The sequence below is a fragment of the Lutjanus erythropterus genome, chromosome 11 (assembly GCF_056507025.1).
Source record: "Lutjanus erythropterus isolate fLutEry1 chromosome 11, fLutEry1.hap2, whole genome shotgun sequence".
NCBI lineage: Eukaryota > Metazoa > Chordata > Actinopteri > Lutjaniformes > Lutjanidae > Lutjanus > Lutjanus erythropterus.
In genome coordinates, this window is record NC_139327.1 from 17595757 (window position 1) to 17705878 (window position 110122).

The 110122-nt window shown below is 39.3% G+C and overlaps 2 protein-coding genes across 11 annotated transcripts; both read left to right on the forward strand.

Moving 5' to 3' along the window:
• Nucleotides 1-4032: 4032 nt before the first annotated feature.
• On the forward strand, nt 4033-56630 carry sipa1 (signal-induced proliferation-associated 1). 10 transcript variants are annotated; one of them, XM_084731062.1, is made up of 17 exons: nt 4033-4219; nt 30702-32307; nt 33369-33493; nt 33584-33772; nt 35620-35794; nt 36131-36234; nt 37463-37620; nt 37958-38564; nt 40344-40618; nt 43282-43683; nt 46454-46580; nt 46684-46807; nt 46919-46981; nt 49002-49100; nt 50415-50484; nt 53049-53127; nt 55269-56630. In XM_084731062.1, the coding sequence occupies exons 2-17, from the start codon at nt 31200-31202 to the stop codon at nt 55410-55412; spliced, it is 3849 nt and encodes a 1282-aa protein (XP_084587188.1). In that variant the 5' UTR covers nt 4033-4219; nt 30702-31199; the 3' UTR covers nt 55413-56630. The 10 variants fall into 10 exon arrangements, with proteins under 10 accessions (XP_084587188.1, XP_084587192.1, XP_084587195.1 ...); XM_084731066.1 differs by having other exon boundaries at nt 46922-46981; XM_084731069.1 differs by lacking the exon at nt 55269-56630 and adding an exon at nt 55167-55228.
• Nucleotides 56631-71434: 14804 nt separating this feature from the next.
• LOC146318881 (sodium/potassium/calcium exchanger 3) lies at nt 71435-105656 on the forward strand. Its single transcript, XM_084731077.1, has 17 exons — nt 71435-72044; nt 84401-84511; nt 97271-97347; nt 97522-97596; nt 98803-98887; nt 99259-99362; nt 99442-99516; nt 99604-99629; nt 100780-100833; nt 100940-101082; nt 101177-101343; nt 101426-101663; nt 102780-102946; nt 103214-103328; nt 103425-103537; nt 103694-103759; nt 103930-105656. The coding sequence occupies exons 1-17, from the start codon at nt 71939-71941 to the stop codon at nt 104038-104040; spliced, it is 1833 nt and encodes a 610-aa protein (XP_084587203.1). The 5' UTR covers nt 71435-71938; the 3' UTR covers nt 104041-105656.
• The last annotated feature ends 4466 nt before the right edge of the window (nt 105657-110122 follow it).

Below are 110122 nucleotides of genomic sequence, written 5' to 3' on the forward strand. Positions count from 1 at the left end.
AGGGAAAAGGTTCAAATTTTCAGATCTTTTTTTTTTTTTTTTTGGGAGTGACACATGCACTTTTAAATTCTCAACCCAACACACAGATGGTTTCTTCATTTAGCTTGTTATTCTGTTGGAGTGCCTGAATTTTAATGTCTCTTAAGTAACATGGAGAACAGAAATGTGCTGGTAGTTCCCTGTTATATATATTTAAATAAACACTTGGGATGCAGAAAAAAAAAAAAAACTAGACATCTAAGACCAACAGTTCTAATGTTGCTTCAGACCCGACATGGTTGATTCAGGTTTGTTATCTTTTCCAGTAGTACCTGTGCTTTTCATTTCCCTATATTTTACATAGTTGGAAGTATTTATGCTCTTTGTGATCATTCAGGTGAACATTTCTTCCCTTTTTTTCCAGATAATCTCATCATCGTCTGTACAGTGTGCAGTGAGACAAATCAGTTCCCCGAGTTAAGCTTATGTTCCCTGTAACTGTACATACTGAACCTGATTGTAAAAATAACAAAAAAGCTTAGAAGACAGAAGCCATGTTGAACTGTTAGAGGAATGTAAATTTTGTGTACAGTTGTCTTTGTTTTGTTTTTTTTTTACTTATTGTAAACTAACTGACTGCACAATATCAACAGGAAAAGACATAAAAGTGATATCTTACTTTCAGTTTGTGTTTTGTTTACATGTCACAGAGGATGTTGGATTTACCCTGTCTAAATGATTTAGTATATCTTTAAGTGAAACACAGTTGAGAGTATGATTTGAACGTTTGATATCAAAAGCTTGTTGAATTGATAAAAAAAAACATCTTAAAAACCTCTAAAAGTGTCTGGATTGTGTGTCTTTAAAAGACAGTCTTTCAGTATACAGTACTTTTTTATTCAAAGGCTCAAGAATGAGGGTCAACTGTATGTACAGGTATGAGAACCAAACAGTGAATATATGGATTCATAGGAATGCCATAAATATAGAAATAAAGAGGAATAAATAAGTGAATTTAAACCTACCACAGGGAGTTTTAACTAAACCTGATGCATCTATATGACCTACATAAGCAAACAAGTCTTCCATGAGAAGATTGGTGATTTCTACATTTTTTTTTTCATCTGCGGTTCAAAAGTACAAACGAGAAGTCAACTGTAATATTTCCAACATGCAATGTAGGAAACATTTATTGCAACATGCTGTTTGGGTGAACACCGAGTTTATGCAACAGCCACCAGGTGGCAGTATTGTAACCCCCCCCCCCCCCCCCCCCCCCCTCCTGTGTGTGTCCAAAATTGCATTAGCAAAGTTCAAACCACAGGCTAAAATTTGGAAAGAGTGATGCTCGCATGAGCGGGAATTTAATACAACCTCCGACCTGAACACTGTAACTGTATTACAGCCGTCGAGCACCTGAGTAAAGTAGAACAAATGGACATCTGCAGTGGACCCAGTTTACAGGTAGATGCATAATAACTATTTAAATATGATCCTTAACTCTGTAAGTAGCCTAAAGTCTCTGCTGCACGGAGTTAATTGATTTTCCTGGACTAGTTGCTGAGCCACACCTTCACATCTGGACACAACAAGGTAGGCAAACACGTGACAGCCTGAACTGTGAACCACATGAACTAAGTGTTTTAATCTGGAAAGTTTAGCTACATGTTGCTTTTTCTGCAGGGTTATACAAACCTGTTGAGTCACAATCTGCTTAAAACGAGTCTGCAGGTGATCAGAGCTCAGGACTGATGCTGTTTAACTTAAAAAAGTCAGGTTTGAATTATCTTCATCTCGATGCTCTGCAGCTCTGGTGATAAATTCCCTCACATCATCACACCCATCTTCTTTCCACACCTGTCAGAGCCACAGCAGCAGTCTCCTAGAGGACAGAGAGGAATTTCACACTCATCTAATATCCTCCTCACAGAACTCATTTGGGAAGTCTTTCTGACATTTAGTACATTTCCTCATCCTGAATCCAGATTGCTGCGTCCTCAGTCTGTTATCTGCACCTCTGAGATACAAGTTTATTTTTTATGTCTGCCTTCAGCTGTTTTTATTTTGACAAATTTATCGTTATTCTTTTATTACTTTAGTCATCTTGAGAGCAAAAAAAATCCAAAGATTCTCTGTTTTCAGCTTCTTAATGTGATAATTTGCTGCTTTTCTTTGTCTTTTAAGGTTCTATGCTGAACGTATTTTGTTTTTGAGCTGTTGGTCAAAAAAACAACAACAAAAAATCAGATTGTCAATTAATCAATCAAACTTTATTTGTGTAGCATAATAATAAGACGTGTCAGGATCACTTTGGGTTCTGGGCAATAGTGATTACCAGTTTTCACCATTTTTTGCCACTTGATAGACAAAACAGTAAAAAGGAAAATAAAATAATATAAAACAAGTAACAAATAAATAAAAAGTAATTTTATTGAAAATAATCTGTAGTTGTATCCATAATGTACTCTGTTCACTGTTGTTGGGCTTTAGATGTTGTTCAGATTATTGTCTTAGGTTGTTATAAGCTATCAATTAACAGCTATTACACCAGAGGAAAAAGACGATCTATGCTGATTTGAATCACTAATGGAAATTATGGAAACAATAATTAAAAAGCAATCTAGCATTCAGATTGTGATTTACTTGGTTTGAAATGTAATAATGAACCTTGGTTTTTATTGTGCTCAGGATGACTCATTGTCTGCCGTTGTTTCAAACCACTTGTCTCCACCACGTCATGTCTCATAAAATGTAATATGTCACAAGAGGGACTAAACTTAAGAGAGTCATGTCTCTCTGCAGAGTCTCAGTGGTCTTTGTGGAACATGTCCACACGGTGTCACTGCAGCACTGAGTGTCGTGGTGCCGTTTCATTTACAAAATGACCTCTGCTGTGAAGCTCACACACCATCACAGATCAGACTCCAGCTCTGGAAACTATACTGAACAGAAAGACCAGTTTATGCAGGTTGTATTAATGGCATGTAATTCCACATCATCACCTATATAGATGGATAGATAGATCGATAGATAGATAGATAGACAGAATTTTTTTGCAGTGATCCCTCAAATGTGGTTATCAAACACTTGACAAACACAGACTTTGATAATGGTATATAATAAAGGCATGATTTTTTACAGTTTTATATAAACTTTATTGTCCAAAATGAAACAGTAAACTTTGACTGAAATTTGAATAACTATAAATAAATAAAAAACAATAAAAGCAAAATATAGGCTATAGATTAATCTTGAATTAAGAAAAAGGATAAAATATACACAGAATGCTGTCTATAAACCTCTCAAATAAAAGCAATCTACATTATGTTCTGTTTCATTTCAGCTGATAGACAGACAGATAGATCTTGCTGTGATGGGCCAATATGGGGTTGGTAATGTTGGCAGAATGATATATCCTTGGGGCTCTAATGGAAGCAACTATTTTTAATATTTAATATTTGTCATATTTTACAATATAGCCCTACCTAGAAAAGGCTAAAAATGCATCTTGTTAGCTTTATCTTATTTGGCTTTATTAGCCTTCAATTTCATGTGTTGTCTTTGTGTAATTTGTTTTTGTATTTTTGCCTGTACTTTTGCACATTTAAATAGTAAACATTTGCTATATTTTTTATTACCCTGTAAAGCACATTGAATTGCCCTGATGTATGAAATGTGCTGCACAAATAGTTACCCTGCCTTGCATATCAATTGAAAGATATTAAGATATATAGCTATAGAGTATCTACAGGAAAGATTTCCTGTGTTGGTCCTTGTCTTTGGTAAATATTACTTGTAGCCACTTATATTTGATTTGTGTTGGCCTGTTTTTCAGAATACAACAATCCTGACCACTGTAGGAAGCATCGAACTCCAAAAAGACCTGGTGACCACGCAGTGTGGACACACATACTGTCTGAGGTGCGCTTGTTTTGAAGAAAACTGTTCAACAACAATCAACTGGTGCCTCTGTTTTTATTTTTCTTATCTCCTCAAGACACACACACCACCAGCAACGCAGGCTGCCTCTCCTCTCGTCTCCTCCCCGCCCCCAACCCCAGACCAGAGCCACTGACCTGGTAACACACGCAGCCATATGGTACGGCCGGGACGACACTCCATACAGTAATTAGGGGGATGGTGCCGGACACTTCGTGGCTCTGCTGCGGCGGTGATGTAGGTTAAGCAGCAGGATTCCTCTCCTCTCCTTTCCTGAACATCATGAAATCAAAACTCACAGGTAGGAATGTGTGTGTTTTTTAAAGATGGTGTAGGTGAGTTATGTTGTCGCACTCCTGCACTCTCATTGTCTAGAAGCAGGTTGATTGTTTGTTATGGTCTCGACCCTCCGGTGACTACGTTTGGGGAGTACACAGAGGTCTCTACAAATAAACACACTGTCACACACACAAACACACACACACACTGCCATTTTCACCTTTGCCCCCGAGTCTGTTTTGGAGCCTCTATCTCTCTTGTGCAGAAATGTCCGTTTTGGCACAGAAGAATGAGACTTTAAATGAACACAAGTGTCTCTTTTCATCAGTATATTAGTAAAAGAAAGTTTGATAGGTTGATCTTGATGTGACATCACATCTGCCACATTTCTGGTTGTGCATTTCACGTTATTATAGTACAGTCACACTCCAGGAAGTTACGATCACAATAATTAATGCAAATCATCCAATCCCTGAGAATTGTCCAATCACCAAATCTTTTCCACAAATTTGACAAATCATCTTAGCCTCCCAGGAGCATTTATTTTTTCCAGTAAACAACTCAAGGTTTGTCATTGTTACCGACATTTATCGATGCTCTTTGCACCTTTATATTTTATAATTTTGTGCTTGCTGTTTTGAGTTTGAGCTCTAAAAAGATTTTGCTTCTTTGTGGGATTCCTCCCCAGTTGCATGTCTTCACTGACAAATAAAACATATTTTGTTAGACGGTTGAGCAAGCTTAGTACCCCTGTTGGAGCCTCAGCTTGTTTATGTTAAGAGGAAAACCTAATTTTGAAGATGGTTAAGAGATGATGTTGGTGGACATGTAAAAGCCTCATACAGGCCAGTCACATATTAACTTAGCTAATGTTAGCAAAACGAAGCTCACTCATGATTTATGTAGATTAGCTAGTTAGCTAGAATTTTGCTGAGTCCTTGATTCAGCACATTTTAAAATTTAAATTGAAAATCAAACACATAAATCTCTCATCTTGGCTGTTGTCTAAGTAACCAAATCAAAATGTGCTTTATTTGTAACTGACGGTGTGCGCCTCGAGTCGGTTCACTGAGACGTACATGTATGCCGTTTGTGTGGATGACTGCTATGATTGGTGGAAGACAGGTTGACTGGTCAAATTTGCAGAAAAGTTGCTGTGATTAGACAAAATTGCAAGGCTGTGCAGAATTCGCAGGGATTGGTTGAATTTATGTTGTGATCACAACACTGCAACTTCCTAGAAGAACCGACTAGAGCAAGTTGCTTTTGATTTTTTATTAATTGTACAAGAAAATAGCAATTTTTTGTGTAATTTTCACTTGCTGCTGCAATTTCATTGCAAAAACTGCCTAAAAACGTTGCAACATGCATCATATTTTTTTTAGAAAAGCTGTTTTGAAATCAGGCATTTGAGGCTGCAACTATCTTGGAAGGACTGTTTGATCTTGAGTCTTTGATTCACCACATTTTAAAATTTGAATTTCATTTTAAGACACAGTGAGCTCTCCTCCTCTTGGCTGCTGCTCTCCGTCGCTGCCTTCAACCTCTCTCTGACAAGGAGATGAGGACAGGGGGGAGGAGTGTGTGTGTGTGTGTGTGTGTGCAAAGAGAGAGAGAGGGAGAGAGAGAGAGAGAGAGAGAGGAGGAGAAAGAGGGGGTTGGCTTTAGTGGTGATGTGAATGGAATAGAATCAGCGCGAGAAGAGAGGCAGAAAGAGGGGAGGAGGACGGCACAAATCAACCTGCCTCTTGACTTTAACAACAGAATAGAGCGGAGCCGGCAGACGCAGCAGCAGCAGAGATCGGGGGAAGTGTGTGTGTGTGTGCCTGTACTGCTGCTTTATTTTTATTTTTGGAGAGAGGAAGAGAACGGCAGACAGACAGGAGGAACTGAAGGAGGAGGAGAAGCGTGGAGATAGATAGCAGAAAAATGCTGTCATGGGGAGAGAAGGGGAGGGAGTCGGCAGAGAGGAACAGGATGAAACAAGGCAGGGTCGAGCAGAGCTGAAATGTGGAGGTAAGCCTTTTTTTTTTCTCGTTTCTGTGTCGAGATAACGGAGAATTCACGTTTAGCCTCCCTGTGTGTCCTCTTTTCTGATGATAATGAATTCAGATGTGTGTGTGTGTGAGTGTGTGTGTGTGTGCCACATACCTCTGTACAGGCATGTTCTCACACACTCACAGAGACAATGTATGAGACCAATATGAAATAACGGCTTGGCATTACCATCTCTGCCTCTCTGCTCATTCTCCTGTTGTCAGCTCTCTCTTTAAAAATGCATTTCACTCAGTGAGCTAAGGCGCCCTTATTACACGCGACATTGTGGGTTTGAATCCAGCAACCTTTGTCGCATTTCATCCCCCCCCCCCCCCCCCCCCCCCCACCACCACCTCAGCTTCCCCTCCTCCCCCTCCTCTCCCGACACTAACCCCCCATCATCTTTCCTGTCTCCGTCTCTCCATTGTGCGCTCTCCATCGTCTTAAAAATCAGTGTTGTGACATTGTGAAGACTGCGAAACCTTTGCTGTAGAGCACCGTGCGGCTTCAGGACTCAGAGATGAGGGCAAGGTGGAGGGGAGGGAGGAGGAGAGGAGGGGAGGTAAGGATGGAGGGACACTGAGAGAATGAGAGGAAGAAGATGCAGGAACAAAAAAGAGGAGGATTTTTTTTTTTGTTCTAGATGCATCATCTCAGTGTGCGGCGTGTGTGCAGGAGGGTTTGTGTAACACTGCTGCATGTGATGTGCACACAACAATGATGGAATGGAGAAGCAGAATTGGGGTGTTGTTTTCAAGGTGGCAGAGAAAATGAGGGATGCAGGAGTCAGGCCCCTCCTCACCCTCCTCCCCTGTACTCTCTAATTTAGGATGGGGCTGTGTGTTTACGAGACGTTAGGGTTTCAGGGGGATGGATGAGGCTGTTGAAGGGAAAGAAAGGCAGGGATGGATGGAGAGCTGGAGGGTGGTGGTGGTGGTGGTGGTGGTGGTGGTGGAGGGGGGAGAGGGAGACAAGCAGCAGCAGCTTACATAAGCCAGTGCACTCAAAGGACGGGCCATTTAATTTACATTGAGCCGCATGGACTGTGGTTCACATTAGCATTTTCAACAATAAAATGCAGCTCGACCTGATGTGATGGGAGGAAGGACGTGCTGTGACTTGGTGGTATTGTGTTGGTGTTTCTGGTGGCGAGACTGGCAGCAGGAGGGTGTGTGGTGTTTTTCATCAGGGTCAACTTTGAATGCAGGGCTGTTAGGTGTGTTTTACTGTACCTGCAGTTATTCTCTACGGTAAATGATCAGTGTGTCCGCATGAAACACACTAACAGTGTGCAGGATTTTCATCTAACTCAGCTGCTGCTTGACTTTTGTTCTGCTGCCTTCATCCACCGCACTGCATTTACAGTATAGAGCAAAATAGTAAATTCTATCAAACAGTAGCTGTGCCTTCATCCACAGTACCTGTGTATTATTTGATTGAGCAGGTGCACAGAACCAAATTTAATTTAAAAGCAGACTAATACCAGAATGACTGAAGCCACTGTGCCCCCTGTACGCTCTTAGAAATAAGGGTTCCATAATGATTTTTCCTGAAGGGCTGACGTTTTACCAAGAACCAGTTTGCTTCTGAAGAACCCTTTTTTGAAGAAAGGGTTTGTAAACCATTCTTTCTTAGACTAAGGGTTCCATTACAAACCCTTTTAATCCAAAGAGGAAAGAGTTCTGAAAGAGGGAGTTCTTCAAAGATTGTTGAATTCTGTCACCATGGATTTGCCAAAGATTCTTTGTACCATAATACAAAAAGGTTCTCATAAGAACCCCCTGGGTGGGTTCTAGATAAAACCCTTTGAATACAAAAGGGTGCCTGGGGGGATTCTAGATAAAATCCTAGGAATATAAAAAGGTTCTCGGTAGAAGTAGGTTGTTGGCATCCCAAGAGCCCATTCCACCAAAATAAACTGTGGTTCTTGAACCTGTTCCGCTCAAAATCCTTGGAACCATTGTAATCAAAGGTGTCATCAACAGAGGATGTTGAACAATAAACTGTAGACTATGACATGCTCACTTTAGTTCCCAAGAAAATCCTGTCATTCCCAGCAAGGAACCAACTTCTCATGTTCTAATCTAGTTCATTGTTTGTGTAAATATTTGGAATTCTTCAAAATTGGGTGCTTGAACCAGATTGGTGCTGTTTCTATGTTGGTGTAAAAGTGCCTTTAGAAGGTGGAAAGGTTCTGGATAGAACAACCAAACAGGGTTCTGAGTGGAACCATTACACCACAGAGGGGTTCTCTGTAAAATCTCAGGGGGTTCTGGGTGAAACCTTTCACAAACTTTATTGATGCCTTGCTGGTAAAATTCACACGTTACAGCAGATCAAGAGTCAAACAGAGGTAAAACAAAAGTAAGTGATAACTAAAAATAAAAATAAAATAGACAAGAAACTTAAATAAATTAAATTAAAGAGCATTATATGCACCATCACTTGTACAGATCTATGGATAAATTTATGGGATAATCACACACATTGTAATACACATGTGGTGTGTGGCATAATACTAATGAAAAACGTGTAAAGAAGTGCACAGATATTAAAGATATTGTATGTGTGCCAATATAAGTGTATATATAATAACTGATAAATATATAGAAAGATAAAGTATACAGTAAAATATAGAAATAAAAATGATTCAATGACTTGTCCTCTCTCCTGAAGATACGTCTTCTCAGTCCAACTGATGTAAATTCACTCTGTTGGGAGAGTAGCTCAGCAATTAGCACCAGTTGTTTTCATTGTTTTTCATAATCAGATCACCTAAAACAATTACACTTATGACAATTACGTGTCTGCCTGCTGTTACAGCTTTGTGTGTGAGTGTTGATGAGAGATAAGGGTTGTTCCGATGACAATACCAGTATCTCAAAATGCCTCTGATACTGCCTAAATACTGGAACGAGTATCGGCGAGCGAGTAAGTCCATGCACTGATTCAATACCAAAATAATTTATTAAACTCTGAAATGGGACCCTGCTACTTCATAGCTGTGTCCCATATTTCCCTCCCAGAATGTCGACATTATGTTCCATAGTAGTGGTTACTATACTTATTCTGGCATGGCCCTCTTCAGAAGCCTGAGAAAGGTTCATGGTCCCCACCAAACAATTATTATCAATCATTAGTAATGACTGGGGAAGCAACTGATTTAAAAAAAACCACACACACACACACACATTCGATTTGAATTTTAGTGAAGTAAAGGTCAGCATAATATCATCAGCCAGCCCCAGTTTGGGAATTAATGTTGTATGGCTTTCATTCTCCGTATGTATTTGTTCAGGTTTACAAAGAGTTTAACCTGAGTCAGCAATCATATCACATCCATGCCAACATTCAGAGTTCAGGTATCAGAATCAGTACTGGGAAGAATAAATAGTATCATCTCTAATTAATTAATTTGAAAAGTTGGAACCAAAGAAGAAATCAATTATCAAAATTGTTGAAATTGATTAACTGACTAATTGTTTCTGCTCCAGTTTGGATTCTGTGACATCTGGGATATGAGCACATTTTGGAGTCCGGACACATTTGACACTCTTGACACTTGACGATCAGTCCTCATGAAGTTTCCGCATGAAAGTATCAGGACTCAGTCTGTTGTTCTTCAGCGCAGCAGCAGTCGAACCGGAGGCGACACAATTATTTGACACGTTTAATATGTGAAACTCTGAACAAATCCAAAAAGACTCCTATAAACTGAAACTTTTTTTTGTCAGAGCTCAAAGATATAAATGGAAGCGTCCATAACAAAAAAAAAAATAGCACACATGCACAAGGGTTCAGGGTTTTTTTTAGTGTGATCATTTACAACCGAGGGGTGTCTTCTTCCCCTGTGAGAGGCTCCTTCTGTGGGACTCGTACTATTCCAGGCTGAGTAGGAGGGGAGCAGAGTCAGAGGAGACTCTTGAATCGATCGGCCTACTTTTATTTCCTGCACCAAACAAGAGCCAGGAGAGCTTGACTGTATACATGTGTGTGTCGTGTTGTGCATTCAGATTCGGTTCTTATTGTCTAACAGAGAGGTAATGCCATTAAAATAATCCCTAAATCCTTCTTCTGCCTCTGTTTATGCCAACCATAACCTCTGACTTCAGAAAGCATCATCGCCGCTGTGAAAGCAAACCATAAAAAGGATTGTAGAGGAGAGCCGTGTTTTCATTGTTTGCCCTTTCAAACGCAGGTGGAGAAGTGAATAACCTTACTCTGAATAATGATGATGACTGTTTGTTAGCAGCATCGCACAACTGTGCAGAAGGATTGAGTCACTGTCAGTGCTGTTGCATCAGGCCGACATCTCCAGGTGCTGTTTGTCTGCCAGGATTTCAACTTTAGCTCACGCTGTTTGTCCTGCACAATACATTGACTCCTTAAAATGACTCCCTCTGCAAAAAGCCGACAACAGTCAACAATCAGTTGTCTTCACATGACAGTGTGAGCAAAATACAGGCTAAAAATTACCTTTAAAGGTACTTTCAGTGTGTCTGTATATGTATATTTGATCAAAACATTTGTCCAAAATCTAGCACTGATATGAGCAAAGTGACTTTTGTGCTCAGTCATTCAAATTTAGATGAACATGTTGCGAGGTTACCAGGCAGATTTTGCTCTGCTCTGAGTCAGCAACGTATCATTCCTCTCATTTGGAGCCATTTTGCATGGCTACACCCCGGCAGGCTCCCTGTGGGGGCTCAGCGAGGAAGGCAGTTGGACAGGCGGAGCCTTCTCCTTGTCGGATGGCAGGATGCTGGCAGCGTGTAAGCCACTGGGTGGATCCTCTTAGCTCGCACTCGCTGTTGTCACCTGCCCCCCCTTTGGTCACTGGTCTTAATGGAAGATCAGGCCTCACCGGTTTTGTCTGAGGCAGTTGCCCTTTTTTAGCCGTCCAGTGGCACAGTTATGAAAGAGCATACTTAAAGAAAAAAAAAGTGACGTAAGACTAGACAGTAGAGATTAGGGCTGAACAATTAATAGAAATTTTATAAAAATCACAATAAAGTCTACTGTAATTTTCAAATCACAGGAGGCACAATATTTGTTAAAGGTGAAATTTGTGTCAAAATACAATTTTAAATCAAACATGTTCATGCTGCAGAGATGTCCTGTCCCACCCATCATGTGTACAGACTTAATAAAACACATTTGTTTGGTACAGATCCCCACAAAAATCTGTTATTCCATTCATTCTCAATTACTATATCATTCACAATAATCAGAATTAGATATTTTTTCAACACTGTCCCGCTTTAGTAGAGATACATTAGTTTAACAAATATTTGTTGCGATTTTTATCATTTAGGGAATCAATTCTCAGTAAGTACAAAATTGCTGTTATCTTTTTCAGGGTCACTGTAGGTCCCTAAATAGTCCTGAAATGTCTTAAATTCACATTTAGTGATATAAGGCCTTAAAACGTATTAAATAGATTTAGATTCTGTTTGGGAAGATCTGAAATATTTAAGTATTGAATGGTGTAATGGAGGTCTGAAAAGGTTGAATTCAAATGCCTCTGTTATCCTGTTACAGCTCTATAGGTTTTTGCTGTTAAATGTTTTTGGACAAACATTCTTCTTCTAATTCAACCAGTTATTGTCATTTTGCCTCACTTAAAATTTGACTTGGCAATATGCATTTACTTTGATGTTTAGTATTATTGCAAAAGTGGCGTTAAATTTAATTAATCAGTGCATTAAAAAGTGTCATTTTAACTTGCTGATTAGAGACTGATCGATATGGGATTTTTGAGACTGATACTGATTTTAAAGGAGGAAAATTCACAGATTACCAGTATGGTGGCTGGCATAGTGAGTTTTTGAGCTTGAATGAATTGTGCACCAAAAAAGTTTTGCATCTATATGACTATGCAAAGGTAGTCATAAGGCTCCTTTTTGGTTTTTGTTAAATATTCTCAAACATAAATAATTGTCAATTGTCAATCACATCTAGAAGTTTACACAAAGATAATAAAGAATAAATGAAAAAATAAAGAGCTAAATAATCATCAACACTGTTTAGTATCAGTTTTAATATTGCCAGTCCATTAGGGGCAGGTTGTAAAACAAGAAGCATAGCGTCTCAGGATTTACACTCGCCAGGGAGCTTCTCTAATGAGTGTTCTCTGTTTAGCTAATTCTGCATTATATGTTCTGTAAGAAAAAGTTTTCATGTTGTTCCATATCAGAAAACATGCATGTCAATACCTGTCCATATCAGGCCTGTATCAGCCAGCCGATCTTTTGGTCGGGCTGTATCGCTGACACATGTAGACGCCCTGTTTCTGAAATGTCCCTGAGTGGTTTCGCAACACCGACTGTCTGCACAAAACAATTATGTTGAATTTTTAAACGCACACAAAGGAATAATAGTCTTTAATATCTCACAAAATCCATCAGCTGTGTGAGTGTGAACTCAGGGATGAACAAAGAAATAGGTGTTTCAAGTATAAAGAACATAATCATAATTGATGAATGATGTTTTAGACCTAGTTAAATAATTGATCTGGTAATAGTTTGGATGATTATTTCACTTTCTACAGGGAGAAAAAGAGAGAGAATAAGAAATTGAGCCAGGGATTTCTAACAACAAAACCCTGATGTAATCGTCCCAAAATATGTGGAAGCTGCTGCCTTCATGAGGCATTATTTATGTAAGCATCTGCTGTGAATACTATTGCTTATAACTGTTATATTTAGACAGCCCACGTTTGTAAAAAATCCCCGCAATATATATACGCCGCGTTTGCATGTTGTAAAATAAAATCCATTGGAGCTTATTGTCCTTAATCACAATGTCCCTCTCAGTTATGTCATACATACATTAAACCATTAAGCGGTGCAGCAGCGGCTCCTTCTCATTGTTCTCATTGCTATTACAGGAGAAGTGCACTCGAGGGTATTCAGAGCCACTGAAAGCAGACCAGGACCGACCATTCACGCTCGCACCATGTCACTTCATCTCTTATACTTGGCAGATAGAGATCAAAAAGACAGAAAACATCCCGCACTGTGAGAGAAGAAAAAAAATACCCTTGTGAGGACATAGTCTATTCTCAGACAATAATGTTTAAAATATATTAGATTATCAGAGTATTTGTTTTTGACTGAAGGGTGTCTTCGTTCTGTCACAGCTGTGAGGAGGAAGTTACAACCTCAACTGTTTCATTTACATGCTGAAGGAAACGCTAATGAAGAAGTGAGAGGGGAGAGCAGATACCTTTCAGTCCTGTGCTGTCTGTCTGCACTCTTAGAAATAAAGGTGCTAACTACAACTATATAGCCCTTTTTGGTTCCTGGTAGAACCTTTTATAAAGGTATCACTTGGAACCCCATCAGACAGTTACACCTAGAACACAACATAAAGGGTTATACCTAGAACCATCTGCGAAAGGTTACAACCAGAACCCCCCCTATGAGAAGTTCTACGAGGACCCTTCTATGGTGTAATGGTTCCACCCAGATCCCTCTCTGGGGTTTCTATCCAGAATCTGTCCACCTTCTAAGGAAGCCAACAAGAACCCACCCAGGGGGTTCTATCAAGAACCTTTTTATATCTCGAGGGTTGTATCTAGCACCCATTTGTCCAGGGGATTCTACAAAGAATCCTTTAATAGTCCAAGTGTTTTATCTAGAACCCATCCAGGAGATTCTGCTGAGAACCTTTTTATATTCCACGTGTTTTATCATCCCAACAACCCTTCTATATTTTAAGGGCTTTATCTTGTACCCACAAACCCAGGGGTCTTCTACCAAGAAACCTTTTTCTATTTTTAAGGTTTTATCTAGAGTACATCTGGGGGTTTCTACCGAGAATTCTTTTATGTTGTGGTACAAAGAACCCTTGACAAAACGCGTTATTTGGGTGAAAAGGGTTCTAAATGGAACCTTTAGTCTTGCAAAGAACACTTGACAAAGCCATTCTTCGAATAAGGCTCGAACCTCAGCCCTTCAGGTAGAACCCTTATTTCCAAGAGTGTTCCCTTACAAGCAGACACCACACAGCAGAAACCGACTGAGAGATGTGACCTCAGTGGCTTCAGAGGGACGAGAGGCTGGAGGGGAAGACGAGGGGAGAGGTGTCTCACATTTGCTTTGAAATTAAGTCCTGCCACACTTCTCTTATTCTTGGCTATTTTTAATTAATGTGACACAAATATGTGCCTCGCAGTCACAGCACTTATGTGTCAATTTTATACCTTTATAGTGAAGAAAAAATAGCAGCAGAAATAATAACATTGGCTCAAGGCAGAGACTGATAAACTTAACAAGTGAGCAGGTTCCGTCTGTAATGGCTCAGTGAATCATCCCATGCAAGCTTTAGTGCACACTAGTAATTCACACGATGCATAGCAGCATCCTGCTGACGCATGTGATGTGCTCTCATAAAGCCACAGACCTACACAACCTGTTCCTTCTTGTGACCATAGCCCACCCCTCATAGCATCACGGATGTGATCCAGCCGCTGTCTGCATCATCATATTTAGCATATTGGTGCACGAGTTGGTTGTTTTTACTGTATGTAGGTCAGAAGGTGTAAATGACACAAGGCCACCAGGCAAGAGAGAGGCTGCAAACTGCAGCAAGTACTTGACTGTGATGTAAAGATGTAGGGTGAGCTCCATTAAATAGTGTATTAAAGGGATATTTTTTCCTATTAGACAATTAGGATTTTTTTGACCTTTTATTATTTGTAACTAGCAACACTTGGCAAAGGTGCAGGTTTTCATGCAGCTGCTTAGTTTTATTGGTACTAGCAGTGGATTTAACATTATATCACTACTGCCTGTCTCATTTTATAATTTATTGCAAATAAATGCATATAGTCATTTACATTTGCCTATATATGGGGATATTTATACTCACAGGCCACTTCAGTAGGTACACTTGTAGATGTAGATGTAGATTCTACTTTTATGGAGCTTCAAATTTTTAATTTTTCAACACTGTCAGAAAGGTAATAGTGTCTGAAATCACACCACCCATTCACTATGACCTTCTCCCTATCTAGATATTTCAATTAAGAGGACTATTAGCCAGTAAAACTACATTGGAAGGTTTAGACACAAAAAGTGCTCGTGTAGGTTCAAGAAAAGATCATGGCTGAGGTTCTCATAAGACCGTAAGGTACAGATACGACCCATCAAATCGTTAGCTAGCTAGTTAGATCTGATAACTAATGTTAAGAAAATGCTAACGTTAGCTAGCTACCTAATGTTTTGCTAACATAAGCTAACTTAAGATATAACTCTGTATGTCACTTTTACAGCACCATCTTTTAACTATCTGTAAAGTTTTGTTTTCTTTTCAATATACAGATGTCTAGCAAAAAGGGGCGGGACTTAGGAAGGGTGATGGTGTTATACTGGAGTGCATTACATTGAAATGTTTTCCTAGCACTCTCATATATATACGTGGTGTGGACAACATATGTAGAACCTGTCATTATAATGCAGTCAAATTCAACACGCTTGCAAACTACATCCTCAATAATAAACATGTAAAGTGTCAATCAAAACTGAACATTATTATCTCATAATAATTTATGGCAGAGTTGTTTTATAGAATCTCATTAGATTGTACAAGTGTGCATAATGAAGGGGCTGCTGAGTGTATATTTGTAGCATTTTTGCAATATATTTATTTTATATTATATTGTGCAACAAACGAAAAGAATAAATAGACATGGTATGAAAGAAAAAAATAATAATAACCCATAGCCTAAATGGGGAAAAATACCAAAAAACAACAGTCACCACATACAGACTCACTGATGGGAGACTTTACCAATGCCTGCGCTTGTGAAAGTCAACAAGAGTAAATATTTTATTTCTTTGAATAATGATAGCAATTTGTGTCCTCCAAGATCATAATGGACATAGGCTGAACCAGCATGTAAGTGTGATGGCAACCATTTATAAGTGGCCTCTCCCCACTGCAGCACCCTCAAATCATAAGAAACACTTATTTAGAGTAACTGCAGACAGCTTTCGAAGATTTGCTCCCATAAACAAAAGATTTCCAGCTGAGAAATGGGGATAAGTGTGGGTACTGTCGGGGCTGTAGCCATTTCATGGGCACTCAGCTGCATTTCAGCAGACAATAGGGACAGCGAGGAAGCGGAGGAGGTCAGCGTCTCTTCCTCTGAGAGTAGACAAGGTAGGGTAACAATTCAGAGTGCTATTAAAGCAATACTGGCAAATCTCTTTCCTCTGCCTCAGAGCTGGCTACACTGATGACGGAGGAGTAACAGTGAACTGAATCTCAACATAATAGATACAGTCATGAAGCTGAGGGTCAGTTCCTTTCCCTCACACGCCCACACACACACACACACACACACACACACACACACACACATACACACACACACGGCGGTCACAGAAGGACAGCTGCTCTTCCTGTCACTCTGTGCCACATGTATAAAGCTTTCATAGAGTCAGCAGAGGCACACAAAGACACACACACATGCACTCAAGCCATCTTACATTCAGGCCTTAAATCTCTCCCCGCCTGTCCCTCTGTCACACACACATGGCCTGCCACAAGGTGTATTTTCAGATACACAGGAAGTGGCAGCGCTCTGCCAGCACACAGTGTCGATGTCATGGCAAATAACATGTCAAACAATAGCGAGAGTTAGGTGCTTTCTTTCACTGTGGCAGAGCAGCACGTAGGTTATGTTCCAAACAATGGTGCTAAAATTTGTATTTTGAGAGTGCATCAGTTTTAGGTCGTGCTATTTATTACAAGAGGAAGTGAGGTTTTAATATGGACAATGCTATAGAAGGACCTCTTTTGAGCATACTTCCTCTTTGCATTTACTAAAGAGGGAGGTTCACTGATCATGCATCCGCCATGAGTAAAAAAATCATACAAAACAATATATAGATGCACTGTTTCAGCACTGTAAAAGAAACATACAGAAATGCTGTGTAAACAACTAATCTTATTAACTTAATGTAAATATACAAGTTTAATCAAATCAATTAGTTAATCAATCAATTAATTAAACTTGTTCATAATTTATTGCGAATAAATGCATCATATTGATTTACACATTCTTATATATGATGATATTTACACTCACTGGCCTCCTCATGTGTTGTGCAATCTACTGTGATCCAATACAACAACTGCTCTCATGTTTCCTGTACTTAGATATGCTATGTTGGTTGGGAGACCTATAAAAGCAACATATATACTCCTCTTAAGGCAGCTAATGTTTGCAAAATGTTAGCTAACTGGCTAGATAATTTCCATCAATAGTTAGCTAGCTAGTTACATCTGATAGCTAATGTTAACAAAATGCTAACTAACTAGATAGCTGATCTACGTCAGTTGTTAGCTAGCTAGCTACCTAATGTTTTGTTAACATTAACTAAGTTCAGATGTGACTGTATATGTTTTGCTTTTACAGGCGCCCGAGCAGTAACTTAAAAAGTCTAATGTTTGTTTTGGATCACTTCAGTGTCACTTGAAATGATGAGTTGAATGAATGTACTGTATAGAGTTTAATCAACTCATTAATTATTTTTAAATAACGTATCAGCATATTAACTGACTTTCCAGCATGAATTGTTTGAGAGTTAACATTGTTTGAGATTTAAAAAGCCTGGGACGCTTCTTTTTTACTTGAAAAGTTTATTTGTTTTGAATAATTACACAATCACATCAACTTGACTTTCCAGATTCAGTCAACTTAAAAATTTAAGGCAACCCAAACATTTTTTTTAAAGTTAAAACAAATAGTTTATTTTTACACTGAGATTTCTTGCTCCGACTCTCTGTCGCCCAGTGACAGTCTGACTTCTACATTTTAGCGGCTTATGTTTTTAGTGTGACCACATCTGCTTACAAAAACTGCCAAAAAAGAAATGAAACTAGACGAGATGCCTCTGAGATCACACGTTAGATGACCTCAACCATGTTGCTTTACTGTAAGTCATGACGCATGTGCATGAACAGATGCAGACTTAAATCATAACAAAACAGCCCTGGTTTGTGTGTGTCTGTCTGTGCACCCCCAATGGTTACCAGAGTGGACAAGGGAGCGACCAACCAATGAATAATTAACATGTTGGTAACCCTCGCCCCCTTTTGCCCAGCCTCATTAATAATTTATTAGGCAGAAGACTTATTTTCAATTTTTGAAGGACAGATTTATAGGAGGCCAGCTCTCCTTGAAATTAAAGGTATTTGATTGTGTAGAGATGAAGCCGTATCCTTCTGTGCAGCCTAGAGGGAGGTTTGACCTCCACATATTGTACATCCATAACAACAGCGCTACACAGCAGAGCAGATGCAGACAAAGACAGCATTTTACTGACTCTTTAGAGGCATTTAACATTTCCATTAGCTGAAATATTTTCCTCTTCAGACTTTATGGAGCTAATCATGTCTCTTCTTTGAAATAAGAAATGTAGATATCAATGAGACAGAAGGAGACATGCTGTTATGCTAAAGTTGAAAGGCCCAATTAGCATCAATATGCTGTAACACAACTGACAAGGATAAAATACGAGTGGACAGGTGCTAGGATCACTTCATATTTTCTATATTGTGTTGCTCCAGCTATCATATGTGAAGGAAATAACTTATTTAAATAATGTAACTGCATTTCTATTACTATATGTGTCAGCATCACTGTGACATGTTGTGAAAACATAATTACAGCAAGAATTCAGTCAAATTCACTCTAGTAGTGACAACGCATGTGTAATATTTAACACATGGATGTGTGGAGAATTGCTTGTGCAGCAGAGAAATCAATGGTTATCTATGACAGGATCAAACTGTGGACTATAGTCATATTTATTGGCAAGAGTGCCAATCTGTGTCACAGCAAAATATTACTTACAATAATGGCTGAGATCTTCTGATATTCTTCAAAAACCTGCTCTTTTTCCTGCCACCTTGACAGCTCCTCTCTTTTTGAAATCAGACCGTTGAGCACCAGGTGCTGGTGATGCAGCAGGCTTTATGTGTCTCTGGGGACCAATAGCTCAGACTGACGTTTGCAAACAGTTTGAATGAAAAAGAGAGATAAAACACATTACAAAAAAGAGAGTGCTGCAGTACCCTCCACTTAGCAGCCTCTGGACTTGGCCCAGTTCACTGTCCGCAGTGTGGAGAAGGGGAGGGGGGGGGATTGAGGATGCCTACAGCAAGTGTTAGGCATTAGAATGAACTCATTTTCTGAATCAGATCCAGCCACATTAATACACATTTACCTTATTAAAAGGATTGCAGTTCACTGTCACATATTCTGCAGCAAAGCAGGGATGCAACCTGATCTCAGACGTAACAGGGTTGTATGGGATCAATAATGAGAGTGAGACTGTGCCAGGCTTTAAATTTCCCAAAATCAATCACTATTAGGAGTTGATTTAGACCTTGTGGTTAAAGAATCGGCAAGGCAGCTTTTAACTATAAGGATCGACAGCGACACTACAGCAGCTGACCTGGAGACTGCGAAGCCGTTTACTCGCCTGGTTAAAGGCATAGTTCAGATTATCTGATGTAGGGTTGAATGAAGTTCTTATTGAGAGTCAGTGTATTACCTACAGTAGATACGGTTGTCCCCCCAAAGGAAAAACAGAGAGGGCCACCTGCATGGAAGCTAAGCAGTGTACAGTTGTGGACAGGGTCAGCAGCAAAACATGTTTTAGCCAATTAAAAAAGGTCCCCCTAAAAAAATATAGCGTATGCTCAATTTAGAATATTTTCACCTGTTTACCTTGCCATTAGACAGCCCTTTCCACTGGGAACCACTGTTAGATAAGCTAAATATTTCTCTCTTCAAACCAACCAAACTCCATAGGAAAGATCTGTAATTTTAGCTTACAGGATGCAGGAGTTGCTGGTCTATGCATGACTTTGGTTTATCTATCTGTAATAATACTTTTAAAAGACAACACTAGTCAAACAAATTAACAGATTGAAACAGTGGTAGATCAATAACTCCCGTGTTCTGCTTTTTGCAGATTTTGCTCATGGAGTTTGCTTGATTTGGAGAAAATGCTATTTATCGCATAAAACAGCGAAGTGACGGCTAAGTAAAGTAAAAATATTCTAAAAAAAAGAGTGCCTTTAAACTAATCGAATTTTTTTTAGATGGACAAGCTTGGTGCGTGCCGACCGCCACCTACTGTTGGTAATACACTAACTATTGATAAGTACCTCATACAAACCCACTTCAAAATAATCTGTCCCTTTAAACATTTGCTGAACTGCAGTAACAAGTAACATTCATGTTGTCGGATGGTGGTATCAGTGTTGGTTTCTCCATCTTTATGTATCATTTTAACATCACATGTCAAAACAGTCTGCTTGCCTAATATGTGGAGGCATGTGGTGTATTTCACAACTTCAGTCTTCAATTTTGACAGAAAGACAACAAGCACGACATCAAGCTGAAAGTCTAAACAGTCGCTGCAAGTGATGTGATAGAGTTGATAAGGCTGCAGTGAGAGCACAACTTTTGCCACTGATCACATCTAATTACTGCTGAGCTGTTAAGCCGATTTCCACAGCTTCACCTGAGGAGAAAACAGATCAAATGTCAATCGTCTGTATCGGGTCACAATCTTTCTTTTACCGTTAAATACTTTAGCGTGGCCACAACATCAGCCTTAATTATCATAAAAGCACACGAGTTTTAGCTGACCTCAATTACTGGCAGACAGCTACTCATTCATGTCGCAGTGTGATCATAGGTGTGGAAGTGTTGAGTAGAAACGATGACGACACCCATCCTCTCAGGGTTCAAAAGTCAGCCATCTCTTCCTGTTTCACAGGACGCAGACTTGGTCGAGCCGGTGCAAAATAAGTCAAGCAAGCATGACTTCCCTAAAACGGTGTATGTTTAATACCATTCTCCTCCGACTGCAGTTTGTGTCCTCGCAGTGTTCACCAGAGGCCCATTAACCTTGTCCTGTACCTCATTTACTGTCATCAGTTAATCCAAACATATCACCTTGGGCAGTACTGGTCCTTCAAAGTGAATCTGTGACTTCATAACCTGCAGATCCTATATTTAAATATTTGGTTAAAATTATAGTACCTGGTTTAAGAAAAATAAGCTGTCACAGATGAGCATTTCTTAATTCAAAATAAGTATTTCTTAAGCATCATAATTTCCTAAAATCTTAAATAAACTCTCAGAACTTAAGGGTAATTGGTAAGCTGTCCTTGCTTTCACTTTTTAACCTGTAGTAGTAGCTAATTTGCTAATTAGATAATGATAGCTAATGGTAGGCTTAGTTAACAGTAGTTAGTGGCAGTGTTGGCTTATTTGTTCAAGTCTTACAGCCGTTCTTTTATTGCTTTGACAAAATGGATGCTGGATACGATGGGGATCGTCTTTGCCATTTTAGCCCACTTGTTTTCTTTTCTTTCCCAAGATAGCATTATTATAAATTTATCAAAAAGAACATCTCTGGATGTTACCAAAGCCTCTGTCTCATATGTCTTAAAGTTAATTGCCTGTTGTTGTTTTTGCTCCACCTTTATGTATGTTTTCATGTATGTTTCACTGTGTTTCAACTACAAAAACAACAACAACAACAGTGGTTGCAAAGTTGTTTAGCTGATTAGTTTAAGATACTGTTCGGGGTATCCTGATCTGAGATAACATAGGATGAAGCAAGATAAGATGTTATTCCTAAAGTAAGGATTTTCTTCTGTAATACCAAATTGGGAAAAATGCCTTCTTGACTTAAATCTGTAATATGTAACATGTCTGCATTGAAATGTCTGAAAAATGGAAGATATATATTGTACATTGTGTTCTTAAATGATCCCAAATGTTTCCAAAAATGCTCAAACACCTAAGAAATCCATGATTTATTCAAGATAACATGTTTCCTTTTAGCTGTTGCTAGCGAGTTGCTAGTTGCTATAACTTCCGTAAAAACACAGGATGTCTGGAAAAAAGACGGTGTACATGTAATGTGAATAAAACTTTAATATTACCTCGTCCATGAACAGGATTTCTTACTGAGCCATGTCAGATAGATTTTCATCAGCTGTTGTGGTTGTTATGTAATAATGAAGATAACAACTCCCATAATCCCACACTGATTCACATTGTCATCAAGCTGCATCTTTTGTTATTGTTTTGATGTGAGAGAGACCCATTTGGCATAATTTACATATAGTTCATTTAAGATAAGAAGTTTCTACATTGTACACAAACAGATATAATCCTTAACAGCAGATAAAATGATGCTGCTCCCCAGTGTAATTTCACATTTCCCTTTTCTGCTCTGAGGGTTTGGGGCTGACCTGACTCTGTCATCACTTCTGATGGACACAGGAGCTCAGCACACAAAGAAATTGATTTTTCAGCACTAAAATAAAGCCTAGTTTATCTAGAGCATGTGCACACTATACTGTGTTCATTACTGTCCACTGGCTGCTAACAGAGTTTTAAGCTCTGAGACGCAGGATTAAACACTGCTGTCTACATGCATTATTGAGTTTGTCGGGGAGAGAGGCCGGCTCTGGTACCATGAGGAGATCTGCGGAGGGCAGCATCCTCCCTGTGTTGTTAGTGAATGTACGAAAGAAAAAAAAAATCCTGGAGAGTGTCTCTGCTGCATGTCTGGGTCGTCCCTCCTGAACTGATCCTGTGGCAGAAGAGAGAAACAAAGACACTGTTTCATTCTGTTCATTATTTAAATGATGTAGTGCCTGAATAGCACTGCATTGTAATAATCTGACCATATAAATACACGTCAAAGTTATGATCCATGAATGGATTCATTTGGTGAATCGGCTTCAGTTAGTGATGACAGGGAGTAGAATGACTACGTAGGGTCAGAGCTGACATGGAAATACCAGTGAAGTGTATATAGGTACAAAGTCCACAGTAGATGTACTTATTATACAACAGGTTTGTATAGTGAGATTAAGTTGTAGTTCCCTTTTTGCTATTCACAGAAAACAATGTCGACATTATATACATTAATGGATAAATAAGGAAAAAACGAACTATTTTGCATGGTGAAGTGATGAATGAATTAAGCAGCCTGATGAAAGAAGCTGCTCTGTTGTCTGGTAGTACAGTACAGTACCTGGATTGTGAAAAGTAGCCTACAATTGTATTTTCTTGCTGTACAGCTAATTTTATATTTGCCTACGACCTTCTTTCAGCAGCGTACCCATCTAGATCTATGGATAGCTCATAATAGTTATACTGAAATTTGATGAAGTGCCAAAAAGAGCGTTGAATGAATAGATAAATAAATAAAAACAAATTATTTTGCTTGGTGGAGTGCTGAGGACGTATTAAGCAGTCTCACAACCTGAGGAAGGAAGCTGCTCTGTAGTCTGGTGGTACAGCAGCACATAATTCTGTATCTATTGATGGATGTAAGGTGAACAGGCTGTAGCTGGGTGGGTATTTCTTTTAGTATCCTTTGGGCTCTGCACAGGCACCTCACCTCACCGATATCACAAATGCGCAAACGTTTTGCACATCATGGTGATTTATTTCATAGCAAAAAGTCAGAAAATCAAATTCTGTGTAGTTCCTCCTCAAAGCCATTTAATACAAAGTGTTTAAGTGGTTCCTGCTAACCAACGCGGTGAGGGGTCAAGTTTCTGTTGACGTGGCGGCACAGTTGAGGTTCAGGGAGCATCAGGGGTCATGCACCGTTTCCATCAAGTGCTGCACTGACTGACATTGAGAAATATCTGAGGACGTGGGCAAGTGCATGCAACTGTAACCATACGGAGCATTTGTGTCTTTGTACAGGAGAAAGGACAAGCTGATGTGAGTTGCTATCTGTTATCTGATCACAATTAAATAGCCGTGGCCTGCTGTGTTATGCATTTGCCTTAAGAAAATGTCACAAAATTATGCAACTACACCTTAAAGACGTCTAAAATAAATTAAATCGTATTTAGTTTCAGGGTTTTTCAGCTGTATTCAAAGAAGAAATACTGGAAACAGCATCATCAGGCCAAAAGCCATGCACATTTAGAATCATAGTACAATCAGCTGTTATTGAAAGCTTTTGAAAAAAGAGCTTCCTGTTGCTGTTTATTGTCTCAAGCCTGCATAATATCTTTAAGTTCTTTTTTATAGCCACTCAGTGAGTTCTGCTATTACAGAATGATCCATTTATGATTATATTAGGTTTTGGTTTAAGCCAGACTGATATAGACTGTTCAGGGAGAAATATCCTGGGAAAACATTAAGCTGGTTATTAATCATTTATGTGTTTTTCTAGGGTAGCAGTTTTTTGGATCAAGAGGCAGTTGTTTAAATGACAAAGCTTCCCTGCTTTTGTGTTGGGAGGATGTACAGTGACATTTAAATTGTCAGGCCAATACATGCAGCTGAAAATATACTGAAAATACAAACAATTGGTTCCTAAATACAGTAAATTGAGCAGAAACCTGAGGGGGGAGGGCCAATAGACTTCAGTTCCTCTTCTCTTTGTACTTCTACGCAAGGTATATCACACACTTCTCTATAGTGGAAACACGGAGGACGAGTCATTGTCACTGTGTGTGTATTTTAATTTTTCACTAATGTGGACTAGTGGAGATTTGATGGAAGACAACAGATATCAGTAATGGTAAGAAAATGTCTGTCTTTGCTTTTAAAACAGTTGAATTGGCATCTTCTTTTCCTGTACTTGATTCTGATTCAAAGGGAGTGTGATTACCCTTACACAACGTTAAACATCGGTGAAAAATAACTAGTAGTAGATAGATGCTAAAATCAGATAGATAATGTGGATTTGAATCATGCAAATAAGTTGATGTTTCAAGTTCTGGATGGTTCCTTTACAAAGCTGGCTACAGTTCAGTCCTAGAGCAGAAAAAGATGCATCAACTGCGAATATTTGGACCTCAGTTTTCTTTTGGTATCAGTGGTTAAATGTACAGTGTCTGTCTTAATCAGTTCCAGGTACTCTGGAGCTACATGAACTAAAGTAGTTATTTTGAACATGACAGCCAAATTACTTTTTTCACAGCAGCCATTTTACCATGGAGTAGTTGTGTTACCAGTGATACTAATTAAGATTCTGTTACATTCAGGTCAAACAGAGTCAGGGTGCTGCTTTTGTGCACATTGCTTTTTTTGACGGGGGTGGGGGCATTTTTTTTATGCCTTTAATGACAGGACAGCTGAAGATGTGACAGGAAATGGGGAGAGAGAGAGTGGGGGAATGACACACAGCAAAGGGCCATGGGCAGGAGTCGAACCCGCGGCCCACAGCCTCCGTACATGGGGTGTACACTCTACCAACTGAGCTATCCAAGCACCCCGCTTTTATACACATTGCTACACTGACTACACTAAATGCATACTTGCTGCTAGTATGGCTTAAAAACACACGCAAATGTGTTTCCCAGTGGAGTGCCACCTTTACCTTTTCTCATTTTATTGATTGTGTACATATTTTATGTTTCAGGCTAAGCATCCAGCTTGATTGTGGGAAGTAAGATTGTATTTTCTTTCTGTACGGTTAATTTTCTATTTGCCCACCTTCTTCCTGTAGCAAACTCACACAGATTTATGGATTGAGTATCAGTACAGTATCTACTACTGAAATCTGTATAAACTTAAGATTGTTCAGTTAGTTCAGTTAATCATAATCATAATACTAATAATCATCTTTGTGTTTTAAAAGCAAGCAGTTAAATCATGACAGGATCATTTCCCCGCCTCATTAGTCCTGCTGCCTTGTTTTTGTAATTTGTTGAGAAATATGACCAGAGTTGCTGACACAAACATCATCAGTCATGGGCTCATTTGACTAAAGTGAAGCCATTTCACCTCCTGGGTAAACAGGGTTAGTATGAAGCATCAGTGGACTGGATGCTACATTGAAAACGGGTGGCACTAGGCTGGTTGCTATGGAAACAATGACTGATTCATGGGTTGGGGGTCTGAAGAAGCTCAGGAATACGTGGTTCGTACAAAGGTGGTGAGTGATAAGTGTCCAAGTTCAGCCCGCGCTCTGTGTTGGTGGAGAGCAGGAGTGTTTCTGGCAGATCCTGGAAGTTTAGTGTGTTGTTGGAACAACATGAAGGCAATCTGTGATTCTTTTGAAATAAAAAAGAAGAAGAAGAAGAAGAAGAAGAATAAGGAGAACCTGCTGCCAATAATCTACACTCCCACTTTGAGACAGCGGAGAAAATGGATTGCTCGCACTTTGTCAAGGCATTGTGAAGCATGCAGACGATGCTGCTCCTAATGATTGCAGATAGACAAACATCATTTGTGCCCACATGGGTAATGATGTCGGAGAAGATTTGAAGGTTCCCAGAAAGAAACATGAGCAGGGTTTTAATGCCAGCAGCCCTGGCACCTCGCAGATGATGCACAGAGGCTGCTCTATGTGAACCGGTGCTTGTGTGTCAGATGGAGAACCACGCATGGCCGGAAATGTCCTAAATGGTCATGGAGAGAGAAGCTTTGACCAATCAGAGGTGATGAAAAATGTAGGGGTTTTTTATTGCATGAAAGTTATCCGCTCCACTTCTGCAGCCTCAATCAGACAGACATGGGAGTCAGTGTATAGTCCCAATGGTATATTGTTCCATCATATATGACCACAGCCTATTTGTAACACAAGCCATTTATATAAACATTTGGCACTCATTCTATCTTCTCGCCCAGTGTCAGTTGTGATAGGCTCCAGACCCCCACGACCCTTCAAGGATAAGTGGTTATAGATAATGGAATAATGGATGGATGGACTCATTCTGTCTGCATACGCACCCACACTGAGGTCATGTCCTTTGTATTGTTTCTGGAAATATGTGGAATGAAATGATCTTAGGAGAAATTAACTTTCTAAAGTAATAAATACAAACAAACTGCCCATGGTGTTTATTTTAAGACTTATTCCAAGTCAGTAAGTAAATAAGTTAGACAGTAAATTTAATTCTAGTAGTATAAACTAAAATAATAGGTTATTGTGTTTCTCCACCAGTTACATTTCTGCTTTTTCAGGGAATGCTTTAAGGTGTCAAAATGACATAAAATATAATGTAAATTAGCATGTAAAGTGTGATAAAAATTATGACTTTTTGATACCTAGAGTTGCAAAAATAAAATACTAACTGTGCCCCTGCATACATAAATATGCATCCTGTCTCTTTCCAGTTATTTGAGTCCACCATTCCAGCAGTCCCTTCTTGTATTAGCATTTAGATGTATGTGGATTGTGAATGCTTCTTTCAATATCATTTTCATAAAATGCTGGGTCTCTCAAGCTCTGCTGGGAAGACGGTGAGTTAGTGCCTGGACTGTCTGCGTCAGCTTGTTTCAGAGCGCTGAATGAGCAGAGCCACACTGCCATTCTAAAATGCACAGTAATGTTAATCTACACTTTTAAATCCTCAAGTTAGTTGTCTTCTGGTAGTTGGTGGTGTCCTTTAATCATTTTTCCCATTTTGAAATGTTAATGAGTCATGTAGCACGTTATTGTAAAGAAAACAAGTGAAATATAACATATTTATAAATATATAAATAAGTTTAATATATATAAGTCTACATTTAACAAAATTAGTTCATTTTTAGTGCTCAAAAGCAAAACTTGAATGTCTACCATGTCTGCCTCTAGCTGCATATTCAGTCAAGACCAATACATTTATTTTGACATATTTTTATGCCACAAAGATGTATTTCGGTCAACAGCTAGCTAAAGCAAGAGAGCCAAACCCCAGAGCTAGCTTGCTAGCTAGAAATAGTCACAGCTAGCCTTCGCTAAAGCTGTGTAACTATTAAAATTTCAGTCTAATTTTGGTGAACTAACATCTTGATAATTAAGTTTCTTGGCTCACATAAGTAAAGCAGGAGTTGAATCCAGTCATGGAGACTGAAAAAAGCTAAATTAATGCTAAAAAGGCAACTAGCCAAACATTAGCATTAGCAAAGCTGAAAGAACCAATTTTGTTTGTTGATATTGTGTTTTCCATTTCATCATCATCATCATCATTTCCATCATCATCATTCCCTTAAGGTATACATCAGTGACTTATTTATTTATTTATTTTGTGGTAAAACAATACATTCAAAAGCTTTTTTTTCCCCTCAGTTTCAGCTTTTCAGTTACTGCTCTTATCTTTTTAGGGCAGACGTGTCTGATGCAGATTGCTGCATCAAACAATATTAAGCAGTAATATGTTACAAAGCCTATTTTCCCTCTTTTTGAGGAGCTAAATATTCCACTTTTGTATCACAAAAACTCAAACATTTTTGTACTTCAAAAGTGGAATATTTTTGCTGATTAAATGCTACACTTCCTGCACAGTGGGCATGTCCAGTGTCACTGAACGTCTTCTAGATGATAGAAATGCATTTAAACACCTGAGCACACATGAGTGTATCTTGAGGCACCATTGAAACTACTGATAACCTCTGATTGTGACAGCTCAACATCAGTATCTTGTTTGCATCCTTCTAAAGCCTTTTCACTGCTAAAATGAAACTGATATATTCTCTTACTGCGAGGAAATGGAGAGAGTGTGACTGAAAGCAGGCAGGGAAGGGAAACAAAGATTTTTTTGTGACTTCCTCACTTTACAGCATTTTACGTGTGTGTGTGTGTGTCCGTGCGTTGGTGTGCTGGTGTATGTGTGAGTAGCTTTTCTGGTAGCAGCTCTGCACCACTGCACCTGCTCTTTAGGCTGCAAGCGCGAGAGAGGAGATGCATGTGAAACAGCTAGACAGGAAGAAGCCTCATACCTTATTGAGTGCGACACAAGGTTTCGGCTTGAGTTGATTGACGTCAGTTTGGTCAAAGACAGGGCACCAGTGAGAAATGATGACAGAGACTGGCTGATCTGTACCTGAAACACAATCAACTCTGTTGGTAAGTTGAAGTTGAAACCTTAAAACGATGAATTGTGTCAAGGCTTAAAAAAGGGAAGCAGCTACTTCATATGTTTTAGCACAAAGCTGTTGCCTTTAAATGACTCTTAACCTCTACAGTGACTTAACAGCTGTTTTAAATATTGCATGCTAGTTATTAATAATGTTTCTGTTGTTATTCTATTAATAGTGGTGCAGGAGTAAACTAACACAACACACACTGTTTCTGTTTGTGTGTGAACGTATGTGCGGGTGAGAGTGAGTTTACACTTATTTCTCTTGTATGTTGGCACACTGTCAGTAAGCCAGGAAGGCCCCCTCCCCTTTGTTAATACTATTCTATTGTGAGCGTGTGCAGCGTGGATGTGGTGAGCATTTAGTCTGCTATGGAACTATTTAGGGAAACTTTGGAACGGAAAGTGTGTAAAGGAAAGAATAATAGTGAAAGAAAACAGAAAACAGAGGTACAAGGCATTACTCAACAATAAAACACACGTCAGAGCTGCTTGCTGCTTTAGTGCTGGAATTCAATACTTGTTTATCAAAGCCATTCTTCTCTGCAAAGTGTTTCTGTGTACTCACTGACAAGCTGCTACAGTTGAATATAAAGCTGTCAATTAGGATAATAGCACTGTGGGAAAGATGAGAATGAAAAAGACGTTTCTTTCTCTTTTTTTTTCGTTTTTTTCCCAGTAATATTTTATTGGAAGGTGTACAGAAATATACAAATACAATAAGAGTGGAAAGAATTGTCCCTTCACGTGTTGGTATTTCTCACTCTGGCCTCCACCAATATAAAAAAGGTGAAAAATAAATAATAATAAATCAGACAAACATGCTAAGTGGCAGAAAATGCTGCTTTCAGCCTCTCAAGTATGGATATTTCTTTAGTTTTTGGACTGACAAAATGAGACATTTTTGGACTTTGACAAACTAGGATGGACATTTCTCATTATTGGCTGACATTTTATAAACTGTGCAGCCTTGTATTAAATATGACAATTACATTTAGTCCTTGTTCTTATTTGATTACCTCTAGTAAATAAAACAGTTGGACTTGCAGGGGCAAGTAAAAACTGACTTCAACCGAGTGCATTCCTGACCCTCTTGCCCAACTGGGCAGATGCTGTCATCTCAGTACCAGGCTCAGGGACAATGATTACAGAGCACCATGTACAAATTAACTATTAATAGTCAAGTCAGATAATAAGTTTTAGCAATTGTCATAAGTATATTAGTCTGGGCTGATCAATGAATGACAGATTTGGTTTTTTCCATCATGGACGTCATCAGGTCCTCTAACAGGGATGATGACAACAGGGGTGCAAGCAACTCCCAAAGAAGTACTATCCTTCTGTGTGTGAGAGAACAACTAAAAGCAATAATATTTAGCTGCTTTGATGTGAGAATTTCACCTCCAAAAACATATCCTTACAACAGGCAGGACCACTCCAAGAGAGACCAGAAACTTTTAGGACATGACCAGAACATGTGTGTTAGTTCAGCTTGGGATTTTGCATTTCTACATCAGGGTAAAATTTTGAAAGTTTAAATTTGGAGAGATTGATTCAATGTAAAACCTTAAACTGGATACTTTCTCTTTTTATTTCTACAGGTGGCCAGTGGACCAGACCAAAAGGGAAGCAGCAGGCACTGAAGAGTGCAGACGAATGGACGCCATGTTAGAAGGGTGGATAGAGACAAAGCCTCTCCTACACGGAGGACAGAGAGTTGGGCTCCAGTGATGTTCCTCTCATCTTTACACCACAGGAAGGAGCACCCCACAACTGGATCACCTCCAAAACACGTACCTGCACACCTGGATGCACCCCCACACAGACACAGCTGCATATTGTCCTCAATCTTCTTCATTTACACTCAAGAACTCAAAGTGTTGCACCTCAGAGAGGCATCTATGAACACCCAAAGGTTGAGAAAGTTCGGCCATCTTAAGTGGTGTGAATGAGGACTGTATTTGCTGCTTTCACTTCATCTTTGTGCGCACTTCTCCCGTTTCACACCAGCACCATAGAGACCAGGACAGAAATTTAACTGGGAGAGCAGAAAGCTCTGGAGAAAAGATCGTTGGACTGGAGTCGGTTTCTCAGGCACCATGCAGTCAGATGACCTCTTCATCCGCAAGTTCCGCCGTCAGAACATGCGGCCTCCTATCACCACCGTCAGCTTTGACCCCAAACGTGAAGCAAGCGTGGTGGAGTGGCCGCCCCGGAGGGAGGGCGATGGAGCTGATGGGGACAGCCTCACCCCGAGCCGCGTGGGGCTGCGGTCAGTGGGCCGGGGCCACATCATGCAGAGAAGCAACAGTGATGTAACCTTGGGAGATTTGGACTCCTCCGGGAAGTCAGGGGGCAAAGCGGCTCGGGCAGTTGGCGAGAAGGTGGGTGCGGGGTCTCAGGGGGATTCAGGCGTGCTGCTTCACAGGGAATACGGCAGCCTGTCCTCACTAGAGAGACAGACTCAAGCCCAGGAGGCAAGCACAGACGACCAGGGGCCCCTGAGTCCAAATGCCCTCCGTTTCAAAGACCCTTTCCTGCTTTTAGGACTGCAGGGCAACCCACCTGAGCCTGACGGGTTCTTTCGGGGACTGTCTCTTTCCACAGGAGACTCTCCGAAACCTGCCAAGCCGCCGAAGCCTGAAGGTCTAGGTAAGAAGACCAAACCCGTCCCACCTCTGATCCCTCAACCAGGTCCATATGACAACGTCGGGGGTGGAGCCTGGGTGAGGAACTTTGCCCACTACGACGTCCAGAGCATCCTGTTTGACCTCACCGAGGCAGCCACAAACAGAGACAGCATTGGACGCAAAAAGAATATCACCTCAGGAGCTTCAGCGGCCTCCCAGCTGCGCCCCCCCTCCCAAGTCACCCCATCCTCACCTGCGCAGGGCGGGGGAGGCAACGGGGGGAACGCAGATGATCCTGAGCAGTCGCTGCTGCTGGACGAAGGTGATGGCAACGATAATGAGCTCTTGCTCAGCTGCCCCCACTTCCGCAACGAGACGGGGGGAGAGGAGCAGGTGGGTCTGGGTCGATCCCAGGGCAGGCGGGGACTCTGGTCAAGCCTGCGAACCCCAAATGACGCAGTGTCGGTCCTGGAGGAGCCCAGAGAGAGTAACGTCCAGCAGCAGGGCAAGAGCAACTACTTCATCGAGCACGCAGACCTGGGAGCCCATTACTATCGCAAATATTTCTACATGAAAGGTACTTGCAGAGCGAGTCAGCTTTTATTTTGGCTAATGTGTATTTATGCCCAGTTGATTGAGACTATAATATCACAGTGATGAAAATCAATTTCAGCTTAAATGGAAGTACACCGTGGAGTTGTTCAGTCAAGGATCAACAATCGCTTTTCAGTTCTGAGCAGGTTTTAATCATTCTCATCTTATCATTGAAGGACTGTGCCAGAAATTGTTAGGGGGGGTGACGGGCAGAACATGGCAGAAATGGAATAAAGTATTCATATGTTTTCACCAGTCCACCATATTGCACTGCCATGTTTCTACAGTAGCCCAGACTGGACAAACTAAATACTGGCTCCAAAGTCCATTTACATATGAAGATAGATATGTCTATTCCAAACAATGGAACTGCCTCTGCCTGCATACTTCCACACATCCTTTACATTTGCATGGATGTTAGAGTGTTTTCACATCAGGTATGATTGCTTCGTGCTCAGTTTTAAATGTAAAGATACTGATATCACGTGAAACTAGAGGACCTAAGGCATCCAGTGGTACCGGCCAAGTCATATGGCCATTTTAAAACAGTTCCCTTGACCTCAGACCTCAAGATATCTGAATGAAAATAGGTTCTCGGGGTACGTAAGAGCCTCCCCTTCACAGACATGCTATTCAACATGCAGTTTTTGGCATACAGCTTATATTTTTTTTCACCTTTCTTAAATGATATTTGAATATTTCCTCTGTGCGGGTTAGGGCACCACAAAGCAATTGTGCTTAAGGCACCCAATTTGCTGGCAGTAGCCCTGCAAATAATAAAGTTGCTTTTCAGCTATATGCAAAGGACTAGAGTCCTGTTTCCATATTAGGGCTTCAGAATCAGCAGCTTGTTCCTGTTCATTCATGTGGTGGCTGTGATAATGAATTTATTACGTTTATAAGATTCACGGCCCCTTCCCACCCTAATAGTTCTCATTTGAGCACCATATTTTAACCCAAACACTGTCACTGTTTTTGACTCAGTGCAGCACTTCCATTATTGTTCCTCACAGTTGTATTTATGTGACCATATTGTCATCACAGAACACCAGAATTTCTTCGGCATGGACGATCGCCTCGGTCCAGTGGCCATCAGCTTCCGTCGAGAAGAGAAAGAAGGATCCAGTGGCGCTCAGTACAATTGCAGAATCATCTTTCGCACCACAGAGGTAAAACCTTCACTTTTCTCTCCTCCGGTTCAGTTCAGCGTGTGTAAAATCGATTCAACTGGATGTGATGAATGTGAATCGTCTCCACAGATGAAGACACTGCGAGGTTCCATCTTGGAGGAGTCGGTGCCTTCTGCTGCTCGTCACACAACCCCTCGGGGATTGTCTCCCAAGAGGCTGCTGGAGTTCATCATGCCTGAGCTGAACCTGCACTGCCTGCGCCTGGCCTCAAACTCCCCCAAGGTCCGGGATACCCTGCTGAAGCTGGACGAGCAGGGGGTGAGTTAAGGCCATGTGTGCTGACACTAAACACTGCTGCATGCATCAGACAGACAGAAAGCTTTTCAGGACATCGGATAGTAACAAACCGCAGCATAAAAGCTCTTTTTCAGAGGTCAAACTGGAGCATCTAATAACTGATATTCTGAAGTGTACACCTACTGTCCACAGCAATCAATCAGCTGTCTTTAGATGGCAAAGTGCAGTTATTACATCTGCTCTTTATATATGATTAGTAAGTGCTAATTAATGTTGGTTTACTTATTTCCTCCATGCATGTTCTTTGTTCTCCAAAAATAAAAAAAACCCTAAGTATCATGTATAAATCTGATACAAAATATTTTTAAATGAGGAAAAAATAAATAATATGTAAAAAAAAATATTAAAATGATAATATATCATCCAATATATATATAATCATTATAAAAGGGAAATAAATAATGTTATAGTAACTTGAACACTAACATTAGACGGTAAATGCAAAACCATAGTAGCAAAAAAGGTTGTTATTTTCTACTGTACAGTTTTACTGGAAGTAATTGAATTGCCATTTTCTTGCTTATTTTTCCATTTCATTTCATTTATTTTATTTGTAAGGACAACATGCATTAATCAACATTTCTGTACATGTGCCAGTGTTAGCCAGCTGGCTAATTTTCAACTGCAGTCCTTTTGCTGAGATGTTTTGAAACCTATAAAATGATAAAATTCTCAGAACAGTGACAGCAGGGCACCATAAAGACAGCAACAAAGCATTCACAAGACAGAACACAAGCCATGCAAAGCAACAAGAAACAACAGAATAGCAATACAATTACACAGCAACAATAAATGTCAACACCATTTTGGCACAAGCAACACATAGCAACAGCACAACAATCCTTTTTATTTTTTTCCTGGAAGTAATTTTAGCTTCTATTTAAATTTTATTTTCAGTTAATAATTTAAAGGATATGGTAACAAAAAAATGATATTGCGATTATTTTGACAGATGCTGCATTGTGATATGACTCACATTTAGTGGGAATGATTATTTTTGCATCACAATTTTCATTTTCACTAAAAACAACCATTAAAATTATGATGATGTGACATTTGTTTGGGTCTGTACCGAACAAACTCCTTACATCTGGAAAACCAGATTTGTAGTCCAGGGCACCTCCTTAATACTACGGCTCTTTCTTATAATGGCTTTTTTTCACATATATTTTCTTTGATAAAAAGTTGCAGCTTCTGTGATGTGGACTTTTCACTTGGCCATATTGCAATTTTGATAATCTTTCGATTAACTGTAATTGTAATTTTTATGACTTTTTGTATTTCATTGCAGACATTGCTGAACATTTAAAGCCACCTACATCAAATATCAGCATCTAGCTCCACCATTGAGGTTAACTCCAGAAAAACATTGAACCACTTTGACAAACTAAACCATCTTTGTTTGAAACATTGAGCCGCCTGCCCTGAACTCTAAGGGGGATTGAGAGGGCAAATGATGTAATGTATGGTGTGGGTGTGCAACTTTTTACAACAGATTTTTTCAGACAAGGTTTTTAAGATGTAAAGTGAGATGTCGAGTGATCAGGAAGCCAGTTTCAGTGAAAACATGGTATAAATAATAATAACTTTATTTATATAGTACCTTTAAAAACAGAATTTACAAAGTGCTTCGACAGACAAAACAAGAGCAGGATGTCCAGGAGGCAATACAAGAACAGAAACCAAATAGTAAGGCCAAACAAGCAAGATTATTAAGGCTAACTTGTGAAATGAATGCTAATAGAGACATATCTAATACTGTGGTGGGGATAATTATAAACCCTGTGCTTCTCTGTCTTCTGATGTAGCTGAATTTCCAACGAAAGGTTGGAGTGATGTATTGCCGGGCCGGGCAGAGCTCAGAGGAGGACATGTACAACAACGAGAGCTCGGGGCCGGCATTTGAGGAGTTTTTGGATCTGCTCGGGGAGCGTGTGCGCCTGAAGGGCTGGGAGAAATACCGAGCTCAGCTGGACAACAAGAGTGAGCTGAAAACACACACCGCCACACCCCGATCCATTGGCTGGATCTCACCTTGTCGCAGGACCATTATCCGAAGGGCATCAGTGCAGCAATGAGAGCCTGAGATAACTGCTATCTGGCCACATGTAATCTGAGTAATGTCTGCGAAATAGCATAGTCACTGCTGATTATCTGCAAGCTGTTTTCCCTTCAGTGAGCAGCAGAGAACAGCAAATGGGACACATTTCAGCCTGACTGTGACAGTTTGAGTTTAGTCTTTCATTCAGAGACATTGATGGATTTTGTTAAATCTTTTTGTGTGACGTCCGTGTTTTTGTGTGTCTTGTGCTTTTGTAGCGGACTCCACGGGGACACACTCCCTCTACACGCGTTACCAAGACTATGAGATTATGTTTCATGTGTCCACTATGCTGCCCTACACAGCCAACAACACACAACAGGTAAAATAAACCCATGAGATATGACGTATGATTTCCTTTTCCTGCCCTTTGTGTTGCAGAAGCATTTTTTCATCTCACTGAGTTCACAGACTGACAGTGTTTCACCTCTCTTCCTAAAGAAATTGCATCAGTCTCGGTACAACCTTCATTACCCATCTCTGTTCAGACTGTCATGCTTTGGTAAATGCTTTAGAAAAAGCCTCTGTGCTCCGCAACAAGCATGACATAAAAATCCTGCCCCCCAGTGTTCACTCCCACCATGAAGGTATTCACTGTCGCCTCACAGGCAGCCTTCCTGTGCAGCTGACTGTCGGCTCTTTATGTTCAGTCTGTGCTTTAAGCCTGTTCGCTGTCACTCACAAAGAAACTGGACATGGCGAACGAATGTAGATTAAAGGTTTAAATATGAAAAAACATGGTAGTGGCAAAGAAAAGGACACGCTTTAAATTGTCCGCATTGCAGTTTTAGTTAAATATTGTGTTTTTAGTTTCAGTTCTGGTTTCATTTCAGTTCTGTTTGAGAGACGTGGTATTTTTTTAAGTCATAAAAAAGTTCCCTGATGCTTCAATGACCTTGATGTAACAAACTCTGTAGTCTACTACTCAGCTCTGAAGTACTGTATTTTTTAAGTATTGAGTTGTGCTAACATCGATAGTGACAGCCTGGTAATATCATGAAAGGATATTTTATAAAATACTTACTGTGCTTGAGGTAATTAACTTCAGCCCTATTCTTTTCTCAAGTTAGCCTTTGCTTCAGTTAACAGCCTTGGTTTCTAATTTGTTTGTTGTTTGGATCCCAATCAGTCATTTCCCTGGCAAACACTACTCTCCCTGAGGTCTGTGTTCAAAGAAAATACATATAATCAACACAAGAAATTTACACCTCTACTACATACAGACAGTAATGTAGTTGCAACATCACCACTGCATTCAACAGTAAAACTAGAACAATAAAACTAAATAATAGTGCTAATAATTTCAGTGCATTTGTGATGAGAAAAGTTGATCTTCAGGAGACTATTTGAAAGCACTACAGAATATTCCATTATATTTTGAATTGGTGCCTGGTGCCTGGATTTCGTGTTTTCCGCTACATAAACAAAGACATTTCCACCATAAATGCAGAAAAGGCACATATTGGTGGACAATTGGTTTTCAGTTGACCATAATGACTGTGGCCTGCTGGTTTAATATGCTCCTCTGTGTGTCTGTTTTGCTCCGTCAGTTGCTGAGGAAGCGACACATCGGAAACGACATTGTGACAATCGTGTTCCAGGAGCCAGGCGCCCTGCCCTTCACTCCAAAGTCCATCCGCTCCCACTTCCAACACGTCTTCATCATCGTTCAGGTTCATGAGCCCTGCACTGACAAAACCTATTACAGGTCTGACTCTCTGTTAAACTGTCTTCAAAATAAATCCATCTTTTTACCCCCTAGAAACGACCTTACCCTCCTCTTACAGGCTGAAATCTCTTGAGATGACCACGCAGTGTCATAGGAAGTGTAATCAAAGTAGAGTCAGGTGTTACTGTTGCTTACATTATAGTAGTTGTGGGGCAGCTCAGGAGAAAATCTGTGCACGGCTGCAGCAGATTCAGTGTAAATGTTTTTGATTCTGGCGAGAACTACACCGAAGCACTGAAAACAAGACATAGATGAGGTGTCTCTGCAGTCCCCTCTCCCTTACTCTGTCATTCCTCTTTTCCTTTCGTCCTCTCAGGGTGGCGGTGACACGCTCTAAAGACATACCATTATTTGGCCCACTGTTCCCTAAGGGCGCCCGGTTCCCGCGCTCCCCTGCCTTCAGAGACTTCCTCCTGGCGAAGGCAGTGAATGCTGAAAATGCTGCAGAGAAGTCAGAGAAGTTCCGCTCCATGGCCACCCGCACACGGCAGGAATACCTGAAGGACCTGGCAGAAAACTACGTCACCACCACACCCATTGACTCCTCCACCAAGTTCCCCCTGCTCTCTCTGGGAGGCAAGCGCAAAGACAAGCTGAAGGGCGCCAAAGGGGCCGAGCTGCACAGCGCCGGAGCGTTGGTGTGGGCTGTGATGGTCAACAGTGGACAGGAAGGGGAGGTGGGAGAGCTCAGGCTGCCCTGTCTGCTTGGGGTGTCAGCGGAGTCGGTGGTGCTCATTGAGAGGTGCACACGCAGGGTGGTGTTTAACTGCTCCTGCAGGGATGTGATTGGCTGGAAAGCAGTGACAGAGCCAAAGGAGGGCGGGCCCTGCTTGGATATCTACTACGAGCGAGGGGAATCAGTGTCGATCAGTGTGATGGAGAGCCAGGCGGAGGATATACGAGAAGTGGTGCAGAGGCTAGAGGTGGGTCATTGTGTCTGGATTTTAAATTTTGCAAGAGATGTCTGCTGACTCTCTAATTCATTCATACATTCATTCACTTACATGGTTGACCACAAAATTCTGCTTGAGAGGCTGAAGCACTACATTCTGGGACGGCTGTCTGGATACCATCCATGGATATCAGGGACGGCTCTGATGTGGTTTTATTCTTATTTAAAAAACAATTTTTTGGTTTCTATTGGTGACCATTAGGATTAAGTAAAAAAGAAGCACAAATTACAATGTTAAAGAACAGCAAAATAAATTTTGAGTTGTATTCTTGGCATTCTATAAACTACAGCTTCAAACTTAAGCGTGTGTATTGGAACTGGTGGCATGTTGGCAACGAGTTTTGATACCAAACTCTAGTGACCATGTCTGCCCCTACACCTCAGTAAATTTTGGAATTCCTCAGGGGTCGATATTGGGACCAATTTTGATGATTTTTTTATGCCCCCACTTGGCCATATTATTTCATTACACTGTTATGTTGATGTATCTTTCTGTAAAGCAACATTTCAAACCTCTCCATTCATACAAACTGTCTAGTGAATTAAGTCTTAGTCCTCCATAAGTTCATTTCAAATCAAATGTCAGAGACCTGGGTTTGCTCTTTGACTCCAACCTAACTTTTTAGATGCACACAAATAAGGTTATCTAGATTTGTTGCGACCACCTGAGAAATACTGCTAGGGTACGATCAGTGCTGACTGTTAATGACCCCAAAACTATTATTCATGCTTTTATCTCCTCATAGTTGGATTATTGTAAAGGTCTCTTTAAGGGGCGAGACCTCTAACAATAAGCAATAACAGAGAACACATTACCCCAATTTTAATGACCTTGCATTGGCCGCACATTTGTTTAGGACTGATTTCAAAATTTTACTTATTAATTTAAAAGCCCTTCATGGTGTGGCCCCAGAATATATATCTGAACTGCTGTGCCACTGCTTACCAGAGTGCAGCCTCAAGTCCTCGAGCAGAAACAACAATTTGCCTGAAGAACTCCAGCTTGCTACATCCGTATCGTCTTTTAAATCACTTTTCAAGACTTATTTTTTAAAATGATTTTCTTGTAATCTTAATTCTTAACTATTGAATTAGACTGGTGGGGCAGCACTGTGGTGCAGTGGCTAGCGCTGCTGCCTTACAGCAAGAAGGTCCTGAGTTCGAATTCTGTGCAGAGTTTGCATGTTCTCCTCGTGTCTGTGTGGGTTTCCTCTGGGTTCTCCAGCTTCCTCCCACAGTCCAAAGACATGCATGCTAGGTTAATTGTGACTCTAAATTGCCCATAGGTGTGAATGTGAGCGTGAGTGGTTGTTTGTCTCTGTGTGTCAGCCCTGTGATGAACTGCTGACTTGTCCATGGTGAACCCCACCTCTCGCCCAATGTCAGCTGGGATAGGCTCCAGCCCTCCACGACCCTTACGGAATAAGCGGTTACAGAAAATGAATGAATGAATGAATGAGTTAGACTGTACTTCGTCCTTGACATCGCACATAGGTCTTGCACTGTTCATTATATTTTAAAGTTTTATTTCACAAATTGTTTTTACATTTTATTCACATATTTTATGTATTTTTTTTATCATCCATTGTTTTTATGTTTCATTCCTCTTTTATTCCTTATGCTTGCCTGTTTATACAGACATTATTGTGTATTTTTTTGTTGTGTTTTATGTAGCACATTGTAACACTAAACTTCATTATTATATTATTGTTATTACATCATTCATTGTCTTTTTCTTCTTCTCCTGCAGCTGGTTACTCGAGGCTGTGAGGCTTTTGAGGTCACCCCCCTGCGTGACGGAGTCGGACAGCCCGGCTTCCTGATGAACGAGGAGGGTTTTGTGACAGAGCTGCAGCGGTTCTGTTATGCCGAGAGCGGAGGCCTGCAACTGTGGGCTCGTGTAGTGAGGCTGTGCGGACACTCGCTGGTTCACCTGAGTCCTGAGGAGAGGACCAGGCTGCTCCGCACTGCGCACAAGATCCACATCACCGTTATCCCACCGGACGAGAATGGCAAACCTCGCAGGTGGGTGTCAACCTCATACATGACACAGAAGTCCACACATAAGTTTTTTATTGGTGTTGTGTCAAATCATAACAGTTATCTGAGGGAACTTCATATAAAGCAGATCACTCTTTATAAACCCAACAGTTTGCACCAAGACTGAGGAAAAACTTGATTTAAACAGGCAGAAACCTCAAGTAGAATCAGCCACTTCTGACATTAAATCGCATGAAAACTTGTTCATTTGACACAAACATTCATTCCTTGTGATTGTTATCCAACTGACAGCACACACTGTGCAACTGGAATTTATTTTGATGGTTGAACGAACTTAAAAAAAAGAACAATAAAAATATTTCCTCAATGTTTTTATGTTCATATGACAAAGCGGATCATTTGTGTTCGCTTAACACAACAAAAACACATTATTCGAACAAGAGTTGAAGGGTTTTTTTTGCTGAAAACAAAACATTTTTGTTTTCTTAACAGTCAAAGCAACATTTATTTTTAGAGGTTAAAGAGGTTTTAAGGTGCAGAAAATATAAAAGGAAAGCATTTGTTTGTCAGTGTGACTGAATAGTTGTTGGTTCAACTTAAAATCTTATTAAAGTTTATTGAAGTTCAGTTAACCAAAATAATAAAAAAAAATCCCTCCTCCAAACAGCAACTGTCCAATAGCAACCTTAACTAGTCCCTGCAGGACATGTTGATCGGGCTCTAAGAAAACCAAGACTCAGTATCGCACGAGTTTGGATGGTGGCATCTTTTTCATAGTCTTTCAAAAACATGAAACACAAGAGCACACATGTGAGGAATGGATTAAACTTTGACTTTATCTGTTCTAATGTGAGCTGCAAATGTTAGCATGTCCAGCTGACTAGCTTACTAGCTACAGTAACGTTACTGCTAGCCAAGCTTGTCTTAGACACCATTGCATTTGCCAAATTCATGGCCTATACCCAGGGGTTACACTGGGATTTGTTAAGTAGGGATTTGAGGAGGGTGTGGGCTGGTGCAGAATCAAAGTGGGCTGATGGTAAACGCACCTTTCTGGCTCGCTTGATTGCTTCGATCTAACCTGGGTTAACTTAGCTCTTACTCCAGCTCTCTTTCTGGGGCAGTCATGGGCCAGCTGGTCTGGCTGTGTGGCCTGCACATTATCTAATACCTGCATTTCCTTTTCTGATGTTAATGAGTGTATTTCTGTCATCTGCTGTTAGATTTCTGCATCTTATTTTATCATAGGACCAGTGTTAGCTGCAATGCAGCTTTAGCCTCAGTCTATTAGCAGTGACATTATATTGTACGCCACTATTAAGTAACTTTACAATTTCAGACCCTTAGCTAGCCAAGAAGAAAGAGTTGGAGATATTTCTTTAAATAATTTTATTTGTGCCATTATATTTTGTGGTTATTACGGTGGAGACACTACTACTTTTATCAACAAGGGCTTCCAAAATCAATAAAATTTGAAAAGTTCTCTGTAGTAGCTTTAAGCACTAGCATTAGCTCAAATGAAACTTAAAAGTAATTATTCAACCTATGATCAGTCAACTTTTAAGTTGAATCAGCTCAAAGTTCTTTTCTGTGCACATTAAAAGTTTTGTGTTCAAGCTGTTTACAATAAACTTTTAAGTTGAGTGAGCAAATTGGTGTTTACAGTGCAGGAGGAGGAGAGAGCGCACTAACGAGGGCATGTTTGGGTCAATAGACACAGGGTGAGACTGGAGACGGGGCTCATGGGTATAAAGCGTGCTCTAGAAAGTGAAGAGTAGTCCCAGAGGGGGGGTGAGGGAGAGGTTGACAGCAAATGAGAAGGAAGGGGTTAGTGGGACAAGTCAGGAAAACAAGAGAGGTGCTACTCTGAGGTCACGGCTTACTCTGCTGCTGATGACGGCCTGCAGCCAGTGTCACACCAGCTGGCTAACAACCAATCAATCGCTCTAATGATCACTAATCACCCTGGCACAGGCTGTCCCACTGTTAACCAGCACACTTTCCACTCAGCTGAATAGTACAGGCAATATATGACACGAACCCAAGCAAAGTGCAACAGAAACTATAAGCATTTGACTTTCATCAGATTTTCTATTGTAGTTTGTCTGACATTCACTCCTTTTTTCTCACAAAATGCCTGCACTGAAAAGTTTTTTGGTAGGATCACATTCAAATCAAATACAACTTTCCTTAAGACTTTTGAGGACATCAGGGAGTTTGTTTGTGTTCTAATTTGTTTGAGGTTGACCCACACATTTGGGTAAAATGCCTGGACCAGAAGTCGGAAGGAGAGAAACAGCCGAGGACAGAACTGTTCGAATGAATAAAAATTAAACTGGACACCGCTGCAGCTCTCAACTTTAGAGCAACATCTCAAAGCTGGCAGCAGAAGCATCCTCAGAGAACCCCCCTTAGTTTATTTATATTTCACTTCTGAAATGCTTGTTCTGTGACAACAAAGCACAAATTGTCACACAGATGTCATAATTCTTCACGGGAACTAGAGGCTCGGTGGTTTCAAAGGAATATAATGGACACTTAGACAAATATAGCTTCTTTTTTTTTCCATCTCGTCTTTGTTTTTGCCTTCTAGATTAATTTATGACTCAACACTGCAGTGAGAACCTGGATGAAAAAAGAAAGGTCCAATCTTCTTACTGAGTGTGCTGTTGTTTTATGTTCTGCAGAAGTTTCTCTGAGCTCTACCAGAAAGCCATCAAGGACGCAGAGTGTAAGCCCGGTGAGGATCAGTCTGGAGAGGCCTGGGTGCTGGATGAAAGGGAAGAAGAGGAGGCGGAGGAGGAGAAGGAGGAGGAGGAAGAGGAGGACAAGCGAAAGGCGGGTGGGGTCAGTGAAGCGGATATTATGGAAGTGCAGGTTGAGGCCGAAGAGGGCGAAGGGCAGTCGTGTGACAAAGGGCAAAGTGAGAGGAGTCACGGCTCGCTCCTCACGCCGCCCAGCTTACCTTTGTTACGGGCCACTTCTCTGCAGGACCAGCCGGCCAATCAGAGCCAGGAGGGCAGCGGCATGCAGCTCACACGCAGCTGCTCTCTGGAGAGACGGCCGCCCTTCAGGGATACGTGTGACGAGTGAGTGTTTACTGACACGTGTTACTGGTCTTGACATGCAATTATAATAAGAACAATAAGCTTTTTTATACAGCAGTTTTCAAAGCAGCAGTTACAGAGTGCTTCACATTTAATAATTCAAGTCAAAAACAGATACTCAACAATAAAAGCAATATAGCAAGCAAATTAAATTTAAAAGAAAAATAAAAACATTAGGAATTGCAGCAGCAATCTTAGAGAAACTGATTATAAACAGTTTTTTAAAAGGTGATACAAACTATATGAGTGTCATGGAGGCATCATAGAGGAATGAATGAAATGAAATGCTGCTTTGCGTGACATTATAATCTTTCTAGTTACATCTGCAAAGTGGGAGACCAGCAGCAGGTAAAAAGGCTTTTCAGTCATCAAACATGGCTGAAAATATCCTCATACTGGAGCTGAGTCATCACAATTTAATCTCACTCAGTCACTTTTCCTACAAAGGACAAGGCTTAGAGAAAGGACACAAAGAAACTGTGTGTCAATCTGCGTCACTGAAGTGTGCTTAATGCAAAAGTTTTTAAATCAGGAATCAAGGAATCAAGGTCTAAATGTATTATATTATACAACACAGGGTTGTACAAAAAAAAGAGTTGTAGTTCCTTCATACAACATATACACAAATTAATTAAGTAAGTTTTGAGAAGAATAGAATAAAATCTAAAACAAAATAAATGAAACAATATGTACAGTTAATTACATATATACACACATGCACATGTACACACTGACAAAATAAATGTGTAGTGCATTTTTTGAATAGCTCTTGCTGAATGTAAAACAGCAGCAACAAGATGGTGATGATTATATGGTCGACATCTTCACATAAAAAGTTCAGCTTCTAGTAGACAGTGTCCACCAACTGTGACTGCATTTGTGCAAAAAGCATTATCAGTGTACAAACACAGAGTGCGCCTCCCCTTGTCCTGCTGGAGTCTTGCATGTTGTCAGCCTGTGTATGTGCAACAGGGATGTTGTGCAGCAGGCCTCTGTAGGATATGGCACAACAGTCTCTGATTTCCTGTTGCTTGGCCCACTCCGAATGTTGCATTTTCCTGACCAGACATTAGCCAGAAGCTGTAGTATTGCTCTGGTACTCGCTCACCTCCACTCCTCTGGGGGTGGTCTGCTGCAGTGCATCCAGCTGGTCCGACTGCATGCTCGAAAGATGTCGACTGCATAGTTGATCCTCTCAGGGTTTGCTGCTCTTTAATCCAGCCTCCGTCTTTCCTATTCAGTGCCCATGAGTGTATTCCGGTCAAAAAAAACAGTTTGAAAGAGGGAAGCAGCAAAGGTTGAAGGATCTACTGGCTGCAGCATCTACATGCACAGCCACTGACATAGCAAGAAGTCATGTTTCACTTTAAAACATTCACACCATCAACAAGAACAAACCTGTGAATCTGAGAAAAAAAAAGTTGTTTTCTGACAGCTGTTGTGTTCTAAAGCACAAATAAACATGCCCACACCTCTGTACAATGCCAATTTTTTTTTGAATATAGACAAAGTGATCCTGAGTCTGCTCTGCCTGTATGTGTAAAACTTTGCAGCTTTCACAGACAGAGCAGAGGAAAGAGACGGAGAATGCGTTGTTAGTATTGGGCCCTACATTTTCATAGGGTCTCGATGTCAAAACTCAGGTGCTGTAATGGCTAGGGGTTACACACCACAGCCAAACAGGATGAAGCACAGAAAATTTATCAGATAAACAAAATGTTCTGATTGTTTCACCTCAGTTATGTTCTAACACACAAATAAGCAGGTCCACACCTCTGCACAATGCCCAATTTTGTGTGAACACAGCCAAAGCAATATATGTGCGTTACTCTTTCTGCATCTCTGACAGAGATGGACAGTGCAACAGTTTTAGAGTCTGAAACCTGCCTGCTGTAATTGGCTGGCAGCTGCACACCACTGCCAAACAGAGTGAGGCGCAGGAGCGTCCCAAGCACAGCAAAATGTCAGAATATAAGAAAGAAAATACAGGCAGAGGGCAGGGTCTCTGCAGATACAGACACCACCACACACTTTTAGTGTTTCATAAGTGATGGAGGGAGTGTGTGTATATGAGCCTATACATTGTTTTTTAGGACAGTGCTGCAGAGTATGTAGTATAATATAGAAGTATAACAAGTGGAAAGTGTTTTCTTTTTCAGACCATAACAGCTGACAGCAAGTCTAGTAAACAAAAAAGCACATTTGTTTTCATTAAGCAGTCATTTATATTAGAATCTGTACTGTGAATCTGATCATCCTTTCAAGATTTTTGTCTGATAGTCACAATAGTGTTTGCCAAGTGTGAAGCTCTAAAGAAAAAGAGAATCACAACAGGACATGTATGTATCTGCTTGACAGAAATCATTTGTCAGGCAGATACTTTGTGGAGTTCTCCCACCCACCCCTGAGAACTCCGAAAAAGCAGCTTGAAGAGGAAATTGTAAAGGAAATATACATGAGGATGATATTAAACTCTGCTGCTGCTCTAAAATGAATTTGACTGCTTTTTATTGTCACACAAAGCAGAACTGAACAATTTGACTGTAACCGCATCAGATATGATATTTTTGATAGATGATTTTGTGAACTGGGTAGCAAAACATCAATCAGGCCAAAATCTAAGCCTTCCTAGAGATTACTTGTCTAAGTGCTCCAGTTTCTGTTTGACCTCTGGATTGGATAGAAAAAAAATGTCAACAGCAGATTTGCTTTGTGTTTTTGTGTCTCTCCCTCCATCCCCGGCGGTGGACAGGCACGTGTACGACAACGTGGGGTTGAAGGGGGAAAGCCACATATACGAGAACGTCGGCGAGCTGAGAGATGCCACACCTGATCTGATCCTGGCCGTCAAGCCCAAGGTTCCCCTGGAGGACGAACAGGTGACAGGCTGAGACGAGAGGACATCTGAGTGGTTTCTCTGCAGCGCTCCATACCCTCTCTGACAGTGTCGTTTCCCCTCTGTCTCTATCTCTGTGTCTTCAGTTCATGGCAGCTGAGTTTGGCGATGACAAAGCTTCGGCGAGTGACTCGTCTTCCCGGTTGTCAGGTGTAGACCGAGCTGAGAGAAACTCGCGAGCCCTGAGTCTTCACAACTCCATCACCAAGAGTAAGTACTTCCCTATTCTAATATATTACATCTTTTTATTACACAGCTTTGGTGAATACTCAATTCTGATTGGTCAATTACAGCATTCTAAGGTCTGTTATATCTAAATAGCAGGACTCATGTGGACTCATCTCATAGACACGGTAAACTCGACCCCATTTGACCACACCACTAGTAAGTATAAAAGAGAGGGAAAACTTTCAGCTGCTCTATATTCCTTATCATTGCATTGTTTGCTAGCGAGCTAAAAAGTAAAAAAAAAACAATCTTACATTGTTTGGTAGTTAAAAAGATAACTACATGTACAAGTTAACTAAACGTAATGTTTGCTAGCTAACTAAAAAGTTAGATAGCCCAGTCAGCTCATGATGGATTGGCAGAGAAGCTCTAATTGCTCTTCCTTTGAGGAAAAAAATGTTGGCCAAATTATCTACTGAAGTGAAATAAAGAAGAAACACATCATAATACTCAACTGGGTTAAGTTTGTGTCTTAACCTTTTACAAGGGACTTTGAATTTTTCTCACCCAATCTCCAAAAGGCAGCTATTTTCCAAAATGAAACCTCCTCAAGTGTAAGTTCAAAGTTAACACCGGATGACATTTTAAATTGGAATTTAAAGTTTTGGTGCAACAGAATTATATTTAATATAGATTTAGAGAAAAAAGTATGTAAAGTTTAAAGAGGTTTAAATGTAATCTTTCTTAATGTTAAGCTAGTTTAAAAGTTTGGTGTGACATAATGAAAGTTAAACCACAATTTAATCAGGTTTAAAAATGAACTATTGTTGGTCCAACTCAGCATTTGCCTTATGTTATTTCATGGCTTTGGTGAGTACACAGTACTGATTCGTCAGTTACCCCTACAGTCCGTCATTTCTGGAGGACTTAGCGGGAACAATAACATAATTTTCAAGTCAACATTTTGAGTCAAATGATTGATTTTTTTTAGTGAGTATTTATGTAATAAGTAGGATAATATATAGCGAGCAGGTCGTTATGGAGAAATAAAGTCTTTCAGGATGATTCCTTCAGGGCATCACCCTGTTGGGGCCTTAATGACTTGCTCAGTGTTCATTATCCCTTACATAATACATTTATTTATGTAGAATCCCTTCAACAAAAGGAATAGTAGCTGCTTGTGAAATAAAAATTAAATGTGTGAAAATGAATTACGAGACACACACACAGTGATGTTCTGACCCTGATCCTGGACTCAAAACAAATCTCCCGTCTCAGACACAACAGCTGACACGACTGCTCAAATGATGCCAAAAATGGAACAATTACACATGTTTGCAAATCATCTCTGCCTGATTTAATTCCTCTTTCCCAGATTTTTTCTGCCTTAAACCCCTCTCTTCATTATCCTCCCTCTGCTCCCCACTGCATCCCCTTTGTCCCTCCTCTTTCATCCGCGCTGCCCCCTATTCCGCTAATCTAATATCACCCCTGCTCTGCTGCCACCCCCTGCCAGGGCCAGGATAAAAGGGGGACAGATGGGTAGTGGGAGGGGTGGAGTTTTAGGCAGCCCCAAATCAAGGAGCCCCTCTTACACCATCTGCTCTGCCTCCGCTGAGACTATGAGACTCATCGTTTAGCCGCCGTAAGAGCACACTTGCTCATCCCCTCATCAGATTCTTCTGATTTTTGTGGGGGCGGCCTCTGAAGCCTCTGATTGTTTTATATCGCGTTCCTTCACAGGAAGTCTGCAGGTCATTAAAGTGCATCACAACTTAAAAGGCCTTAATATATTTTAAAAAGAGGTATCTTGAATGTCGTTTTTTAAAATGTAATTTTTAAAACATTTGTAATAAATTTACATGCAATAATTTACCAGAACTTTGTTATTATGTTCAGCAACCTTTTTGCTTTCATGTATCCACTGTATCTATCTTAATTCATGCCAAATAGACCTCAGAAAATCAGATACATAATTCATTAAAACCAGTAGGTATAAATCATAACATTTCCTCCTTGTCCCTCTGTATTCTGCCCCTGAATCTGACCACCGCTAACACAGCAGCATCCCCCAGTGGCAGCTCTTTGTTACTGTAGAATGGCTGCTTGAAAGTCTGCAGTCCCTCTGTTCTGCTGGTATTTCTGCACCTGCTACATTATATCTGCTACACTGAGATATGTTTCGTGAGAAAGCGCCATAAATTCCTTTGTCCTCTCTTTGTCCTCATCTTCTCAGTTCTCTCAGAGACGACAGATTCGACTGAGGAGGAGTGGCAGTCAATTGCTGACCTGGCCACCGCCTGCCGCAGCATCCTGGAGGCTTTGTCACGAGAGGGTGAGGAACTATCGTATTTATACATGCACACTAATTTTACTATAAATGTTAATGTAAAATAATACAACAGGAGTTTATCCCCACAATCTTAAGTCTCAGTCTCAAATTAGGTAGATCCTTTTTTCTATAAAAGTAACTGAATGTTTGGAGATAATTCTTCAGACACACAGAGATGTCATCTTCCTATACATTGCACACAAGAATTACATTAGGTCAGTAGCTGTCATATCTTCAGTATGGCTATATCTAGATAGAAGCAGCTCTATATTTTAAATCTAAATCTAAATCTATGAGAAACTGAAATCTACAATATCCAATCCACGGATATTCACAAAGGAGGGGAACAACATTTACATCTGGAGTAAACCAAGTGCACAAATCATAGTGAATGTCAGTAATTTAGAAAAAGACATAACTTGACTTATGGATTATATAAAAGTACCTGTAACATTTACACTATATGACCAAAGGTATGTTGACATCCCTGGCTGTATACTTTACCTTCACCTTCGGGATGAACCGGATCACTAACTGTGAACCAGGCCTCATCACCCAACACCAGTGTCCAACCTGAATGTGTTTACATGCACACAAGTATCCTGTTTTTGATCATATTTGGGATATGGTGTTTATCCTGATCTCTTACCATCTCAACCACTCTGTTCTGTCTGTTCAAACCAAGATCACGTGTTTACGTGCCACAGTATCCTGGTTTCTGAATTTCAGACAGGATGTTTACATGCGCAACACTTAACCAGGATACTCCAAAAACCTGATCATAACCAGGATAGTGGTGTGCATGTAAACACGCTCAGCTGAAACGTTGAGAAGTCAAGACACACCTGCAGGCAGATGATCAGAAACGTGGATACTGTTGATCCTGTATATATCCTGCATACAGGGATATGAATAACTGGGTCCTTCATGTTCCATGTAAACACCATATCCTGAATATAGAAATCAAAATCAGGGTAAGACCCAAAAACCAGGATACTAATGCACATGCAATCTCCATAAACTTGCAGAAAGAAGACTACAGGCTATAAAATGGTCAGCAACTACATATGGGTGTGATGTTCAGATGTCCACATACTTTTGGCTTTATAATTTATATTAGGGAAAAAACAGAGTGGAGTCTTGCTGCAATGGATCTGCACTGTCTATGAACAAAAGCTGGTTAAAGATGTGTATAAATGACTCCATGTTCTGTACTGAGAGGCAGAGTACATCCCCTATCTTTGTCTCTCTCAGCTGTTTCACTGTATGCATGGATATTTTTTAAAGTAATAATGTGGATAATGTTCCTCACCACAGACCGTAAAGCCGGAGAACCCTCCCAAGCAGGAGACCAGACAGACGGCAAGCTGAAAGACTCAAAGGAGAGGTGGGTTGCTATACAGTACAGTCCATACAGGCTGAAGCAGACAGTTCAATATCTCTGCAGTGAGTTCCATGGTTTTCTTTTTGTCTGAATCATTGAATCATCCCTTCATTCTACATCTACTCCCTTATTCTCTCTCAATTATTCAGACTTTATTGCCTACTTCCAACAGTTTGAGTCAATGCGATGGCTTCTCTCCCCCATGAAGAGAGCCCTTGTGCTGACTCAGTGATGCACTTATGTGCATGCAGTCGCAGATGCACACACAGACACAGACACAAACACACACACACGCACAGACACACACGCAGTGGTCTGACTCACTGTCATTGTCATCTTTCTGTAAAACTCCCACACTTTATTTTATTTTACTTTTACACTTTTCCAGCTCCTCCTCACTCACCTTGTTTTTCTGCTCCACGCTGTGTCTCAACACACAAAATCCGCAGAAGTCTTGGCAAAAGGCAAAACAGAAAATGAGTCAATAAGAAAATAAGCAAACACCAACGTAAAGCTTTTCATCAGTCCAAGCCTCTAGTATTTACAGGCACAGTTTATGTCCACCCACGTACTGAAGAGGTCAGTGTTGATGGCTATTACACCCATACATTTGGCTCCATCTGGCGCGTGAAACACTTCAAAAAAGACACTAGTACAGTATACTCCATATACTGTACTATAGTATACTCCATATACTGTACTATAGTATACTCCATATACTGTACTACCTCATCACCTCCTGTTAGTTTCTGCTTGTGGTACTGAACTTGAAAATTGTAATAATTATCACAACATGGGGAAAATAAACATTTTGGTAACACTTTGTCCGGTCATGTCTAAGAAACATTATGAGCACATTCATAACATTATAATGCATTTATACGGGTTTATTAAACTCTTTATAAATGTTCATAATCATGCATGAAAAGGTTTACAAAGTATTATAAGTGGTGGACATGGTGTGAGTTCAGCATTCATAATGCTTCCAGAGTTAAACAGCACATTATAACTACCATTGACTTTAGCAGGATGTAAAGGTGCATTGAGAGCTGTTCAAACATATCATGACAGAGTATAAATTCTGTAATGGTCTATAAACAATATACAATTGCAAGTGACCTTCTAAGGTGCCATCAGTTTACTCAAAGCTCACTAAGTCATGCTATAGCATATTAGCGATCTTTATGAGATATTATTCCATTTCAGAAACTTGAAATTTATAATCTGTTATGCGTAAGAGCAGTTTTCTATGTGTCTTGATAACTGACTAAAGTTATGGCAGGTATAATGTGCTGTGTAACCCTGGACTCAGATTCTGTGATGATATGAACATATGCAATATGATAAAATGCATTATAAGCACATTCATACAACATTATAATGCATTCTTAAGGTTTTATAGAACTCTTTATAAATGTGTATAATCATGCACAAGTACTCATAACCAGGTTTATAAAGCATTATAAATGGTGCACATAATTTATTTTGAGTTCAATGTCTGAAACAAGACAATTTCTGAAAGAAGAGTCCAGGTTGACACAGTACATTATAACTGCCATAATTTTGGCCTGTTACGAAGGCACATTGAGAACTACTCTGACACTTTATAATAACAGATTATAAAAATCATACAAATACAAATAACCTTATACAGTTCTGTGACTTTATTCAACCTGCTAAAGTTATGGTAGTTATAAAATGCTGTGTAACCCTGGACTCAGATTCTTCTTTCAAACATTGTTGTCACTTTGGTATTGAGATATAAACCATTATGAATGCTGAACATAATGTCCACCTCTTATAATACTTTATAACCCGTGTTATAAGTTGTCATGCATGATTATAGATATAGAGGTTTATAAAGCCTTATAAATGCATAATAATGTCTTATGAATACACTTATAATGCATAGATATGACGTTCACAGTAACTGCAACCAGTATTTCTTATGTTCAAAATTCTGAGATCTTAATGTTACATTTGGTTACTAGTAAAAAGCAAACTGTCCCCAGGCACCTTTTGATTTTAACTTGCACAAATATGCTTTAATAAAAAAAAAAAGATAAACTTTACAACCATATCATTAACCGTCAAACTTTACAATACACTACTAGGCCCAAATCATTTGACGACAGTACCATGCTCTTTCCTTTAAAAGCACGATTACACTTTTCACATCACCAGGAGACCGCTTATGCTTTGCTCTGTAGGGCAAAGTCATTACATATAATAACTGCCTCCAGACGAAATGCATCATGGGATGACTACACTCGCTCAGACTGTGTCTGCTTGTCAGCCGTAGCAATTACTGTAAATTGATCTCTGAGTATTACAGGTTTCATTAAAGGCAGGACAAACACAGTTCACTCTGTATGAGATGAAGTGCGGTGAAACCTTTCTAAAAAAAAAAAAAAAGAAGGCAGCAGATGCCACTGAAGACATTCATCTTGTTGATTTGTTGCTTAGAAACTAAACCATTTTGGTGCTTTGATTTCCATTTATGTGGGGTTTTTTTCGATTACAAACTGCAAACTTGATGAAGTGTCACTGCGTCCTTTTTGTTGCAGTGACTCTCCAGGCCACCTAGAAGAGAAGGTATCGCAGCTGGAAGCCATGCTGAGGAAGCTGCAGGATGACCTGCAAAAGGTGCTTTGACTTTCATGAATGTTCTCTCTCTCTCTGTTGTAATATTTTTAGTGAGCCCCATGAGAGAGTCAGCAGGTAGGAGAAAGTATTTAAATTGTTTCGGCTCGTGTCGCTGGAGCGAGATGATTTGTATTTTCTAATGTAGCCTCCTGTCCATTCAGGCATCTCAAGCCTCAGCTGACTCTCTGTTTTTTGCATTAAGCAAAAAATAAACACTTAAAAAGCATTTATTTATTTATAATTTTGTTGTAAATTTGTACAGTGACATTTTCAGATTATCTGAGTATATTATACTTTTAAAAAATGTATTTATGGCAACTCTTTTAATGCTGTTATCAATATTTTCTCACACTTTCCTTTTTCCATTATTCTGTGTTGCTGTGTTTCCTTGTTATGTTGATGTCAAAGAAAACTGTATGTGATTAATTCAAAGGCTCTTGACCTCGGAAACCGCTGCTTGACAAAAAAAAAGTTCTTAACACAAAGTTCACTAAGCTTTCAACCACCTCTTTGGCCTTCCTCCAACTGCAGTCAAGTGGACCTTGTGTTGAGGATTTTTGGTCAATAGTGTATGTGTTTGTCTGTCTGTACAAAATATTATATAAACATATTATTTCTACCAATTACATGGAATGTTTCCTATTTATTTTTAAGTCCGTGATTAGGACTGCAACTATACTATTTTCACTACTGATTCATGAAATGAATATTTTTCTAGTCAAACAATTATGTAGTGAATGAACTCTGAAGAATAATGATAAAATGCTAATTTAGTGCTGAAACAATTATTTGATTAATAGACACTTTTTCACAGCAGCCATTTTGATATGAAATAGTAAACACAGGTGTTAATAATGATACTAATTAAGGTTCTGCCACATTCAGTAGAAACAGAGTCAGGGTGCTGCTGTTGTGTATGTTGGCTCAACATGATTAATATCATTGATAACACCTGTGTTTACTATTTCATGCCAGGATGGCTGCTGTGAAAAAGGTCTATTGATTGGTTGATCAACAGAAAATTGTCTATGCCGTGTATGACGCAAAAATGAAACATTCTTTGGTTCCAGCTTCTAAAATGTGAAAATTTTGCTGCTTTTCTCTGTTTTACATGAAGGTAGATGCATTTCATTGGGTTTTGGACTGTTGGTTGGACAGAAAAAATATTTGAAGGTGCAGTGTGTAAGATTTGTTGGGATCTCTTTGCAGAATAAGGGAGAAATGGAATTTAATATTCAGAGGTATGTTTTTATCAGTGTGTAGTCACCTGAAAATAAGAATTGTGTTTTTTATTACCTTATAATTAGCGGTTTATATCTACAGAGGGCATGAGTTCGCTTCCACAGAGGCTGCCATGTTGAACCGCCATGTTTCTACGGTAGCCCGAAATGGACAAACTAGACACTGGCTCCAGATTCTGTCTTGTAAGTTTCTCAGTCTTGACCTGTTAGTTTGTTTGTGTTATTGTGTGATTTCAGTGTTTTAAATGTTAGTTCAGATTCACCAAAGTCGCATAATAACACAAACTAACAGATCGAGGCAGCGGTAGACCAGAATCCCCTTGTTCTTGAAGGTAAAATGACTGATTTCATCTGTGGAGTTTGGTTGGTTTGGAGCGAGTGATATTTGGCCTTTATAATGGCTGTTTCCTGCCAGAAAAGACCCCAGTTTTGTTGCTGAGCCTGTCCACAGCAGTATATTGTTAGCTTCCACGTTGGTATTCTGTTGACTGAGGGCATCTACTGTAGGTAATATACTGACTATCAAAAAGTACCGCATTCAACATGACAGTGTAATTAAAAAGATCATTACTTGCAGCCATTATGCACTATATGTGATTAGTTGCCTCCTCAGTCTGACCAGCAGCCTAAAACCCCAAAGCACTGAGACTTCTCTCATTTAGAGTCTGAACTCTCATTTTCTGTCAAAGAAACGCTCAGCTCGTTGTCTAATTGCTTCTTTCTCCTGCACTTCACTGAGATGTGCTCCTCTACACTGTTTGTTTTATTTCAAGCTCTGTGTTTATGTGTGCCCACTAGTTGCCATAACGCCACCGCTGTGTACCTGTCGCTCCCCTCCCGTTCCTGCCACAGCGATCTGAGCGACGGCTTTTGTTTTTGTTGTGTGCCGATGTCTTTCAGGAGAAAGAGGACAAGGCGGTGCTGCAGGCCGAGGTGCAGAGCCTCAGGCAGAACAACCAGCGGCTGCAGGAGGAGTCGCAGAGCACGGTGGCTCGCCTCATCAAAGTCACCGAGCTGCTGTGCAACGTCAACAAGCCCTGTTAGCCTCAGCCGCCACTACTGCGTGCACAAACACACAAATCAGCAGAGAGAAAGATGCAAACTGTATAAAACTTATTTTGTTTGTGAACACACACACACACACTCGTATCCTCTTCAGTCTGTGTATTAGCACAGTCTCAATCCTGAATCCTGGACCTGCCTGCCTGTTGGTGAGGGAGTATGCAAATTAACTCATACAAAAGAAAAAAGACATTTTCAACATCCCTTCATGGACCAACCAATGGGCAGCTCTCAGGCTGCTGCGTTGGTGTGCTATGCCAGAGTGCTTCTTTTGGTGTGTATGATACTGTATGTGCGTGGATGTGTGTGTGCGCGTGTGTGTGTGCATCTCTTACTGTACCTTGCTTCAAATACTTGACAAGCTGGGCTGAATAGCACTTGCATAAAAAAGTGGCAATTAAGACTGAGAGACACTGTATAGCATGTTTGGTGGTGTCTTATCCGAAATGACCAAAAGTGTATATATATATCACCAATAATATATGTGAACAGTACAGTAGTATCGCTATTCCCTCTGCTGGACGTGTAGTTGCAATGTCTGAGTGTTGGTTCTGCCTGGCGCTGATAGTGTGAAAACAAAACATGATGGGGGAAAAAAAAAGGGAACATGACAATGACAGGCCTGTAGGCTGCCTTCTACTTCAAAACATGTAATGATGCTAAGTGAACGGCCTCAGAACGAGGGTCTGTTACATAAGGACAACACTCTCTGCCCTCTTCACTTCTCAGTAGTACTGTATTTAAAGACATCCGGGAGTTTTTAAGGAGAGACGATTTTAAAAAAAACCTGGAAATGTCCCAGAAAATGAACTGAGCATGCTTGTTCCTCCTGAAAACAACTTTAAAGTGATGCCGACAAAGGGTCATACCTCTCCTGAAGACACAGACAATGGCAGGAAAGAAATGCTTCAGCTTCCTTCCATGATAGCCTGTAGCTGTTTTCTTCTAACCTCACTATTGTAGCAGCCATACTGTAGAAGATCTCCTCCTGCTGGCCTGAACCACAAAATGCCAAAAAGGCAGCTTTTTTTTTTCTTTTTTTCAGCTGGCAAAATAGCTTTAGGTGTCTGAATAAAACACCTTGAACTAATAGTGAAAAATACAGGATATTGTATTTAAATATGTTTTGTGTTTGGCGGATGTCTCCGGTGACTATTTTTGGGGTAATTGTTTAGTATGGCTTATGAGCGGTAGGTGAAATGTCACCATTCCACCCTGATGTGTGTGTTTCTGTGTTGTTCTTTGCACTTTTTGTTTATTTATTTTTTTTTGTAAAATATGTACTGGACAGGGCACATGCTGTACTTTATTTCAGTGGTTCTCAACCTTTTTGAGTGGAGCCCCCCGCCTCCCCGCCTGAGACACTCAAACATGACGACAATTGCTTTAACTCTCACAGACACACTCTATAAAATTGATTCTAAGGCAAATTATAGTAGACAATGTGATGTGAAAAACATTTCCCACTCTAAAATATGCCCTCATTTCCCATCATGCCTAGTGTTACAAAATGCAAATAGTTTTTCTTAGAGTCTCTGCCTGTTCAGATCATGGTGGTTTATAGTTTTAACTATTACACCCCTTTTCCATACACATACTGGCCTGGTTTGACTCGGTTTGACTCAGCACATCAGCCCAGGACGGCAGGGATTTGCATTTCCATTACTACAGAGCTACCCGCTTGAAGTGTGTCTTTAACTGATAACACTTTAGCTTGAGTCGAACAGCTGTAAAGCGCAAATGAACACTTCACTTCCCATAAATTCTTCACAGTAAAAGTCCTGTGTTATTTTATTATTCAAAAGTTTTTATTCTGAAGCAGCTAAATTAGGAAATCTTGAGTTTGCATTGCATTGCAAGCGAACATGAAACTGCAAAATAAAGCAGATACCTGAAAGTACAGACAGTAACACAGGAGAGAAACGCAACTTCACACCACAGAGGTTCAGTTAGAAGCAACAAAAGTACTAAGAGCTGAACACAGATGTTTACAAACATCTTTCTCTTGGCTTTCCTCCACACCCTAGTTGAGTTTTGAAAGGGGGATTGTCACAGGTTGGCTGTGGAAGGAGAGACGTCACCGCAGCCTACTTGGTGGCAGGTCGGGCTCACTTTAGCCCCACTCCAGAGAAGGTTCATCTCTGGTGCAACTTGGCACAGCTCTGCTCATCAGAAGTGGTGATGGAAATCCAAATCAGCGTGCGCAGCAGTTTGACTTGGGACAGCCAAAAGTGACAATGGAAAAGCCCCATTAGTGAGGTGGCTTTTTACCAAACTATGTTATTTTATCATTTTCTTCGCAACTATCTGGTGACCCCAGAGAAATCATCTTGCGACCCCCATGGGGGGTTCCAACATCCAGGTTGAGAACCACTGCTTTATTTAGCCTGCCCTGGTTGTGTCTCACTCAACATAAAGAAGGTGGATAAGATCTCATCCCATAACACCACCTTTACCTCACCTTTTTTTGTCCACTGCTGACGGCGCCAACAGAACAAACACGTGTCCAGAGGAGTTGGACTGCTTTGTCTCCTCAGTGCCAACGAAAAAGCCCAGGCAGCTCTCCTCTACCGAATCCCACCGAAATCAAACCTGAACTGAGTAAAAAAAAGACTCTAACAAAAAGGGATGCCAAACAAAATGTTCGCCAGTCATTCAGACTCTCTTGTTTCTTGTACAAACTTCCTCTTGTAATTTTATTTTAGAGTCACTGTGAATACCTGGTACCAGCATATTAAGATACAGTATATACAGATTAAATTATGAATCTAAACTTTATCAGTATGTGAACGATACTGTATGTACAGCTGAACTGTTCCATGTTACTTAGTGCATTGGGGTCGTGTATGCCCTCCTTTTGCAGGACGATTATGCAGACGAGTGTTAATCGTGGCAGCCGTGCAGGCTCCTGTTTCATCTCCTCCTGTACATGCTGAAGCCTCATGACTGCTCAACAGGGAGACAGATGTTGGTGTGGGAAGACCTGTTTTACTGTGTCTTGTATAGTTATTTAGATTGTAGGAGGTTGGTCAAGCATGAGAATGTGCCAAGCAACTTCCAAGCTCCCCCCTCTGTATGTGTGTATGTATAAAACTGTAACTTATTAATCATGCAAATGTGGATTTTCTTGTAGCTGTTCAAACTGGAGGGAAGTCTCGAGGAAAAAATGTGAAATCGGAAAGGAAAAGGTGGGCTTGGTTATAAATTTTAGTTTCTTTTGTAGAAAACAACAATAATATGACATGATGATAAAATCTGCAATCTTGCTTATTAATGTGACTCTTATTATCATTCTAGTGTTGAGCTATTTCAGCTATAGCTCGTACATATTTAATAAGGTCTTAAAACACCATTAGGTACGCCTTAATGAGTGAAACTTTCAGAATGGATGGTCAAACTGGTCATACTGGTGTTATGTGAAGGCTTATTTCTCTGACTTTGTGCCTACCTGAAAATGTAATGTATGTTATAACCCAGCATAGTGACCTCATTTCTTTGTCTTTGGTTGCATTTACTGAGGTTTTGTTTTTTAGTGGCAGATGAAGGATTTTCTATGAGGCCACCACAACATCTGGTCTTTCATCCGCTGTGTGGGGAAAAGTCATTGAGGAACAAATGATCCGAGGGAACAGATAATAATAATGATAGTAATAATAGATGTGTGTGTTGTTGGGGTGAAGCATCACTGAAGCTCAGTGAGTACCACCGATTGTTCAAAGACGCAAACCGACAAATATATGATTTTTAAAAGCGAATTAAAAGGAACAAGGTGCTGAAAATGACTGATGATGCATTGAAATCGAGTTGAAGTTGAAATGAATGTGTTGAATGCCGTATGCTTCCTCTAAGGGATGATTATTTTGGTATTTAAATATTTAAAAAAATAAATTGTCTCAGAAAATCCAGTATTTGAAAAAGCAATCTGATTGTGGCTGAATGACCTAAAAGGAACATAAAGGGGGGAAACAGCAATGTTTTGGGGCATCACATGCTACTTATCTTCTGGAAAAAGCAACAATCTGAGTCTGGTCTTGAGAAAAGTTGATGCAGATGTTTTGTCAACACAGTGACAAATAGCCCAAAGACACATAATGTTGAGATATTTGTGTAGCTGACTTGGATATGATGGTATGAGTGTGGCTATTTGTCATTCTGTTTTTGGTTTTGTTGAGAAACAGAAAGAAAGGCAAGGCAATAAACATACAGAAACACATACCACTCTCCAAACATAAGTCGATAAATAAACTGAGATACAACAGGAAATAATAAATTACAACAAACTCAAATATTTTACATACAGAATTTCACTGTGCTGGAAATATCTTCAGTATTATCAATGGAGTTCATCAGAGATGTGAAATTCAGGAGAGATGCATGTTTAAACCAATACCATTATCTTATGATCACATTTGCCCTAAGAAGTTCTCATGTAACTCTGTTTCTTCTTCCATGTATCTCAGTGAAGCTCACATAATTGTACAGAATTTAGCAGATGAGGGAGAAAAAAATTCTGGTGATCCATTTTTTAAGTCTGATCTAAATTGTTTTCTCTCCTGTGTTTATAACTTCAGAACAGGTTTTAAACTGAGAAAGTAAAATCCTCATGGAAGAAAACATGAATGCTTTTGGTCCTGTTTAGAACATGGGGTAATGGTCCATTTCAGCCTCTTGTGGCCAAAACAAGTATTACAACAACAATTACAAGAAAGCTCACCTGCCAAAATATTTTCTTTTCACTTATTTTCACAGATGAAAAAAATATCTTTCTTTCTCATTTGTTTCTCAGGGCTTCCATAAGAATCTGAGTGAATTTTATAAATGTTTTATTTATTCGCCAAGAACATAGACAGCAGAGAAAACATGGCGTTAAAAAAGTCTTTTTATTTTTAGTTGTTTAAACAAAAAAAATCTCCATTATCTTACAGACAACCAGCAGAGACATAAGAAGTCATATAATTGTATGGAAGCACATTTCTGCCAGTGTGATGAGGAAAAAAGATCCTTTAAGTCATTATAATGACAAATTTTCTTGAAATAATGAGTTAGTATCTTAAAACAATATGAGATACTCATTTCTCATTATAATGACTTACAGGATCTTTTTTTCCATCACATTGATGGAAATTGGCTTCCATATAAATAAGAGACTTATTAGTATGATTTTATAGATTTGCTGAAATGAAACCAGACAGGGATTGATAGAGTCCTGCCCAGTTAGATTTAATTGTGTAAAGTCATGAAGAAATCATGGGAATGTCCCCATTAGAGAGTCAAGACAGGAGTGTTGGTGCAGATCTAGGGAGGGATGACTTAGAGGAAGTGGTGATGAAAGCATCCCAGGAAAATAACATGTTTTAAGGTCTGGCATGATTAGTCTCAAATAGAGGTCATGGCCAAATCAGATTGACTGAAAAGAATAGAAAGAAAAAGAAAGCAAAAGTCAGTTGACAAGGTGGGATGACAGCACAAGAAATCACACAAAACACAATCTGACTCACAATGTGGGAAGCAGCAGCTCCTGAGGTCTACAAACAAAATATTCCCTCTGGACGGGCTGTACGTGGGCAAATTAATGTTTTTGCTATGAAAGGGAATATTATTGCTTGAAGTAATCTTAGAGTAATTTTAGAAATTATTTGGTTTTTATATTAGATTGTAATTGAAACTGCAAATTACATCTCCAAACAAACAAGAGAAAAGCAAAACAGCTCACATAATATGGATTAATAAATCACCCTTTCTTCAGAACTGGAACAAATCAAGCTCTACAAAAAAAATAAAAATAAAATAAAATAATTAAAATAAAATAAAATAAAATAGATCATAATAATATTAATTTTAAAAATACCAACCAGTAAAGCACCAATTATTGGTGAAAAATTATTCTTTTAGGATTTATGAAATATATGTAATTTATTAAATATTTTTGATCTGCTTTAACTTTTTGTTTTTTATTTCTAATTGTTCTGTGCCACAAAACACCCTTGTCCCAGACAACATCAAACAATTTGAAAATATGTTAAAAATATGTTTCAAAATCTGAAACTAACAATACCTACTTAACATAGGTATAAAATGTGCTATTATAATCATCTTTGTTTTAAAATCATAATTTATTGAAAATGTCTTCCCTTTAAAGTTGTGTGATTTCTGGCAGCTGTGTCAGATCTGTATAAAACATGATTTAGGTTTAACTTTACCCTAAAGACCCCTGTCTCACTTCCTGGTTTAAAAAAAGGTGGGAATACTGCTCAAGCACTAGTAAGCTTTCTATTTTTTGATAAATTTATTACATAATGTTGCAATCAGATGTGTCTCAACCCAACATATCAACTTGGTAGCCCTTCTAAATCAAAGCTAAATAAGAAATATGGTTTAAAATGTGTACTTTGATAATATAAAAATCCAAACCCCCTGAAAAAACAATATTGGCCTAATTCTCAAGAATGAGTGGCATAATAAAAGTTGGTAAATGTTCTCCTGCATTTATACCATATCCTCTACACCCATATTCTCAGAGTACTGCTGGCTTTCTGTCATCCCAGCTGGTTATTTGCAGTTTGCAGTTGTTCCAGGTGTAAATCAATCTCACAGTGAAAAGCAGCAGCTCTGATCTGAAGCAGGATTAAAAAACACTCATCTCCTCACAATCAAACTGCATCATGTTCTAAATCAGATTTTGTGTGTGTAGTTATTGAATGAAACACATACACACACACAAAACGTCTGAATCTTTGCAGCTTAACACTGCTCACAAGCCAGTGATATCTGTCTGAGTGATCTTTGTTTTGAAGGAATTTAACTTCAAAAGCAAAGATCATTTTTTTGAAGAAATTATCACTTTAACTGTTGAGAATCAGCTTGTCGAAAGCTTTGATTTAGTCTCTGACTTTAATGTAATTTAATTGTCATTCAAGCTGAAACACAGTCAGCAACAGCTACTGATGCAGAGGATTATTACAGTCGGTGTTCAGCACTATAGGTGGACTGTAAATACTTGTGTTGACACTGAATGGGTTTAGCAGCATTTTAAAATCCACCATCACACTTGAACAACTTCTTCTAACAGATCCTAGAAACAGACAGTTTAACTTCCTGTTTGGCACTTAGATCAGCTGAGCAAGCATGGTGCAGTGACAGGCTCCGTCCCTGACCCTTCAAAACTCTAGCAGAATGATGTTTTTCTGCACGGCGTGGATTGCTTTGTCTAGATATTCTCTGTCATTTAACATCCTCCAGGGAACTGAAACATGCTGACACAGTAAACTGTAGAACCTCTTCAGGTCAATCTGGTTCATGTTTTGAAATTTTAAGGCCATAATAACACAACTATGATAGTTATTATGCCTACCACAGGCTAGCTTTAGTACCGGACTTTGGCTTATGTATGAAAATACACCTTTTTTTCTATTCTGCACAAAATCATATAATTGAACATACATTCTAATTAAAGTTTTATTATACAAATAATGCAGTGCTTTGTGATTTTATGTTTCAAAAATCTGAAAATTGTTCTCACATCAGGTATCAGTGACATACGGCATCACAAGAGCAAAATGACAGAATAGTGCTGGAGATATAGACAGTGTGACAACTTACCCATGTCACAAGATTCCCAACTCTCCCATATGTGTTCTAACATCATATGTCATGCTATAACTCTTAATAATGTAACACAAAATACATCCAGACAAATAAATTACGAATGCGTAGGTGTCACTGTGCCACTCTTTCTGCAGTATAGTACTGCTACTCTTTCTGATGAATCCACTTCCACCACTAATGAAAAACTAGATCAAATGTAACAGCAAGTCTCATCAAAGCAACACCAAAGACATCCAGAGGTCACTCAGTAGAGTGCAAATCCCTGCCATGCAACAGATGGTGAAGCACCTACTGCAATGCCACCACAACTGTCTGCAGCACAGATTATCTGAAAGACTGGACAATGTGGGTCAGCAGACGGGAATAATATAAGAAAACGCATCTAAAAAGACGAATTTGTGGTTAATTACATTTCAAAATGTTGAATTAGACTGCCAGTCAGTTTATACGACAGTTTACCATTTGAGATTTTAAAGGTCATTCCCCCACATGGACACATGAATACACTCTGTCACAAACCCACCTTTCATAAATCTGAATCACATCAACAGCACAGAAATAATCACAGCAATAATCAGGAACAAGTCAGTTCAGTATAAATCAGTGTATTGACAAGACAATGAAAAACAACATTCAACTGGGGGAAAAAAGTAATTTTCAGACAAGTCCAAATGATTCAGAGGAAAGTTTAAAAAAAATCCTCCAAACTAAAGTGTTTAACAAAAAAATGACATGTCTCAGAGTTTTAGCAATAAGCAAGAAAAATTAGAAACTCGGTTTCTCCAGTTCAGTATCTAAAAGAGAACCCGCTCTTCCACAAAACAAATCAAATTAGGATCTCTGGCAAAGTTTCAGTTGTTTAATTTGCTTTTTTCCCCCCACAGAGTAAATCACCTCCCCAACAAGAGATCTCTGGCCGGGTTCACTTGTTTAGTTTTTCCTCTTCTCAAACAAATTAACAATGACTCTCTCAAAGCAAAATCTCCAATCTCCAACGCTGTCAGAGTCACCTCTCTGCACCAGTTGTTTCACAGGATAAAAGTGCAGAAGGATATTTGAGCATGTACTATTATTTTCCATGGATAAGTGTGAATATGTGGCAGACACTGTAGCAGTTTGATAGTTTAGTTTAAACCAGCGAAAAGGTCAGTATCAAAACCCACAAAATACAGGCATACAAGCATTCACACACAATACCCCTGGGTAATTTTTCATAACAAACAATTTCATAAATTATTTGCAAGGAAAGAATTAAACCCTCTTTAAATAAACCCACACCTTCAGTTTAAATTTCAAATGTTTGAACAGATCAATAAACATTGAATGACTTCAAGTAGAAACATTATTTTCTGTACTTTCATTTATTCTTTATTCAGCTGCTTTTCTGGCCTCAGCTCTGAAGTCCAGCCTCTCCCATCTGAGACACCTGCAGCTGAGTGAAAACAACCTGCAGGATTCAGGAGTGAAGCTTCTCTGTGATTTTCTGGAGTCCAAACAGCAGACTGAAGGCTGTGAGGTCAGTGGAAAGTTGAGTCAGTCCACGCTAATTCCAGCAGTATTGTACTAAACACAGCTAGTATCAAAGCAAAGATCCAGTAATTCCTGCTTTTCTCAGTGAAGCTGTGAGAGGAGGGAGGTGACAGGCTGCAGGATGGGACAGAAAGACAGAGAGAGAAAACAGTCAGCCAATCAGATCAGCCAGAAGCTTGTAGTGATCATGTATTTGAGTTGATATGAAAATGACCAAGGCCGTAGCCAGGATTTTAGACATACTGATGTCCTGAGTTATATACTCGCTGGGGGAGACTCTGCCCAGGAAAATCTGGAAGAATGTAGTATAATATCTGTGCATCTTTAGTGAAACAATAATCACTTAGAAATGTCACTGACAACACATAAATGAAAAGTATATTAAAATCTAACACAAGTCATAAATATGTCCATTTTCATTTCAGTTTCTTATTGTAATAAAATGACTTTCATTGTCAAACAAATTGTGCAGAGGAGCACAACTGCAGTATTTTTCAAATTTTGCCCTGCAGTAAATTGTCTGACAAATATTCTAACACTCAATTCTCAGTTTCATCCCAAACAATAAGTAGTAAACTAAAAGTAACACATTGCATGGCAGTAATAAATAAAAAAATAGTTGATCAAACGGATCAAAGGTTTAGCTTAATGCCGGTATTTGACACTGACAGCCCAACCCAACCACAACATAAAAATTAAAAAGATATGTTTAAAAAAAAAAAAGAATTTAGTATCTCTGCCTGGAGGGGATCATGTAATCACTTCTGTGTATGTGTGAGTGTGTGTGACTGAGTGTGTGCGTGATCACTGGACCTCAAGCGTCCGCAGTGGATCTTGAATACTACTGTACCGATCAACCCAATTTGTCTGTGTGCACATTCATGACTGTATGTTGAATGGCCTCTTTGATTCAGATTTCTTGACAAAACTAGAAAAACTCTTTTGTATGACTTTTTTATGCCTTCATGTTTTTAATGGCCCGAGGCATCATGCTTTCAGGTCATCCCACTTTTGTGAACGTGATATCTCAAGAACGCAAGAACAGGAATCTGACCCGAAAGTTCACTCTGACTCAAAATTACACACAAATGTCTAATAAGATAAAATGATGAAGTGATGAGATTTTACATCCAAAAGGTCAAAGGTCAATTTCACTGTGACATCATAATGTTCAGCTCTCTATTAGTCATCTATACTCCTCTGGAAAAAATAGTCTGTGTGAAGACAGCATGTTTCTCACTGGAAATTAATTACTGAAATCATACATTTTACCAAAAAATACACTTGATCCTTTCTTTAAAGTTACAGGTCAGTACAGTGGTAAGTTCCATATTAAATTCCTTCACAGTCCTCTTTGCAAACATTATATGAGTGTGGGATGACATGGATATAAACTGTAACTTGACGGGTTTGTGGAGACAGATAGTACAGCTGACTTCTCACTCCTCTTGAAAGTGATCAACAACTGCTTCAGTTTAAAATCTTGCTTCAGCTCAGTACAATATATGTGGGGATCATAATGTTGGCAGAACTTAGCAAATCTCTTCTGGTTGCATCTGGCAGATGTGGAGGCACTGCAGTAGGTGCTTCGCCATCTGTTGCCACTCACAAATTCCCTCAAGGCATTCTTGAGATAGTGCATTCATACAATGGGAAGACCTGCAAACATAATGCCTGTGATGATAAAACAGTTTCTCAAGATATTTCAAGAATTCTGAATTACAGATGTCCTTCAGCATACAGTCATGAATGAGCACAAAAGAATTTGGCTGATGGCTTCAGTAGTATTCAACATTAGTTGCAGACAAGCTGTAGGTGCAGTGATCTTGCACGTACCCACTCATTCACACACACACATGCACACATGAAAGCGATTACATGATCCCCTCCCGGCTTACACCGGGTGGGGATAATAAAATACAGCATCTTTGATTGAGATTTAGTACCAGGACATAAAAATAAAACCATCCTGTATCACATAAACTCATGCAGAGATTCAGAGTGAGATAATACAGATTTAAAACAGTCTGATTGGATGCACATTCCCATCTCCCTGAATTGATACAACATGAGGTAAGACAAATACACTTTCCAAAGCTTGTTCCATGATCATAATACAGCACGACAACATCATACAAACATTTCCCAGGACTCTGTCCTCTGGAAGGCTTTCCTAAACACCAGCCGCAGAAAAACGCTTCATCTTCACTGCCCTGACACCAGGAGGAGGACTGATGACAACAATGCGCCGGCCTATGTCTTTATTTGGGGTTGGAGCGCAGGCCGGAGTCTTCACTAGGGGCTATGTGTCACACACAGCTCAAGGGCTTAACGCCAGTTTGACTCATCCGTGTTCTGTAAATATAGAGGCCATGTGCTGTGTGTTTAGACTCCTGGTTCACAGGGCTGTATATTGTATTTTAAATGGCCACTGTTGCCCCACACACAACAAGTAGATGAGTTTGCCTGCAAGATCTCTGCTGTGTTCCTGCCATACGTGAGACTGTACAGGAGTACGATTTTTTTTATTTTTTTTATCAATGATATGCATCTACAGATACAAACAACAGATGCATATTGTATCCATGAAGTTGACTAATGTTTAGAAAAACACCCGATGGTTTATTTATTCAGCCTAACATGAAATTTAATTGCCATGTAGGGGAAAGTTTGAAAGATTTTCTGAATTTGAAAAGACGAGTTGTGTGTAATTTTGTAATGAAACCTTCCTAGTCAAATACGCTTGATATTAATTCAGTTGTACTTGAGAAAACATGTTCAATAAGCTTAAGATATTAAGCTGATCCAACAACTAGGGTCAGTTTTTCATTACACACAAAAAACTTAAAGCTGCAGCAGCTCCTGTTGGAGATACTCTGTTCCAGCATTGGCACAAAGATAGTATGTGAAACTGCTCTCAATGAATTCATCAAATTTAAAGTGTAATTCAGCACCATTCCTAATCATGGTTTGCAATATTTTCTTTATTATGAAAACAATCATGACTTAATTATAATTTGTATGTTTTTTTAATGTTGCAAAAACCCCTAAAATTAGGTGACTGAGCTTTTCTCATTACCAAAAGACACATTTGCCTTTCTGTTTTTTGTTGTTGTCATTTGTTTGTTTGTTTGTTTTTCTGAAAGCTGAGACTCGTGTCTGTGAGAACAGAGAGAAAGACATTTTTAAAGCTGTCTGTGTCTTCAGTTCTCAGTACTTTTGTACCTTCCCACTGAATCTCTGTGGTTTGAAGTTTAGTTTCTGTTTTCTAGTTTAGTCACTGTTTGTACTTTCAGGTCTCTGCTTTATTTTACGGCTTCATGTTCAACTGGAAAGGAGTCATATTAAGTTGCTGCTAATGAAAACCCAACATTTCCTGATTTTGCTGCTTCACAATAAAAGCTTTTAGATAATAAAATAAAAGGGTATTTTTATTGGGAAGAATTTATTGGATGTTTATTCAGTGTTTTAAAACAGCTTGAGTAAAGACCACTGTGTAACAGTTAAATACACACCTTAAAGTATGTCCACACTCCACTGTGCTTGAGATAAACTGAGTCGAGCCAAGCAGAATGTGTATGAAAAAAGAGCCTTCAACTCAAGCCTTCATTACGTCTTTTTGCTAATTTTTGACCCCTAAAAGGAGTGAAAATTGGTGCATCCACATCACTGCCAGTCTGAACTGGAGCTGATAAATACTCGTGACCACTGCAGAGTCATGTGGAATGAATGCTTCTTGTACCCTTTCCCACTGAAGAAAAAAGCCAGATGCTGCTGGGTGTTAGTGGGTTTTTTTTGTCCAGTTTAAAATGGGCTCTAAAGAGTATTAGAGACACACATTAAGTTTTCACCATATTTTCTTCCAACTATATGAAAAGGATGGTCTCAAGAGGGTCTTAACTCTCACACAATGCATGCTGGGATGTCTGGTAACATGTTGATCATGTTTCTTTGGAAACTTGATTTAACGACAACTCAAGTCAATTCAGCATTTCAAGTTAGAGGAACTCATGTTTATAAGTTCTGAAGTCTTCTGAAAATAAATACTAAAAATTTTAAGATTAATTAACATGAATGAATAAAACTTCTATATAAGTTAATGACAAAAGATTAGTTAATTCCACTAAAAGTTCCTCTATGTTTTTGCGGTGAATTTGAACTTAAACAATTTAAAAGACAAAACTTCTGTCCTTGTATGCCAGTGCCAAAAACTAATACAACATGTTCCTATGGAAAAAGAAACTACAGTTTTGTCTGTGATGCATTTAGCCTGTTAATAAGTGACACACCTCATATAACAAGCCATGCAAATCAATGATAAACCAATCAGAGTCATAAACTCTGTAGTTAAACATTAAAGAATGAAAAACACCAGCACACTACAGAGTTTCTGATCCTGTGTAAGACTGCTTTCACTTTTTTTATTTCACTCTGCTGAAGGTCTTTTTTAAGGTCTTAATTTTTAATAGTAGACATTAACCAGACTACTTCTATTGTACACTACATTAACTTTTACGCAAAAGGGTTTGTGTCCTTTCTGGTACTTTCTGGGAAACTGGCAGGGTGGATTATTAGCAGACAGCACTGCAGCAGCGTTTCTTAATCTTCACCCTGTTTCTGGAAGGTCTCCATGTGACAAGTAGGCTTTGTTTCCCAAAACAGACAGCTCGGCAGTCCCTTTACTTTTAAACATTTTTATATAGTAACAATTCAAGAGTTGGGGGTGAGGAAAAATAAGAGAGAAAAATGGAAACACAAAGTGAAATCACATGTATCTTTTTCTGTAAGGCTTCAAATCTCTTTTTTTTTATACAAGTAAAAATGGAATTTAAAGTTTCATGTGTTAAAAAATAGATAATATCACTTGAATCAATTTATTTTGTGTTGCAAACAACAAGCCATCTCACCCTACTGTTAACAATAATAATAACACTATATGAATTGTCAGAAGAGACATTTTCTGGCAGCTCACAGGAGTAGGGAGGCTGCAGAATCTCCTCCTGCTCTGTGTGGGCTGCACAGGATGGACACAAGAAACGTGCTCCTGCACAGAACACAGTTTAATACAATAAACAGCAGTTACAAGGCACCACAAACAAAATTTTACCTCTCAGTCAGTCTCAGCAAAAACATTGTTATTGATCATATCTGATGGCACTGCATCATATGATTTTTATTTCTATTACTTTATCACCCTCTCCCATTATCACCGCCTTACATAAGAGTGCTGTTGGGAGTGTCCTGGCCAGCTGTATGGAAACTGTAGTGAATCAGACCCAGTAGGGCAGCTGAGAGGATCATTGTGGTCTCTCTCCATAGAACAGCTTTTATAAAAGGCCTCCAACATCAAAACGGTCTATTTCCACCCCTCTAACTGGAGAAGACCTTGTGAGATCGAAACTGGTTGGTTTGAACTATTAATAGCTTTTATCGTTGCACCTTAAAGGCAAACTGTGGAGTCTTTGATCACTAGTAGTGCCATGGAGGAATGTTTTTAAGAGCAGTTGACTGTTTTAATTGCACTATGCACATCATTGACTGCATAACGATGGGTGACATGTCTCTACTTCCTCTCACTGCACACAATTGATGCCAAAATATCCCATGCCATCTTCCACAGTGACATCATTTAGGGTCAGAGTCCATGCAGATTCAAGATCCTGCCCATACACCAGGCTGACTCAAGCACAAGCAGGGCTCTGCTGTCAATCATGATGTGATGAAGGCTTTTTGCCTTTATTATGATAGGACAGCTGAAGATGTGACAGGAAAGGGGGCAGAGAGAGAGGGGATGACATGCAGCAAATGGGCTGCAGGCGGAAATTGAACCGGCAACCGCTGCAGAGGACCAATAGCCTCAATACATGGTGCGCACACTCTACCAGCTGAGCTATAGGGGCGCCTTGTCATGAGACTATTTTAAGCGTGTCATGAATATTTTCCTAAGCTTCCACTTAAGGGGAAGCAAGAAGTTGTTAAATGTAATAATGCCAATTTGCTGACAGCTGTAGCTGTGGAGCTACATAACCACCTTGGTATATTCCCTGTTGTCAAACTTGTTGTCAGACTAGCATCTATCAGTAAACTACACTTTCACACTATTGCCTATGAGTTATAAAGTAAGATTTAGTACAAGAAGACCCACAAGAATCTGGATACTGTATGTTAACAAAGTGTTGCTGCAGAAGTCAATAAATAATTATATTATGAACAGTTTTTCTGCTATGTCTGCAGTCCTCTTCAGTTGTCCACTCTTTTCTGGTCAGTCAAAAGTAAGGAGTAATGAGCCCATTTAAAAATTTCAGTACTTGTAATTGTGTTATTAATTTGAGAAAAGTAATTAGTTGCACATGTAGTTACTGCCAAAACCATCAGAAAAATAAGCACTTGAATATACATCATCCTGATAAGAACTACCTAAAATGACATTTTTGGGGAGCTGTCATATCGTCCATCTTTTACATAAACGGTGAGTCCAACACAAAATTGCCTTAGTATTATTTTAAGGGTCCCTGCCTGGACTTCATGCATGTAAAACAGATTGTTAATTGAAATAATTGAATATATTCAGTTTCCACTCTGAGCTTCAGTGCTGCATATTTTCCATGTTTCCCTGCTCCATTCACGCCTAATTAGCAGGATCAGGTGTGTTCAGCCAATCAGGAGCTAATCAGGTGTGGGCAGAGCAGAGCAGAGCAGGGAGAGATGGAAAATTTGATGCAGCGCTGGACTCTCTAAGCACCAATGGTAGGCTTTTTTTTTAAATATATTTTTACCTCCCGCACTATATGTTTTAATGCTAGGGTGTGTGAATACTATAAGCATCTCAGCAGGGGTATATAAGCTCGAAAACGCGGAGGTGTCGCACTCATTTCTGTCCATTTCCTCTTAATAAGGAGTGGCTGAGTTTGTCGCCTCCTGGTGGCCGGACAGAGGGACAGCACCGTGTGAGCAGAGAGAGGAAGAGGGAGTGAAGGAGGCACTCAGAGCTCAGAGCATGTCGCCTCCTGTTGCTGCTCCTCACTGTGGGATCCGCTGTCGACCTTTCAAACTGAACACATGAGCGCGGAGAGCTGTTTTTACGCGTCCTCTCGCTATGTGCGAGCCGGAGGTTTGCCGGAGTGAAGCAGCTGAGCCTCTCCTCTGAGTCTGGAGGGGAAAAACCAGCCTTCTCTTTAGTTTGCTTTGCGGGGATTTTTTTTTTTTTTTGACACAACTTGGCGGACAAGTCGCTTTGCCGCTGCTGCTGCTGCTGCTGCCGGAGGTGGTGTCGGTTGGCGGTTTGTTCGGGGCCGCGTTGCAGAGAAAGTGTGAAACAAGTGTCAGGAAGAAGAGCAACAGATGTTTCTGGTGGATATGCGGCCGGCTGAGGAATGAGAGCTGCAGCGGCGAGGCACCGGCGGCCCTTCCAGCGGTTCTGCTGCTGTGGAGTCGGGCTGCTCGCTGTCATTTGGCTCACTCAGGTCCTCCAGGCACCAGGTGAGACCTTCAGATACACACGCAGGCTGCAGGCGCTTCCGTGCACGAACAACAACTCTAATCCTGTGGACATTCTTAGACGCACACTGGAAAAGTTATATTATTTTTTATGCATAAAAAGCTAGTTTAAAACACGCTGCACCTGCTGATGAGTACATAAAGTATTCACATAGTCACTGCTGAATTTAATATGAACTCAGAGACACTGATGTGTGTGTTTGGTCTTATGAGAAAGAAATGCTGCTGGAGTGATCTCCTGTGTTAGAATAAAAAAAACATAAAAGATGATAAATTATTAACTGGTACGTGTAGTGTATGCTGGCAGTGAAGAATAACCAAAAAGAACCAATCAAAGGGAAAATCTAAAATATTTATCATTACACAATCTAAAACATTCATATGAAAGTATTTATGGTTGCAACTAATGGATATTTTCATTATCGATTGATCTGTCGACGATCTTTGATTTATTGATTAGTCATTTGGTCCATAAAATGGCAGAAAATGGTTAAAAATGTTGATCATGGTTTCCTAAAGCCCAATATGACAATCTCAAATGCCTTGTTTTGCCCACAACCTAAAGATACTCAGTTTATTGTCATAAAGGAGTAAAGGAAAAAAAATCACATTTAAGAAGTAAAAATCAGAAAATTTTGACTTTTTTCTTAAAAAGTTATGCAAAGGATTAATCGATTATCAAAATAGTTGGCAGTTAATTAATAATCAAAATGAAATTATAATTTTTTTTGCCATTACATAATCTAAAACATCCTTATGAAACCATTCAGGGCTGTAGCTAACAGTTATTTTCATGATTAATCAATTTAATCTATCACTCATTTTCTCGATTAAGCAATTCGTCATTGTCTAAATGTCAGAAGATGGTGAAAAATGTTTCTCGAATCCCATGGGGACGTCCTCAGATTTCTTGTATTTTTGGTCCACAATCCAAATATGGTTAGATTTTATCCTTAGATTAAATTTTTATCATTCGTGTTACTGTCATCAAGAATTAAAGAAACCAGAAAATACAATTTTGTGATTTTCTCTTGAAAAAAATGGCTCAAAATGATTAATCGATTAGTTGTTTGGTCCATAAAATGTCAGAAAATGGTGAAAATGATCACTGTCCTCCAAAGCCCAAGGGAATATCCTCAAATGTCTCTGTATCAACAACCCAAAGATGATAGTTTTCTATTATTAGATTATTCAGTTTCCTGTCATAGAGGATTAAAGAAATCAGAACATATTCACATATGTGAAGCTGAAATCAGAGAATTTTGACATTTGTTCTTGGAAAAAATGACTCAGACTGATAGTTGGTGATTCATTTAATGGTTGATATAATCCCCCTCTGATGTTCTTAAAGTTTTCTTTTATATTAATCTGAATTTGAATATATTTGCAGCATCTTGTCCAGAAATGCCCAAATATTACATTACACAGGTGCCACATTCTCCATTAAAATTCAGTCAAGCAGAGTTGAAGTAGACATTATAATACTGAATTGTCTATATAAGAAAGGTACAGGGATTTAAAGAACAATTCTGATGACCATCCAGCATTTTTAAGGGAAAGCCTCTTATTCAAAGTAACAAGAAGCAGTTATTAAATGTCAGGTATTTAAATCTGAGCTCAGAATTGTCTCCCAGCTCCTGTCTTTCTTTTTGCACGGCAGCAAAGGTGACATTTTGTCAGTTACATACAGCAGACACAATTTGAGTGTGTATAAATCCAATCATTGGGGATAAGTTCAGTTATAGGTTATTGCTGATTCACCAGGCATTCACTGGATATCTCATCTTTCTCTGAGAAGAAATACAGTATACGACTGCAGATGTCAATGATTAATTTTTCTGGACGTTTTTGCCATGATCCCCAAAATAGCCTGCCCTTTTAATTTCTGACTCTTTTCCCAGGCTGTCACTGTAGCTAAGAATGCGTCCTTCATTTTCCTAGATACATTTGTACTAAATGTGGATAAATAATTGATAAATCAACTTCCTCTCTCTTGGATTGTTTACAGTCGACTGTCATTTTATAACACAGTCTCATACACAAGACATCGGATTGACATAATCCTGATTTCCTGGTTTTCCCATGGGACGGTTACTCATCAGTCCTCACAGTCAAATAAACTTAAAAAAAACTTGACCCAGTGAGTAAAAACTGTCTATAAAAGGAAGTGTATTGTAGTGAAAGTTACATTTGAAATCATGTATATATAATATCATACACCAGTCACATTCATCAAAGTTCAGATATGATATAGTATATAGTATATAGTTCAGATATATAAGTGTAGCTGTATAAGGGTATTATCTATAGTCAGTGTATTAGCTACAGTAGATGACAGTTGATACTCCCCCATTTTGGAGAAGCAGCAGGAGTTCCAGCATGGAGGCTAAGCAATGTACTGTTGTGAACAGGGTCTGCCACACACACACAATAATAATAATAATAATAATAATAATGATAATCCTTCCTAAAAACTGTTTGCTATATTTGGAATATTTTCACTGCATTAACCTTCTCGTCAGTCCGCCTTTTCCGGCAGGACACTGCTGTTGTATAAGCCAAATATCTCTCTCCACAAACCAACCAAACTCCATTACCAAAATCAGGAATTTTACCTCGCAGAACACTGGCATCGCTGGGCTACTGTAGTCTCAATCTGTTAGTGTGTTTGTGTTACTGTTTTAAAAGGTTAGTTAGTCACACAATAACACGAAAACTAACTGATTAAGGCAGTGGCTGACCAGCGACTCCTATGTTCTGCAAGGTATAATCACCAGTGGAGTCTGGTTTGTTTGTTTGTCCACTGGAAAAGGCCATCTGATGGCAAGGTAAAGGGGTAATAAATACTGTAAATATGACATACACTTGATGTTGAAATTTTTAGATAGACATTTTTTTAGGTGGCTAAAATATCTCTTGCTGCTGACCCTGTCCACAGCAGTTTAATTGCTTAGCTTCTGACACTGGTACTCCTGCTGCTTGTCACAACTGGTGGCGTGCTGACTGCCATCTACTATAGCTAATGCACAACCTCACTTTAAAAAAATCAGAACTATCCCTTTAAATGATTTAATTTAGCGAGCTACACACTTTTTACGCTCAATAACAGTCTATTCATATGAATGTGAAAGTAATGAACGTAACACATTTTGTGAACAGTATAGACTGTACATGAAACCTAAAATATTTATTTATTTATTTATTTATTTATTTTAATAGTAAACTAGGTCTAAATTAAGCTTGCCCTTCAAAATGCGCAATATACGTCCTCTCGTCCATATGTGCTTATCATCACTGTACATAAAGCCACTAAGTCAATCATTAGTTGTTAAGATTAGTTGTTAAGATTGTACCTCAATTTGTACCTCATACAACACAATGAAAATCAATCTGAAGTATCCATTAAATGGCCAGAACGAGGTTATTTTTTCCTTGACATTATTTAGATGCTTTAACGGCTCATCTATCAGCATTGCACCTAAAGGCATCACACACACACACCTCCCCTTCCCTGCAGCTCATTATCCTCTCGTCACCTTCGCTGATGTGGTCACAGACTGTCACACACACTCGTCAGCTGCTTCAGCACCAACAACAACAGCATTTGTTCCCTCTAATAATCCCCTGTGCACTGCAATGATATGAATGAGTGAACTTTAGTTTTGTTCTATCTGGAGTGTTTGATTTACATTTAGGTTTTATCCTCGTTTTGCACGCAGTCCTTTGTGGAAGATTGTCCTGGTGAATGAGCCGTGTCATTAATATTTATACTTCACCTTTAAATTATGAGTGTGCCATCAACCAGAAGAGGTTTTTTGAATCGAGACCAAGGCTGCTCAACTTGAGCCATATAAAAGCACAGGGCAAAGCATGTGGTCTGCTGTTTGTAATGGCGACAGGCAGGTTACTCACACAATACGTGGAAAATAAACACATACTGTAGCATCCTGAATGCCACTGCTTTTAGAGCCATTTATGGATGTGCTCATCCAACACTCTGTGTCAATTCTGGCAGAAAAAAAAAGATATTGCAAAAAAATAAGTTAAAATCACAACTCTGCCAGCATGATGACAAACTTGATGTGTGAGAAACTCCATCCAGACAACAACAAAGCAAAGCTGATAACACAACTGATAAATTCAACAAATGTCTTTGTTGAAAGTGACCGTTTTCCTTGTTTCAAACATGGCGTTTTAAAGCCTAAAGGGGCAGTTCACCCCAAACAAAAATGCATATTTTTCCTCTTAGTGCTCTTTATCTATGTAGATTTTTTGGTGTTGTTTGGAGTTGCTGAATTTTGGAGATATTGGCAATAAAGATGCCTGCCTTTTCTTGAATATGCAACCAAAGGTACTTGATGATGCTCAAAGTACCAAAAAAAAAAAATTTGAAAAACTCAACAACAACGTCTCTTTCCAGAAACCATGATCCACTTACTCAAGATGATCCACCGACCTTGTTGTGAGCAGTTTCATGTAGGAACTACTTTCTTTCAACAGAACTACACCCATAAACCGTATCACCAAGCAGAAGGAACGGGGCATCTGCTAAGAGAGGCTGCAGCTCAGCCAAGGAGGGCGCCATTAATCTTTAGACCCATGCTGTCACAAACACGAGCCACTCATCCATGAGGAGATGCATGCTTTCCTCTGAGCTGTAATACAGTTGGTGGGTAAAGTTCGGGAGAAAGAAAGTAGTTCCTACATGAAACTGCTCTCAACAGGTTTGTGGATTGTCTGGAGTAATCGGGTCATGATTTCCCAAAAGAGACATTGCTGGTAGGTCCATTGTATTCAAGAGAGGGCAGACATCTCTACGGCCGATATCTCCAAAACTCTGCAACTCACAACAAAACAATCTAGATGGATAAATAGCGCTGCAAGTGAGAGAAAAAATAGGAATTTTTAATTTTTGGGTGGACTGTCCCTTGTTCAAGCCTCTCTGGTCAACATTTTTAACTTCAGGATAGCCGTCTCTTGTCTGCACAAGCGAGTGCACAGCAGTATTGAGTGTGACAGATGACAAATAAAGATATTGTGTGCGTCCCTCATGTTATCACATCTGACAGCACTCTGAACAGAAGGTTAGCACTGATAGAAGTTTTTGTGACGTGCAAAGTTGTCCATTATGGCTTGATATAGCAAAACCTGGATATGAATTAGCATTTTCGTACCTCTCGTTCCCTCATCCTGAAGTCAGTGTTTTTTGTTTTTGAATGGGTTTTTGGTTTTTTTGTCTGCTCTGTGGTTAATACAAACTAGACACAGAGATTTTCACGTTTTGTTCTTCAACGTAAAATGTGTTGTAGTAAATACCTCAGTCACAAAGTGTGACGCTTTTACGTACCATAAAAAATGCAGTTGCTAACAAGTGGCTAAATGAGTCGACAGTGGTTGCTGTGGACATTGAACATTGTCAGACTGGCTAGTCACTAACTTAGTCTGCCTGTCTTTTTGTGCTAGCCAGGTAGTGTGACGGTCAGTTTATCAAAGGTGTTTTGAGGAATCTGTTGATAGCTTAATGCTCTGTTCTCTGTAGGTTTGTCACTATGAGCTGCCCCTCCTTTCTTTACATACGACTAGTTATGTGACCCATTGTTCATTTTTAGAATATTTCGAGTTAATGCTTGTTTATGCTAATGTTAGATATGGACGGAGCCTTCTGTCTGAACAAGTTTACAGGTATGGATGAAAAAGAGCAGTACCACCGGTAGTTGTCGGGGGCAGTATAGCAGTTTAGCCAATAGTTCAAGCAAGACGTGAACACAGGACACACTACTTTTGCCTTTTTCTCAAGGTTTATTATTACAATCTTCTCCAGTTGCCATGTTTGTTGCTGTCAGAAACTTTTGTCTCTTCTTCTTCTTCGGGGTAACTGTTGTTCCCTCTCTATTCAGTGTATTGCTTAACATTCATTTCAACATGAAGGACGCATAGACGTATGTGGGCAGAGATGGTTTCATTGGTTGAATGGACTTGTCTATTTTCATACGTTAAGGGGGAATAAAAGAACCTTTATAGTCACCATTTGTAGAATTTGAACATAGTTGACTTTGGTGCCCTCTGGTGGAAATCGACCCAGGGAGCTGAATGAGCTGAGACCACACATTAGATTGCACCAATTTGGCTCATTTTCCTACAAATATAAACTTAACAGGAAATGTAATAGTAGTTGATTTCTGTTGACTTACTCATAACAAGTGGTATCAGTGTTTGTATCTGAAAATAAAAAGTTGTTCCCTAAAAGGCCGTACAAACTAAGAAATGGCAGCAGGAGCTAGACGTGACTAATTGTTTCCACTTTTCACCAGAACTGCCCACATGGAGAACCACAGTCAAACTGCAGGCAGTATCAACAGGATCAATTGTTTTCCATCTTTATGGGAGAAAACTTGTCCTCTAATTGCACTCATGACAAGTCCTAATTTCAGCTTTGGTTTTACAGTTTTTGGGCTTTTTACTTTGAACTCAGTATTGTCTACGCTCAGATGTTTATGTAACTGTGGTTTAGATCCCATTTAAGGTCAAATCAAATGCTCATCAGCTCTCTGTTTACTGCAACACGACACTCGCTAAATGTTCAGGCTGAATGTCAATGGACATCCAGTGGACAGGACTGCTCTGTTATCTACATGGAAATGGAGCTCAAACTGTTGGGCTGAATTATTATTTTTATAAAGTAATATGTAAAGACTCAGGTTTCAGATGCGGCCATGCTCACCTGCATTGCCACTATTGAGGATTTCACAGTCGGAGACATTTACTGCCACAGACTGCAGTCCTGCCCTGTGGAGGCAGTGAACCTGTTTGGGGTAAGACCTGAGGAAGCCGGTCTGTCCAGTCGATGTGTGATTGATGGGATCAAATGTCTTGTTTCTGCTAAAGGAGGAGGCAACAGTGGTGTGTCTTTCCTGAAGGGGACAGATGACAGAGTATGACTTTGGACGATTTCTTGTTTTAGGCCGTATAAAAATCGGTTAGGTGCTATTTAAGGATTTTCAGATGTCACACCATTTGCTCAGTGTTCAAAATGTGTTGCAACAAGATAACTGTGTGGAGTTTTGACTTCTTTGCTGTTTAAACAAATCCTGAATACATTTTACAGCATGAGATTTAGCCGTTGGAGTCATATTCAGAGTTATGATTTATGTTATTTACACTTAACAATATGATATTTACACTTACCTCTCGGCACTCAACCGCTGTGTTTACGTTGAGGAATGTGGCAGAAGGATTAAGATATTTCCATACAAACACCACATTTCATATTTCATCAGCTGTCATCACTGATCCTTCTGTAACCTCTTGCCTTCATGTTTACGTCTTTGGCCTTTAGCAGCCAGTCTTATCTAGAGAAACAATCACCTTAGCAGTTAAGTTAGCTCAAACACCATACCTCACCAAAATTATGACTTGTGGATCAAAGGTCAGGGTCGGAGTGAAGACTGTCTTGCTAAGTGCATGGAAAGTTTGAGTTGAGTTGTTTGAGGGTGGCCACCTTTAACATCATAAAAATTATCACACTTTTATAAGATTAAACATTATGGAAAAAGAGCAAACTGGCTGACACAGTAAATGCCAAGGTGCTTTTCAGTTGGATTTACAGAACAAAAATTAAAATCAGAGACCGATGTACACCCCCTTGTAGGCCTATGACATACAAACATTAGGAACATTAGAGCACATAACCATGTAGCACCGAGCCCGTACGTAAGCAGATGGAAGTGCAAGGGCAAAGTAAAAGAAAGGTTTAATTTAAGTAAGTGAAATGTGGATTAAAAATAAGGTCATATGAAGCAGATGACAGTTAGTCTGTGTAAACGAAATTCAGAGATCTGTTCCTTAACACAGTATACATGTTGGAAAATAATAGATGAAAACGTGAAAAGACTTGTAGGACTGAATTGTGGAATTAGCCCATTAAACTGTATGAATTTGTTGGGCAGACCTGAAATGACAGTCCCTAAAGCTATAAAGACTAAAGTGCATTATTATTTAGCATTAGCAGGCAAGTGATGAGAAGATTGGTTCTTTTAATTAATAACATCAGTTACCTTTGTTTTGTACACTCACCTCACACATGAACCCCCCCAACCTGCAAACAGACTCACGAACTGTTCTTTTCTTTAACCTTGTTTGTTCGTACACACTCACTACAATCGAATCAACTCATGAATTGCCCCTGCCCAACTTGCGAACCAACTCACAAACAAGCCCCCCTAACCCACTAACCATCGTCTCATGAATGAGATGCCCCCGCCCTTATTTTATGTACTATACTTTGTGCTTTTTACTCATCAAGATTTGGCTTGGTGGTTGATTATGCATTTTTCTGTGGTGTGACAAACTCAGAACACACATTTATCGTTGCTTTGCACAGACTTTAAGTAAAGCAGATAAACACTTGAAGTATACAAACAAACAAGATGCAAATATTGGACATAGTCTCATATGAGGTGGATAAAATGCCAATTAAAGAACAAACTCGTGAATTTAAAACAGATAGAAGAGCAGTTGTATGTCATAAGTATGCCTGTTGTTTGGGCTGTCATCTCCTAACTAAATTGATCACAAGACGAGAGGCGCCAAGATCTGGGTGGTTTACCACCTCAGCTAAACAGTTTCCTGGGGGGAAACACTGTTTAGCGTTAGCAACACCAGAACCCTCAAGCTTACTGGAAGATATAAAGACCTGGAAAAGAATCAGAGAGTCCAACTTCTGTAATGACAACCGTCTGGGAGACGAGTAACACATGTAGGTTGAATGTACAAGCACAGTGAATAAGGACTTGTGGAGTCTATTTATGTTTAAATTAATTAAGTCATTAATGTCAGATCAGCCTAAGGTTACATGTAAATTAGGTGCCTTCTTGAGGAATGTTTTACCTTTTGTACAAGTAATTTATGTATACTGTACTATATTCCTGCTGAGAGCCATTACTTTCTCACTGTTGAGCTGCAGCTCACCATTAGTTTTACTGGAGGATCTGTAAGTAAGGTTTTAGATTAATTGATTAATCACTTAAATTGTGAGAAAGTCGCAAAAGTGCCCATGACAAGTTCCCAGAGCCCAATGTGATGTTTTCAGTTTTCTTGTTTTGTCCACGAACAGTCCAAAACCACATCAATTACAATCAAATCAAATATCCATAAATTCCTCACATATGAGAAGTTGAAACCACATAATATTTTTGCAGAATGACTTGTACAATTAATCAGTTGTCAAAGCTGTTAGTGATTCATTTTCTTTCAATTGATTAATCAGCTAGAGGTGTGGGTGAAAATCGATGCAGCATACTGTAGTATCATACATTGTATTGATAAATGGCCACCTGGTATGGATCTTTATTATATAAATGATTAATATTGCATAAGTTTTTTTTTTTTTTTCAGAATAATAAAATCAGTCCATTAGATGATGCAGAGTTTTTTTCTGGTGAGGTCAGCAGAGGTCACAGTTAATGGGATCGATAGGTTTTCATGATTCGTCAGTCTGTTTGCTTAACAATCCCATTTTGGTGAAATAAACATGATGCAAGTGAGATGAACAGACTAAAAAAACTTACTCTTATAGAAAACAGATGTTGACAAAGTTTTCCTTCGGGGACATGATTGGCAGTTGAAAAAAGGTACAAAAATAAATCACAGTTGGCGTTTTTCACGGCATCAGTCTGGAGGTCGGCCATGTTGGAAGTACTGTTCCTGATTATTTACTGCCTTTAAATACGGCCATGTTTACCGTGTTCAAGAGAAGAGTTCATATGAACTGTACTGTACTGGTACTCACAACTGTGTAGATGGAAATTTTGTGAAAGCTCAGAGTTCTCAAGTCATGTACTCGACTTCACGTCATAATTACAAATCACAGGTTCAGTTTGAAGCTGGCAATTGTTGCTTAAAAAGGTCAATTTTGGTAACGCTCGTGAGAGTAACAAACTAGTTTCTCATCAGTTGATATTGGTTGAAGAGAGACATTTTAAGTATTTATGTTTATGACTGATCAGCATTTTGATCCAAATCCAGTTGTTTTAGTAGACTTGGTTATTCAAATTTCCAAAATGTAAAGATCAGTTTATCCCCTGACTTGGTACATTTGGTTTTGTACGAGCTTGGTGAACAAACAAGGTAGTTCAAAATAACAATATTGTATTGTATCATGGGCCCACCCTTACAACTGACTAACTGATAATAGTTCATGTGACCATTTCAAGATTGTCTTGGGTTAATCAAATGTGAATCTGGGAAAGAAATGGCAAATAAGCATTGCATTTTTAATTTCTCTGTTTTCTAATGAGACAAGATGTGGTTGAAGTGTTGGAGACGTCTCCCAGTTACAAGTGTGAAAACGGTGCAGAGCCATCTGTGGCAGAAACCCATTTGAATTTCATACGAGTCGAGCTCCTCTTGATGCCTCGACATGAAAGCCTTCACGTCTCCTCTCAGCCACGACCGCTGCCCTCGTCAAATGGGCTCATTGAGCTGTAAGGTACAAAGGGACACTACAGCGGCTGGCAATCACCAAATGCATCACACACACAGACACCAAGCTGCCTCATAAATACAAGGACAGTGTGTAGTACAGAGCGTAATAACCGCCTCACTATCTTCTGAGTGCTTGTTGGAAAGATCTCTGTGGGTGGTGGTGGAGGATATCTGTATTTTTTTTTTTTTCCTGTTGGAGAGATGATGAGACAGATCTGTCTGTGGGGAGTTCCTCGCCTGTCGCCATAGTAAAGCCGTAAAAAGTGAAACCCACACAGAGATAAGCTATTGAGGAATGAAATACAGAGCTGAAATGCACCCCATAAAGATTTCAGAGCTGATGGCTCAGGACAGCTGACGGCAGCATGGACTGAATTACTGAACAAGCTGCTATCTCCCAGAGCCAGAAACATGAAACTACAATCTGTGGGGTCAAAAATAACTCTGGAGACAATTACTACATGGATTGTGACTGTGGCAGTAACAATAGTTGGTTGATTTTCTGAGAACAAGGCAACATTTTTTTGAAATTAAAATACCAAACTATCAAAATAAGAAAATTGAGCGATTATTTGGCTATTATTATTGTTCATTGGTTCATATTGTTCAGAGGTTCTTTGAAAAAACTTTTTTTTTTTGTTTGTCAAACAGATCCTGGCTGCATTAAGTCAGAAAAAGGAGTTGGAGTGATTAGTCGAACAGAAAATGAATCACTTTTGACAGCTGATTAATCATTAAAAATAAATTATTAAACAAAAATGCAACAAAAAACAGCTTTTGGGGTTTTACACCATAGGCCGGACAAAACAACCTTTGGGTCTTGAAACTGTGATTTGTCTCTTGTCATGTTTTCGTTGTCATATATCTATATTTTAATCGGGCTGCAAATTAGTTTGTGGATTAACTGATTAAAGCTAATTTTTGTTGCCCTGTGGACAAAAGCAATAGTGTTTCCACTGTTATAACCACAAAATATGAGCTCAAAAATAAAATGATCTAAATAAAAATCTCCTCCTTCACTGTAACATACAGTGGCCAGTGGCAGGCATCAAGAATAACTATATAGAAATGAATTGAATTTCTTGCTGATGGTCGTGTTCACTTTTGTATGTCATTTAGAGGTATCAGAATTAAATTGAGGTTGTTTCTGAATCGGCTAAATTTCCTTGCAGTAGCTTTAGTCATTTATCAAACAAAAATGTCAGCACATCACACATCACAGTTTACTGAAGCTCAACGTGACATTTTTTGTTTGATGGACAAAGAGTCCAAAACCTGAAGATGTTTAGTTTGCTTTTACATAAACAAAGAAAAGTAGCAAATCCTCGCAACTCAGATGCTAGAACTACGGTAGGTAAATGACAGTGATTAATAGATTCTGCATTAAATGTGATTTTGTTTTTCTTTTCTGCACATGTGAAATCTGTTGCACGTCTGTCCATCCTGGGAGTGGAATTCCTCCTCTGTGGCTCTGCCTGAGATTTATACCATTTTTCCTTGTGGAAAGAGTTTTTTGGGGATTTTTTCCTCACTGGATCGAGGGCCTGAAGGACAGAGGGTGTCACACACTGTGCAGACTGTAAAGCCTCCTAAGGCAAATTGTAATTTCTGATATTGGGCTGTATAAATGATTAGATTATCAAAATCTGTTGATCGATTGAATTGTTTCAGCTCTACATTTTATTGACTAAAGAATGAATCAAACAGAAGAATAAGCCACTTGTTCACCAATAATAAAACCTGTTGTTAGTCCAGCGTTGAAACACAGCACAGAGGTTTCATTCAGTGGTTGTAGGTCTTTCAATTGTATCCAGCTGGTTTTGCACTAAGATGACTCTGGTGTTGTTTTGTAACAGAGACGGAGTCTTCTGGGCTCTGGCCAGGCGTGAACGATGGGACGTTGCAATGGACTCGCAGGCTGATGCAGGAGAAGTCAGACAACCAGAGCCTGGATCAGCCCCGAGCAGGTGAGTCACTCGTCTGTACCTGGATAGATGCCGACTGTTCTTCCAGTTCACAACAGCAGACGCTCCCAGACTGTCTGCAACACGTCCTTATCATTCAGTGTAGAGGTATATGGATAATCTTCTATCACAGTGTATGTAATATTATATCACAATATCAATGTCTAATAAGATATTTTACATTTTACAATATTTGTAATATATGCAGTAAATTCAGCATGTAACAGTAGGGCTGCACAATATAAACAAAATCAAATATCACAGTATTTTTTTTTACCAAATACCTCATGATCAACACTGCAACTATATTGTAGGATTGATTATTGGTGCTTTCACAAAATATTAACACAATGTGGATATAATGTTTGTAAAGACAAATAATAGAACAGCTAGAAGAGTCCAGGAAGAGACAACACTCATGCAATATCACGCTATATAAAATCTAAGATAACATTTAATCTTGTATCTCAATATTGACATAATACTGATATATCCTGGGCAATATGGCTAATAAAAAAAAATATTAAATAGTAATGATCTTATAGGATATAATACATTGTTATAGATTAAACTACCCAACAGTATATAGGACTGGGGCATATGGACAAAATCAAATAATATAATATTTTTGACCAAATGCCTCTATCAGTATTGTAGGGATGATTATTAGTGCCTTCACAAAATATTTACTCACTGAGATTTTTAATAAAAATTCATCAGTAGTGTCAATATAATAGATATAGTGACTAAATGGGTAAAGTCAAATAAGAGAAGAGCGGAAACAGTCTGTTAAGTTCAGAACATTATATATAATATCTGAAATCAAAGACAATATTTAGTCTCCTATCATAATATCTCTATGATACCAGATATACCAGATATATTGCCCAGCCCTAGTGTGAAATATTACATAATAATGTAATATACTTTTTTTTTAAGATGAACCCCATATTATCATCACTGTCTTGTTGCTGCTGTTTACATTCCCACATAGTGTCAAATGCACTACAGAATTATTTCCTTTGTGTATCTGTGAATATGTGTATATTCTTTTCAATTCAATTTCAAAGCGTCATTGTCCCGAGAGAGAAGTTCTGGTGCAGCGTAAACCCATAAAACCACAGTCAACAACACGAGAAGCATACTCTATATTTAGCAACAACAGAGACACTTAGTGCAATGAATAAAAAAAGGTTCAAGCAAAAGAATATGAGAAGTGCAACCATAAAAGATGGACTATAATTCATTGTTAATGGCAGTAATGGCCTCAAGAATGAAGGAGTCTTGAGCTCTAGAGCTCCTGAACACTTTACCTCCATCCAGATGGCAGAAAGTAAAACTATGTATATACATAATTGTATTGTTTTATATTATATTAACTTATTTTATATTTTATCATACTCAATTCTAGGTTTATTATCTATCTCTTATTATCTATTATCTGTGTAGGTTTGTATGTTCTATTTGAATGTAGCATTAAGGGACTACAACTTTGATTTCATTGAGCAGCCCTGTGTTGTATAAAGACAAATAAATGATCTTGATACCTTATCCTGGGAAAATAACTGATGGATAAACACAGTTCATCACATGTATGCAGCATAATTCAGTAGATACTGTAGTCATGGCACGCACTCAGTTGTCAGTGTTTTAGGTACACCTTGCTAAAGCTTATAGCAGCTAACAGGCTCTAATAGTTCTACAATAAATGCTATGTTCATGTTATAATATGTGTTTTTTGTTGAAATTGTTGTAGAGAAGTGTTGATTCACTTTAATGATCATTTGGAGGATGTAGTTTGTGGTGCTGTTGAACAGTATTTTATGATACAGAGAGATGCTCCTGTTATTTAACTTATTCTGACTGATATAAATGAGTTTGGATAAAATAATAGAAACACCTCTCAGTATGTCTGCCATATTTAAAGCACCCAGTGGCAAGCGTGCTTTTCATTGTGTTGGTTCATCTGGGCTCCCTGTGTTTTGAAAATTCTAGGAGTCAGAAATGGTTTATACGTGCATGTGTGTGTGTTGTATGCAGGTAAACAGGGAAAGAGGAGTGCACCAGAGATCTCTGCCTCTCCCCTGCAGGTGATCTGAAAGGTCATGCGGACAAAGCGTTGTGTTAGCTGTCAGGGGCGTGTAGTCAGTGTCAAGCTCGTGCACTGAAAGACTCAAGAAGACAGACGGAGCTCATGAGAGGAGCTTGCCAGAGTGAACGTCAGATTAGATTTTCTAAGGTAGTCTGTCTTTAGCAGGCGCCAAGTTACTCTTCTTTGCTTTCCGAGTCTGGTCGCACCCTGAATAGTTTGGACAGATTCAAACTGCTCTTCAGGAAATAGTTACTGAGACACACAGCCAATCAGCAGCCATAATCAGACCTCTGTTTCTCTGGTTCCCAGGCTGATTAATTGACTGGCTGACATGAGCCGCATTCATCACAGCTGACAGTTTTATTATTAAAAATTCAAATCGGAGAGGAAATCTCTTTATTGTTGTGTGGGGAGAGACTAGCACAGAGTAGATAAAATAACACGGCTGCACAATGAAAAATCCTCTGCCTTCCTGACAGAAGTATCTTCAGATCATTTGCATTTACTCTATAGCGGTACTAATATTAGGCTGCCAGTCACAATGCTGTATTGTATGCAAACTGCACGCTTATTATTGAAGCCAGAGTACAAATTTTCAAGCACATTGTCACAGAAATTTATGCAAATCAAGCTCTGTTAATAATACACCATGCAAATGGTCTGTTCAGACCTGTTCCTAAATACCACCTGAAGTCTACTCCTGCCCACTGAGGGTGTGCAATCTAAAAATATACACACAGTGAATCATTTTAAGCTTTTAAAAATAGATTTAATTAAGACATGCTTTCTTGACATCCCCTGCATGCAAAGATGCCTGCATGTAGTGGCAGAATACACAGTGGGGCACAAAGCCTTGGATACAGAAGCGTGTCAGGGCCAGGGAAATAAAAAGGGAAGATTTTTTGTTTTAATTAGCATTTTGAGAATTAAAAATAAATTTTAGACTTTTAGTGCCATAATGCCATGCATATGAAAAACACACCGTTTTGACATTATTCTCGAAATGGAAACTTTATTCTCAATATATAAACTTTTTTCTCAAAGTAAAAAAGAACAACTTTTTTTTCTTTTTTTTCTAATGGCTGCTACTCTACTCAAAGTTCAGATTAATTCTAGACATTTTGACTTTATTTTCCATATTTTGATTTTATTCTTGGTATCTGGTCTTTATTCTCTGTATTTTGACTTCATTCTCATTATCTTGACCTTATTTGCGACATTTCAACTTTATTCTTGATATTTCAACATTATTCTCGACATTTGAACTTTATTCTTGGCAGTTTGAATTTATGCCGACGTTTCGACTTTATTGAAATGCAAATGACAGGTAAAATGAAAAGAAATCTTCAGTCTCGCCTTATGCCTGGCCCTAATACTATTTCATATGTGACCTCCCAGCACTTATCAAATATTTTTTTTTTTGTTTTTTTAAGAGGTGTAGCCCTGGCTGGTCAATTTTCTAATGTATGATGATAAATTTCAATTTGAATTTTCAGCTTTAATTTTTGTTCAGCATTTTATCACAAACCTCAAATCTCTAAGCTATTTTAAATGTTAAACAGGTATATACTCAACAGTTTTGGCTGCTGACAATCTAATGTGGGAGAATAATTCCTCAGCTCAGTGACATTACACACAATTCACACATGACAGGCACCTTGCTGTCCTGCTGTCACATCCTCTCCTGTGATATTACATTAGAGGTGTTTTTTTTCATACTTGAGGCAGAAAATGAGTCTTAGTGTGCCCCCCCCCCCCCCCCCCCCCCCACCAGTGGTCCATTTGCTCTCCATTTGTGTTTTGCTACCTGATAACACACTTAACCTTTATTGAGTTCCTGCTTTGCAAACAGATCTCCCTCATTATCTATTGCAAAGACACAAGCGTACAGCGGGGTAAATGCTTCACTGTGGTAATACACTGGAGACAAGCAAGCGAACAAAAGGCTGGACAGGTAGTATAAGACACAGCAGTGAGCGTGGCTCCAGGCTCGGGTTGCTGCCCTCTTCCTCAGCAGGCCGTCTGACAGTGATTGCATAATCTGTAGTGTGATTAAAAAGCCTGCCCTGGACCTCGGGGGATATTATCTTGGGGATTGCACAGTAACGTCCAGCCCCAGGCTCTTGTTTCTCTCTTTTTCATCCCCCCACTGCTTAATAAGATGGAGACGGCGGTGCGACCCGCCTTCAGCCGGCAAGCCTCGGAGACCGTTGTTGCTAGGCAACTGAATGCTAAATTTTGAAACCCAGACAATTCTGTCTTTCAAGCATTAAAAGTGCAAAGCAAAGAACTATAAATAGACGGTGAGGAGAGGGCGGTGGGTGGAGGGCGATGAATCCAAATGATGTAAATGAAGTAAATGGCTCGTACTGAGTGTGTCGTCGAGGATTGTTATGTTGTTTATTTTGGCAAGCGACAGTCAGCTGAGAATAGTATTTTTCCACCGGCCATATTTTCAGGGTTTTTATGGGAAAGAGAAGCTGGCAGATAATCCAACAGAAACTGTCTTCAAATGGACTTGGACTCTTATCAGGGCAGTCAGATTGTGGATGCCACACAAAGCAAACAGCAGTTAATGTGACTGTTATTTGGTTTTCATTCTCTGCCCACAAAAATGACTCAACATTTAATGAGTAGAAGGCTGAGGTTAAGGCTGAGTGAGTCTTGATTGTCAGTAAAGGGATAGGTAGAAATATTTGAAGTGGGGCCGTATGAGGTACTTATGGTGCGTTCCATTTACCTCTGAATGGGAGCTGGGAATGACCTCACACTGGAGTTGTTCCAGTACAACAAGTCGCAAAAAGCTTTTTTGTGCTTGATAACAACACATTCTGTATTTTTTGAGACAAACACTGTAGCTACATGTCCACAGACAGTACAACTGATATAATGAGACACAAGCGCTAATGAACGGCTTCCATTACTGTTGATGTGTGGAGCAGCCATATTTTGGAGTTGGGTTGCGACTTTCGGAGTAGCATATTTGACTTCACAGGGTGTTACAGTTGAAATTTCTGAGTGGGAACTCGGAAATTCTGACTTACACACTTCCAAGCAACAGTAAACTTTCTAGCTCTTCAGGCTAATGTTAGCCAGAAGCATTCTACCATTCACAGACTGACAGTTAAAATGTCACCTGCTTTTGTATCTGAAAAATAATCAACCCATGTTAATGCGTCTCCTCAACATTTTCTCATTCAGCCTGGTTTAACTTCTCCTTCCGTTTTTCTCAAAGCAAAGTTTTTCTACAGCAAACTGTTGCACCGCATCAGTCTCCGGTTTGTGTACATGTGCTTTCATCCTATAATAGATAATCTGGCTGTAACCTGGAGCACTTCTGGAGAAAATATGAAAGGTATTTAATAATCCGTGTTTTATTATGAACATCCAATTTAATTTTAAATTAAACTTACAAAAATGGTTTTATATTCTGTCAGTTATAGTTATTAATACATATCGATAGATACCTCATACAACCCGGTGTAACATGATGTTTAGTGTTTTTATTGATAGGCGAGGTGGTTGGTGTGGTTTGAAGCCCTGCTGTCGTTTCATCAGCGTCGTATTCAAACTGCCTCAAAGGAAAGCAAATCAAAGAACAACAAATGCATAACTGAATTTACATTACACACCTGGATGAAATATTTATTTTTTGATTCCTCATGAAAAATGCAGTTGTGTTGCAGAGGTGTGTGCGTGTGTGTGTGTGTGTGCGCGTGTGCTCGAGCGTGCATGTGAGTGCGTGTGTGTGTGCTCCTGGTTTGGTTGATGCCTGATACGACTTTACTCTGTGTGCCAGTCGATGGCGTAGCTTGACTCCAGGACACCCTGCAGACTCTCAGATCGATGACATTACTCTGCCCCTTCAGTCAGCTCCACTGAAGCCCCTCGCAGCAGATTGACTCATAGAGAGCTCAGCCGCTCACATCAGCACCGGTTTCACTTAGTGGAGATTTCTCTTCTAATGCCTTCTGAAAAATTTGCTTGGCACTGACCTTATACTTTGCGATCTAATATGACTGCTGCACAGGCTTTATTGATCTGGGCTCAGATAAAACCGACATATAAGACAGGATCTGTCATCTGTACTCTGTGCAGCACTCAGCAACCGTAACACTGCAACATAAACATATTTTGGTTCAAAAATGACAGACAAATGTGCCCTTTTGTATTTTTTCAGTGCTGCATTTACAGTTTAGACTTAAGGCTAGAATTGTTGTCTGTCATTATTATTTGATCAAAGTTACACCAAAATAAACTTCACGTTGTTGATGCTTTGCTTTTAACAGCAAACACGACTCTGTTTGAAACAGGTAACAGTGTTTTATATTTGCTGTAAATGTTGAAGTTGACTCAACTAAAAGCTAATAAACAGCAGACACTCAATGTTTTAAGACTAAAAGCAGATGCATTAAGGTAAATTTATGCTTTGTTTTTTGACAGTGTCTCATTATAATATGTACCTCCTGGCTTTTATAATCCTGTTTAGTATAGTAAAAATTCTTGTTTGGTGTCCCTTTTTCCATCACTTATTTTCTGTTCTGTCTTTTATTCATCAGGTTCACCCAAGCAAGCAAATAAGTGACAATCATTGCTTTACAGCATAAATCTACAACGTCTGCTAGTTAACAGATAGCCAATAAGCAACGGCAGCTTCAAGTTCTAGACATAAAAACTAAATGACAAGAGAAACGGGGTAAAAATGGATAAAAATCATTCCAGACTGTTAGATTATGCTTCATTAATACTTAAATTAATTAAAAAAAATAAATATGTCCTTGCTCAACCATGTCTTGGTTTCCTCGGTTAACTGTTGTGCAGCGTAGCAAGTAAAGCTTTAATCCATGTTGTGTTAAACACATTTACCTGACCATTAATACTTGGCAACTTTTTCATGTCCGGTACTGATGCAGCAAACTTGAGTATCTGCTAATACCAATTTCATGTTGCCTATTTCCCTCTCTTAAAATTAAACTGTTAATAATCCATTTGTACTTTACTAAACCTAGCTGTCTAAAAAAAAAACATCATGTTTAAACTGTGAAACAAATATGTCACTGAAGGAAGAAATAGCTCACAACATGACTCAATTGTGAAATACTGTTATTTCTTTCTATTTAAACTTTTCCACACAGAACCTTTAGCAGCGTTTTTGATCACCAGCACCATTCAACATGAAATTTAAATAAATTTCATAAATACGTAAATTAACTTTCACACACTCAACTCACGTGCTAGCTGCTGTTCATGAGACACGCTGCTCATCTGTGTTAGTCTGTGCATCTTTTTGATGCTCTTGGATCATATCTAAATGTACTTTCTTCCTGTAGATTTTGGCAAGTATCAAACTGATAGAGTATTGGATCGACACATCCCAATTAAAATTATATGTGAAGGTTGCTGGCCTCAGTTAGTTAATCTTTCAAGCTGGAGGCATGGTCCTCTGTCCAATATTTTAATATCACATTTATCAATTCTTTTTGGTCTTTTTATTTATAGTATTTTGTAGTTCTTAGAAAGTTCTGATGGCACCACACCACATATTCATTAATGTGCCTTCTAGAGTTGTTTATTTTGGTAAATATTGTAAGGTTAACTGTGTTAAAAAATTTGAATTTCTTGCAAATGAACGTAAAAGGCTTCCTTCCTTTTTCCAAAAGGTAGTCCAGTTCATATCTCCCTCTTTTAACAGGAGATCTCTCATCCAGTGTTCTGGATCTTTCAGATAACTTTTGGTATATTGAGTTAAATAAACTGTAGATCATTAAAACGTTTACCCTCTGTCTGCCTCCTGTTGCACCAGGAATGATGTCCTTTATGATTTGCTACATCTACGTCTGTGTGCAATAAATGTGAGAAGCTTAAATTCACACTTGTGGATTAAGTGTAAGAATACTTCAGCTAGTGTAGGAATGGTCTTAATGCTGCTATTTATTTTCTTGTGTGTTGTGAATGCAATGTCTGCATTGTTAGTAGTCTGTATGAGTTGATTTGGTGGCAAACGAGTTTCCCTACTGGTGATTAATCAAGCTGTCTAATCAAATGAAACAAAGACATGTGAAAACTGTGACAAACAGAACTGGATAGGAGGTGACAGAGCTGTCGGAGCTTTTTGTAATTGTGGCACTAAAAGGACACAGAGAGAAGTGATGTTAGAGTACAAACACTCTTGTATTGTCAGAGTAACATCACATCAACACTGGAGCCCAAATCTTTCTGAGGCTCACTGCTCGACCTCTGATTATAAAACTACTGACTTTATCAAGAGCATGGCACATCTGGCTTAAATCCCTGATTCAGGAAGTTGCAGATGTGCGATCATCTTTAACACGGATGTTTCAGTTTCTGGTCTAGTATTGTGAAACCACAACACAAGTCAAGTCCTGGCAAAGCACATTCCTGTCCAGCAGCAAACCAGTCCACTGTTCCTGTCTCTATGGCGTTGTTCTGCCCCCTCCCTCGCTCTCTCAGACCTCTCCTGAGGGTTCGTAAGGAAAAATAAATATTTTTAGAAATTGCAGTCCAGAGCTGCTGTCACTTCTCTTTTTCATTTTTTATAAACCCCAACCATGGGAAACACATATTCACCTCCCCCTTTCTCACTGTTCATGCAATTGCCTTGCCTTTGGCTTCCTACTGCCACCCATGAAAAAAAAAAAAAAAAAGCAGCCCCCAGGGAGAGGGTCGCCATAGCAACTGCCTTCACCAGAGCAACTCCTCAAAAGCATCCATCTGAGCTACATGTTGCAGCCGACAGAATAACCTGAGAGTCTGGGGCAGGAAGGAGACACGAAGACTTCCAAAGAGGAAGAGGAGGAGGAGAAGAAGGTGGAAGATATAAAGCCACAGAGAAACAGGAACAGATGTCCAACAGCTGATCAGCCTGATGGGCCGCTTTTGAGAAGACGCACACAGCCCAGCCTCACATTCAGGCTGTCTTTCGTGCAATAACAATGACAGAAAGTTTACATGCTAAGCCTGGATGATTTAGTGGATGGGCCCTGCCATGCAAATAACAACTGGCACGCAGAAAACAGACGTAACACCTTGCCAACCTTTAGAAACTAATTTAACTCAACTTCAACTCTTACATGATGCACAAAGTAGTTTATGGCACAATAAGCATCCAGGCAGGCAGTGACCTCTGGCACAGACACAAATGTGTAAACACTACTGCACAAACATTTACATTTTCTAACTGAACATAGCCAAATCACTGTCCTCTCCTCGGGACCATATGGCCTCCCCTTCCCCTCTGTCTCCCTCTGACACATCAGTGTCAAAGATCAAATCTCATATCCCCGATCACAAGGGACCCTGTCTTAATCCATAGCAGTCTGTTGTTCAGTTTCCATGCAGCCGTCACGACGTACGCTGCACCGTGCTCATTGTGCGCCTGTCGACCCGCAGTTGTCTCACAGAGCAGAAGAGCTATAAATAGCTCCACACTCCCCAGTAGTTTGAATTCATCCAGCTCGGCTCAGAGTTGTAAATTGGAGCTGCACCACACTCTTGAGGCTCTCTTTTGTAACGTCGAGGGAACAGAGGGAAGCTAAGCTGTCATTAACAGTTTTTTTTTTTTTTTACACTTGAGGAAGGACAGGAAGCAGCTGCCAGTTTCACTTCCTGTCTCATTCTGCAGTGCAACAGAAACACTGTCTGCTGCATGATGTTGTGGTTGTATCATGTCTGGAAGACGTGGTGTCTCAAATTAAGCCTCACATGATGAAAACACAAAATTACACTCATGACTTCTAATTTTTATGACTTTGAATTTAGTTTGAAATGACAGGATGTCATTAAGGATTTTAATCTAGGAGTTAGCTTACAGATGCATAAACACACTGTCTCACTCTCTGCTTCCCAGCATGTAGGAGAACCTATGGTGTCATGCAACTCACACAAAACTTATCTAGAGCCAGTGGTTGGTTTGTCCATTCTTGGCTACTGTAGAAACATGGCAAAGCAACTTGCTGGCCTCTGCTCCCTCTGTAGACTTAAGGTCTCATTCTGAGGTAATCAAAACACAACAATTATTATTTTGAGGTTCTTATACACCAGTGAAAACATACTATTATATTCCATTCCTGCCATATTCTGCCCATAAATACCTGTACATCTTACACACATTTAAATTAAGCAATTTGTATTCCTCATTGTCAATTATACAACAGTTAGTTCTGACCATGTAATTTGATGGGACAAGACATTCAGTGACTGCTGATATAGATAGAACATAAACAACATTATTGGGACTTTTAACTACATGCATCACTCCAATTTATAGTGTCCTAATAACAGTTGGTTCACACTAATGTCACATTGACTAACAGAGACCACAGAGACAAGAGGCATCTTGTACATGATTCAGGGCTCTTAACTGTGGGATTGCTGTCACACACTTTTAATCTGACAAAGTACATGGAGTTGCATAAAAGCACAGCAGTTTAAACAGTTTTTTTATCAGTGATTACATGCATATGTGTTACCATCGTTATAAAATGATTTAAATAAATATATACATTAGGGATGCACTGATCGACCGGCCAGAGACCAGAACCGGCCGGTTTTCAGTGTGATCGGCCCTGACCGGTGACCAGCCGGTCAGTGTCACATATCCGATTCTGTGCCTGTCATTGTGACACACGAGGTCTGCATGATGGTCACGTCATGCGCGCAACAGATATCACACCCACCGCAGCGCTCATCACAGCTACACACACTCAATCCTGCGAGATTCTATGATCTCAAGATTGCATTCCTCCTATTAATAATCTTCATATAAAAATATAATACGCCCTGGCTGTAACCTGGAGGACTTTGGAGAAAATGTAAAATAGTATTTAATGAATATTTAATAGTCAATGTTTTATTATGAACATCCAATTAAATTTTTACAAGAAAAGTTGCAAAAATGTTTGTGAATGCTGTGAATTATAGTTCTTAGAAAGAACAAAATTGGAATCGGCCAAAACCAGAATCAGCAGATCAGACCCTTAAAAAGATCGGAAATCGGCCAAGAAAATTGGAATCGGTGCATCTCTAATATACATGGTCCATACAGATCAATTATATGATTACTTCCTTCCTGAACACAACCACCACATTGATTTACTAGTAGTTCAGCTTTTAAAATTATGCTGAAGCCAAATATCTGTTATCATAAAATTTTGTAGTTGGTACGTTTGCTCTCAGACCACAAACAAACTGCAAAAGAGTCTGTTTGGACGCAGACTGAGTCTTACCTTTTCAAGCAGCCTCGGCCCGTTTGTGTGGTCTGTGTCTCAAAAAAGTAAACATTAACTATCAGTCCGTTCAAAAGAACAAGCTGAATACGGCCTGGAGGCAGTTTTGTGGATCATGCTTTTGTGTAAGCTAATGTTAGTGTGCAGGAACATATTTATGTGTTGCTAGGCAACAGCTCAGTCCCAGTCCACCTGCTGAACTATTTGTGTTAGCAGATCCAAATAAATGAGTAAATAAACAAAGAATCTCTTGTCGTAAATAATTAATGTGATAGTTTAATTGTTGTGTGGAAGTAATGTCACACTCAAGGTTGTGCTGTTGGACTAAAAATGGCATTTGGCCTCCTGCCTATGACCGAATCACAGCCATAACGATATTCAGTCCAACAGCTTTCCCTCTCGTGTGATATTGCTTAAATATAAACACTAGATCAAGTAAAACTTATGTAAAATGGCAGAAGTCAACTGCGCTCCACTCTACTGTAGTTCTTTCTTAACATATAGGTGGAGCTGATCATCGTAGTGACCCTCTTCCTACAGTTGGCAAACAACACACACACACAGGAGCTCTGCTTCAGTGTGAGAAGCTGCAGCTTTTATTCACTGACAAACTCAAACCCCGCACTGCACAGTTACAGCACTGTTGCTGTATTTACACTTCCAGAACAGCAAGTTCACTGCTCACCTTTTCCTCTGCTCAGTGTCCATTGACTGTCACTCTCTGCCACCATAGACACTAATCAGTCTGAAGTACACATTCACTACGATATGCTACTCTGGTCAGCTGGTATTCTGCAGTATTTGTTAGCTGACCTTCATCATCAGGACCAAATCCAAAATACTTCCAGGGCAGGAAGTAGCTGCTTAATAGACAAAAGAATGTCTGTATTGTACTGTACTGTATTTGTTAATATTCTGGTATACCGTAATACCTTTATTTCTTTGTAACGATTGTTATTTTTCTGGCTAGGCCTCCCTGGTTTTCTCACAGCTTGTGTTTAAAATTTATGTATGGACATTTATCCTCCATTTATGATGTACAGAAATTGTTGTTTTCTTTTTTCTACATTTTTCTGTTCTATCATGTTATTTTGCATTTCAAGTGTTAAGATATTATCAGGGTCATGTGATTGCCTCCCATATACTTTTGATACTATATAGGTGTGGCTACACTTATTTGTAAAAAGCCCAGATGAAGTTGTACAGTTATTGAAACATGATGGTATTTGAAATGGTTTAGCCAATAGCATAAGAGCATTTTATTTTTTCCTCTCTCGTTGTTACATATTTCGTATATTTTGAAGGGCTTGTGTTACCATTCTGTTGATGCTTTGCAGCTTGCAAATTGTGGCTGCGTTTGAGTGAGAAATGAAATGTATGTTTTAACAGGGAACATGTTTATCATCATGTCTGTCCCTCTCGCAGCAATCCATGAGTTTCCAGAGGACATCTTTACCAAGGAGCAGAGGAAGAAGGGAGCTGTGATTCTGCATGCGCTCTGTGTGAGTATTTCATATAGTATCCCCTGAAATCTGCACGTTTCTCTTTATTTCTATCCTTGACTCATCAGAGTAAGATCTGACATCATTACAAGCAACATCTATTACCACCCAAGAGTTACATCGCTAAGTAATTTGATAAAAGGCAGATTGTGTATGTGTCCCTCCACTCTACAGGCTATCTACATGTTCTACGCTCTGGCCATCGTCTGTGATGACTATTTTGTCCCCTCCCTTGAGAAAATATCCGAGGTGAGGAAACGGCACCAAACAGCCTTCAGATATAATTGTCTTTTTCTTATTTTCCATTTCTTCAAAGAAAGCAAAGATAGTCTCCAGCCATATGGATTAAACAAGTTAACTAACACTAATGTTGGATAAAACTACCATTAGCTACTGTTAGCCACCACTACAGTTAGCTATCAGTAGGTTAGCTACTACTATAGGTGGAAAAGTTTGGACAGCTTAAAGCGATAGTTCACCCAAAAATGAAATTTCACTCAACATCTATTCACCCCTGTGCTGATGTGAGGATGGGTGAAGATCTCCAGTTCACAAAACACTCCTGGAGCTTCAGCAGAAAACAGTGTTGCAGCCAAATCCAGTACAATGAAGTGAATGGTGACCAGTTTTAAAATGTAAAAAAAACCCCAAAGTATCCCCATACTGCTCATGTGGTGTAATCCAAGTGTCTGTAAGCTGCTACATTGAAATTTGAATTTAGCCCAAAAAGATGCCATTTGCACCATGTTTTTAACCTAAATCCTAATCTGCATGCACACGCCTGAAGCTGGTACACAAGCTCTCACCCAAGCGGTCAGATTTTAATGTCGCGGCTTACGGACACTTGTATTACACCGCACAAGCAGTATGGAGACATTTTGTGTTTTTTTTTGTGTTCTTTTTTACATTTTAAAACTGGTCACCATTCACTTCATTGTACTGGATTTGGCTGCAACACTGTTTTCTGCTGAAGCTCCAGGAGTGTTTTGTGAACTGGAGATCTTCACCCATCCTCACATCAGCACAGGGGTGAACTATCGCTTTAATGGTTATCCTAAAGCTAGGAGAGTTTATTTCCAAGTTTCCTAAGTCAGGATGTTTGTGTAATACACTTTTCCTATCTTAAGGTGGGATTTGCTTCTATAATACCAAATTGGGAAAAACCTTGTCATAGACTCCTCCTATCTTAACTTGTGTAATTTGGCATCAGGGCACATAAGTATCGAACAATGGAGTTATACATACATACATTAAACAGTCCTTCAGGCTAGCCTTTATTTCAGTGGTTTCTCCCATTTACTTTAAAAAGGCTTTCTCCCATCAGTACCGTATAGCTCAGCTTTACTAAAGAGCACACCATCAGATATCGGAGATTTTCACAACTGAACAGAAGGAGTATCATCTCCAACCCTCTTTGTCATTATGGCATCATTATAACCTTTTTAAATCTTTCAGAACCTGCAGCTCAGTGAAGATGTGGCCGGGGCGACATTTATGGCTGCAGGAAGCTCTGCTCCAGAGCTTTTTACCTCTCTCATTGGTAAGTAGCTCAGCCAATCAAGAACAAGTAACATTTAGCGGTGGCAGTCTTAAAAAAAGGATGCCAAGATTTGATTTTTCTCATCATCAACATTTTATTGGAGAAATGCGGGAGTCTTCCCAGCCTCTGTGGTGACAAAATCACCCAGGAAATGTCAGCAGAGTTTAATTTTGAGCCTCCAAAGAGATTTTCCTTGTCCTTATTTCTTTTAGGTATTTTCTTGGAGGTTAGAGCTGAGTGGTGTGAATAAAAAAAAACAGAAAATAAAAGCTGATCAAAGATGACAGGCTGCAGGGGGTTTATCAAACCTGAAACCAAACAAAGTCAGATACTTCATGAACACATTTGACTTTCTGTCCTCTGTCCCTCAGGCGTCTTCATCACTAAAGGAGATGTCGGAGTCGGCACGATCGTCGGCTCAGCTGTCTTTAACATCCTGGTCATCATCGGCCTGAGTGGGATCTTTGCAGGACAGGTAGGAAGAAATATCCTACTGTACACATAACTGTTACTGAGTGACTGAACACTGACATTTATAACTTTTCTTATCACAGACAGTATTTCTGACTTGGTGGTCCCTGTTCAGAGATTCCTCCTACTACATCCTCTCTGTATTGACTCTCATCATGGTAAGATGTGCTTTTCATTAAAATAATTAAATGTGTTAAGCTTTTATACCTCCAGATTGTGTTCTGAAGAATCTGTTTTTTCTTTAGGTTATCTATGATGCCAGAGTCGTCTGGTGAGTTCACAAACCTTTCTGTCCATACAACAACAAAATTTATAGGTTTCCTATTTCAGTAAAAATGTGATGAATGTATATGACTCTGCATAATAATCACTACTACAGTTGTGTAAAGTGACTCATTCGTTCATTCAACCTTTATTTGTACTCAAGAGATCATTGAGGGACAACCTTCATTTATTATGCCATCAAGCCAAACATAAAAACAAAGAAAATGAAAAAAACAACATAAAAAAAAAAGATAATGTCACAATTAGCTAATGAAAAATGATTAAAATGATCTGGTTAGGGAGGCTAATCAGATAGATAAATTAAAATAATTTAGGAGGTTCATCATCAAATTTTAAAAATTATAATTAAATAATATTTTCCACTGCAGCTTTAAGTAAAAGATCAAAGTACTTCTTCTATCACTGCAGCGTTGACAGAGCTGATCATATGATCATATTTCCATAGAAGCACTCCTCCAGTAGATATCTGTATTCATGTCGACACAGATCTACAAATCATCTCTTTCTTCTCACCTTCTGATTGGTGTCAACAAGCTCCCCCTCAAATGACTGTTATTACAATCATGAAGATGAGCGTGTCAACAAGGTCAACAATCAGTGATTGTGGGACACGTTAAATCGATTTTGGTTCCTGATTTGTGCTCAGCAAATAACAAAACATCTGCATATGTTTTCCCAGTCAGCCGCAGCTCAGTTTTGAGGAGGTGTGTTTCATCAGGGGCAGCCACTTCAAATGTGATTGTTGATATGGAGCTGTTGGACTGATTTTAGTTGTTCGACTGATTTCTTTTGTGTAGCTTTTTGTTCTCAACACACAACAGGCAGAAGTGGACTACTACCTATGGTATAAATAGGACTCAAAGCATTCATGTTTCCTTCTAGGTGAATTTTAATAATGTGGCAGAACTTTTTTTCACCTGCTTTCACAGATTATCTGTTCTGAAATTACAAATACAGAAAACTATTTATATATTTGAAAATGGATCACCAGAATTTATATTTTCCTGCCTGCCTCTCAGGGCTTGTTGGATATTTTTCTCTCTTTTTTTTACTTTTAAAAATGTAGTTTACAGAAGCATAGATATGCTGTATTAAGTCTAACAGAATTTCTGTATCTGTGTTTCTGTGCTGGGCAGGTGGGAGTCGTTGCTCCTCATGACCATGTATGGAGTCTACATTATAATAATGAAGTAAGTTCATTAAAAGACTAAATGCCCTCATCAGTCCTCCACACAAAGGACCAACTCTGTTTATTGTACGCATGGATGTCAGCAACCAGTATCTGATCGGTTGCAGGTTCAACTCCCAGATTCTGGCGTTTGTGACACGTCAGCTCAGGAGCACGAGGCCGTGCTGCCCCAGGTCAGAGGATCACAGAGACGACAAGATGGGAGAGGACGCCTCCGCCTGCAACACCTCCATGGTGCTTCTCAACAAAGGTCAGAAGACGTGAGAATAATCCTGTCGTCTTTGCTGATTGTGTCTGTTCACCGCTCTCAGAAACATGAATCAAATATAAAAACCTTCTCACAGGCCAAACCTCTGGTCAGGAGCCTCCTCCAGTCATCATGGTGGACGAGCTTCTCATCCTCAACCCTCACAAACTGTCCTTCTCTGAGGCCGGCCTGCGTATTATGATCACGCCACACTTCTCCCCTCGCACCAGGCTCTCCATGGCGGGACGTGTGCTCATCAGCGAGGTATTTGACACACACACGTTGCACATTATAACATACATCCTCTCAGAGCTCTGCAGTAACGCTGCCTGCTCTCCTCTCACAGAGGCAGAGGCTGATCCAGAGCTCGAAGAACCAGCGGGATGGCGAGGCCGGTCCCGGGTCACGAGGAGGGTCAGCCAGTAACAGCCTGAAGAGGACGGGGTCCTGCAGTCTGGAGAACGGAGGCAGGGGACCTGGGGTGAGAGACGTTGAGTCGGGAGACAAGCCGGGGGCCGAGGTGTCCCAGCCAGAGGAGGAGGATGATGATGAAGATGGGATTTTCAGTCCCTTGCGCATACCAGGTGAGGAAGATCCAGCACGAACAGCCTTCAAGTGCAAGTCAGATTTAACCTGCAATGATTTGTTGTTTTGATCGGTAGATATTGCTGTTTTTAACAAAACCTTGTTAGAAATTCTCAAAGTAGCAAACTTTTCTTTAATTTTGTTCATTCAGATACCCTGTTAATTACGTTGTAGTAATTAATAGGGTATCCAAATTAACTATATTTAATTTGTCATCTCAAGCAAAATTGTGGTTTAATCATTATTTATATAGGAGCCAACAGGTCTCCTCCATCATTAAACCACTAACATCTCTCTGCAACCAAGTTATCAAAGTTCTGGACAGGAAACCACTCAGATTTCATCATTGCAGTATTTTAAATAATTGCAGTAACTCTAACCTCACACTTGCATTTTAAAACATTCAGAGCTAGACTTTACTTTATTGTCACTAACATCTGAGGTACGCCAGAAAGAAATTACTGGAAAACCTCTGCACACACTGCATTCTCAGTCAAAGGTACAATCCCTTGGAATTGTCTGCTTACCAGTTTAAAGCAGATTCTGAATTTTAAAATGTTTTCTACAACAGTCAAATCCCGGTTAAAACTTGGCCAAAACTGTAATTATGAAATCAACTTGGTGTTATTTGTATGCTTGAGTTCCTGATTTTTTTTTTCCTGATGTTTTCGTGTTTATTTAAACATTTGTATGTTTGTTTGTGTACTGTCATGGATGGTTGTTGGTGGTTGTTCCTGTTCTCAATTAGCTTGAAAACTATTTTTATCTATAAACAGATGTGCAGTACTGTATTATTTCTGTATTTGTCCTTTACAAACTAACTAAAACTAAACTAAATAAAAGAAGTTCAGATGTTTTGAAGTTTTTAGAGGAGTTTCTTGCAGTTGGAAAGCCCTTGAAATCTTCTTAGTTGCGCAAACATTAATGACTCATTAAGTCAACAATTTGGTACTTGACTTTTTATCTAACTTAGTTAAAATCTGCTGGAAACAGTGCCTGAAATATTTTGATGTTATAGCAAATCTTTGGTCAACAAAAGTTCTTTAAATACTTGATTGATTTAAAAACTACAACTGTGCCATGTTCCCTCCTGACCGACCTCCTGCTCTTCACAGGAAGCTGCTGTGCGCGGGTGAAGTGGGTGATCACGTGGCCTCTGGGCCTCCTACTCTACTGCACTGTGCCTAACTGTATTCTGCCACGCTGGCACCGCTGGTTCATGGTCACCTTTGTGGCCTCCACCCTGTGGATTGCCATCTTCTCCTACCTCATGGTGTGGATGGTAAGCAGACAGACAGAGAACTCCAACTCTGAAACAACAACGCAAATGACCAAAGACTGAACAAGTGCATGATGCTTCAGGTGGTTACTACAGCAGTACAGTTATGATTTCTAATCTACGGCAGGTAGATTAGATGTTATCTGTACATTGGGATGCATGGTGGTATATGTAGTAGTATGTGTAGTACTGGTATGTGCTTCCTTTGTGTATTTTGTAAATGATTGTGAAAATGTGAAGATGTTGCTGTTCTTGACTCTGATGTTTCAGGTCACCATAATCAGCTACACTCTAGACATCCCAGACTACATCATGGGCATAACCTTCCTGGCAGCAGGAACCAGTGTGCCAGACTGCATGGCAAGTCTGATTGTTGCTCGACAAGGTAAAAAAGCCTAAAAATGTCTTTTTCCTGTTCTCTCTTTGTGGTGCAAGTGCTTCGATTCAGCATTTCTCTGTCACTTTTCCTGTCTCTTTCCAGGCATGGGGGACATGGCGGTGTCTAACTCCATAGGCAGCAATATCTTTGACATCCTGTTGGGTTTGGGTTTCCCCTGGGCTTTGCGTACCCTTGTGGTGGACCATGGATCATCAGTACGCACACACTTTATCTCCCTTTTTCCTTTTGTCTGCGACTTCCCTGGTTTAACAATGTCTGCATGTGTGTAGGAGATTAAAACCCAGATTTTGTGTTCTCGCTGTTGCTCGATAGTCATAAAACTGTGATCTGCTTGTTTTTTCCCTCCACAGGTCTCCATAAATAATAAAGGACTTGTGTATTCTGTCATCCTGCTGCTGGCATCTGTGTTTCTGACGGTGAGGAAACGTGACACACTAAGTGTTGCATAATTGTTTTAGTATCAGTGTGGAAAAATAAGTCAGTATAGGTGGATTTAAATTCAGTTCATTCAGTTTTTATTTACTTCAGATTTATCCAAAACAGAACAAGGCTTTTGGCTCACCACCGCTCGTCTCTCTGCTTTCAGGTGATGAGTGTTCATCTGAACCATTGGAGGCTGGATCGACGGCTGGGTCTGGGTCTGATGTTTCTCTATGCCATCTTCCTGCTCTGCTCCATCTTCTTCGGGCAGATGTGAGGCCTTAAGATCGAAGGTCAACCCTGTTGGACTACATGCTGAGTACCTACCTTTCTACCACACGTCCTCTTTCCTGAAGCCAAAAAAAAAAAAAAAAAGAGAGACAGCGTTGTTGTGTTCCTTCTCGTGAGAGTTTCAGTGCACCTCTGTAGGATTCACTAGGGTGATACTGCACACATGCAACTACACAAATACACACTGAAGTCTCTTATCAGTAGCACATTTTTCTCCTCTCGTACAGTGTAGTGTTTGAAAGCAGTCAGTCTTTTTAAGTATCAAATTGGGTGACTGATCAAAAAATGTGATGACATGGCAGATGGAAGCCTTTAGTAGAAATATGAAACAGGAAGCAATGTCAACAGAAAAAAAAGATCTAGAAAACAAATCGTTCTGGTCCTCATCAGCTTGGTTGTTGCACATTGTTGTGACTGTGTAACAGCTCAGTAATAGTTTGATGATAATTATATATCGTAAGTGAGCTAAAATGACACCCCGTAACAACTTTGGCAATATATTTTATATCTGTGTTATTCTCTACTTGCACAGTGTTGTGTGATGTATGCCTGTTTTACTTACTGCTACTTTATATCCACTGTGTGTTTTGTATATAGTGCAAATGTATACATTAGCTAGCTAGCGTTGCCTTCTTCATTCTCAACAGAAACAAAATCAAACTCACCGAAAACATCATGGTTCATCTGTCCGCTGCTCCAGCAGTCACCGACTCTGATTGTTTGGCCTCAATTCACTGAAGTAGATGTAAAAATGCTCCGGCTGTACAAACCCATTTCTCCCTGCTGCATCTCTGATGTCTGATCTCCCTGTTGTTCCTCAAATAGCTATATTTTCACATCTAACGTGCTGAATTAAGTGTTTATTTTGACCAAACCAGAGATGGTATTTTGTTTCTGTCACATTTGACTGAGGATGACGATGCTAGCTAGCTAACATTGCTAATTGCAGACACTGAGGTGATCATCAAAATGCTTAAAACACTATATACAAAACAAACAGTCATTACTATTAACAATATGTACCAAGCTAACTGTGAGAAATGAACTTTAGGATGAATCACTGTTTGTAAGTGGAGGTAAGTTACTACAGCATTGACAGGAAGTAAACAGATATGCAGCTTGTAAAGCAGGTAAATGTGACACTGTATTATGTAAGAAGAGATACGTGAATATATGACAATTAATCTTGTGGCCTTTTCTACTCAACATTATTTGTCAAAAGCTTCAGTTTTGAGAGAAGTCACTTCTTGTTAAAACTTAGACAAATTAGCTTACCAGCCAACTAGCAAACACGCTACAAATCTTAACTGCTTCTGCTTGATAATTATCTTTTGAATAAATCCCATATCACTGTTTCTTTAAAGCAATAAGTCACTAGAGGATTAGATTTACAGCAGTTTTACAGGGTCAGTGTAATTCTGTATATTTAACTGTCTAAAAGCACACACACATACTCATTTACTTCTTCACAAACCAAGTTTTTATACCGGTGACACAAGGTTCTCGTCCTTTCAGGAACTGTTGCTTCACTGTTTAATTTATTTATTTATATTTTAATGCTTGTGTTCTTAAAGCTGCTGCAGCTGAGCGAATTAATTACAGGATGACCAGCTAATTAATTTTATCAGCAACATGACAAATGCAAATTATTTATAATAGAGAGTAAGGTTATTAGCCTGGATCTCCTCTGCTGCTGTATCCACAAAATTTTGCCGTTTACTCCTGGTATAAACATGCATCCTGGGTGATCCTGTCACAAGCGGACAGCTCGTGAGTTCATGCCTGGCATCTCAGTGCGTCTCAAGTGACAGATCTCACTTACCCACTCTAGATGCAACTATGACTACTGGTTGTTTTTGTACTTTTGTTCAGTGTCACACTAAAACTCCTGTATCAGACTACGTGACTCTTATGTTTCACCTGCAGATGCTCTGAGGTGGGCTTGGATTTCATAACTGAACTGTGTGCAGGATGCACATTTTTACTTTTTCTGACTATGCTGAAATGTGATGTTTCCGCATTGCAGATGACACAGAAGGTCATTAATAACAATCAAACAACTATATGTTGGCATTTCACACAGAATTTACAGGAAGGCACGAATGATTAAGAATTCGCCACAGCAAAATAATTAAGAATTTGTCATAGACAGTGTTTTACAACATTTAGAAAGTTTCTCCTAACTCAGCAACTCACAAAATTTCTCAATTTTTTAAGCAAGTCTGGGGATATTGCAGTTACTCAAGTGTTGAAACATCTGCAGAAACATCAGATGTGGCCCAGATCACCTCTGAATGTGGTTTGAGCGATCAGATCACAATGCATCGTAGGTGCTTTTACACCTTTGCTTAGAGCTGTCCTGTTGTGATCAGATCACCCAGAATGCATTTTAATACCAGGTGTAAACAGGCTCATTGTGTCCCCATCAGGTTCTGTTGGAGAGGAGCATTCAGTAGTGTATGTTTCTGACAGCAATCAATTTTGAGCAAGATACGCACATGTAGCAGACGGCTGCAGTTGTGATTTGTCGGGGGAAATTAAGTGTAACAACAAGCGTAAAATCCCTACTGGGCTACTGTTCAACAGTTTTAGGTTAAAAGGTTGAAACATCTTTTCTCTGAAGATGTAAAAATGGTACTTTAATCTGCCATGTCATGGTAGGGCCTGTTGTTCAAGATTTAAAAAAAAAACCCATCATACCAGATTAATATTGTCTTCTGGCCTTAGGTTTAAATATCCTTGTATGTTTTGAATGTAAACCCTAGCTGACGTCTTTACTATTAATGTGGATATATTTACATGCATTCAAATGTAGCAGGCAGCACTGAATTATAGCGAAGAACCTCTGAGCAGAGGGTGAGGTACTTTAGTCCTACTGTGAAGGACACCATGTACATGTCAGAAGACTTTTAGAATAGGAACACTGATACGGAAATGCACATTATTGTGACAATATTTTGACAGTTTTTCCTCACCGCTTATAAGGAAGTATTGGTACATCTTAATGTACATAAAGAGATTAACCTAGTGTTACAGTATTTTTAGAGGTCTTATTAATATGAAATCTAATATATAAAATGTACTTCTATGAGTGTCACAAACTCTGATGACTTTGAGTGCAGGTTAGTTGTAATACTTCACGTTTAGGTACGACAATCGATGTTTGTATCGTTTCTTGTACATTTTATGAAATTATTTTTACTTTGGTGGAACATTTTCACTCTCGGATCAGGACAGAAGCACCACCTTATATACTCACACTGTATTTGTGTGTGTTTTATGGCAAATAATGCTGCATATTCATATTCACATACAGCTGCTGTTCTCTGTCTTTATATGAAAATCAGCAATGTGGAAACATTCAGGTAATATGATGAATTCAAGACTAAATGTTCCACCAAAGGGCAATCTTTTTTTTTTTAAATGGCTGTATAATTATTATCATTGTCTTCTTGACAAGACTTTTTACTGTTTGTAAATGTTAAATAATTGACATAGTTTTACAATAATGAATGTCTGACAGAGACTAGTTTTGTGGTGTTTTTGATATTTTAAAAAAAACATTATGTAAGCCTACTTGTGAATTATTGTAATAGAATGAATGCATATTTTGTCCGTTTGTTTAGTGGGCTACAAAGGCTCTAATGTGACACTAGCACTCCGTTTGTTATGAATTCAGTTACGGTTGTGTCTTAAATCTTCTTGGCACTAAGATTTTCTTTTATTTCAGTATTGATTTATTGACAAACTCAACCTTATTTCATGCAAGGGAACAGACAGAAAATAAAGCTCCTGTTTACAGGTTTGAAAAATTTACTTTAAAAAAAAAAATAAATAAAAAAATAGTCATTCTAACCATGCTTTTTTTTCCCTAAACCTGACCTTAGTCCTGTATTTAACTCATTCCTCTCCATAGAGCCTTTGCGGTTCTTTATAACCAAACGGGTGACTGTTTTCACCTGGTAGATAGACACTGGAAAAAAAAAAACATAACAAAATATTTTTTCAGATGTTTTAAAGAATGGTTAGAATATTAAATTCTGTGATTGTAGAAGCAGTTAATCTTAGTTGTTCCTGATTCAGTAGTTTAAATTGGTTTCAAACTGACAGTTTTATTGAAACCGTTCACTCACTTAACCTTTTGTGATGTTCTCGTGCTAAATTTATTTAGGAGTTTCAGTGTACAAGGTAGACAAAGTGCTGTTTTCTTAACAAAATGGAGAAGAAATACTGCTACTAAATGATATAAGTATGCCTTTTCTTACTAAAATGCCTCAAAAACATTTTTCATCTATTATTCATACTTTCTCTGTTAGCTGGTTTAAAAGTAGAGTTATATGTAAAAATCTATTTAATTCTGTCTGTTCAAATGTCCTGTCAGGAGGTTTGATACCAGATTCAAGCAACAAATGCATTGTTAAAAAACAGAAAATTTAATAATTATCATATAACTGCCATGTCCCAAATTTAATAGTCTTGAAGACAGACTTTGACACTTGCTTGTTCCCGTGCTTACAGCTGTCCAAAAAAAGTTATTAGTGCAGAAATGATCAGATGAATAATTGTTTAGTTGATCAACAACTTAAAATTAATCAGTAACTATTCTGATAATCAATTGATCGTTTGAGTCCCTGATCAGAGAAAATCTACTGGTTCAGCAACTGTTCAGTTCACTGGTTTCCAACCTGGGGGTCCTGACCCCCAGCAGGGGTCGCCAAAGCTTCACAGGGAGGGTCACGAGGCCGCCTTGATTTGATTTTTTTTTTTTTTGTTTTTCTTTTTTAATATACAGCAGGCCTATATCTCAGCATTTAATTTGGTTCTGTGAGGAAATCTAAAATCTAAATGAAATAGTAATTTCTTAAGTTTAGATTATTAGATAAAACAAAAAATCTCACAGTATGAGGTCATGATGAAGGTCAGTCTGCTAAACAGCTTTGTTCTGGATCAGGAAATTACACAGTTAAAACAAACAGGTAATAGAAAAATTATCATTAGACACCGGATTTGTCTAAAAGAAGCTTATTAAATATGTATGATTCTTAAATATTAAAATAATGATAAAGACAAAAGTAAGTAAGTTCCTAAAAACTGACTATAATAAGAATATCAATAAAACAGTCAGGGCTCATCAGTTTACTTAATGATAGAAAAGGGGTCCCTTAAGGAAAAGGGTTAAGATGCACTGGTTCATGATCAACAGAAAATTAATCAAAAACCGTTCTGATAATCAGTTAATTGTTTGAGTCTTTCATCAAACAAAAATACCAAACATTCATTATTTACAGTTTCTCAGCAGTGAAGATCAGCTGCTTTTCTATTTGGGATGGCGAGTCAGGCAACAGCCACCATGCCACCTCTGGGTTTTGGGAAGTAAAGACGACATTTTGGTTTTGTCTTCTGCAATTTTTCGGATTAATCAATTAGAAAAGTAATTGACAGACGACATTATTGTTTGCTCCTTTGTGCTTGTTTTTCCTCACTATCTTCATCCTTTTTTAACAACCTCAACCGTCAGTAACTAGTTGTGTTTTGTTTTTTGCCACAAGATAATTCTCAGCAGTTTGTGATCCTAACGTGTTGGTGTCGCTCAGCTGTTGGGAGCCTCTGCTGTGAACTCATACATTCAAACCCAGTAGTAACTCTAGTTGTCATGGCTACAGAGAGACACAACAGCATCAAACCAAACAGATGAACTCCTGTACTTGTTTTGGTTTCACAGCACTCAAAGAATGTTCTGTTTATTCTGCTGTGATGTTGGAGGTAGATGATATTTTAGAGGTGAAATTTATTGCTTAGAGGTCGTACGGGATCATAGAAGACTGTTGTATCTTGAGTCTAATAAAAAAAAACCCTGTGCAATAACAATTCATCTCTTTCACTGTTGTTTTCTGTAGGTAGCAGTGAAAGTGAGTGGACGGAGGTGCAGCTGCAGACATGAGCAGCTGAATGATTAGAAAGAGGTCATGGCTTAAGTGCATGACTGCCATCTAATGGAGTAAGCCAGAAAAAACACACATATCACTGATTTTATTTCTGCCCTGCCTCTCCTGCAGCATATCTTGCAG

Coding starts and splice junctions, on each gene's coding strand:
- sipa1 (XM_084731062.1), top strand. CDS start 31,200: ATGCAGTCAGATGACCTCTTCATCCGCAAGTTCCGCCGTCAGAACATG. Junction 35,795..36,130: donor AGCTCAGCTGGACAACAAGA/GTGAGCTGAAAA, acceptor GTGCTTTTGTAG/CGGACTCCACGGGGACACAC. Junction 43,684..46,453: donor TTCAGGGATACGTGTGACGA/GTGAGTGTTTAC, acceptor GGCGGTGGACAG/GCACGTGTACGACAACGTGG.
- LOC146318881 (XM_084731077.1), top strand. CDS start 71,939: ATGAGAGCTGCAGCGGCGAGGCACCGGCGGCCCTTCCAGCGGTTCTGC. Junction 72,045..84,400: donor TCAGGTCCTCCAGGCACCAG/GTGAGACCTTCA, acceptor GTTTTGTAACAG/AGACGGAGTCTTCTGGGCTC. Junction 101,664..102,779: donor CAGTCCCTTGCGCATACCAG/GTGAGGAAGATC, acceptor TGCTCTTCACAG/GAAGCTGCTGTGCGCGGGTG.